This window comes from Chiloscyllium punctatum, chromosome 25 (genome assembly GCF_047496795.1).
Source record: "Chiloscyllium punctatum isolate Juve2018m chromosome 25, sChiPun1.3, whole genome shotgun sequence".
NCBI lineage: Eukaryota > Metazoa > Chordata > Chondrichthyes > Orectolobiformes > Hemiscylliidae > Chiloscyllium > Chiloscyllium punctatum.
Genome location: NC_092763.1, coordinates 28,701,051 through 28,845,229, shown reverse-complemented (window position 1 = coordinate 28,845,229; position 144,179 = coordinate 28,701,051). Strand labels below are relative to the sequence as shown.

General features: G+C 43.0%; 1 protein-coding gene across 3 annotated transcripts; it reads right to left on the bottom strand.

Annotated features, from left to right (window-relative positions):
- Window positions 1-33,224: 33,224 nt before the first annotated feature.
- Window positions 33,225-141,359, bottom strand: LOC140495790 (nitric oxide synthase 1-like). 3 transcript variants are annotated; one of them, XM_072594898.1, is made up of 27 exons: window positions 141,278-141,359; window positions 139,659-139,787; window positions 123,284-123,386; window positions 106,008-106,156; window positions 105,615-105,777; window positions 103,554-103,645; window positions 103,283-103,424; window positions 102,134-102,273; window positions 100,243-100,417; window positions 97,226-97,327; window positions 96,514-96,708; window positions 94,706-94,791; window positions 94,094-94,238; window positions 91,590-91,694; window positions 90,944-91,002; window positions 89,632-89,742; window positions 80,032-80,206; window positions 66,351-66,480; window positions 55,753-55,831; window positions 53,290-53,483; window positions 45,027-45,196; window positions 44,569-44,779; window positions 44,359-44,446; window positions 43,878-43,999; window positions 43,020-43,171; window positions 40,883-41,077; window positions 33,225-37,755 (listed from the first exon to the last, which is right to left on the bottom strand). In XM_072594898.1, the coding sequence occupies exons 2-27, from the start codon at window positions 139,754-139,756 to the stop codon at window positions 37,648-37,650; spliced, it is 3,489 nt and encodes a 1,162-aa protein (XP_072450999.1). In that variant the 5' UTR covers window positions 139,757-139,787; window positions 141,278-141,359; the 3' UTR covers window positions 33,225-37,647. The 3 variants fall into 3 exon arrangements, with proteins under 3 accessions (XP_072450999.1, XP_072450998.1, XP_072451000.1); XM_072594897.1 differs by lacking the exon at window positions 141,278-141,359 and having other exon boundaries at window positions 139,659-139,920; XM_072594899.1 differs by lacking the exon at window positions 141,278-141,359 and having other exon boundaries at window positions 43,020-43,168; window positions 139,659-139,919.
- Window positions 141,360-144,179: the final 2,820 nt, after the last annotated feature.

Here is a 144,179-nt window from a genome sequence, read left to right as displayed (position 1 = left end):
AATGCATTCCCTTCAGACATAGATTCATAGAGAGGCCTACAGCACAAAAAAAGGGCTTCAGTCCATTGGATTTGTGCTGTACAAAAGCAAGCTCTTAATTACTCTAATCACATTTAGTCCATTGCCATGTGTGCCTTTGAAAGAATGCAACAGGAAATGGCACAGCGGGGCAGCACGGTAGCCTAGTGGCTAGTCAGGACCCGGATTCAAATCCATGCTGTGTGGAGTTTGCACATTCTCCCCGTATCTGCGTGGGTTTGCTCCGGGGGCTCTGGTTTCCTCCCACAATCTAAAGATGTGCAGGTTAAAAGTTTGTGAGAAGATTTGTAGCTCGGGTACTCGTTGTTGTGGTTCTGTTCGCCGAGCTGGGAATTTGTGTTGCAGACGTTTCGTCCCCTGTGTAGGTGACATCCTCAGTGCTTGGGAGCCTCCTGTGAAGCACTTCTGTGTTGTTTCTTCCGGCATTGATAGTGGTTTGTCTCTGCTGCTTCCGGTTGTCAGTTCCAACTGTCTGCTGCAGTGGCTGGTATATTGGGTCCAAGTCGATGTGCTTATTGATTGAATCAGTGGATGACTGCCATGCCTCTAGGAATTCCCTGGCTGTTCTCTGTTTGGCTTGTCCTATAATAGTAGTGTTGTCCCAGTCGAACTCATGTTCTTGTCATCTGAGTGTGTGGCTACTAAGGATAGCTGGTCGTGTCGTTTCGTGGCTAGTTGGTGTTCATTAGTGGATCATTAGCTGTCTTCTGGTTTGTCCTATGTAGTGTTTTGTGCAGTCCTTGCATGGGATTTTGTACACTACATTGGTTTTGCTCATGCTGGGTATCGAGTCCTTCGTCCTGGTGAGTTGTTGTCTGAGAGTGGCTGTTGGTTTGTGTGCTGTTATAAGTCCTAGTGGTCGCAGTAGTCTGGCTGTCAGTTCAGAAATGTTTTTGATGTATGGTAGTGTGGCTAGTCCTTTGGATTGTGGAATGTCATCATTCCGTTGTCTTTCCCTTAGGCATCTGTTGATGAAATTGCGGGGGTATCCGTTTTTGGCGAATACCTTGTATAGGTGTTCCTCTTCCTCTTTTTGCAGTTCTTGTGTGCTGCAGTGTGTTGTGGCCCTTTTGAACAGTGTCTTGACGCAACTTCTTTTGTGTGTGTTGGGGTGGTTGCTTTCGTTGTTTAGGACTTGGTCTGTGTGTGTGGCTTTCCTGTATACCTTTATGGTGAATTCTCCGTTCTGTGTTCTCTGTACCATCACGTCTAGGAATGGGAGTTGGTTGTCCTTTTCTTACTCTCTAGTGAATCAGATTCCTGTGAGTGTGGCGTTGATGATCCGGTGTGTGTTCTCTATTTCTGTGTTTTTAATGATTACAAAGGTGTCATCCACATATCTGACGCAGAGTTGGGGTTGAATTTGTGGTAAGACTGTTTGTTCTAATCTTTGCATTACCACTTCTGCTATGGGTGAGATGGGTGAGCCCATGGGTGTGCCGTTGATTTGTTCATATATTTGGTTGTTGAATGTGAAGTGTGTTGTGAGGCACAGGTCCAGTAGTTTGACTGTGCAGTCTCTGTTGATAAGTTCCCAGTCTTGTTGTCTGTTCTGTATGTCCAGCAGGTTGGCTATTGTTTCTCTGGCTAGGGTTTTGTCGATAGAGGTAAACAGTGCCGTTACATTGAATGAGACCATGGTTTCTTCCTTGTCTATGTGTATATTTCTGATGATGTCCAAGAATTCCTCTGTTGACTGTATAGAATGTCTGGATCCGCTGATCAGGTATTTCAGTTTCTGCTATAGTTCTTTAGCCAGTTTGTGTGATGGTGTCCCTGGTAGTGATACTATGGGTCTGAGTGGGATGTCTGGTTTGTGCACTTTAGGTAGTCCATAGAATCTGGGGGTGGTGTTGCTTTCAGGTTTCATTCTCTGTAGGTCAAACCTGGTTATCTGTCCATTTTTTTGTAGGTTCCTCAGTGTGTTGTTTATCTTATTGGTGAGCTGTGGAGTGGGGTCAAACTCCCTCTTTTGGTAGGTGTGGTATCTGCAAGTAGTTGTTGCACTTTGTCCAGGATGACCATCATTCTGCCTTTGTCTGCTTGTAGTATGATTATGTTCATTTTGTTTCTTAGTGATTTTGGTGCTTCCCTCTCCTTGGTGTTGAGGTTATGTGTTTGTCTTTTCCTTGTTATCAGAGGTACAATACTTTGTCTCACTGTTTGTTGTGTCTCTTCTGTCAGTCCATTGTTCCTGAGTGTGCATTCTAGTGCTGCTAGGAAGTCTGCTGTCTTGGTGTCCCTGTGGTTGTAGTTGAGTCCCTTGGCCAGTATTGTCCTTTCCGTGTCTGTGAGCTGTCTGTGGGAGAGGTTTCTAATCCAGGTGTGTGTTGTGGTATCCTCTCTGTTGTGTGTTAGTTTGGCCATTTTTTCTTTTAGTGCCATTTTTTTGCGGTGTGTGGTCCTGTTCTGTCCTATGGTCCGGATCCATTCCTGATTGGTGGTTTTTGAAATTATCAATTTTTGGCGCGCAATTTCTTGTCTATAATTGTGAAGTCTGTTGTGAGCGTCTGTAATCATTACCTGAATCATCCTAAATCCGTTCTGTCTGGCTGTGTCCCTGGCTTGTGGGTTGTTGATTGGTGGTCTGTATCTGACACATGGTGGAAAATCCCATGCAAGGACTGCACAAAACAATACATAGGACAAACCAGAAGACAGCTAATGATCCGTATCCATGAACACCAACTAGCCATGAAACAACACGACCAGCTATCCTTAGTATGCCACACACTTAGATGACAAGCAACATGAGTTTGACTGGGACAACACGACTATTATAGGACAAGCCAAACAGAGAACAGCCAGGGAATTCCTAGAGACATGGCATTCATCCACAGATTCAATCGATAAGCACATCAACCTGGACCCAATATACCGGCCACTGCAGCGGACAGCTGGAACTGACAACCGGAAGCGGCAGAGACAAATCACTATAAATGCCAGAGGAAACATCACAGAAGCGCTTCACAGGAGGCTCCCGAGCACTGAGGATGTCACCTAGACAGGGGATGAAACGTCTGCAACACAAATTCCCAGCTCGGTGAACAGAACCACAACAATGTGCAGGTTAGGTGAATTGGCCATGCTAGATTGCCTATAGTATCCAGGGATGTGTAGGTTAGGTGCGTTAGTCTGGGGTAAATGTAGAGTATTGGGTTTGGTGGGATAATCTTTGGAGGGTCAGTGTGGCCTTGTTGGGCTGAAGGGCTTGTTTCCACACTGTAGGAGTTCTATTCCAATGAAATATCCATGGCTAACAAGCTAAAACAAAGATGCTATTAGATCCAAATCTAGAGTTGCAAGGCTAGGAGCAGTTTAGAATTCATCAAAGGAGGACCAAGCCCAAGGTAGCTCAATGGTTAACCCTGCTGCTTCACAGCACCAGGGACCTGGGTTTGATTCCAGCCTCAGGTGACTGCCTGTGTGGAGTTTGCATGTTCTCCCTGTGTCTGCATGGGTTTCCTTTGGGTGCTCTGGTTTCCTCCCACAGTTCAAAGATGTGCAGGTTAGGTGGATTAGCCATGGTGTAAAAACCCCATGTGGAGGTACGGGTATAGGAGTGGGTCTTGGTGGGATGCTCTTCAGAGGGGTGGTGCCAATGGGCTGAATACTTCTACTTGCATTTTTTAGGATTCTATGGAGACACTGATTAAGCGAGGAAAAATAGAGTATGAGAATAAACTTACAAGTAGCATAGAAGTGGCAGCTGAGGGTTTCTATAAATAACGAACAGAAATAACTAATCTCGAATGGGACAATTGATAATGGAGAACAAGGAAATGGCTGAGCAACTAAGCAACAAATTTTGTGCTGTCTGCAGAATAACTTCCCAGAAGTGTGCAGAAAGCAAGCCTATTTGGGCAGGAAACTTTTATGCAAAATCAGTAAAAAAATAATCAACTGGAGAAATTAAAACAGAAAGAACTGCTGAACAGTAAATCGGAAACAACAACAGGAATAGCTCAGCAGGTCTGGCAGCATCTGTGAAGAGAAATCAGAGTTAATAATTCAGGTTGAATTCTGAGGAAGGGTCACCGGACCCAAGATGTTAACTCTGATTTCTCTTCACAGATGCTGCCAGAGCAATTTCTGTTTTTGCTGGAGAAACAAATCAGGCTAAAAGTTGATAAATCCCCAGGACTTGATAATCGTCATCCTAGAGTAAGAAAGGACCTGAACATGAAGATAGTAGGTGTGTTGGTTGTCACCTTCCAAAATTCTATACATTCTGGAACTCTCAGAAGTTTTTTGGTGACTGTAACCCCACAATTTAAACAAGGAGGGAAGGGTTAATCAGGAACTAGAGACCAGTTAACTTAGTATCAGCAGCAGGGAAATCACTGAAGTCTTATAAAAAGATGTGATAACAGAATACTCAGTCAATACCAATGGGATTATAAAGTCAGCATGCATTCTTGAAATGGAAACCATTTTTGACAAAGTTATCTGAGTTTTGAGGAATAGATGTGGGAGAACAATGGATGTGGTATATTAGGATTTTCAAAGAACATTTGATTGGGTCCCACATAAGAGGTTATCAAGGCTGATAGGATTGAGAATTGGCTTGCATACAGAAAACAGAGACTGGGAAAACTGTGTCATTTTTAGAGTGGAAGATAGTGACAAGTGCTTGCATTAGTGCTTGGCCCTTGCTATTCACAACATCTATCAATAATGTATTCTAGAGTGGCATAGTGTCTCAGTGGTTCGCACTGCTGCCTCACAGCACCTCCAGCCTCGGGTGACTGCCTGTGTGGAGTTTGCACATTCTCCCAGTGTCTGGGTGAGTTTGCTCCGGTTTCCTCCCACCGTCCAAAATGTGCAGGTCAGGTGAATTGGCCATGCTAAATTGCCCATAGTGTTAGGTGCATTAGTCAGAGGGAAATGGGTCTGGGTGGGTTACTCTTCTGAGGGTCGGTGTGGACTTGTTGGGCCAAAGGGCCTGTTTCCACACTGTAGGGAATTTAGTCTAATCTAACTTGGATGGGAAAAACAAATGTAATACATCCAACATTATTGGGACATGCTGTCAGTTTAAAAAGGTTATTTTGTCATTGGTTTTTTTAAGAGCGGCTGGTGATGGAAAATGGCTTTAGTAAATAATTTACTGAATCTTTAGGATTTTGTTTAAAAGTTATAACAATGGAAGGAGAGTGGCCAACTCTCACAGAGCAGGCTTTCTAGATTTTTTTTTAGTTGTTGCAATCAGAAGCTGTTTGGGTTCCCAGAATACCTGGAGCTTCAGCGAATGATTTTTAACTGCTACTTTCTCTGAAATCTCCCTTGATGTTGCTTCCTCCTGAACTGAATAACTACAAGTACAAATCTCTGTCTGAATTTACCTTTTTGCTAAGGGGTATATTTTGGAACAATTAATTCGTATGAGGTACTGTATCTATTATTCAGTTAAGTTTTCCAAAAATTAGGTTATTCATAATTCCTCTTTGTTTTGTTTGTATTTTAACTATAGTGTTTAAATAATTTATGTTCTGCTTAACATCTGGAATGTGCACCCTTACATTGCTCTATAAAATAACAAAATGTTAGGCTACCTTCTTAAAATATTGGAAGGGTCTGGTCTGGTCCATAACATCATTCATGACATAAAACTAAGCAGGAACAAGAATGGTGAGGAGGATGTAAAGAAATTCCAGAGTAATTTAGATAAATTAAGGGACTGGGAAAATACAGACTGATAAAACATGGATATGTGGAGTTATCCACTTTGGTAGGAAAAAGTGAATGGCAGAATATTATTTAAAGAGTGATGGACTAGCAAGTTTTGAGAAGATTTGTAGCTCAGGTTGAGGTTCTGGATGTAGGTTAGCTCGCTGAGCTGGAAGCCAGGAACCCCCCCCCCTCAGACCCGTAGTCTTGCTACCTGGAACACCAACTTACAGATTGACCAAAGAGCCACACCAAAGACTAAAACACTGAGTAGAAGACTCATGCCACTCCATCCACTCTGCCCAAGAATTCCTGAAGACCAAAGACACTAAGATAGAAAAGGATAAAATAATGGTCTCCTTTGATGTAACAGCCCTGTTTACATCAATCAACATTAACCTGGCCAAGGAAATGCTGACTACACTATTAGAAGACCCAAAGACACATACACCAAACACCACTAACTTCATCAACAAGGACAGTATCATCAAACTAGTGGACCTATGCTTTACCTTCAACAACAAAATCTACAGACAAACCAACAGAACACCATGGGATCTCCGATATCAGGGTTCTTAGCAGAGGCAGTAATGCAGAGGTTCAAACAAACAGCTCTGCCAACCATCCAACCCAAACTTTGGGTCCACTACATGGATGACACCTTTGTCATCACTAAACGAAACAAATTAGAGGGAAACTTCAAGATGACCAATAATACCCTTTCTGGCATAAACTTCACTAAAGAGGAGAAAACAACAACAAACTGCTATTCCTCGATGTCACAGTAGAGCAAACAACCAATGGGGAACTTCAAACCAGTGTCTACAGAAAAACAACACATACAGACCAAATATTGAACTACAGAAGCAATCATCCCAACACTCACAAATGAAGCTGCATCAGAACATTATTCCAATGAGCCAACACACACTACAGCACAGAGGAACTATGCAGAGCAAAAGAAAATCACCTATACTGTGTATTCAAAAAGAATGGGTACCCAATTAACACAGTCTGCAGATTTCTCAGAAACAAATCCAAACAAGCAGACAAAACAGATCCAGAAACCTTAGCCACTCTCCCCTACATCAAAGACATCTTGAAAATGACTGCCAGACTACTCAGACTCCTTGGCATCATTGCACCACAAACCCAGCAACACACTAAAACAGCAGTTAATGTACTTGAAAGGCCCTATACAGACAACAAGCAAAACTAATGTCATTTACAAAATACTGTGCAAGGACTGTAACAAACACTACATTGGACAAACAGGCAGAAAACTAGCCACCAGAATACATGAACATCAACTAGCCACAAAACGACATGACCTTCTCTCACTTACATACGGAGGAGGAAGGACACCACTTCAACTGGGACAATGCATCCATCCTAGGGCAAGCCAAACAGAGACACATGTAAGAATTCCTAGAACCATGGCATTCCAACAGGAACTCTATCAACAAACCCGTCAAGTTAGACCCCCATCTACCATTCCCTGAGAAAAAGAACAATAAATGACATCATCACCGGAAATGATGTCACCACAAGCCCAAACATAAATAGAAAGCAGGAATTATCAACAGTGGTTTGCCTGGAGGCCCAGTGAGGATGTTACCTAATAGGATGACGAAATGTGAGGAAATGAAGCTTCCAGCTCAGTGAGCAAACCTACATCCAGTGTTAATGTATAAAGGGAGCTGGGTGTCCTTGAATACCGGTCACTGAAAGCAAACACACTGCTGCAGCAGGCAGTTAGGAAGGTAAACGGTAGTTTGGCCTTCATTACCAAAGGTTTTGAGGACAGGAGCAGGGAGATCTCATTGCAGCTGTATAGGGCATTGGTGAATCTACACAAGAAGAATTCGTAACAACTTGGTTTCCTTTCCTAAGAAAAGATATATTTGCTTTCATAGGGACTGTGGTGAAGATATACCAGATTGATTTCTTGGATGGCAGGTTAGACATACAAAGAAATAACGGATTGAATGGGCACATACTGATTGGAGTTCAGAAGAATGAGAAGGTATCTGGTTAAGATGTACAAAACTGGAAAGATGATACTTAGGAATGCCTTTGCGCCCAGTCAGGAGAGGATGAGAGGGGAGGCTTATGGCTTCAGAATATGCAAGAGCCACATCAGACTGAGATGAAAGAACTGCCTTCACTCAATGATGCTGAATGTCTGGATTCTCAACCACAGAAGCTTGTGGAGGCCAAATCACTAAATATATATAATAAAGGAGTAGATTGAATTCCAGAAGGCAATGGTGTCAAGAACTATGGAGAGAGATTATGACTAAGTCATTGAGATAAAGGACCAGACGTAATCAGATTGAATGGGCTCAATGGGCTGAATAGCCTACTCCTGTTCCTGTTTCTTTTCTTTATATAGATATTTTTATTCAAAATTTGACATATTTTTACAAATTTAGAAATAAAAAACCCAAGTATAAATATTGATATACAATTAAATCTTAAATAAATAATAAGCAAAATTTATCAAACAGAAATAAAAGATACCAAGAGAAAAAAAACAAAACTCAACTAACTATGTTGCTATGGAAAAGCACTACAACATTCATTGACAAGCAGAACTCGAGCTCATTTCATGCTGGTTCATTTCAGAGCCAGTCATGCTGGTGTTTTGTCCTGAGTTCCAAGCTTGTTCAATCACATCAAGCAAATACTGCTTGTGGCTTGTTCTAACCCTCACTCTATCAACTGTACTGCGCTGTATTTTTCTATGTTCTATGTTGTATGAACTGATGTGTTAATGCTCATAGGCTTCTTTGAAGCCTCTCATAGCTTTCACTGGTATAATGTCAGTGATCCTCCCAGTTTTTCAGCTTCCTCGGGATTTCTTCTAAGTCTTGATCGCAACACTTATCTGCCTATCAATTCAAAAAACTTCTCCTGAGTTCTGGCAGACAGAACTGCTCCTGACCCCCCTGCACAGAATTTGTATGGTTCGTCTGCATTCCCCAGAGCACAGCTACCTGCAGCTCCAGTTGTAGTTATCAACAGACAATTGTTGACGAAGTATAAGAGAGTGTTCTCATACAGTGATAGAGATTTGTGCCAAGCACTAGGAATAATTTCAGATCCTTTAGTAGTGAGCAGATGGTGGGAGATGTCACTCTGAACAAGGTGGCTAATTTTAAATAAGTCCTTTTAATTACTTGCCTGAGGAAATTAAAGGAAATTGCTAAGTAATAGATTCACTTTACAAACTGTGGGTGTAACATAAACATATATGGGAAAATCAATCGGCCTGAAAAACACTCCAATGTATCAATTGTTTGATCGACTATTTGATCTATATTTGTATCCTCCATGTAGCCCCAAGAACGGTTGCAGCATGAAACACTTTCAAACAAATGCATTTATAACAATCATGATTAGTGTCCAAGGGCTCTTCCAAAATTCAGTCTGAGCTGCACATTGGTCCCATGACTAATAGCACCCTCTCCTGTCAAAATTAATGTAAAGCAGTGGGTCAATCCATCACTTTCATTTTAAGAAGTCTGCACACTCCAAGAACAATTAAGTATACCAGCTAAAAGTATCATCAGACAAGTCAGTTTGTATAGGATCCCAGTAAGGACAGAGAGCAATAAATCAAAGGTACTCTAACTTGACCGCCTGTGGAAAACAATTTGTGAAAAATGCAATGAAAGAGATTTTGACATTCATGAAAGGATGATTTGCTGACTGAAAAGCAGGAGAAATACTCAGCGTGATGTCTTGTCCACAACCAGATCCAATACGGGATTTCACTGAAGGAATGTGGACCCCACAAATGGTCGGAGATGGAGTTCCAATGTGATTGTGATTGGAGAGCAGTCACTTCTACTGTTTTAAATGGGGGCCTTTCATTGAAACCGGGTAGAAGTTGAAGGTTAACTCCTGATCATGACACATTCTGAAGGTCCTGTTGTGTGGAGACCTCAACTCTTTTGTCAAATATCCCAACTGGTCCCAAGTATGTTTCCACCCTAGATTTTTCTAATGAATCTTGAGTATTATTGTTAGAAAAGAGAATCTGTATAAATTTGTTTTCACATTTGATGATCACTTGTATTGTTTGTCACAATGATTCTATAATTCCACTCCAATATTCCCCAAACAAATACCAGTTCCACTTGGAGAGACTTTGTTTACCTAAGCGTATTTTGCAATAGGTTGATGTCATTCTCTTGACACTGAAACTTTACCTGAACACTTATTGGTATTGTATGAATTATTTTCCCAAGTCAAGCAGGTGTGTAGGTTGACCTATAAAAAGCTCAGTTGTACTAAAAACAGGTAAACTACCTTGGGTTGCCAATGCATTAAAAGGAACAAGTCCAGATTCTGAAAGTATCTCACAGTCCCTCGAGTGAATACTGCAGCAAAGTATTCATTAACAACTTCCCGTACCTCCTCCGACTCCAGTCACAAGTTCCCTCCACTATCCCTGATCAGTCTTACCCTTACTCTGGCCATCCTCTTATTCCTCACATAAGTGTAGAATACCTTAGGGTTTTCCTTAACCCTACCCACTACAGTATTTTCATGCCCCCTTCTACTTCTTCTAAGTCCATCCTTCAGTTCCTTCCTGGCTACATTGGAATGCTCTAAAGCTCGATCTAATCCTTGCCTCCTCAACCTTCAGTAAGCTTCCTTCTTATTCTTGACTAGAAGTTCCACATCTCTGGTCATCCAACCTTCCTTCACCCTACCATCCCTTCATTGCCTCAGGGGACAAACCTATCCAGCACTATCAGCAGGTGCTCCCGAAACAACCTCCAGATTTCTGTTGTGCATTTCCTCGAGAACATTTGATTCCAATTTAGGCACCTTGGTCCCTTCCTAATAGCATTGCAATTCCCCATCCCCCAATTAAATACTTTCCCATACTGTCTGCTCCTATCCCGCTCCATGATGATTGTAAAGGTCAGGGAGTTGTGACAATCACCGAAGTGCTGTCCCACGAGGAGATCTGACAGTTGACTTGGTTTGAACAAAGAACAAAGAACAAAAAAACTTTACAGTCCAGGAACAGGCCTTGTGAACCTCCAAGCCTGTGCTGATCCAAATCCACTGTCTAAACCTATCGCCCAACTCCTAAGCGTCTATATTCCTCTGCTCTGCACCTACTCCTGTATCTGTCCAGATCCAACTTAAAGGAATCTACTGTGCCTGCCTCTACTACCTCTGTTGGCAATGCTTTCCAGGCACTTACCACCCTCTGTGTAAAGTATTTGCCACATGTATCCCCTTTAAACTTTTCATCTCTCACCTTGAAAGCATGACCTCTTGTTATTGAATCCTTCACCCTGGGAAAAAGCTTCCCCTGTCCATACCATTCATGATTTTGTAGACCTCAATCAGGTGCCCCCTCAATCTCCTTTTTTCTAATGAAACAATCCTAACCTACTCAACCTCTCTTCATAGCTAGCACCTTCCATACCAGGCAACATCCTCGTAGATCTTCTCTGCACCCTCTCCAAAGTGTCCACATCCTTTTGGTAATGTGGCGCCCAGAACTGTACACAGTATTCTAAATGTGGCCGAACTAATGTCTTGTATAATTTTAACATGATACCCCGTCCAATGAAGGCAAGCGTACCATATGCCTTCTTGACCACTCTATCAACCTGTGCTACAACCTCCAGGGTACAATGGGCCTGAAACCCCCCCCATATCCTTTAGTGGACAACCCTTTCTCTAGTTACCCTCTTGCTTCTTTTATTCATATATAAGGCCTTGGGATTCTCTTTAATTCTGCTCAATAAAGTTATTTCATGATCCCTTAAGCCTGCTTGATTCCTCATTTAAGATTAGTCCTACTCTCCTGATATTCCTCCAAGGCCTATTCTGTTCTTAGCTGCCAGGATCTTATGTACGCTTCCCTTTTCCTCTTGGCTAGTTGCACAATTTCTTCTGTCATCCATGGCTCACGAATTTTGCCTTTCTTATCTCTTGTTTTCAAAGGGACATGCCTATCCTGCACTATCTTCAAACTACCTTTGAAAGCCTCCCACATATCAAATGTGGATTTCTCTTCAAATAGCTGCTCACAATCCACATTTCCCAGCTCTTGCAGAATTGTGATGTAATTGGCCTTGGCCCTGTTTAGTACTGTTCCCTTAGGACCACTCATCTTTGTACATAAGTATTTTAAAACTTACAGAATTGTGGTCATTGTTCCCAAAGAAATTCCCCGCTGCAACTTCTACCACCTGGCCTGGCTCATTCCCCAACACCAGGTCCAATATGGCTCCCAAAAGTTGGACTATTTGCATACTGCTCTAGAAAACTTTCCTGGATGCTCCTTACAAATTCTGGCCCATTCAGACCTCTGACACGAAGTGTATTCGAGTCAGTGTTGAGAAAGTTAAAATCTCCCATCACCACCTCCCTGTTGCCTCTACAATTTTCCATAATCTCTGTTCCTATTTGTTCTTCTATCTCACGCCCCAGCAATGTAACTGCACCCTTATTTCTACCCATAATACCTCACTGTTCAAGCACCCCCCCACCTCATAGTGCCCTCCTTTAGCACAGACATGATATCATCCCTGACCAGCAATGCAACTCCTTCCTCACTTTTACTTCCCTCCCTTTCCTGTCTGAAGTATCTATACCCTGGAACATTTAGTTGCCAATTACGTCCTTCCTTCAACCAAGTCTCTGTGATTGCAATAAGGTCATACTCCTAGGCACCAATCCAAACCCTAAGTTCATCTGCCTTTTCCACTAAATTCCTTACATTAAAGTATATGCACTTCAGACCACTAGTTCATTTGTGTTCATTTGCTCTCTGCCTACTCTTCCCCTTGGTAATGCTAACTTCATGATCTTTACAGTCTCTAGTTTCCACCTCACTGTCTACTAGTCTTCTCTTCAGGTTCCCAGCCCCCTGCCGCATTAGGTTAGACCATCCCCATCAGTAGTAACAAAAACTTCTCCAAGGACATTAGTTCCAGTCTGGTTCGGGTGGAGACCATCCAATTTGTAATAATCTCATCTTCTCCAGAGCCAGTCCCAATGTCCCACAAATCTGAACCTCTCCCTCCTACACCATCTCTCAAGCCACATGTTCATCCTGCCTATTTTTTCATTTCTACCCTGGCTAGCATGTGGCACTGGTAGCAATCCTGAGATCACTACCTTTGAGATCCTCCTCTTTAACTTCTCTCTAGCTCTGAATTCTGCTTTCAGGACCCCATCTCGTTTTTTACTTATATCATTGGCGCGTATATGCACCACAACAACTGGCTATTCGCCCTTCCCCTTTCAGAATGCTCTGCAGCTGATTAATGACATCCCTGACCCGAGCACCTGGGAGGCAACATACCATCTTGTTTTCGGCCACAGAACCACCTATCTACTCCCCTTACAATAGAATCTCTGTTGACTATGGTCCTACGAGTCTTTTTCCAGCCATTCTGAACAGCAGAGCCCACCACCGTGCCATGATCCTGGCAACTGCTGCCGCCCCCTGGTGTGCCATCTCCCCCAACAGTATCCAAAACGATATACCTGTTTTGAAGAGAGGTGACTGCAGGGGACATTTGTTGCCAAGTGCCAAATCCAATATGGCCTCTCTTCTAGTCGGCCTATCTGCATATTGTGTCAGGAATCCTTCCAGGACACACCTGACAAAATCAGGTATTGAAGTGGTAAAACCACTTCAAAAACTTTAAAAGTCCAAGGAGGAATAAAGAAATTACTATCAATTGTGCATGTAATTCTGAACAATTTAGATACCACATAATCTGCATTTGAGTATTGTTCACTGGCCACATTTTGGGCAGTGTATAATTTATGCACACTCCAGATTTTCAATGTCTCATTTTATATTCACTACAAACACCACTGAACTTTGTTACTAAAGATGAAAAATAATTTGTTTCATCACAGAATCACAGGGCCTCTCAGTGATAAGCAACATGGTTTTGTGCAGGGAAGATTGTGCCTCACCAACTTAATGGAGTTCTTTGAGGAAGTGACCAAGTTGATAGATGAAGGAAGGGCTGTTAATGTCATATACAGGGACTTTAGTAAGATGTTTGATAAGGTTCCCCATGGTAGACTAATGGAGAAAGTGAAGTCACATGGTGTGCAGGGTGTTCAAGCTAGATGGATAAAGAACTGGTTGAGCAGCAGGAGACAAAGTAGTAGTAGTTGAAGGGAGTTCCTCAAAATGGAGAAAGGTGACCAGTGGTGTTCCACAAGGATCACTGGTGGATCCACTGTTGTTTGTAATATATAAAAATGATCTGGAAGAGGGCACTGTTGGCATGATCAGCAAGTTTGTAGATAACACGAAGATTGGTGGAGTAGCAGAAAGCATAGGAGACAGTCAAATAATATAGGAGAATATAGATAGACTGGAGAGTTGGGCGGAGAAACAGCAGACGGATTTTAATCCAAGCAAATGTGAGGTGATGCATTTTGGGAAGTATAATTCTAGAGCAAATTAAACAGTAAACAGAAGAGCCTTGGGAAAAGTTGATGAGCAGAGAGATCAGGGAGTTTAGGCCCATTGTACACTGAAGGTGGCTGCACAGGTGGATAGAGTGGTCAAGAAGGCAAATAGTATGCTTGCCTTCATTGAAAGGGGTATTGAGTATAAGAGCTGGCAGGTTCTGTTAAAATTGTACAAGACATTGGTTCAGCCACATTTAGAATACTGTGTACAATTCTGGCCGCCACATTACCGAAAGGATGTGGATGCTTTGGAGAGGGTGCAGAGAAGGTTTATGAGGATGTTGCCTGATATGGAAGATGCTAGCTATGAAGAGAGGTTGAGTAGGTTAAGTTTGTTTTCATTAGAAAAAAAGAGATTGAGAGGGCACCTGATTGAGGTCTACAAAATCATGAAGGCTATGGACAGGGAGATCAAGATAAGCTTTTTCCCAGGGTGAAGGATTCAATAATGAGAGACCATGCTTTCAAAGTGAGAGGTGAAAAGTTTAAAGGGAATACACACAGCAAGTATTTTACACAGAGGATGGTAGGTGCCTGGAATGCATTGCCAACAAAGGTAGTAGAGGCAGGCACAGTAGATTCATTTAAGGTGCATCTGGACAGATGCAGGAGTAGGTGGGGAGCAGAGGGATTCAGATGCTTAGGAATTGGGTGACTGGTTTAGACAATGGATTTGGATTGTCTCAGGCTTGGAGGGCCGAAGGGCCTGTTCCTGGGCTGTAAATTTACTTTGTTCTTTGTTCTAATGGATTAAGTTGTCACTGGAGTTATTTTGCAACAATGTTTGCATTACAACAAGATGTTCAGCCTTACTGACTCATTTATCTCAGAACCCTGATAAGTTTTTCTTAATTCACAGAACAAACAACTTGGAACAGCACAACACAGGAACAGACCCTTCAGTCCACGATGTTGTGCTGAGCATGATGCCTAATTAAACCAGTCCCTTCTGCCTGTTTGTGTCCATGTCTCTCTATGCTTTGCATACTCATCTACTGATTTAAAAGTCCCTGAAATGTCCATATTTTATCTGCCTCCACCACCACCCAGACAACTACTACTGTGTAAAAAAACTGGCCCCTCAATCTCCTTTGAACTTTGCCACCTCACCTTAAATGCATGCTCTCTTGTATTAGACATTTCAACTCTGAGAAAAAGATTCTGTCAACCCTAACTATACATCTCAATTTTATAGGCTTCTATCATGTCTTCCCTCAGCCTCTGTTGCTCCAGAGAAAACAATCCTAGTTTTTCTAGCCTCTCCTTGTAGTTCATACCCTCTAATCCAAACAGCATCCTGGTAAACCTCTTCTGCGTCCTCTCCAATGCCTCACATCCTTCCTGTAATGCAGAGACCAGAATTGAATGTAATGCTCTTAGGTTTGGCCCAAGTAAAGTCTTATGACGCCACAACATAACATCCTGACTCTCAAACTGAAAATGGCCTGACCACTCAGATGCGATTATATTATAGGCTACCCCCCAATGGCCACTGAGACATCGAGGAACGAATATGTAGGCAGATTATGGACAGATGCAATAAAAATAGAATTGTCATAGTGGGTGACTTTAACTTACCCAATATTGGCTTGAACTCCTTTAGAGCAATTGGGTTAAATGGGGCGGAATTTGTTAAGTGCATCCAAGAGAGTTTCTGGAAACAGTCTGTGGATAGTTCAACTAAAGGAGGGTCCATACTGGACCTTGTGTTGGCTCATGAGCCCAGCCAGATAACTGACCTTTCAGTGAGAGAGCATTTTAAAAAGAGTAATCTCAATTCCTTAAATTTTAAGATAGCTATGAACAAGGGCCTTGTGGGAAGGTACTAAATTGGGGATGCCAAATTATATCAACAGTAGGCAGGAGTTAGGGAATGTTAATTGGGAGGAGCTGTTATTGGGCAATCCCACATTTGACTTATTGGAACTGTTTTAAAGACCTGCTGGGGAGAGTTCAGGACCAGCATGTTCCAGTAAGGAGGTCGGATAAGGTTGGCAAGATATGGGATCCTTGGATAATGAGGGAGGTTGTGAGTTTACTCAGAAAGAGAAAAGAAGCGTATGTAAGGTTTAGGAAGCTAAAATCGGACCCATGAGGAATACAAGGAAGGCAGTACTCCAGGACAGAGTTAGGAGAGTAAGAAGTGGCCATGAAACAACCTTGAAAGCAGTTTTAAAGAGAATCACAAGGCATTCTATACATATATTAAAAACTCGGATAACTTGGAAGAAGGTAGGACCAGAGCTTAAAAATGTGTTGCTGAAAAAGCGCAGCAGGTCAGGCAGCATCAAAGGAACAGGAGAATCGACGTTTCGGGCATAAGGCCTTCTTCAGTTCAAAAAGAGAAATAAGGATAATTCAGGAAACTGTAGACCAGTATTTTCACATAGATGGTTAGGACATTATTGGAGAGAATTCTTAGGGATACGATTTATGCATATTTGGAAAAGCTAGTCCTGAATAGGGACAGTCAGCATGGTTTTGTGCAGGGCAGGTAATATCTTATGAACTTGATTCAATTTTTAAGGAGGTGCCAAAGGTGATTGCTGTGGGGAGAGCAGTGGTAGTTGTTTACATGGATTTTAGTAAGGCTTTCGATGAGATTCCTCATGGTAGACTCATCCAGAAGATTAAGATGCAAGGGATCCACAGTTACTTGGGCATGTAGATTCAAAATTGCTTGCCCACAGAAGACAGAGGGTAGTAGTGGGAGGATGATTTTCAAGCTGGAGGTCCTTGATTAATGGTGTTCTGCAGGGATCTGTACTGGGCCTTGTATTATTTGTGATATGTATAAATGACTTAGATGAAAATGTGGATGGGTGACTTAGCAAGTTTACAGATGATATAAATATTGGAAAGTCAATGTTTCGGGCCAAATGCTCAATTAGATTAGATTCCCTACAGTGCGGAAACAGGCCCTTCAGCCCAACAAGTCCACACCGACGCTCTGAAGAGTAACCCACCTAGACCCATTCCCCTACTAATGCACCTATCACTATGGGCAATTTAGCATGGCCAATTCACCTGACCTGCACATCTTTGGACTGTGGGAGGAAACCAGAGCACCCGGAGGAAACCCATGCAGAAAATGTGCAAACTCCACGCAGACAGTTACCCGAAGCTGTAATCGAACCTGGGTCCCGAGCACTGCGAGGCAGCAGTGCTAACTACTGAGCCACCATGCCGCCCCACGGTTATAGATAGTGTAGAAGATTGTCAAAGGATACAGCAGGATATAGACTAGCTGCAAATATGGGTGGAGAAATGGCAGATGGAGTTTAATTTGTGGGGTACTGTATTTTGGGAGATCAAATGCTAAGGAGAAGTATACCGTTAATGGCAGGACTCTGATCAGCATTGATGGACAGAGGGACGTTGGCAGTCAAGTCTATAGTTCCTTGAAAGTCACCACGCAAGTGGATATGGTGATAAAGGAGGCATATGACATGCTTGTTTTTATTGGTCATGGAATTGATATAAGTGTCAGGATGTCATGTTGCATGTTCATAAGGCTTTAATTAGGCCACACTCGGAGTATTGCATTTAATTCTGATCACCACATTACAGAAAGGATGTGAAGGCTTCAGAGAGAGTGCAGAGCTGCCAGGATTAGAGGATATGAGCTATAAGGAGAAAAACTCAAATAGTTTTCTCTCAAGTGGTGGAGGCTGAGGGCAAACTTAATAGAGGTCTGTAAAAATATGAAATGTATTATTGATGGTCAGAATTATTTTCCCAGAGTTGGAAAGTTCAAAGAAAATGTGAAGGGCAAGTTTTTTTTTTACACAGAGTGATAGGAGTCTGCAATGCACAGCCAGGAGTGATGGTGGAGGTGGATATGATAAGGGCATTTAAGGGACTTTTAGATAAGCACATGAACATGCAAGGAATGAAGGGATATGGACCAGGGCAGACAGAAGGGATTAGTTTAATCTGGTGTCATGTTCAGCACAACATCATGGACTGAAGGGCCCATTTCTGTACAGTACAGGTCTATGTTCTTTGTTCTATGTTGTAAAGTGCTGGAGAAACTCATCAGTTCTGGTAGCGACTGTGGAAAGAGAAACAGAGTTAACATTTCAAGTAACACTTCTTCAGTCTTTTTGATGTAATGATCCCTGTCCCCCAACTGTTAGACCACTTTCACCACATGACCTCCCTCATTCCCAAGAACCAGATCTGAAAATGCCTCCTTTCTCATTGACTAGGTATAGAAAATACAACCAAATGCAATCCAGGTGACCCCAGTTGCCCCTTACAATAGCACTAATCCAGTCTACATTGCAATGCAATGCTCTCCTTGCTCAATATTACTACCCCTCTTTCTTTCCTTGTTTTTCAATCTTTCCTGAAAACCTTATATCCAGGAATATTTAACACTCAGTCCTTCCTTGAGACAGGTAACTTTACCTGCATCTTCCACTTCCTCTGGCAGTTCATTCCACATACAGATCATCACAGCAGCAGTTGTTTGTGCATAAGACGCAAATAAGAATATTTCACACTACATTCAAGAGAGATTCACTAATTAAATGTTTTAATCAGTCTGTTACAATATTAATAGCAGGTTTTAGTTAATATCCTTCAAATAATCATAGATATACATTCTGTGGTAGTTATAGTTTCACCTATATACAAAAAAAACTGAAAGCATTGGGAGAAATATTCAAATAAAATTGAGAATAAACTGATCTCAGACTGTAAAAGCTGCCTCATATGATTCTAGGGGGAAATGAATCAAACAACTGCTGCTGCATATTCTAGCTCAGTTCTGTTACCTTGTGTCTACAGACCTACTATTGTTCTTCTTGTGAAGACTACTTTAATCAAATATTTTCCCAAGCTCTCTAACTATTATCAGCCATGTTCTGCTGCGTTAGCCATGGTCAGTCGTCAGCCATTTTTTGCTGCTCAATCATGGTCAGCCGAACAATATGACATCCACAGGTATTTTACTACCTCTGTCACCTCATCAAATAACTGAAAGGTACAGAAACTAGCTGACATTGGAATGTGGATTGTAAAACACCCAATGATAAAGATAGGTAAATATGATAAGAAAGAAACTGCTCACAACTTGTTAGCTAAAGAATCTAACATTAGGTGGAACCACATATCTTTGTTGGAACTGATATTATAACAGTTTGTAAAATTCAATATTCTTTTGCATTTCCTGTAATGAGATTAATGAGGAATTTAAAAAGTCTTTAACTGATTGGCAAATATCCAATTAATTGGCAGTTTAACATGGTGCATCGAGCAAATACATGGGAAGGAATGTATTTGAATACCGTGTCCATTGTGAAAAGACCCAATAAGGGAGATAAGAGAATCTGGGAAACATCACGAGATCATGAAATACCAGGGGGTTGACCACAAACCTGTGCATCATTTGGTTAGCTTAATTGGGAATGTGTTTTTTTGTGTGCTTTTCTTTGTTTGGTGAAGACCACTTTGGAATTTGAGAGAGTTTCATCTGACTGGTGTAATTTGAACATCTTCTTAATGCTGGAAGTGAACTCCTGTGTGCTGAGTGAATCATTTGGTCATTCCACCCCAAACATTTGGGGCAGCAAGCAGGGTACAGGAAGCAGGACCATTGATGAATGAGGAGTCGAGTTACCTGAATAAATTGTAGTCATTATGATCTGCTTGTTTGGCTTGCTCAGAGATCTTGGCAACTGCCCCCTTCCCCAAACCTAAATTGGGTTGACTCAGTCTCAAAGATTGGGGAGACCAGGATAGTAAGTGATGTAGCTTGTGAACTGTCACAATAACCTGGAGTAGCAGCGGCTCAAGCCCTCCAGGGCAGTCTGTAGGTGGGGACCTCTGGATTAATTGTCACAATAAGAACTTGGGTGAAAAAGTCTGACCGGAACAAGATTAATCAAAGGGTGATTAACCTGATGTTGTTGTATTTTGGCACTGGCATACAGTTACTATCCAGAGTTCTGGCTGGCAAATGACCTCTGGTATGGGCTGAGTAACTGACGAGCACCATGATCTCTGGTTTGACTACTCATATGTTAAGAAAAACTGAAGACTGTAGATGCTGAACAGTCAGAGTGGAAAAGTGTGGTGCTGGAAAAAAAGCACAGCAGGTCAGGCGGCATCTGAGGAGCAGGGAAATTGACGTTTCAAGCATAAGCCCTTCATCAGGAATGTGGAATGGGAAGTGGGATGAGAGATAAATAGATGAGTTTTCAAGAAGGTAATCTAATGTGCGTAGGTGCAGTGATTCGCCTGGTGATGTGTGTGTGTGATGGTTTGGTTTAGCACAACAGGCAAGGATCAGACCATGGGGTATAGTGTTTAGTGTGCTTTTTTTTTGAGTTGTGAATCCTGGAATCTTGCCCACTTGCTGCCCTGCTAACCCTGTAGTAATGACCATGACAGCAGAGAAAGAATTAGACTGGAGCCTGAGGGATCTCTCACCCAATATTTGACAGAGAGAAGTAAGAAGTTAATTGATCTAATGATGGAAGGAAATTGGAATCCCGCAGACATGCAAAGAAAGTAGTGGGATAAAGAAAATAAAAGTATGGAAGAGAAGGCCTTAATATTAGCTCTCCAAACTCACATCAAATGCAAGTGAAATTCTTTGGGCAGCAGGCATTTGTCACAGCTGAGATTTATGGAAGTAAACTCCTTGTAAATGGCTGTTAGTTTTGGAATGTGAAGCTGAAGTCTATTGACAAGTCTTAGAGAGGGATTGAGAGAGAGAGAGAGAAGAGAGAGACCAGCTTTTCTTTTTAACCAAGGTAAAAACTCTTTCCTATCAGGATGCAAATGTGAGTGACTGTAGACCCTCAGCTAAGTGTTCACCCTTAGAGGTCTGGCTTGGATGCATCTTCTTTTATTGGTTGTTAAGTGTTGTATTGTATAATTTCTGTATTTTGTTTCTTAGGTCTTGGGATTTGGGAACACTTTAAGTTTAGTTTGTACTTTGGGAATGTATGGTGACTTGAAAATGTGCTGCATGGAACATGCAGGGTTAATGCAATGTCCTTTTAAGGAACACTTTGTGACTGTAAAGTGTTACGAAGTCAAAAGCATGCATATTTACTTTAAAATAGAAAGTGGTATTCTGAATTTTAAAGTAAAGTTAAAGCGCAGACCCAGCTGCCTGAATGAGACTTTTCTAAAATACATACAGAGAGCAACATGGTGGAGAAGCCAAAGGAAAACAATGGAACTGAGGAGTTAAAAGTTGCAGTCAGTCTGACGGATTGAAGTGTGTTTATTTTAATGCAAGAAGTGTCAGGAATAAGGTTGATAAACGTGGAGTATAGATCAGTATTGGAACTATGATGCTGTGGCCATTGCAGAGACTTGGATATCACAGGGGCAGGAATGGTTGTTGGATGTTCCAGGGTTTAGATGTTTCAAAAGGAATAGAGAAGGAGGTAAAAGAAGTGGGGGAGTGACTTTGCTAATCAGGATTAGTCTAACAGCTGCAGAAAGGGAAGTCATTGAGGTTGGTTTGTCTATAGAGTCAGTATGAGAGAAAGGCAGAAACAGAAAAGGAGCAGTCACTTTATTGGGAGCTTTCTATGGACCACCCCCAGTAGCAACAAAGGAGGAGCAGATTGGGAGGCAGATTTTAAAAAGATTCAGAGGTAACAGGGTTGTTGTCATGGGTGCCTTCAACTTCTCTAATATTGATTGGAACCTCCTTACTGTAGTAGGTTGTATGGAGTAGACTTTGTCAGGTGTGTCCAGGAAGGATTCCTGACTGAACATGTAGATAGGATGACTAGAGGGGAATCCATATTGGATTTGGTGCTTGGCAACGAACCAGGTCAAGTGTCAGATCTCTCAGTGGGTGGGCATTTAGGTGATAGTGATCAACAACTCCCTAACCTTTACTATAATCATGTACAGGGATAAGAACAGACTGTATGCGAAAGTATTTAATTGGTGGAGAGGGAATTACAATGCAACTAGACAGGAACTGTGGAGCATAAGTTGGGATCAGATATTCTCAGAGAAATGCACAACAGAAATGCGGAGGTTGTTTAGGGAGCACTTGCTGCAAGTGCTAGATAGGGTTGTCCCATCTAGGAAGGAATGAAAGGGCGAAGGAACCTTGGATGACATGAGATGTGGAATATCTAGTCAAGAAGAAGAAGGAAGCTTACTTAAGGTTGAGGAAGCAAGGATCAGACTGGGGTCTAGAGGGTTACAAGGTAACCAGGAAGGAACTGGAGTCAGGAAAGGTCCCGGATGATTGGAAGATGGCTGTAGTAACCCCCTTGTTCAAGAAAGGATCAAGGCAAAAGATGGAAAATTATAGGCCAATCAGCTTAACCTCGGTTGTTGGTAAAATTCTAGAATCCATCATTAAGGATGAGGTTTCTAAATTCTTGGAAGAGCAGAGTCTGATTAGAACAAGTCAACATGGATTTAGTAAAGGGAGGTCATGCCTGACAAACCTGTTGGAATTTTTTGAAGAGGTAACAAGTAGGTTAGACCAGGGAAACCCAGTGGATGTGGTCTATCTAGACTTTCAAAAGGCCTTTGATAAGGTGCCACACGGGAGGCTGCTGAGCAAGGTGAGGGCCCATGGTGTTCGAGGTGAGCTGCTGGGATGGATTGAGGATTGGCTGTCTAACAGAAGGCAGAGAGTTGGGATAAAAGGTTCTTTTTCAGAATGGCAGCCGGTGACGAGCGGTGTCCCGCAGGGTTCGGTGCTGGGGCCACAGCTGTTCGCATTATATATTAATGATTTGGATGAGGGAACCGGGGGCATTCTAGCGAAGTTTGCCGATGATACGAAGTTAGGTGGACAGGCAGGTAGTACTGAGGAAGTGGGGAGGCTACAGAAGGATCTAGACAGGTTGGGAGAGTGGTCCAGGAAATGGCTGATGGAATTTAACGTGAGCAAGTGCGAGGTCTTGCACTTTGGCAAAAAGAATAAAAGCATGGACTACTTTCTAAATGGTGAGAAAATTAATAAAGCCAAAGCACAAAGGGATCTGGGAGTGCTCGTCGAGGATTCTCTAAAGGTAAACATGCAGGTTGAGTCTGTGATTAAGAAAGCGAATGCAATGTTGTCTCTTATCTCAAGAGGGTTGGAATATAAAAGCAGAGATGTACGACTAAGACTTTATAAAGCTCTGGTGAGGCCCCATTTGGAGTACTGTGTCCAGTTTTGGTCCCCACACCTCAGGAAGGACATACTGGCACTGGAACGTGTCCAGCGGAGATTCACACGGATGATCCCTGGAATGACAGGTCTAGCATATGAGGAATGGCTGAGGATACTGGGATTGTATTCGTTGGAGTTTAGAAGATTAAGGGGAGATCTAATAGAGACGTACAAAATAATACATGGCTTGGAAAAGATGGATGCTAGGAAATTGTTTCTGTTAGGCGAGGAGACTAGGACCCGTGGACACAGCCTTAGAATTAGAGGGGGTCATTTCAGAACAGAAATGTGGAGACATTTCTTCAGCCAGAGAGTGGTGGGCCTGTGGAATTCATTGCCATGGAGTGCAGTGGAAGCCGGGACGCTAAATGTCTTCAAGGCCGAGATTGATAGGTTCTTGTTGTCTAGAGGAATTAAGGGCTACGGGGAGAATGCTGGTAAGTGGAGCTGAAATGCGCATCAGCCATGATTGAATGGCGGAGTGGACTCGATGGGCTGAATGGCCTTACTTCCACTCCTATGTCTTATGGTCTTATGGTGTTAACTGAAGATTGGACTTAGAAGAGCTAGAAGGGGACATGGAAAACCTTTAGCAGATAGGATTAAGGAAAACAGCAAGGTGTTCTACATTTCGGTTATGAGCAAGAGGATGGCCAGAGTGAGGGTAGGGCCAATCAGAGATAGTGGACAGAAGTTGTGCCCAGAGTCAGAGGAGGTAAGGAGGTTCTTAATGAATACTTTGTTTCAATATTCACTCATGAGAGGGACTTTGTCGTTTGTGAGGACAGCATGAAACAGGCTGATACGCTTAAATAGTTTGATGTTTAGAAGGTGGATGTGCTGGAAATTTTGAAAAACTAGAGGATTGGTAGGTCCCCTGGGCCAGACAGGATATACCTGAGGTTACTACAGGAAGTAAGGAAAGAGATTGCTGCACCTTTGGCGATGCTCTTTGCATTCTCACTGTCCACTGGAGTAGTACCAGATGATTGGAGGGTGGAAAATGTGATTCCCTTGTTCAAGAAAGGGAATGGGGATAACTCTGGGAATTACAGACCAGCCAGTCTTATGTTAGTGGTGGGCAAAGTATTGGAGAGGATTCTGAGAGACAGGATTTATGATTATTTGAAAAAGCGTAGCTTGATTCAAGATAGTCAGCATGGCTTTGTGAGGGGCATGTCAAGCCTCAAAAGCCTCACAGAATTCTTTGAGAATGTGACAAACATGTTGATTATGGTAGAGCAGTGGATGTGGTGTCCATGGATTTTAGCAAGGCATTTGATATGGTAGGCTCATTCAGGAATTAAAGAGGCATGTGAAATAGGGATATTTGGCTGTCTGGACACAGAATTGACTGGCCCATAGAAAACAGAGGATGGTAGTAGATGGAAGGTGTTCAGCCTGGAGCTCGGTGACCAGTGGTGTTCAACAGGGATCTGTTCTGGGACCTCTGCTTTTTGTGATTTTTATAAATGACTTTGATGAGGAATAGAAGTGTGGATTAGTAAGTTTGCCGATGACACAAAGGTTGGTGGAGTTGTTGACAGTGTGGAGGGCTGTGTAGGTTGCAGTGGGGTATTGACAGGATGCAGAGCTGGGCAGATGAGTGGCAGATGGAGTTCAAACTGGAAAAGTGTGAAGTGATTTATTTTGGAAGGTTGAATTCGAATGCAGATTACAGGGCTAAAAGCAGGATTCTTGGCAGTGTGGAGGAACTGTTGCTTCCTGTAGTAATCTTGGGTATATTCTATCTGCCCAGGAGACTTACCAATCCCCATGTTTTACAAAATTTCCAGCACATCCTCCTTCTAAATATCAAACTGTTTGAGCATATCAGCCTGTTTCACGCTGTGTTCACAAATGACAAGGTCCCTCTCACGAGTGAATACTGAAACAAAGTATTCATTAAGAACCCCCTTTACAACCTCTGACTCCAGGCACAATTCTACACACATATATCCCTCAAAGTTGCCATCCAGGTTGATAGGGTTGTCAGGAAGGTGTATGGTGTTTTGGCTTTCATTATTAGGAGGATTGAGCCGTGAGGTTACATTGCTGCTGTGTAAAGCCCTGGTTCACCCACACTTGGATTATTATGTTCAGTTCTGGTCACCTCATTATAGAAAGGATGTGGAAGCTTTAGAGAGGGAACAGAGGAAATTTACCAGGATGCTGCCTGGATTAGAGGACATGTCTTGTCAAGAAAAGTGGATGGAGCTAACGCTTTTCTCATTGGAGCGATAGAGGTGTACAAGATGATGACAGGCATAAATCAAGTGCATAGCCAGAGACTTTTCTTTTTCTTTATTCATTTATGGGATGATGGCATCACAGGCTGGGCCAACATTAATTGCCCAACCCTACATGCCCAGAGTGTGGTTAAGAGTCAACCACATTGCTGTGGGTCTGGAATCACATGTAGGCCAGAACAGGTAAAGATGATATTAGTGAACTAGATGGGCTTTTCCCAACAATTGACAATGCATTCATGGTCATCATTAAACTCTTAATTCCAACTTTTGTTGAATTCAAATTCCACCATTGGCCATGGCAAGATTATGAACCCAGGGCCCCAGAACATGACCTGGGTCTCTGGATTAATAGTCCAGTGATAATGCCACTAAGCCATCGTCTCCCCCTTCCCAGGATGGAAATGGCTATCATGAGGGGGCACAATTGTAAGGTGATTGGGGGAAGGTTTTGGGGAGATGTCAGAGGTAGGTTCTTTACACAGAGAGTGGTGGGTGCGTGGAATGCATTGGCCAGCAAGTGGTAATGGAGTCAGGTACATCAGGAAAATGTAAGTGGCTTTTGGATAGGCACATGGATGATATTAAAGTGTAGAATATGTAGGTTAGTTTGATCTTAGAGTTGGATAAAAGGTTGACACAGCATCGAGGGCAAAGGAGGTTTTGCTGTGCTATGTTGTTCTGTGTTCTGTATTCAATGTTTCATGTTCTGTGTTCTAATGGAGACAGAGAACTGGAGAAACAGGTTGCTGCCCCAAAGTGTGAAGAAAGAGTTCCAGATAGTGTGGATTTTGAAATACCTCAAAATACGTTAAATAATGAGGAAGTCCTTGAGGAAGGGGTTAGGACAGCAAGCTATCTGTCTCAGGAGTAAAGAACCGAGTTGAAAAGGTTATTGCTACAGTAGGAAGACATATGATGAGGAGGACTAATATTATTGTGCATGAGGTGGAAGTAGGGAATGCTGTTCTGATAAAACAATATCCCTAAAGACTTAATCCCTTCAAAGCCACACAGGTCTAGAAGGAAGTGGATGTGATGCTCAACAAAGACATAATCAAACTGAGTCAGAGGGAGTGGAGTTTGCCAGTCATGTTAGTTCCCAAACCTGACAGGATTCAACAGTTTTGTGTGGACTATCGGACTCAACGCTGTAAATACGGGTAGCACAGTGGCTCAGTGGTTAGCACTGCTACCTCACAGTGCCAGGGACCTGTGTTCGATTCCCACCTTGGGTGACTGTCTACGAGGAGTTTGCACTTTCTCCCTGTGTCTGTGTGGGTTTCCCCCCACAATCCGAAGACGTGCAGATCAAGTGAATAGGTCATATTAAATTGCCCATAGTTTTAGGTGCATTAGTCAGGGGTAAATATCAGGTAGGGGAATGGGTCTGGCTGGGCTACTCTTCAGAAGGTCAATGTGGACTTGTTGGGTCAAAAGTCTTGATTCCATACTGTAGCGAATCTAAGCGAACTCCTATTCAATACCAAGGTTTGAGGACTTATTGAGAAAGTTGAACAAGTCATTTCCATCACGCAGTTGGACTTATTGCATGAGTGCTTGAGAGGAGAAAGCAGAAGACAACAGCTTTGCTTCACTTGGAGGTCGCCACTGATGATGTTACTTAGCTAGGTAATGAAACATCTGGATATCAAACCTACAGCTCAGCGAGCAAACCTACACCCTCAACCTCAATCTGAGCTACAAATCTTCACAAACCTTGCAAAAACCTACGGGTGCAATATGCTACAACTTGCCCGAAGATGGGAAAGGAATGCCATCCAAGAGAGTTCCACCTGCGAACAACTGTACTTCCTGCATGAATGTTTGAGAATAGAAAGCAGGAGGCAACAGCTTCGCTTCACTTGGAGGTCGCCACTGATGATGTTACCTAGCCAGATCGCGAAACGTCTGGACATCAAACCTACAGTTCAGCGAGCAAACCTACACCCTAAACCTCAACCTGAGCTAAAAACCTTCACAAACCTTGCAAAAATTGGACTTACTGCATTACTATCAGCAGGTACCCTTATCAGAGAAAGTGAAAGAGGTTTCTGCGTTTGTAACCCCAAATGGACTATATCAATTCAAAGTGATGCCCTTTGGAATGAAGAATGTACCAACTGCATTCCAAAGACTCATAAACAGATTTGTGACCAGATTAACAAATTGTGCAGTTTATTTGGATAATGTAGTGTTCTTTAGCGAGTCATAGGAAGATCACATGGTACAGTTGGCTAAGCTCTTTGAACAATTGCAGAAGGAAAACTGGTAATATACTTAAAGAAAACTGAATTTGCAGTTCAGGTGATGTTCTTGGAGCATAACATCGTACATGGAAGAATGGACCCAAGGAACGTGAAGATAAACACCTTCAAGGAATTTCCTTGACCATCCTTGAAGAAAAGGGTACTTTGATTTTTGGAACTATTCTGAATCTTCCGGAAGTTTGTTCCAAACTTCAACAGCATGGTGGCATCGCTAACAAATCTTTTAGAAAAGAACACAAAATTTTGGTGGACAGAACAATGAAAGGGTCCATTTGAGAATTTAAAAGCATATCAACCACCACACTAGTTTTATCTACACCGATTTTTTTTTTGAAACCCTTCAAAGTTGCAATTGAGGTGAGCAATGAGCTGCATTGATGCAGGGAGATGATGATGGAATTGAATGGCCAATTGGCTACTTATTGAAAAAGCTCAATATCCATCAGAGAAAATACTCTACTATCGAAAAAGAGTAATTTACTTTGTTCGTCGCGTAAACATTAACATGTTGTAAGGCCAGTATCAATGTGGAGAAAGTGAGGACTGCAGATGCTGGAGATCAGAGCTGAAAATGTGTTGCTGGAAAAGCGCAGCAGGTCAGGCAGCATCCAAGGAGCAGGAGAATCGACATTTCAGGCATAAGCCCTTCTTCAGGAATCATTGATGCTGCCTGACCTGCTGCGCTTTTCTAGCAACACATTTTTCAGCAATGAACAATGTGTCAGAGACAGTTGTGTACACAGACCACAATCCTTTTACATTTTTGGAGAGATTTAAAGACAAAACTATGACACTATTTCATTGGAGTCTTATGTAACAGGGTTTTAATTTAGAAAATGTATGTGTTGCTAGTCGTAAGAATGTGATAGCAGATGCGTTATCGCAAATTTAAAAGAAACAAATGTAGGTAAGATTGGACCATATCGATTTCAATGTTATACATGTGTGCAGAATTAATATAAAAGGTATTACTTAGATTAATAACATACATATTTCATAGTAATGCCATTAACAATTTTTAGAAATGAAGCCATCTTTTCACTATGATGGTTCATTTTTTTTAGGTGTTACAAAGTCAAAAGTACATATGTTCACTTTAAAATAGAAAATGTTTCCTGAACGTTGAAGTAAACTTAAAGTGCAGGCTCAGCTGCCAAAAAGGAAAGTCTGGGAGATGAGCTGTTCCAAATTAGATATATGGAGCAAATGGCTGTTAAATGGATACTTGAGTTTTGGTTGTTGTTTTGACAACAAGTCGAATTTAACCAATCAGTTTAAATTATGCCCAGAATACTAAAACCCAATCAAGTTTGAATTTATTGTTTTGACACCCAGAAACCAATCAAAGTCTATGAATTTAATATATCATGGGGGTATAAAATGTGGGTAATTGGAAAATTGGTCAGAGAGCAACTGCAATTGATCAGCCAAACAATTCCTGTGCAGCCAGAGAGCTAACTGCCCATCTAACATCTTACTGTCAAAAAAATTAGAACTTACTCTCGATAAAAGGTGCCTTTTCATGTAAAACATTTTTTTAGATTAGATTAGATTCCCTACAGTGCGGAAACAGGCCCTTCGGCCCAACAAGTCGTAACCCAGCCAGACTCATTTCCCTCTGACTAATGCATCTAACACTATGGGCAATTTAGCATGACCTGCACATCTTTTGGACTGTGGGAGGAAGCCGGAGCACCTGGAGGAAACCCACGCAGACATGGAAGAATGTGAAAACTCCATACAGACATGCTTGCAGTTAAAAAAGAAAGAAGATAACCCAGGGAGATAAATAGCCAAAAGATTAAAGACAGTGGAGAAGACAGAGACTGTATAGTTTTGAGATTAAGTTTATGTAATGCTTTATAAGCATGCTATTGGAACAGCATAACTTTTATAGCGTTGGCGTCAGATTGTAAGTAGTTAAGAAAAGGGGGGAATGGATTTATTAATATTTGTTGTTTAGTGTTCACTATTAGAGTTAAGAAAATAAATTGTTATTTTTCTTTAAATATAGGAAGTTAGCAGTTCTCTGTTACTTATTTTTAAGAAATTATGAGACGAGGCGAGCTTTTTTTCTGGGTGTTTGGTTTAATTAACTGAGAGGTTCAACCTCCATGTTGTACAAAAAGGAAAAATCATCATGAAATTTTGATTTAAAAATTCATTCATAAAACTTGGTAAAAAGTTACCTCTTAGAATTGGCTACAGTTAATTAAAACTAATTGAAGAAGGAAAAATAAAGCTAACAGATATAACTTATTTGCTCTTTCCACAACCATTTGTGTTTGGATTGAAGAAAGAGGCCTGGGTAAATTTTAATTTTAAGAACTTTCTAAACTTGATAATTTAAACATAATTTCACTTTTTGGCCAGCGTGAACTTCCAAATACCTTTTTAATACGTGTGTGAATTTTTAATTCCAGATGACAAGATTTGCTCATCATAAGACAAAGTGGAACTTTACAAATTCTCTTTTATAAAATTGTTCAATACCAGTTTTCTCAGGTTTTAGAGCATTTCATCAGGTAATTTTATTAAAGAAGCCATGTTGACTATCCCTGATCAGTCCTTGCCTTTCCAAATCCGTGTAAATCCTGTCCCTCAGGATTCCCTCCAACAACTTGCCCACCACCGATGTCAGGCTCACTGGTCTATCATTCCCTGGCTTGTCCTTACCACCCTTCTTAAACAGTGGCACCACATTAGCCAACCTCCAGTCTTCCAGCACCTCACCTGTGACCATCGATGATACAAATATCTCAGCAAGAGGCCCAGCAATCACTTCTCTAGCTTCCCACAGAGTTCTAGGGTACAAAGAGGTAGGCTTTTCCTTAAATAATTATAACACATTTATTTCTGTACAGAAGGATGAGAGGCTGTTTACCCAGGGTTTTTCACCCTTCCCATTTAAACCAGCAGTAAACCACTACTAATAAACACATTTTACTTGAAGTGGAATGCATGGATTCTGTTTTGTTTTTCAGAGAATTGAAAATACTGAAAGCTTTCACCAATGCCTGTGAACTTCTGAACCCATCTGCAGACTTTCACCCTCGCAACACAATGATGGATGAGGCATCCTCAACCCATCAAGCCATTCGTTAACAATGCATCTTAGCATTAGAGAGCTGTTATGAAAATATTAAATGTATTGAGTATCCGAAATTTTAAAGCCATTAAACCTGGTTACACTGAAGCATATCGTGATGAAATAATATATTAAGACCCACATGGCCTGTCATTTAAAGAGAATAGTTATCTGAAAATTTAAAATGATTCCAGAAAATAACCACAGTCTCAGTGATTCCAATCCATTAAAAAATTGTTAGTGACTGGGAGGGAGTAAACGGAATGTTGAATTTGGATAAATTTATATAGAGATATACCAAATATTGAGAATGAGTTATCAAATGACTTTTGAAAAAAAAGGTCATCGTAAAGAAAGAATGGACAAAATATGTTTTTTTCCCTGACTCAAGAAGGATGACTTCTGTTTTAAGATATATAAGAATATATTCAATGCACTACAAATATCTCTAGAGCTCCAGAATTAGATATGATGGCAATAGTTAAATTACAAAGGTGGATGAGACAAAGTAATTAAGGATGGAGACTGGTGGCAGAAGACAAAAAAAAATTAGAATAACGAATTGAAATAGCATTTGAGGTTAAAATGCATTTTAGTCAAAAAGATGTTTAAATTAGAGCATGAAATTGATAGCTTTCCCTTGGTGATGTTTGTGACCTTATTCTCCCTTTAAAGAGGACTGAACTTGATAATCGAGCCAGTACCTGAGGTATCAGGACCATATGTGGAGAGATAAATAAAATATCATAGATCTTTTGATAAGGTCATCTGGAGTCAAAAATGCCTCGTTCTTGTGACATGTTCTTAGCATACTGATGTAAGTGTGCAAAAGTGATTGTTACCTCAGTGATAACAAAGGATGGGTCAAACTTCACCATGAAAGAAACCAAATATTCATGGAGAGAATATAGACCTTGGAGTGTCAGTGTCAATTACAAATTGAGACCAACCACTCACAAAATATGAAATTTGGATTCAAGGAATAGGTGGCAAGAAAACAGAAGCATATAAAAGTCAGATTCAACTATTAGAGACAGATGGAATTATGATTCCAACACATTTTTGGGTATGTAAAAATGGTATTGGGAATAGATGTGTTCATTGAATAGATGTGTTCATTGAATAGAAAGATTAATAGACTCTAAAGGGAAGTGAATAATATGGACAACTAATGGGCAAAAGCAAAACTTAGGAAGCAATCATAGTCTAGTTAGGAATATTGCAGTGATAGGGAAAATTACCAACTATGAATGGCTAATTTCAGTCAATTTGTTCCACAAACAGAAAGATGTGAACTAAGGATAAACAGGATTGCAGGTTGATAGATACTAAACTCATCCATGTAGCGGGTCCATGTCACATACCACACAATAGTATCCCATCAAACCTGAAGCTGCAAAGGTAGTTTAGAAATCAAAGCAGTGCTTGTGCTTCATGTGGTCTCAAGCACCACTGTACCCACCACTAATTTACTGAGCTGGCCAGTTAAGAACTGAAAATGTGTTGCTGGAAAAGCGCAGCAGGTCAGGCAGCATCCAAGGAGCAGGAGAATCGACATTTCGGGCATGATTCCTTCTTCAGGAAGCCCTTCTTCGGGCTCATGTCCGAAACGTTGATTCTCCTGCTCCTTGGATGCTGCCTGACCTGCTGCGCTTTTCCAGCAACACATTTTCAGCTCTGATCTCCAGCATCTGCAGTCCTCACTTTCTCCTGGCCAGTTAAGAAGTCAGATGGATCATCGCGGTTGGCAATTAATTATACTAAATTATACAAAGTAATCCCAAAGAAATATGGGACAATAAACTGACAGCAGAGTTCAGTTTAAGAAACTTTTGTTGGCAGACCTTACTGACAGGGGGGATTATTAGGGCTGCCCATGTTGAGCAGCACAAAATGGCCAAGGGCTGCTCACAGATAATATAGAACATAGCTGATAGTAGTTAGAGACCTTGGGAAAATATTTGGTAAGTGTAGTCTTCACAAGAAGAACATTAGTAGGTCTGTGGACCAAACGTAACATCCAAAGATATGCAGCTCAGGTGAATTGGCTATGCTAAATTTCTCATAATGCTAGGTGTATTAGTCAGGCATAAATGTAGGGTAGGGGAATGAGTCTGAGCGGGCTACTCTTTGGAGGGTCGATATGGACTTGTTGGGCCGAAGGGCCTGTTTCCATACTGTAGGAAATCTAGCGTAATCTACTCTAAACAGAGACAGAATATGCAGCTGCAGTTGTTTGTGCGTAAGAATTGATAAGAAAATTTCACACTGCATTTAATTAGTGAATCACTCTTGAAGCATTTAATCAACCTGTTACAATATTAATAGTAGATTTTAGTTAATATCCTTCAAATAATCATAGATATAGATTCTGAAACTATTATAGGTTCACCAATACACAAAGAAAAAAATCACTAAAAGCATTAGGGAAAAAAAGGTTCAAATAAAATTATGAAAGCAAACCATTGTCAGACAATAAAAGCAGCCCCAATATCATTACAGACAGAAATAGATCAAAGGTACAGAAACTAGCTGAGACTGGAACATGGGTGAGTGAGCACATTATAAGACTCCAAGAAAAAAGTTAGGTTGTGAGTAGTTTCTTTCTTACTGTATTTCCTAGTCACCCCTATTAGCCAAAGATTTTTAAACTTAAGTATAACCACACAACACTGTTGGAACTGACAAAACAATTAGTAAAAATCAACCGTCTCATTACAGGAAATGCAATAGAATATTGAGGAATTTAAAAGGTCTTAACGTGATAGGCAAGTATCCAATTAATTGACAGTTAACACAATGCAGCTGGTAAATGCTTGGGAAGAAATGTACTTGAATACAGTGTCCATTGTGAAAAGCCCAACAAAGGAGATAAGAGAGTCAGGGAAACATCATGAGATCAATGAGGATTGGGGGTGACCACAAACCTGTGCATCTCTAGTCGTGCAGTCATATGATTAGCTTAATTGAAATTGTGCTTAATTAATTAACAATATGATTGGTTTGTAAATGTCAAAGGAGTGGGATGAAACAGATTAGTAGGAAATCTAATCTAAATCTAAATTTGTCTAAATGTATAAAGATGTATGTTTCTCTCGTCTTGGTGAAGATCTCTCTGGATTTTCAGAGGGTTTCTTCCCACTGGTGTAATTTCAATAAACTCTGATGCTGGAATTGAATTCCTGGGTGTCAGAGTGAATTCTTTAGTTCATTTCACCCCAACAATGTGTTTGAACTTTCAGAAAGCATTTGATACAGTGCCCACATGGTAGGTTGGTGAGCAAATTAGAAATGTTTTGGACTGATGATACCTTCACAGCATGGATTAAAAGTTGGCTAAAGGATAGGAAACAGAGGATAGTTATAGATGGACATTTTTCAGATTGTAGAGGAATTGGAAGTGATGTTCCACAGGGATTGATGTTGGGACCCTTGCTCTAAATTTGCAGATGCAAAGCAAGGGAGAATATTGGATTGAGGGTGATGCTGAGTGACTTCAGAAGGACTTTCACAATTTGGCCAAATGAGCAGATACCTGGCATTCAAATTTCAATGCACAAAAATGTGAGGTAATACGTCTTGGTAGAAGAAACACAGAGAGACAATGTGGCTCAATGCTATAACGTAAAGGTAAAAACAATGACTGCAGATGCTGAAAACCAAATACTGGATTAGTGGTGCTGGAAGAGCAAGCAGTTCAGGTTGGATGCAGTCAATGCTATAACATTGAGAGAGTTCAGCAGGACCTCGGTGTTCACAAACATGATTCTTTGAAGGTGACCAGGCTAGTTAGAATGGATATTTATAAATAGAGGCATAGAGTAGAAAAGCAAGGGAGTGATGCTATACCTCTACAAATTATTGGTCAGACCACATTTGGAGCATTGTGTTCTGTTCTGGGTACCTTATCTCAGAAGGATGCGAAAGCCCTGGAAGAGTTCAAAGGAGATTTAATGAAATGATACCAAGAAGGATTTTTGATACAAGACATGATTAGAGAAATTGGGTTTATTTTACTTGGAATAAAGATTAAGAGGTTTCATTAGTGAGTTGTTCAAAATTATGAACAATTTGACAGAAGCAAAAAGATACTTAGTTTTCACTAAGTGGTTTGTCGGCAACCAAGTGGGCCACAATTACAATGTCATCAGCAAGATAAGGGGCAGTACGGTGGCTCAATGGTTAGTACTATTGCCTCACAGAACCAGGGTCCCAGGTTCGATTCCAGCCTTGGGCGACAGTCTATGTGGAGTTTGCACATTCTCCCCGTGTCTGCGTGGGTTTCCTCTGGGTGCTCTGGTTTCCTCCCACAATCAAAAGATGAGCAGGTCAGGTGAATGGGCCAATTTAACATGGCCAATAGTGTTAGGTGCATTAGTCAGTGGGAAATGGGTCTAGGTGGGTTACTCTTTGGAGGGTCAGTGTGGACTGGTTGGGCCAAAGGGCCTGTTTCCACACTATAGGGAATTTAATCATTAGTAGTTTCTCCACATCTCAATCTAGTATTCTCAGAAAATTGTTAGGATTTGGAATGCACTTCCTGGGAAAGTGGTGGAGGTGAATTCCACAGGAGATTTCAAGAGATATGATATATATTTGTAAATGTTGAGTTTAGATGGCTACAGAGATAGGCTGAAGAAAAGAACTGGCTGTATAGCTCTTTTGGAAGCTGAGAGAGACATGCTGGATCAAATGGCTTCCTTCTGTACTGTAAAATTCTATGATTTTATAAGTCTACATGAGTTGTTTGCTCTCATCAGTTGTGGCATAGATTATATGAGCAGGAGGGTCATGTTGGAGCTGTACAGAACTTTGAATTGGCCACATCTAGAGTACTGTGTACAGTCCTCTTCACTGTAGGATGGACATGATTGCATTGTAGGGGATGCAAAGGAGATTCATCAGGGTGTTGCCTGGGATGAAGCATTTCAGCTTTGAAGAGAAGCTGCATAAGCTTAGAGCAGAGAAAGCTGAGAGGGAACCTGAAAGAGGCATAAAGGACTGAGGGTAAATAGAAAGCAGCTGTTCTCATTGGTTGAAAGGTCAATACCAGGGGACGTAATGCTGTCCACACTCAGTCCTACACCAGCACCGGTACATTATGATTGAGGAGGTGATGTTTCATATTCAGATTCCAGGCATTACAATAAGGACAAAATATCATCAGAATGGACAATGATAGAGGTAAAAATGAGTTGGCAGGAAGATCAGGAAATGCTGGTAATGCTCAGAGTAGATCACATTGCATTTCCTGAAGGAATAGACAATAGGGTTGGAGATAGTGGAACGGCTTGTGTCGATATAGGGGAGATGCCAGAGAATTAGAGAGAGGCAAGGACAGTGTGAGTTGCTACACAATGAACTGTTTTGAGATTTGAGGTGCGTAAGGTTTTAGATATAATGCTCAGGGATAAAAGCACAGGCACTTGAGTGGTTTGAGTTAATTGTTTAATTAAGGAGAGGCAGCATGGACCTGTCAAAAGCTCATCATGGTTAACTAATTGAGTTGAATTTTTTAATGAGGTCCCAGGGGAGGTTGATGAAGGGAATATGGTGGATGCTGTCTGAGTCCATTTTCAAAAGTAATTGATGTAGAATTGCTTAAACAGCCAGTTAAGAACATTAATCCAAATTGACACACGTCTATTCAATTGGCATTAAAGACAAGCTGAAGGACAGAAAACTGAATTGTGGTGAGAGGCTGTTTCTCCCACGGGGCGGGGGGAGGCAGTCTGGTTTCCCAGATATTGGTTATTTCTTCCATAGACATAAATAGTCTGGATCTGGGGATATAAAGTAAGATCTCAAAACTTGCCAGTGATCTCAAGCTTCATTAATAAGAGATACTGACACAAAAGCAGGGAAGGGATACTGAACATTTCAGAGATTTAGGCCAACATGGTGGCTTAGCACTGAGCACCACTGTTTCACAGCTGCTGGGACCTGGGTCCAATTCCAACCTGGGATGACAGCCTGTGTGGAGTTTGCACATTATCCCCATGTGTGCAAAGGTTTCCACTGATGTTCCGGGTTCCTGCCGCAGTCCAAAGATGTGCAGGTTAGGTAAATTGGACATGCTAAATTGCCCATAGTGTTCAGGAATGTGTAGGATAGGTGGATTAGCCATGGGGAATGCAGGGTTATAGGCATAGGATTTGTGAGGGATGTTCTTCGGAGAGTTGGTGTGGATTTTTAGGGATGACTAGCCTGTTTCCAGACTGTAGGAATTCTATGATCAGGTTCAGCCACAACTTGAATGTTGGGTCCAGTTTTGGTCTTGACACTTTAGGAAGGATGTGACATTGAGAGGGTGCAGAGGAGATGTCCCAGATTGTTCCCAGGATGAAGGATTTTAGTGACCAGGCTTGTTTGGAAAAGCTGGGGTTGTTTTTTGTGGAATGAAGGGGAGATTTGATTGAGATAGAAAAGCTCAGGACAGGGAAAAGCTGCTTGCATTAGCTCTTGGTATAAGAAATAGGCTTTTAATATAAACGATAGAAGGTGGGCAGGAGGCAGCAGAGAGTGGGGAGAGGTTGAGAGGAAGAGTTGCCCATCAAAACTGCACTGATGCACAATTTATGACATCACACATTCTTTGTATTACAGTCAGGAACTAACATTCCTCATGTACAACAAACATTAAGCAGGCCAGCTATACATTCTGCAGATTTATTCCCATTCGTCAGAACCAAGCATTCACTTTGTTCCCTGCCAATAATTCAAAGATGTTGATCGGATTTTTGTAGCGACCTCTCGGGTTCTCAGTGTTAGACCAAATATATCCTCGTGGTAACGATTCTCATCCTAGAGGAAGAAACAAAGCAGCAGATCAGGACCACATTGTGTGGGGAGAGTGACAGAAAGAAGAATACAAATCAAACATTCTTTGAACAAGTAGCAGAAAGAACAAGCTGCAGTGTGAAACAGGAAGCATATAGACCACACAATAAATTCAGCAGATCTTTCAAAACTTTAAGATCACTGTCCCACAGCCATATGAATGCTCTCCCCTTTCACTGTCTCTACTCAACCATTTAACCCTGTTCACACCCCCATGGAAACTCTCCCTTATCACTGACAATACCCACTCATTTAATGCCCTTGCCCAGCCCCGCTCCAGATCTGTGTACATTCTCCCCTGTCACTGACTCCATCACCCATTGCCTCTTGAGAAAAAGATCAATTTAAATACAGATGGATCACAAAACAAAATTCAGTAATGTAATGGAATATTTCTCACTCTCTGGCGAAGGAGAACAAGGACTTGACTGACTGTTGTCTCTGCTTCTTCTCACAGAGAATATGAATCAGCCTCTGGGTAAACTGCAGTTAATTGTTATTCAAAATACATCGTCCTGCAAAGCCGAAGTGAGTACTCTTTCTATGCAATCATGAGAGCAGACCTTATTTGAACCATTCTCAGGGACAAATAAGTTTCGTATCAAAATGCAAGCATTAATCCCCAGTCAGAACAAATTTGATTGAAAGATACGCAGGCAAATTTCAGAGAAGTGTAAATATAATTAGGCATTAGTAGTAGTAGATTTCAGCTTCACAATTACTAACTGTACAGAAAAGTTGTGAAAGGCTTTGAAGGGGTGGAATTCTTACAATGTGTCCAGGAGAGCTTTTTAAGCCAGCACATAAAACGTTAAAAAGGAGAAAAACTGATAACAACTTTTACGGAACAAAACTGGGGAAGTGGTAGATGTGTGGGAGCATTTCAGCGATAGTGATGATTGTTACAACATGGGGTAAACCCTTCTGCAAATTTAAATCAGACACACAGAAAAGCTCACCTCAACTCAATCTGTAAAAGTATGAGTGACAAAGAGTTTCCAAATTCCACTATTTAAAGAAAAAATTAAACAACTTTTCAGGGCAGCATAGTGTCTCAGTGGTTAGCACTGCTGCCTCACAGCACCAGGGACCCAGGTTTGATTCCAGCCTCAGGTGACTGTCTGTGGAGTTTGCACATTCTCCCCATGTCTGTGTGGGTTTTCTCTGGGTACTCTGGTGTCTTCCCACAATCTAAAAATGTGCAGGCCAGGTTAAATGACTATGCTGAATTGCCCATAGAGAGTTAGATGTAATTGTCAGAGGTAAGTACAGGTTGGGGAAAGGGTCTGGGTGAGTTACTCTTTTGAGGGTTGGTGTGTATTTGTTAGGCCAAAGAGCTTGTTTCCATACTGTAGGGAATCTAATCTTTAACTCCAAGTAGAAAAAAAATTAAACAACTACACTGTAAACTTCCTTTGCCTGATCAATTTATCTAACTCCCACTCTACAATATATTGATCCAAAAAAACCCCAATTAAGTTTTACAAAAAATTCAAATTTCAAAACCAGCCAGCTGTCACTTTTCGCTTGGTATCTTCCTCTGTATTTTCCAGGGTCTTTTCTTCAGTCTTCTGCTTCATAGATTTCATATGAAAAGGTACCTTTCAAAGAGCAATTCTGCAAGCACAGTCCATTGGTGCTCCTTGCAGCTCCAGCTAACTGTTCAAAAAGCCCATTTTTAAACCCCAAAACATTGGATCATCTCATTAGTTGATGGCATCAAAACAGAAACATTCAAATTCGATTGGATTTTGGGATATAATTTAAACTGATTGGCTGAATTCGAATTTGTTGTGTAACATAGTAATGCAGCTCCAGCTATTTGTTTCACAAGCAAATGTTACATTTGTAAAACTTTCAGCACACTCTGTTCCCTTCTAGGTCTATGTCAGTTTCCACTCTCTCTTAAAGGTACAGTTCACACCAACAACTGCATAAAACTGTAGTTCAATAAGATATAAAGTAGTCATGGAAAAAGGACAAGGATGAACCACAAGTAAAGATTTTAAAATCAGGCTGATTTTAGCATTAGCAATCAGGACATAGTCAAAATAGTCTGGGAGCAGCTAATTGTGGGAAATTCTCTGTCACATGAGCCATTCAAAAGAGTAGTAAGTGAGACAGCAGGACCATCATGGTCCTGTAAAGATAGAGGGTTGAACCAACCAATCCTGAGAACCCTGGATGCCAATGGATGCACATGATTGGATAAGTAAAAAAGTGAAAGTATATGTAGATGGCAAACGCTCAAAAGAGCAGAGGCCTTCAGGTGTATAGGGTAGTATTTAAGAAAGTAATCAGGAGAGTGAAGACAGGACATGAAAAATCACTGTTAGGTAAACTAATGGGAAAACTAAAGGGGGCGGCACGGTGGCCCAGTGGTTAGCACTGCTGTCTCACAGTGCCAGAGACCCGGGTTCAGTTCCTGTCTCAGGCAACTGTTTGCACATTCTCCCCGTGTCTGCGTGGGTTTCCTCTGGGTGCTCTGGTTTCCTCCCACAGTCCAAAGATGTGCAGGTTAGGTGAATTGGCCATGCTAAATTACCTGTAGTGTTAGGTGAAGGGGCCAATGTTGGGGAATGGGTCTGGGTGGGTTGCTCTTCAGAGGGTCAGTGTGGACTTGTTGGGCCGAAGGGCCTGTTTCCACACTGTAAGTAATCTAATTTTCAAATCTGGGGCAAAAGAATAACGAGGGAAAGAATGGGGCCCATTCAGAATCTAGGCATCAAACTGTGAATTTTGAAGTCATAAGTAAGGTTTTAAAAGTCTATATTCACTACTGAGTAGTTAGAAAAGGGTTTAATATTGGATAAGTCCCCAGGGTTAAATGAGATGTATCCCAGGCTTTTGGGGGTTGCAGGGACAGATATCACAGGGACTTGACATTAACTTTCAATCCTCTCTGGACACAGGAGAGGTGCCCAAAGGGCTGGAGGACCGTTAATGTGCTACCATTAATCAAGAAGAGTGGCATTAACTCAAAGGATCAAATTTGATTGTGATTCACACTCAAGTCCAAGCCCAAGATTGCTTCTCGTCATTGTCTGGAGTATCCTAACATTGACTCGTAGTCATTGTAAAGCTCTCTCACCTTCAGCTTTGTAAGACAGCTTGCTGCATCATTCAGACTCATCATCCCCACTGTTGCTATTATTTCTTGGACAGTTTTTGAAACATCTTGAGCCATTGTAACATCACCACAAACATACAGGTGTCCCTTCGAAGAGCTCAAAATTTGGAAGAGCTCATTGGACAGCTGATTTCGAATGATATCCTGTACATATTCCTAGAGGATGACAAATCAATAAGATATCATAAAACTATCTAAAAGCAGGACAAATCAAAAATCAGAAATTCAATAGGATAGTTTGGACATCAAGGAAAAACTCAAAGGACATCAAACGGCATCAACACATTCACATTCTCCCAACACATACACTACTCTCCCCACACACTACACCCTCTCTGTACATAAACACCTTCCCCCAATATGTACACCCTCCACAGCCACGTACACTGTGATAATGCTGCTCCTTTAACAAGGTACTTTGTTTTTTTCTCAGAGGGTTCGTAACCACAGACTCCGGGAGGTCTAGGTCTGAAGGGTTTTAGAGCCAATTTGATTATAGGTAACAGATGAAAAAGGCTTGCAAGTTAATAACAAAACACTTTACAATGAAGATGGTGTGACCAGTTCTCCCAGCTCTGTTTTTCTCTCATTTGGTTTGATTTTAGCATTTTGGCTGTTCACTGAAAGCAGTCAGCCAGTTTTGAAGCTGCTCTGCCAGGAAACAGCTACATGGAAGAAGATGTTCCATGCTAAATCTCTCTGCCATCTCTCTCTCTCTCATAAGACCCTGTGTTTGATTTTCCCTTTTCTCTTTGTTCTGCTGGGGCCTGTCATTCCTTTACCCTTTCTCCACTTTTAATCATAATTCAAACAGTTTCATTTTTTTTACCCTTACCTTGTCTTGTATTTTGTCTCTAATTCAAGCTGCTTCATTTTCAATTGAACCTTGGCCATCTCTAATGATTCTGATGGCATTATTTCCTAACAGAAGGAGGCAGCTCCAACTCCACATTGTCTGCTAATTCCAGCAGCATTGCCTTAACTGCCTTTTGCAAAACCCACACAGTCACTTCTTCCATCCACAGAAAGTTCTTGAAAAAGCCAATGCTATCCCAAGCATTGTTTAAATCAATCTTAAAACAAAACTTAAAACAAAAGACGCTAACACCTACCACTCGCAACAACCCTAGGGTCGAGTCCAACAACCCTAATCCCAATTTGGAACTATCGAACAAATCCGCAAGGAGTCCCTAATCTGTTCTGGACCAGGCCAGACCCCTTCAAAACATTTCAAGAAAGTAACTTTGCCATTTGTTTTAAGCAGGCATATAGTGGATAATCCAGGAGTGATGCAGCCAGCACAACCACTTAGTTGTCTGCCTCTTTATCACATTCTTGCTATCATACTGTCTCTCTATCACAGGCACTCTCTCTTGCTCGCTCTCACTCTATCGTAGTCACATATCCTCCAGTCAGCCACTTTCTCTCTCCATCACAGACACTCTTTCTACTATGCTCTCTCTATCACACTCTATCACAGAGACACTCTCTATCAGACACATTTCCTCTCTATCATAGACAAACTCTCTCTGTTACAGACTCAGTCTCTACCTCAGACACTCTCTATCACAAACATGCTATCACAGCCACTTCCCTACCATCCAGTATTTTTCTCTCTCTATCACAGATTCTCTCTATGACACTCTGGCACACTCTCTTTATCACGGACACAGTCTCACTCTACCACAGACAAACTCTATCGCAGGTGCACTCTCTCTCTCAGCGACATACACTCTCTATCCACTCTCTGTAATAGACACACTATTTCTCACTACATACTTTCTCTAACACAGACACAGTCTCTCTATTACAGACACTCTTTTTCTCCACCATACTCTCTCAAAGAGTCACATGCACTCTCTCCATCAGCCAGTTATCTTCTATCCAATCACTTTCTATCACAAATTCTCTATCACATTCTCTCTATCAGACAGACTTTCCCTCTATCACAGCCACTCTCTCTTTATCACAGACTGTCTCTCGATCGCAGACAAAATCTCTCTCTCACAGACTTTCTATTAGTAGACACACAATCTCTAATTTCAGAGTCTCTCCATGTTTTGTAGAGCACTGCCTCTCGATCTTGCTCTTCATTCACCTTTTTCCTGTCTGGATCCCGTGAATATGCAGTATAAATTTCTTTGAAAACTCCTTTGTTCTTCGCCTCCATCATTTCCTCTTTATAAAGATGATCCATTTGCGAGTAACGACACCCAAAGATGAGGCTCATCTCACATTGTTTCAAACCTGCTTCAGAGAGAGGATAGGTCAGAGTAACAGTGAGAGACGGCTGACATGGGGCATGTCAGACACAGTGTGTTAGAGTATCAGAGAGAAGGAAAGAATGTGGAGGAATTTGGGAGGGAGAGAAGAGAGAAAGGAAGAATGTGTGGGAGCAAGAGAAAAAGAGGTTATGGAAAGTACTTGATAGGTATGTACCTGTCAGGCAGGGAGGAAGTGGTTGAGCAAGGGAACTGTGGTTTCCTAAAGAGAAAGAAGGAGACTTGTGTATAGGTGAGACGTGAAGGCTCAGTTAGGGTACTTGAGAGTTAAAAGTTAACCAGGAAAGACCTAACGAGAGAGCTAAGAAGAGCAAGGAGAGGACATGAGAAGTCGTTGGAAGATAGGATCAAGGTAAACCCTAAAGCTTTTTATAGATGTGTCAGGAATAAAAAAATTACTCGAGTAAGATTAGGGCCAGTCAAGGACAGTACCAGGAAGTTGTGCATGGAGTCCGAAGAGATAGGAGAGGTTTCACAGGTCAGGCTGAAGGGTAATGTTGTGTGTGCATGCGTGTGTGTCTGTGTCTGTGTGTGTAAGTGAGGAGAAAATGAAGGAATGTTCAGAGATTGAAGGATAGTCGAGGGGTAGGCTGACAAGGAGGGGAATGAGGGTGAGAAAGGGAGTCTGACAGAATCAAGACTTGAAATAGAATGTTGAGACCAGCAGCACCAACCTTGGTTTTCAATCTCATACAATCTCTGTTGCCAGAAGCTTCTGTAAGGGGCAATTCCAGTGCCAGGGCCAACAAGCAAACATGGGGTAGAGGGATCAGATGGGAGGTGGAACAGTGGAGCCCTGGAAACAAGATAAAGCTCAGTGTAACTGGAGCTGCTCCCAGTGACTGCTGTGACATTCTCTCCCTCTCTGAATTGTAGGTTAGGGTTTGTGGAACACAATCTTAGTAATCTCACCCCGCCCTGACAGGTAAACTAGGCATACACTGATTATTTCAAGAAATGTGACAGAATTACTCTGTTCCGACTGCAAAGATTCAGAGATGACAGTTACCTTTGCTCCCCGTCTCCCACTCAATGAAAACTGGACAGTGCACTGACTGCTGCTTATTATCATATCCCCTCCAGGTTTCAGTGTCTGGGCAGAGAGACGGACAGAAGGATTCACTGCAAAGAATCTCACGTTGTTCAAACCCCTACCTTCTGATGAAACAGGGAACACTGTCACCAATTTCGATGCAATTTAACCATGAGGAACACACCCCATGTCGCTCTGGACCTTGGTCATCTGAAAAAGTTCCAACAAAGTACAAATAAATACATGGGGAGCTGTAAACCGGAAAGAGTTAGTCTGTGATTCCCCCCTGTCCCAGGGAGTGTAGTTGGTTAAGGTCAATAAAGATTCCGTACTTTTAATGTGATACTTGACGACGGCGACAGTGAGATGGATTTGGGATGGATGGGTATCCGGTGATGAGCTGATGGAGTAATACCGTGGTTGCAGCAATGGGAGCTGGGTTAAAAGCAGAGATGCAGGAGCTCGGACAGAGGGGAACTCATCGAGGACATCAGCAACCGTTGGAACATTCTCCCATTTCCACTCTTCATATTTACGTGTCCCCTGGAACAGAAACAGATTAAAGACAGGCAGGAAGGAGTCTACCATAAAGTAACCAATTAATGTAATCCATCCCAACAAGGAGTAACCCCCCTCTCCTCACTAACTCCTCTGGACTGAGAGTAACTTCTCACTCACTCCCTTCTGAAAGAGAGTGTCCCCTGCCCTCAATTTCTACCGCCTCCGAGCGACCCCTCACTCACTTCCTCCTGACTGCAAGTGGCCCCTTCACACTCCCGTGCCTTTTTACCTGACCCAAATCTTCGAGCTGCTCCTTCTCTCTTGGATCTGTTGCGAGTTGTGCGAGGTACTGTAACAGTTCAGGACTGGCTGGGCTTGTGATGTCCAGGAAGTATGTGAGAGCCTGGGCTACTGTGCAGTTTGGGAGACGCATATCTGACACCCATTTACGTTGGACTCCTGCATACAAACAGAAGCTCTTTACTATACAGCACTGTGTGATGTGAATAGACCAACAACAACAAACTGCTGTTATGTTGCGACATTTACACAATGGGCCAACCCAAAGTACTTCACTGAAGCTGAGAAACAATACCTGACAGAATCACAGATTTTTTCCATTGCAGGTGCCTGCACCGAGTCTCTGAGCTTGTTAACTTTGTGTCAACCTGCAACATTTTCCTCATAATCCCACATGTTGTTTCAATTTAAATAACCATTCAACAGCTTCTGAATGCCTCAGTTGGACCTGACTCCCAGGCACTGTGTTCCAGATCCCAACTATCTGCTGTGTGAAAAAGGCTTACCATCCTGGCATTTGCTTTTTTTAAAATATAAAACAGTTTATATCTGTGCTGTGGTTCGCAAGTTGTTTAAAAGTGGAAACTGTTTCGCCCCTTTTATATAATCCAGCCATTGCATGAGTTTGAGCGTTTTGATCAGATATCCTCTCAGCTTTCTCCTTCCCAAGAAAAACAATCCCAGCAGCTCCAATCCCCACATTCTCCCTGTGTCTGCGTGGGTTTCCTTCGGGTGCTCTGGTTTCCTCCCGCAATCCAAAGGTGTGCAGGTCAGGGTGAATTGCCCATAGTGTTAGGTGCATTAGGTAGGGGAATGGGTCTGGGTGGGTTACTCTTCAGAGTGTGGACTTGTTAGGGCAAAGGGCCTGTTGCCATACTGTAGGGAATCTAATCTAAGGAATCTAATCTAAGAACTGACTGTCTCATTCCTGGAACCATTCTCTTCTGCAGCCTCTCCAATGCATTCACATCTTTCTATCATGTAATGCCCACAGCCATACACAAAACTTCAGCTGAGGATGATTTCCTATATAAATTCAGCATATCCTCACTGGTACTTTATGCTTCCGTTGACAATGCCTAGAATGCTTTTTTCATATGCTTTATTGAAAGCCCTTTCTACCTTTCCTGCCACATTTAGTGAGTTATGTACATAAAAACCCAGGCATCTTTGCTCCTTAAACACCATAAAACAGTATCCTTTAATTTATACTATCTTCCCACATTCTTTATACCAAAGTGACCTTACACACCACTGCATTGAACTTCCCAATCCAGTGTGGTCATGTAGCCAATAAAAGAAATGGCTACAAGACTGAGCTCCAATCAAGCGGCACAGTGGCACAGTGGTTAGCACTGCTGCCTCACAGCGCCAGAGACCTGGGTTCGATTCCCACCTCAGGCGACTGCCTGTGTGGAGTTTGCACGTTCTCCCCGTGTCTGCGTGGGTTTCCTCCGGGTGCTCTGGTTTACTCCCACAATCCAAAGATGTGCAGGCCAGGTGAATTGGCCATGCTAAATTGCCCGTAGTGTTAGGTAAGGGGTATGGGTGGGTTATGCGTCGGTGTGGACCTGTTGGGCAGAAGGGCCTGTTTCCACACTGTAATCTAATCAAGCATGCTGGGAACTTTGTTTAAGCTAGTTCTGACCTAGGTTAAAACCGCAGCTAGGAATGTTGTGACCTGCCCTAACAGGTTTGTCCTGCAGTTTCCTATGTTGACCAAACACGTGAGGTGTCATGCTGGTCTGCTAGACATATTGGCACAATTATTACCTTATATGGAACATGGTATGTGACTGTTTAAACTTGGGAGTTGTTTGCCAGTAAACTCCATTGGCTGGGATCAAACATTGTGATCAGGTTTGGTCAATTCATTAGCTGAGTACCAGAGAATTTCTGGAATGTATGCACACTTTGGGATATAAGTTATCAGCACAAAGGATATTGAAGGAGCCAGATCTCAAGTAACACCAAATCAGTGATCAACTAACCAGAGCTATGATCTCTGCTAGTGCCCATAGCCCAAATCAGGGGTCTACAATACAGTCAGGATGACTGTGAAGATGGTAGAGGAAGGACTGCTGATTGACCAGACATTCCTGAAGGTATTTGAGGAGAAAGGATGTGAAGGTCTCCTCTTTGTCCTGTCTGAAGCACTATTGTTCATTCTCCCTGCACTGAGAAACTGGGTTGTCAGAATCCATATGTACAACTCACATATCCTGCCAGCAGATGTCCTAACCTTCCTAGAAAGGTATATACAGCTTGAAGGAGGCAGCACCAACGCAGTGGGACTCTTCAGAATCTGGGCAAGTGGCAGATCACAGTGATCCAGAAGCTGAATGCCAGTGGGATCATCCTCAACCCGGCCCCCATCTTTGTGATTGGAGGGAGCTGAGGCTACCTGACATATGTGGGACAGCCGTGAATTTGCAGGAGGTCAGGACACTTGGCAACAGGTTGCAAAGTGACTCCCTGCAAGAATTGCAAACAAGAGAGGCACCTGACTAAGGACTGCAGGGAAAGCAAGATCTTCAACCTCTGTGAGGAAGCAGTCCACCTATAAAAGACCTGTCCAAGACTGGGGAGGACATGGACACATGCGCTCAGATGGCCGGCTATGGCAATGTGAGCCATGAATCCTTAAAGGACAGTAATGTGTCACCCTCCTGCAAAAAACAGAAAAAAGAGGGCATCCAGAAGGAGGGACAGGGTGGAGGAGATGATGAAAAGATAGCCAGCATGGAGGTACAGCAACCAACTCGACCTCCACCTTAACAGGTGGAGTCAATGGAGGAGGAAGAGATGAAGGAGACAAGTAAGTGGGTACTGGTGAGAACCAGAACAGGAAAACACATTGGGCCCCACAGGCCAACACCAACATGGATAAAGGCATGATGGACACACCAGCTGCTCTGACAAAGATGATGCACGGAAGGAAGGCCACCAACAAAAAAAAAGTAAAAAATCACACAACACCAGGTTATAGTCCAACGGGTTTATTTGGAGACACTAGCTTTTGAAGCACTGCTTCTTCATCAGGTGGTTGTGAAGCAGGACCATAAGACACAGAATTTATAGGAAAAGGTTACAGTGTCATGCAGGTGAAATGATAAACCTAGATTAAGTCTTTCATCTTTTCGAATGGGTTTGCTTTTTTCGGTTCTTTAATATTTAAATCCCAGAACTTCTTTTAAATCACAGTCTCAAAACAACTTTAGGTAAATCCATGTAGTATTCTATACATCCCACTTTAGAAACAGAACAAGTCTGACTCAAGATTGGGACAGAGACAGACTTTAATCTCACACCTTTAATGCATTGTCTGAGCTGAGATGTCACCTTGTATTAGAAAACCTGAAGTTATCCTGGGAATGTGACTTAAAAGAAGTCTGGGATTTACATATTTAAAAATTGAAATGAGCAAACCCATACTAAAAGATGAAAGACTTAATCTAGGTTTATCATTTCAGCTGCATGACACTAATCTTTTGCTATAAATTCTGTGTCTTATGGCCCTGCTGCACAACCCCCTGATAAAGAAGCAGCGCTCTGAAAGCTAGTGTTTCCAAATAAACCTGTTGGAGTATAACCTGATGTTGTGTGATTTTTGACTTTGTCCACCCCAGTCCAACACCAGCTCCTCCAAATCATGTCAACAAAATTAAAACAGGCAACAAGGGAGAGGAGCACCCCTCCAACCCAGAAGCACTGGACATTGCGAGGGACCCAGTGAAACACAACCTCCAGCCATCGAGAACCAAGGAATACCCAGCACGTCACAGTTCCAGGCAACTGGGTACAGCAACATTCTGAATAAGGAGCGGAGTACAATAGCCCCTCTGCTGGGCTCTGAACTGAACCTTCCTGAATTCATTCTTGTCCCAGTGACACCGGACTGAGACAATGCTCCCAGGGAAGAAAAGACTGGCTACCTTAGTGCTGAGAATGTCCAACAATTTGCCTACACTGTGACGATGCAGGGTCTCACCTAGTGACAACATCATGGGTGAACAGACATTAAGTCCACAGGTAATTCTATATCAAACCTCAAAATGGGTTTTAAAATTGCCAATATTAGCATTACATCTGCCATGTGATCATAGAATCCTAACAGCATGGAAACAGGCCCTTCGGCCCAACAAGTCCACACTGACCTTCTGAAGAGTCACCCACCAAGACCCATTCCCCTATTACTCTACATTCACCGCTAATTAATGCAACAAATCTACATATTTCTGAACGCTTTGGGTAATTTAGCATGGCCAATTCACCTAACGTGCACATCTTTGGACAGTGGGAGGAAACCCACGCAGACATAGGGAGAATGTGCAAACTCCACACAGACAGTTGCCAGAGGCTGGAATCAAATCCGGGTCCCTGGCATAGTGAGGCAGCAGTGCTAACAACTGAGCCACCATGCCGCCCTTGGAAAGGAAGTGGATACTGGTGAGAAACAACCAGAACAGATAAACACATTGGGCCGAAACACATTGCCCGAAACATCGATTCTCCTGCTCCTTGGATGCTGCCTGACCTGCTGCACTTTTCCAGCAACACATTTTTCAGCTCTCATCTCCAGCATCTGCAGTCCTCACTTTCTCCACATTGGGCCTCACAGGCCACTGACATAGAAAGAGGCATGATAGACACACCATCAGCTCTGACAATGAAGACATGTTGGCTTACTTGGCTAATATCGATGTCGACCTCTTCTTTCTGCAGAGTATTGCACCAGCACAGCTGCAGGAAATGGTCATGCCCATGACCCCACAGACCTTCTACTTGGTCGGAGTGAAACAATTGCTGTTCCTCCGACCTGAGTACTTTCCTGTGGGAAGGCAGCTTCACTATCTATAAGGTTGAGGAGGTGGAGGGCGAGCGACTCATTGGAGCAGATGTTATGTACAGAAATGCTCCCCTGAGACTAATTAACATGTATGCCCCGGGGGTAAAGAGTGAGCAGCTGGCCATCCTGCAGCTGCTCCCACAGCCACTGGTAATGTCCGGGCAAGTCATTTCTGCTGGAGACTTCAACTGCATAGTAGATGTGGATGTGGATGGATGATCCACAGGAGCTGACACCACATCGAGACTCCTGATGGAAACAGCTAAAGTCAACAATCTGCATGAAGCCCAAAGATAGGGTAGCCTTCCAATTGTTCCTGTCAATCACAGAGGTCTTAGACAACAGGATGCAGGAGAGGCTGAACTAGCTGTTAACTTTGGATGAGCTGACCAATGCCCTCAAGTCCTTTACAAAAGAAAAAAAAACTCACGGAAGTGATGGCTTACCGACTGAGTTCTATTCAGTCAGGACCTACTGGGGTGAAAGATGCTCCTTGGTCTGCCAGAAACTTGTTGGCCTTCCAGAGTAAAGAGTCGATCTTGAAGGAGTGTTCCAGGCTGGTACATTCCAAGGTCCAGGACTACGTGCTGAGGGGTGCACTAAAGCTTGGGGCAGCTGCGACCAAGGCACAGAGGAGAAAGGCCACTGTCTAAGTTTTTTTTTGCCCTTACGTGGGAGTCTGTTCAGTTATTGACCCTCCCTTTGCCTCAGATATATGCAAATAATCTTGTACAAAAAATAAATAGTTTTGGTTTGTTTGCTGGATAGAGTCAAACTCCAGTGTTTGTTTGTTTGTTTCTTCACATGTTTCTGTGCAGAATTGAACTGCTTTAGTGATGGGTGTGACACTGGCAAAGCACAGCTGGTCAGGCAGAATCTGAGGAGCAGGAGAGTCGACGTTTCAGGCATAAGCCCTTCATCAGGAATGTCGGGTTTATGCCCGAAATGTTGATCCTTCTGCCCCTCGGATCTGCCTGACAGGCTGTGCTTTTCCAGCACCACACTTATGGACTCTGAGCTCCGGCACCTGCAGTCCTCGCTTTAGTGACTATGCATGTATATACATATATTTTTATGAATAAAGTATATTTTCAAAATTAAAAAGTGTGCCCAGAAGTTATCTTCAGAGAGACAAAGAGCCACGAGACAAACATAGAAGCCTAGAAAATAGGTGCAGGAGTAGGCCATGTGGCCCTTCAAGCCTGCACCACCATTCAATATGATGATGGCTGATCATGCATTTTCACCAGTTATCCTATTCCCACTTTCTATCCCTTTAGCCCAAAGGGCCTCAGCCAGCTCCCTGTTGAATACATCCAGCAAACTAGTCATGCCACCTTTCTGTGGTAGGGAATTCCATAGGTTCATAACTGAGTGAAGAAATTCTTCCTCATTTCAAGAAGGCTAGCCCCTTGTTTTTAGATTTGATCCTAGTTCTGGACTTGCCCAATATTGGAAACATTCTTCCTGCATCTAGCCTGTCCAGTCCTATCAGGATTTTATGTTTCTATGAGATCATCCCTCATTCTTCTAACTTCTATTGAGTACAAGCCTAGTCGGTCCAATCTTTCTTAATATGTCAGTCCTGCCATCCCAGGAACAAGTCTGGTGAACCTTCACTGGATTCCCTCAATAGCATGAATGTCCTTCCTCAGACTACAAGACCAAACTCAAGGTGTGGCCTCAACAAGGTCCTATATAACTGCAGCAAGACATTCTTACCTCTGTACTTAAATGGTCTTGCTATGAAGGCCAGTATTCCATTAGATTTCCTCACTGCCTGCTGTACCTGCATGCCAATTTTCAACAACTGCTTCACTCTATACCTCTTTTCATAACCTGCTACCATTCAAATAAACATCTGCCTTCCTATTTTTGCCACCAAAGTGGATAACCTCACATTTATCCACATTACATTGCATTTGCAAGTATTCGCCCACTCAACCAATCTGTCCAAGTCACCCTGCAGCCTCATAGCTCAAATAAGTTCAAATAAGGGAAAGTGAAGTTTAACTCACTTCATTTAAGTTGAAGGTAAGATGTAGATTAGATTACTTACAGTGTGGAACCAGGCCCTTCAGCCCAAGTCACACCGCCAAAGCGCAACCCACCCAGACCCATTCTCCTATATTTACCCCTTCACCTAACACTACGGGCAATTTAGCATGGCCAATTCACTTAACCTGCATATTTTTGGATTGTGGGAGGAAACCCACGCAGACACGGGGAGAATGTGTAAACTCCACACAGAGAGTCGCCTGAGGCGGGAATTGAACCCAGGTCTCCAGCACTGTGGGACAGCAGTGCTAACCATTGTCGCACCGTGCCACCCACATGTATGAAGTAAGAACTAAATGTTGCAATGAATTATGCTTTATATTGAGAATTGGTTCTTAAATAGTTAAATTAAAAAAAATTGTTAAAGTCTGAGTCAACTCCCTATATAAAATTTTGTCGGCACAAGAGAAAGATACTCAAAAGCTTTGAGTACTCCTTCTGGGCAACACAATTCACTCCACCAATGTGTCTAAGTTGTTTTGAAGGTCTGCACACACCCCTTCAGTTTACAGCTCTTCCAGGTTTTTCATTAACACCAACTTTAATATTGCCCCCTGCACAGTATGATATAGGTCATTTATACCTATCACAAGTCACACAAAATATTTAAACTGACTGTGATTAGATTGTCCAAAGAGATTTTGTTTTAAACATGATCTTAAGAGGCAGTGAGGGACATGGAGAGATTTTCAGAGTGAGTTACAGAACTTAGTCATTGGGCCAGTCCCTAAGTGTTGAGTAATTAAACCGGGAATGTTCAACAACCAGAACGAGAAAGACACCAAACTCCTGAAGGTGTGTGGGGCTGCAGAAGATCTTTGGTGATAGTGAGGGGTGAGACCATTCAGGGAGTTGAAAACAAAGTTGTGAATTTTGAACCCAAGGTGAGCTCAGTAAGGAACCCGTGTAAGAGCTGGGCAGAGAGGGAACAGGAGTCAGCATGAACTTTGGATGACCTCATGCTTATGGAAGGGACCAATCATGAGTGCACTGGGATATTTGAGTATTGAGGTAATGAAGGCTGAGATAGGGGTTTCAACAGCAGGAGCAAAGGCAGGAGTGGTAACAGGTAATTTGTTTTCTTTTACTGGAGATGGGTATCACTGTTTGGTCCAGCAAGTATTGTCCAGTCCTCAATGCTCCTTGAGAAGGTGATGCTGAGCTACCTTCTAGATTTGTTGCAGCCTTCGGGGTGTAGGCACACTCAGTACTGTTAGAGAGATGATCTGGCAATACTGAAGAAACATGTGACAATAATACTCAATCTAAACTTATTATTCCAGTCAGGATGGTTTGTGGCCCGAAAGGGAATACGCAACTGACACCAAGGTGTCTGTCCTCTCACCATTTTCTGTTCGTGTCTCAAGTAATCTCTCAACACTGATGGTGTCATTAAGCGCTGGCAATTCAACCAGACGAGCCATCACTCTCTGCACCAGCTCCTCCTGATTGGCTGGGTGAATACCCACATGATCGCCAGGAATGTACTTCAGCTTGTCTGAGTCCCCAGTATGAAGACAAACCAAGATGGTCGATCGGCTGTTGGGAAAATGCACACATTTCAAAACAATAAGGTGCATACAGAACTAAAGTATCTGACAGTACAGAAGGAGGCCATTTGACCAATTATGCACATGCTAGCTCTTTGAAAGAACTTCAGGTTCAGATGTCCCTCAGTCTGACTTCAAGGAAAATAGGATTCCCATTCAGTCATCATTGAGATGTCTGACCTGGGCACTTTATTAATCGAGAGATTATCACAGACATTTAGGAAGGCACTGATTAAAGACACACACATACCAACAGAAGGACTATATTGAGAAAAAAAGTCAGAGGGATATTAAGCCATGAACAGACACTATAAAGGTAGGCAGATTATCTGAATGGTGGCAGTTCAGGAAAAGGTGAAGTACAACAAAACCTGGGTGTCATGGTGGAACAGTCACTGAAAGTTGACATGGAGGTACAGTTGGCAGTGAAGAAAGCTAATAGCATGCTCGCCTTCATAAGGAGGCCTTTGAGTATAAGAGTAAGGATGTCTTGCTGTAGTTATAAAGGGTCTTGGTGAGGCCACACCTTGAGCATTATGAGCTTTGGTCTCCTGGTCTGAAGAAGGAGATTCGTGCTATTGAGGGAGTCCAGTGAATGTTCACAAGACTTGTTCCTGGGGTGGTAGCACTGACAAATGATGAAAGATTGGATTGACTGGGCTTGTACTTGCTTGAATTTAGAAGAACGAGGGGTAATCTCACAAAATTCTGATGGAAGTGGACAGGCTAAATGCAGAAAGAATGTTTCTGATGTTGGGGAAGTCCAGACCTAGGTTTCACAGTCTAAGAATAAGGAGTAAGCCATTCAGGACTGAGATAAGGGTGAATTTCTTAGCCAGAGTTGTGGACCTGTGGAATTCTCTACCACAGAAAGTTGTTGGGGCCAGTTCATTTGATATATTCAAGACAGAGTTGGATATGGCCCTTACAGCTAAAGGGATCAAAGAGTATGGACAAAAAGCGAGAATGAAATACTGAAGTTGCATGATTGATCATGATTGTATTGACTAGTGGTGCAGAAGTAAAGAACCAATTGACCAACTCCTGCATCTTCATCTTTTCTTAAGGACAGGGACACAGATAGGGGAAGTGGTGCACTGTTACAGTCAGCAATAAAAGCATGTTGCCCTCCCAGAGTGGCAATACTGCTGGTGTATTGCACTGTCAGAGGGTCAGGACTGAGGGAGTGCTGCATTGTCAGAGGGTCAGTAATGAGGGTGTGACACACTATAGGAGGGTCAATACTGAGAAACTGCCAAGTCAAATCAATGGGATGGTATTTGAGAAGAATAAGCAGAAAGGAACTTGAAATGGCCATGTCTCCACCGTAGACTTTTATTGGAGAATGAGTAATTAGTGTCGAGTTGGCGGTGGACTGGATGACAAGGGCTGCTCTTGTCTTTAAAAGGAAGAAGCCAATGAGTGGACTGGTGGCAGTTTGTAGGATTGTGGAGGATTTGCATTGTGTCAACATCTAGAGATTGTGTCTATTTCCAAATGAACATCTCACTTAGGAGCCCATTTAGCCCCTCGAGCCTATTCCACTATTCACTATGATCATGGCTGGTCTGATTATCAGTTCAAATCTACACTCTCACTTTTCACCCCAATAGCTTTTTGCCCCTTGCTTAACAAGAATCAGTCTGCCTCTGCCTTCAAATACTCTCCAAAAAGCCCCCTCAGGAATTCAGGTGAAACCCCTTCCCCAGAGTGTTGACGAGAAGATGGTTCTCACTCCCACAATTAAAGTGGAAGCTGAAAAACCACAAGACAGACAGGAACATGAGGCTGTGTGGAAAGATAGGAGGAACTCAAATGGAAGATTAACAGCAACACGTGCAGAGTCACATTGAATCAACTGCCACCAGTCCACTCATTGGCTTCACCCTTTTAAAGAAAAGAGCAGCCCTTGTCATCCAGTCCACCTCCAACTTAACCCGAACCACCCTCAACTAAGGGGTGTCCCAGACTTGCCTCCCCAATCTCACTGGACAGCTACATGATTCTAAGTAATTCCAGGTCCCATCCCTTGAACAGTCTTCTTCCTTTTGAACAGGCCCTTGCTGTCCATGGTGTGTCCTTATAATTTTGCTGCTGCTCCATTTTGCTTGAGTACAGTTGCACACATAGCAGCCAAATATCAGGACAATGATCCCTAAAATTCCCAGAAGGTTTGACATCTCTGATATCAAGTCTGATATCACTGCTTCTTAAATTGCTCGCTACAGATATGAAAAATGTTCAAAGACATCACTCACCCGGAGCCCTTGTGCTGCAGATTCTGTCTGGACAAAACTCGAGCCTGAACAACTTTCCGCTTGTGCAAGTGAGACAGAGCTGTTCAAAACCAAAAACACAGAAACATCAGCGGATTCTACAGAACACAGTGAGTGAGAAGCATTTCAGGCAGTGAGACCAAGATGAGGAGAGAAAAACAGAACCAGTTCTGAGAGCGAGCAAGAAAAAGAAACAAACAGGTCTGAGATACTGAGAGAGAGAGAGACAGAGATAGAGAGAAAAGAGAGAGACCAAGAGGGAAAATAAAATGGACAATGCCAAAGAGAGATAAACAGAAAGAGAGTGAGTGAATAAAAGGAGAGTCAGAGAGAATAACAAAAGAGAGATAGAGACTGACAGAGGAAAAGTGAGAGACAGAAAAAGGAACAGAGAGGGAGGGAGAGAGAGAACAAAACAAACACAGACACAGGAGAGAAATGCAGACAGACAAAGAGACACACAGAGACACCTTAAGTCCTGTTACATACGTTATGTTATGAAATTCAAACTTTGAAAATTATAGGATATTTGGAAGGACAGCAAGTTATGAAAAGTTGGAAGGGTGACTGTTTGTTAATAATGACGTTAGTACAACAGAGAAGCTACAGAAACCATGATGTGGAAATGGTTTGGGTAGAGATGAGAAATGTAAAGTTAAAAAAAATCATTTGAGGAAGTGGTGTACAGGTTCCCCTATTACAACAAATGGCAAGGTGCAGCATAAAGAAAGAAATACTGGGAGTTGTCAGAAGAACATTATGATAATCTTGGGATATGTCAAAAGTCAAATGTGTGAAGGTAGCCTTGAGTAGGAGTTCTTGGAATATTTACAGGACAGTTTCTATGAAGAACATGTTCTCGAACTGACCAGAGAGCAGACCATATTGGACCTAGCGTTGTGCAATGAGATAAGATTAATTTATGATCTCATAACGAAGGTCACCTTAGGTAGTAGTGACCATAATATAATTGAATTTTACATTCAGTTTGAGGGAAAGAGGAATGTTCTGAGACTAATTTGTTTCCATTTAAATAAAGGCAATTATAAAGACAGAAAAGCAGACCTGGCTAAAACTAACTGGCAATTTACATTAAGGCATGTGTTGCTCTATAAGACCATAAGACCATAAGACATAGGAGTGGAAGTAAGGCCATTCGGCCCATCGAGTCCACTCCGCCATTCAATCATGGCTGATGCGCATTTCAGCTCCACTTGCCAGCGTTCTCCCCGTAGCCCTTAATTCCTCTAGACAACAAGAACCTATCAGTCTCGGCCTTGAAGACATTTAGCGTCCCGGCTTCCACTGCACTCCGTGGCAATGAATTCCACAGGCCCACCACTCTCTGGCTGAAGAAATGTCTCCGCATTTCCGTTCTGAAATGACCCCCTCTAATTCTAAGGCTGTGTCCACGGGTCCTAGTCTCCTCGCCTAACAGAAACAATTTTCTAGCATCCACCTTTTCAAAGCCATGTATTATTTTGTACGTCTCTATTAGATCTCCCCTTAATCTTCTAAACTCCAACGAATACAATCCCAGTATCCTCAGCCGTTCTAGAGGGAGAGTGGCAGATATTTAAGGGGATACTTCAGAATACACAAAATAGATACATTCCAAAGAGTAAGTACAACTCAATAGAACATCCCAACTCCTAGGTCTGATCAATGAAGGCAAAGGTACAAAATTCCTTCTTAACCACCTTGTCTATGTTGATACAAATTTACAAGAATTATGTACCTGAATCCCTAGGTCACTCTGCTCTACGACACTATCCAAGGCCCTACTTTTACTTGTAAACGTCCTGCCCTTGTTTGTTTTACAAAAACACAATATCTCACACTTATCCAAATTAAAGCCCATCTTCAGCCCATTGACCCAATTGATCAAAATCTCTTTATCATCTTATATAATGTTAAAGAAAATATTAAACCTAAATTTAAAAAAACACATAATTGCACAAAGACAAGTGGCTGGTCAAAACATTGGACAGAATATAATAACAGCAAAGATTGAATTAAAAATTAATAAAGATGGAAATGTTAGAAGTATGAGAGAAAGCTAGCCAGAAATATAAAAACAGCTATTAACAGACAAAATAGCTTTACAGAGACCAGGATCCATTCACCAAGTCACACTTTATTTGCACATGGAGAGTCCATGACATTGATCCAGCTTCCTCAGAGCCAAGTGTCAAAACAAACAGAACCTTTGACTCTCCTGTTTATATCTGTGATCAAGGACCCTTCACTGAACCAGAATAACAGCCCCAATCAGGGTACACATATTCAATGAGGTCCATCTCCAATTCGTTACAGTCATGACAAGAGAATCTCTAGATATTTAAGAAAAAGAGTTAAAAAGTGAACCTTATCCAGTTAGACTGGACAATAATGGAAAATAAAGAAATGGCAGATAAACTGAACAGATATTTTGCATCAGTCTTCACTATAGAGGGTACATGTCACATCGTAGATGTAGTGATAAAGTAAATACATATCACCAATGCTTAATAAAAGTGTTAAAGAAAAAGTAATTAGACCTAGATGTGAAAGTTAATTAGCTTCAGGAAATACCATTATGTGACCTGAACAAAGTAAGACCATTGGACCATAAGTAATAGGAGTGGAAATAAGGCCATTCAGCTCATCGAATCCACTCCGCCATTTAATCATGACTGATGGGCATTTCAACACCATTTACCCGCACTCTCCCCATATCCCTTAATTCCTTGCGAGATTAAGAATTTATCAATCTCTGCCTTGTAGACATTTAATGTCCCGGCCTCCACTGTGCTCCATGGCAGTGAATTCCACAGGCTCACCACTCTCTGACTGAAGAAATGTCTCATTTCTGTTCTAATTTGACCCCTCTTATTCTAAGGCTGAGTCCACGGGTCCTAGTCTCCCTGCCTAACGGAAACAATTTCCCTTTCTAAGCCATGTATTATCTTGTAAGTTTCTATTAGATCTCCCCTCAACTTTCTAAACTCTAATGAATACAATCTCAGGATCCTCAGTCATTCATCGTTCCAGGGATCATCCATGTGAATCTCCGCTGGACGCGCTCCAGTGCCAGTAGGTCCTTCCTGACGTGTTGGGCCCAAAACTGGACACTGTATTCTAAATGGGGCCTAACTAGAACTTTATTAAGTCTCAGTAGCATATCGCTGCTTTTATATTTCAACCCTCTTGAGATAAATGCAACATTACATTTGCTTTCTTAACCACAGCTTCAACCTGCAAGTTAACCTTTCGAGAATCCTGTACTAGCAGTCCCAGTTCGCTTTGTACTTTGGCTTTATGAATTTTCTCACCGTTTATAAAATAGTCCATGTCTGTGTTCTTTTCTCCAAAGTGCAAGACCTCGCATTTGCCCACATTGAATTTCATCCGCCATTTAAATAGATTGCTTACAGCCCATTAATCACAAAGTACAAAGAGTAGGAAATATTGTATTTAACCTTACACCTTATAGCTAACTTCTTAACAAGATTTAATATTACAAATCTTAAAGCAGCTCATTAAAACTAACTGTCTTTTGTATTTTTGCACACATAATTAGAACAGTGGGAAATACAAGGGGAATAACTGAATTGGATAAAGACAGCACTTGAGATACAATAAATAATAGAATTTAAGCTTGCTCTACAGATAAAGCCAGCCTGACAGGCCTGAAGAAATATAGCAATTAACTTTGGCATCCGAATGAACAGGATGCATAGAAGGATCCCAAGGATCATGCTTGTTCAACACCATGAGATCATGAGAATTTACGACCGGACATAGAAATGCCCATCATTAATTAGGGTTTTACTGGGTTGGACATATGGATTAGGAGGGAGGGGTTGTAACCACATTGCATGTGATAATTACAGAAATGTATAGAAATACTGCTTTTTTACTGTACAAGTTAGAGGGTGTCCTTGATTTATTTTCTGATCTGAGCCAAAGCTTAAGCGAATAACTGAGTTTGTATGTTGAAGCCAGATTCAGGGATGATCCTTTGGTACTCCCCCTGCGTTAATGGGTTTCTGCATGAATAAACTTCCACCTGCCTGAGTTTTGCCTGCCTCCTGAGTTTTCATACCCTGTCAGGGGAAAACGCTGCTACAGGGCAAAAGAGAAATGAGGGAGAAAATATTCTTTCAGGAATCGCTAGAGTTGGGGAAGGTATCAGGACTGGAATATCACTAAATTGACACCCCTGTATAAAAATGGAATAAGGCAAAAGATGGATAATTCCAGGCCGGTTAGCCTGGAATTGTGGGTAAGATTTTTGAGTCTATTGTTAAGGATGAGATTTCTGAATACTTGGAATATTATGGTAAAATAGGGCAAAGTCAGCATGGTTTCATCAAGGGGAGGTCACACCTAATAAATCTGCTAGAATTCTTTGAGGAAATAATGAGCAGGTTAGACCAAGAGCCAATGAATGTTATCAAACTGAACTTCAAGAAGGCCTTTGACAATGTGCCGCACAGGAGGCTGCTGAGCAAGATAAGGGCCCGTGGTGTTAGAGGCAATGTGCTAGCATGGAATGGCAGAAAGCAGAGAGTGGGAAAAAAGGATATTTCTAAGGATGGCAGCGGGTGGCAAGTGATTTTCTGCAAGGCTCATTGCTGGGACCACAACTTTTCGCGTTATACATTAATGATCTAGATGAAGGAACTGAGGGCATTCTGGGTAAGTTTGCAGACAAGACAAAGGTAAGTAGAGGGACAGGTAGCATTGAGGAGGTGAGGAGAAATCATAGAATCCCTAGAGTGTGAAAACAGGCCATTTGGCCCAACAAATTCACACTGACCCTCCAAAGAGCAATGTACCCAGACCCATTCCCCTACACTATTACTCTATACTTACCCTGACTAATGCATCTGACCTCGAGATTGTGATGCTGGAAACGCATAGCAGGTCAGGCAGCACCCGAAGAGCTGGAGAATTGGGCATAAGTCCTTCATCAGGAATGAAGTTTGTGGGCCGGGGTGGGGCTGGGGGAACGGTAGCTGGGAATGTCACAGGTAGATGAAGGTGGGGGGAGAAAGGTGATTGGTCAGAGAGGAGGGTGGAAAGGATAGGTAGGAAGAAAGATGGACAGGTCAAGAGGGCAATGCCAAGTTGGAGGCTTGAGAGAATTCAGAGCGCATTCAGAGGAGATTCACTAGGATGATCCCAGAAATGAAAAGTTTAACATATGAGGAACATTTGAGGACTCCATGTTTAAAGCCAATGGAGTTTAGAAGGATATGGAAAAGATCTAATTGAAACTTATCGAATACATTAATGGCCTGGACAGAGTGGATGTTGGGAAGATGTTTCCATTGATAGGAGAGACTCAGACCTGAGGGCACAGAGAACTGAGAAAAGGAGAAACTTCTACAGCCAGAGCGTGGTGAATCTATGGAATTCACTGCCACAGAAGGCTGTGGAAGCCAGGTCATTAGGAATATTTAAGATAGGTTTTTGATTGTCAAGAGATCAAAGGTTACCAGGAGAATGGGGTTGAGAAACCTATCAGCCGTGATTGAATAGCGGAGCAGACTCAATGGGCTGATTGGCCTAATTTGTGGTCCTGTGTCTCATGGTCTTAAAATAGGACCCCATAAAGATTAACAAGACCGTCTACATGTGGAACCACAGGAGGTGGGTGAGATACTAAACAAATATTGCCCATTAGTATTTACTGTGGAGGACATGGAAACAGGAGAATTGGGGAAATAAATGGTGATGTCTTGGAAAGAGTCCATGTTACAGAAGAGGAGGTGCTAGACGACTTAAAATACATAAAGGACCTGATCAGGTATCCCTGGGAATCCAGGGAAGAGATTGCCGGGCCACTTGCTGAGAGACTGTATCCCCGACAACCAAGAGTGAGGTGCTGGAAGACTGGAAGTTGGCTATTGCTGTGCAATTATTTAAGAAATGCTGTAAGGAAAAGCCATTAAACCATATAATGGCAAACTGATGTCAGTGGTGGGTAACTTGTTGAAGGGGATTCTGAGAAACAGGATTTACATGTTTTTGGTAAAGCAAGTACTAGGAGTATATTATAGGTCCCCAAAAAATCAGTGGGAAATAGACAAGCAAATGTGAAGACACAGAGGTGTATAAGAGTAATAATTGGGTAGTTGTAGTAGGGGATTTCAATTTTCCCAACATAAATTGGGATAGTCTAGAAAGGCCAGATTTCTTGAAACGTATCCAGGGGATTTTTATTTGGATCAAAGAGTTGGCGCATTGCTGGGTCTGGTTCTGGGGAAAAGATGCTGGATAAGTAGTCAAAGTGGCAGCGGGGGAATATGTAGGTGATAATGACCACAACACAGTACGGTTCAAATTTCTTGTGGACAAGGAAAAAGATGGCCTGCAAAATGTAGCTTTAGAGTGGAGGAAGGTATATTTTATTCAAATAAAGCAGGATCTGGCCTCGGTAGACTGGGAACAGCTCCTTGTGCGTAAGTCCACAGCAGAGCAATGGGGTAGCATTCAAAATGGAGCTGGGAAGGGTCCAGGTCCAACATATGGGAAAGGTAGGAGCAATTAGTTGAAAGAACCTGAGATGTCCAGCACAATTCAGGACTGGATGAAGAAGAGGAGAAAGGCTTTTAGCAAATCCAAAGACAACAATTCAGCTACGACCTTGAGGAATGCAGGAAGTGAATATAGAACATAGAATGTTACAGCACACTCCTCAGTGTTTCACCGACCTGTGAAATTAATCTGATGCCGATCTAATCTACACTGTTCCAGCATTATCCATATGTATGTCCAATGCCCATTTAAATGCCCTTAAAGTCGGCAAATCTCCTACTGTTGCAGGCAGGCCATTCCAAACTCCTACTACTCTGAGTAAAGAAATCACCCCTCATATCTGTCCTAAATCTATCACCACTTAATTTAAAGCGAGGTCCCCTCATGTTAGCTTTCACCATCCAAAGAAAAAGGCTCTCACTATCCACCCTATCTAACCCTCTGATTATTTTATACATCTCGATTAAGTCACCTCTCAATCTTCTTCTCTCTAACAAAAACAGCCTCAGTTCCCTCAGCCTTTCCTCATAAGACCTTCCTTCCATACCAGGAAACATCTTGGTAAATCTCCTCTGAACCCTTTCCAAAGCTTCCACATCCTTCCTGTAATGCGGTGAGCAGAACTGTACACAATACTCCAGATGCGGCCTTGTAGAGTTGAAGCATGACATTGTGGCACTGAAACTCAATCCCCCTACCAATAAACACCAAAATGCCATATGCCTTTTTAACAACTGTATCAACTTGGGTGATAAATTTCAGGGATTTCTATACCTGGACACCAAGGTCTCTCTGTTCACCTACACTGCCAAGAATTTTACCATTAGCCCAGTACTCTACGTTCCTATTACTTCTTCTGAAGGGAACTACCTCACTTCTCAGCCCAGATCGGCATTTTATCTATGTCCCTCTGCAACCCCCAACATTCTTTGACACAATCCACAATTCCTGATGAAGGGCTTTTGCCCAAAACGCTGATTTTCCTGCTCCTCGATGCTGCTGACCTGCTGTGCTTTTCCAGCACCACTCTAACCTTGACACTATCTACAACTCTGCCTACCTTAGTATCATCTGCAAGCTTACTAACTCATCCTTCTACGCCCACCTCCACATCATTTATAAAAATGACAAACAGCAGTGGCACCAAAACAGATCCTTGCAGCACACCACTAGTAACTGAGCTCCAGGATGAACACTTCCCATCCCCACCACACTCTGTCTTCTTTCAGTTAGCCAATTTCTGATCCAAACCACTAAATCACCTTCAATCCCAAAACTCCGTATTTTGTGCAATACCCTACTGTGGGGAACCTTATCAAATTCCTTTACTGAAGTCCAGATGCACCACATCAACTGCATCCACCTGTTTTGTCACCTTCTCGAGGAACCTTTCACAAAACCTTGTTGACTATCCCTAATCAAATTATTCCTTTCTGGATGATTATAAATCTCATCTCTTCTTACCTTTTCCAACACTTTACCCAGAACCAAAATAAGGCTCACTTGTCTATAATTACCAGGGTTGCCCCGACTCCCCTCCTTAAACAAGGGAACAACAGTTGCTATCCTCCAGTCTTTTGACTCTATGTCATCATTGTCAACAGGAATAAAGATAAAAGGTCCTCCTTGGCTTCCCAGAGAATCCGAGGATAAATCCCATCTGGCCCTGGGGTCTTATCTATTTTCAGATCTTCCAAAATTGCTAAAACCTCCTCTTTGTCAACTGCAATCTCATCTCATCTAGTAGCTTGATCTAAGTATTCCCGCTAACATTCCCTTTTCCTAATGTGAATACTGACGTTAAGTATTCATTAAGTGCTTCCCTTATGTCCTCAGATTCCACGCACTACTTCCCACAAAGGTCATTGATTGGCCCTAATCTCACTCTCATCATTCTTTTACTCCTGAAATACCTGTAGAAGGTCTTAGGGTTTTCCTTGATCCTATCCACCAACAATTTCTCATGCCCCTCTTGACTCTTCTTAACCCTCTCTTTACATCTTTTCTGGCTAATTTATAACTCTCAGGCCCCCAACTGAGCCTTCACGCCTCATCCTCACAGAAGTCTTCTTCTTTCTCTTGACAAGAGCTTCAATTTCTTTAGTAAACTATGGTTCCCTCTTTCAAGAACTACCTCCTTGCCTGATAGGTACATCAAGAATCTGCAGTAGCTGTTCCTTGAATAAGCTCCACATTTCAAGTGTGTCCATCCTCTGAAGTTTCCTATCCCATCCTCTGCATCCTAAATCTTGCCTAATCACATCATAATTGCCTTTCCCCCAGTTACACCTGTTTCCCTGCAGTACATACCTTTCCCCCAGTTATACCTCTTTCCCTGCCCATTGCTATTGTAAGCATAACCGAATTATGGTCACTATCACCAAAGTGCTCACCTACCAACAAATCTAACACCTGGCCAGGTTCATTCCCCTGTACCAAATCCAATATGGCATCTCTACATACTGTGGTCTGTCTACATACTGTGTCAGAAAACCCTCCTGCACACATTGAACAAAAACTGACCCATCTCAACCGCTTGAACTATGGCATTCCCAGTCAATATTGGGGAAGTTAAAGTCTCCCATAACAACTACCCTGTCACTCTCGCTCCTATTGAGATTCATCTTTGCTATCCTTTCCCCTACGTCCCTGGAACAATTCGGAGGCCTATAGAAAACTCCCAACAGGGTGATCTCTTCTTTCCTGTTTCTAATCTCAGCCTGAACTATCTCAGTGGATGAGTCGTCACATATTATCTCAGCTGTTGTAATAAAACCCTTAATTAACAATGCCACCCCCACCCCTTTACCATCTTCTCTGTTCTTACTGAAATATCTAAATCCCAGAATCTGCAATAACCATTCCTGTCCCTCCTCTAGACATGCCTCTAATGCAAGAAGGAATTTAAGAAAGCAATTTGAAGAAAACCTTCCAAACCCACGACCACTTCCATCTCGAAGGACAAAGGCAACAGATATATGAGAATACCACCACTGCCAAGTTCCCCTCCAAGCCATTCAGCATCCAGACTTGGAAATATATCACCGTTTCTTCACTGTCACTCAGTCAAAATCCTAGAATTCACTCCTTAAAGGCATTGTGGGTCAACCCACAGCAAATGAACTGCAGCAGTTCAAGAAGAAATGTCACCACCACCTTCTCACATGAATGGGTAACAAATACTGGCCAGCCAGCAATGTCCACATCCCACAAAATGAATAATTAAGAAAAAATGGGCATGAGAAAGGACCTGCAAACAGGATTAGGGAAAATTTCAAGATATTTTATAAAAACATTTCAGGGAAAAGGTTAACCAGGGAAAGAGTAGGGACCAAGGGGTCCAAGCTGTGTGTGAGGTTGCAGGACATTGGAAGAGTATTAAATAAATACTTCTCTTACATCTTTATTCTGGAAATGGGGAACATAGATACAGAATTTGGGAACAGGGATTGTGAGGGACATGCACAGTTTGACATAGGAAATGGAGAAATATAGGAAATGGAGAAATAGTGGAGGCTCTGTCGGACTTAAAAATGGACAAATTCCCAGGCCCAGATGAAAATACAGCTTAGGCTGCAGTGCAAGGTGACTCAGAAAATTGAGGAACACTGATACAAATTTTAAATTCCTCTCTGTTCACAGGGGAGCTGTCAGAGGACTGAAGGATGACTACTGTGGTTCCACTTTTCAAGAAGGGTGGTAGAAAAGAACCAGGAATTTACAGACGACTGAATCTCATGTCAATATAAGGAAATTATTGGAGAAAATTCTGTAGGACAGAATTAACATCCATTTGGATAGGTTCAGATTAATTAGGAATAGTCAGCATGGCTTTGTCAGGCCTAACTGTTGAAGGAGCAGCGCCCTGAAAGCTAGTGCTTCCAAATAAACCTGTTGAACTATAACCCGATGTTGTATGATTTTTAACTGTGCACTTGATGCTGGAATACACAGTCCCCTGTTAGACACACAGCCAGCGCTGGGTTTTGTATATATCATACTTGGACACTCACAGTGACAGTCAGTTCTCCATTTTCAGCTCACAGTTTTACCTGGTTCCAGCTCTAACATCTCAGCCACGACGGACAGTCTATAATTGTTTGGTTTCCAGGTGGAGTCATTGTGGAAATCATCATCATCATTGCCAGTTTCATCATCAATACAGAAAACCTCACAAGCAGCCTGTGAAAATAGCAACACAATGTGAGGAACATGTGGTGAGAGTTAAATCATGAAACTGATTTAAACCAGTGAGCAATAGGAGATTAACTGGTGAAAAGAAGAGAGGTAGAAACAGCAAGATAGGTTGAGAGATAGCGAGAGAGTGGAAGAAGACATTGAGATATAAAAACTGGGACACAGTGAGTAATTGAAAGTGAGAGATAGAGACTCTTGGAAACAGTATGGGAGAGAGAATGGGAGACAGAGAAGTGGAGAAAATGGGAGACAATGGGTTAGAGACACTGGTACAGGATGATAGAGACACAGAGGGATATTGAAAAAGGGGAGAGATATGGAAAAACAAGAAGATAGAGAGACTGAGAGACAGAGGGATAGGTAGACTGGGAGATAGGGAGATATAGAAACAAGAACAGAAATTGCTGGGAAAACTCAGCAGGTCTGGCAAGATCCATGGAGAGAAATCAGAGTTAACATTTCAGATCCAGTGACCCTTCTTCAGTACTGATATAGAAACTGGGAGATAGAGAGATAGAGACTGTGAGACTGGTGGCACAGGGAACACTAAAATAGGCAGCCATGGAGCGTGAGGAAGATTATCAGAAATGGCAGCAAGACCTTGATCAGCTGGGGTAGTGAGGCAAGAAATGGCAAATGGAGTTGAATATAGGTATGGTCTTGCATTTTGGGAAGTCAAATCAAGGTAAAAGTTTCATGGTTAGGCGTAGGGCCTTAAGGACTGTAGTGGAACAGAGGGACCTTGGAGTTCAGGTGCACAGTTCCCTGAAAATGAAGTGACAAGTAGACAGGGCAGGGAAGAAGGCTTTTGGCACATTGGCCTTTATCAGTTAGGGCATTGAGTATAGACGTTGGGAAATTATGTTGCAGTTGTACAGGACGTTGGTGAGGCTGCACGTGGAGTATTGTGTTCAGTTTTGGTCTCCTTGCTATAGAAAGGATGCTATTAAACTGGAAAAGTGCAGAAGAAATCTACAAGAATGTTGCCAGGGCTCAAGGGTCTAAGTTATAGGGAGAGGTTGGACAAGCCATGACTTCTTTCTGTGGACCATAGGAAACTGACCGGGGGTCTTATTGAAGTACATAAGATCTTGAGAGGCATAGGTAGGGTGAATGCACACAGTCTTTTTTCCAGGGTTGGGGAATTGAAGACTAGTGTGCATCAGGGAAAGATTAAAAGAGAACCCAATGGGCAACTTTTTTTACACAGAAGGTGGCACGCATATGGAATGAGCTGTTCGTGGAAGAGGTTGAGGCAGGTACATTAAAAATATTTAAAAGGCATTTGTACAAGTACATGGATAGGAAAGGATTAAAGAATATGGGTCAAGTGCAGGGAAATGGGATTAGCGTGGATGAACAATTTGGTTGACATGGACCAGTTTGGACCAAAGGGACAATAAGACACAATGACTCTGTAATGAGGTGTAACTAGAGACAAAGGTGAAGAGGCAACAAACATGGAAACTTTGAGGAAGACCAATGTTCTTGAAGAAATTGTATTTATTCGGCATCTTACTGTGAGTAGGAGGGAGGCAAGGATCAGCTGAATTTCAATGTTTCAAAGAAATTTGAAGATTGCTAGAATTAGGCTTCCGTGATTGAAGATGAGAGGCAAAAACTGTGCAGAGAGAAGGAACAAGGCAGAAACTAAGGTGGAGAGAGAGACAGAGAGAGAGAGAGAAACTGAAAACTAAGGTCTTAAACAAAGTGCTCATGAGGTAATTGATGCACTGGATTTGATTTTGTTTTTCCAAAACTACCTAGTGTTGGGTATGGTCCCATTAGATTGGAAAATAACAAAAGTAAATCCTTTAATCAAAAAAGGAGGGAGATGGAAAGGAACAAACCAGTTAACTGGAGTATGTGACATGATAATGTTAGAAGTTATTATTAACAAAGTTATAACAGGGTTCAAAGCAGTTAGGCACAGCCAATATATTTTGTGAAATTATCATGGTGAATTACATTCTTTGAGAATAAAGGGGAACTAGTGGATGTCCTGTAAATAGATTTTCAGAAGGCATTTGTTAAGACACTACACGAAAGCTAAGTGCTGAAAAAGATTCATTGTATAGATAATATGCTGAAAAGAAGATTGGCTGGCTAACAGGAAGAAGAGTGTAGATATAAATGAGTCTTCTTTCAGGTTAGCAAAGATGTATGAGTGGTAGTCCACGTGGGATTAGTGCTGAGCTCTCTCATAGTTATAATATATATAAATAACTTGGAAGAAGGGGTTCCACTGGAGATTAGAAGAATAAGAGGTGACTTGATTCAAACAGAGTAGATGTGGAGAAGATAGTCCTCTAATGGAACAATCCAGAACTCGGGTTCACTGTTTAAAAATGGGACACCACTTAAAATAGGAATAAGGTGAACTTTGTTCTCTCAAAGTAATACATGTTCAGAATGGTCTAACTAAAAAATAAGTGGAAAAATCATTTTTGATTTGATTTTTGATAATCACTCCTTAATACTGGAGTGAGTAGTTTCTTGGTCAGTAGTGGAGTGAAAGGTTATCAGGGATAGGTGGCAATGCGATTTTGCAGTTAAAGTCAGAGCAGCCAAGATCTCATTGATTGGCACAGGAAACTGAAGGGGCTGAGTGGCCTGCTCCTTGTTGAAATGCTTGCATTTTTGACTGAAGTTGTGATTGCTAAGTTTGTTGATGACACGAAGCTAGGAGAATAAGTTGTGAAGACAGCACAATCTTATCACCCTAATATGGCCTGAAAGAACGCCTGAGATCTCAAGGACTGGAGGAAGATTGGATGGATGTATTAGTTAAATGTTGATTGGGAAAGAATTGGTTGTGCAAATATGAGGACTTTAATAATTGGGTTGGGGAACTTTGTGGAGTGTAGCTAATCAAAATAAAACTCATAATAAAAGCGTTGACTTGGACTCTGTTTAAATACAGTTACTTTTCAGAGTACAGATAGTTCTGGAATAATGCACGTTTCAGCAGTACAATTTGGATACAATGTCACTGAAGAATTAGGGCACTGTATTTTGGAGAATACATTCCTCTGTTGGCAATAGCGCATTTCCAGCAGGGATCAGTTCCCACGCTTCATTCTGCACACTTAAAGAGAGCAGCTTTCTATCATTTTTTAAATGTGCCAAGTTAAATTTACTTTTGTTCCTAAATATGATTTCAACCTTCATTCAGGCTGTACTATACTTTGCATTAGATGTTTGGGTGACTTTTGGGTGATTTTGAGTGATATGTTTTGCGAGTCGGCCCAACTTTTCCCATAGGTCCAATTATTCCTATTAAGTGATTTTCTATTAAACAAAGTTTCATTAGAATGCAACTATGGCCTTTTAGAAGAAATCCTGTATAACTTTGGTAAATTAGGATGATTGAATCTAAATATGAAGATTCAGGGTGTGTCTATCCACTCCTGTTTCCTGAAACTGAGCCTCATGACTCGGGGAAGAATGTGGACTGTGTTACTTCTTCACCAAAGAGGTAGCAAGATGTGGCCTTACCACTGTCATAAACATAGGAGACAGAATAAGAAGCAAAGTGTTTTTTTGAATTCAAGCTTGCTTCAGGTTTGAACTGATTGTTAAATTCCATGGATTAAATTTGTCAAAAAGGTGTTTTATAGAACACTTAAGACATGGTCAAATTTTGGCAAGAAACACTGAAGATAGTAACACAATGGAATTCAATAGTCTACAATGCTGCAGAAATTTCATCTAGAAATCTAGAATTCTGCACTGGTTTATAATTTAATGAACTGTACCACAGTATCAAGTATGGCCAGACCTTTAGCTTTGATGGGAGTTAGATTTATAGATACACATACACTGTTAAAACAAATATTGGGAGCACAAAAAAAGTTCCTAGGAAGCAGTCCATTCCAAAGGCACACAGGAGCAAGTGTCAATATGACAGCAAATGGAGGATGCAATATTGTTGGAGAGTTGACTAGATACAGGTCTCAGGTGGCAATACCAAAGAACTGAAACTAATAGAAATAGGGACAGAAATGTTATTTATAATTTTGAGAATCAAAGAGAATTTGGGATTTATAATAAGAAAATGAACCCCACACCTCAGTCGTGGCCAATTGATGTTTCAGGTTTCATTCAAAGTACCATTAACCATGAACTGTCTCAAACAATATTACAAAGTGATTGAAACTAAATATGAAACAAACATTCAGAGGCAGAAAAATGGTCAAAACAGATTAAGGAGAGGGCAATGTATTGGTCACAAGAACTTTCAGCTCATTACTGTACAATTTTAAAAAAACTCTATCACCAGCATATTCATTAATGTGGATGTACGTCCACAGGGTATGGAATAGACTTTCCAAAATATTGCTGAATCTCAAGAATAAGGATTGGGACAAAGTTAGGCATTTAAGAGTTTCACCACCTTCAGATTTAGGATAATTTCACCACTAAATAAATTTTAGAAGTGTCACTGACATCAGAGAAAAGAAAATCAGAGATGAAGAAACAATTGTAATAAAATTGCATTGTATTGTGCCCATCCATACTCAAAACAGTTTAAAAAATTAGTAAGGCATACAGAATAAATGACAATGAGTGTGATATATCAAAAGACACTGTCACAATCTATTGTACATCTGTCCTTAGCAAGAGGTCTCAACATATATATATTTAAAGGTATGGAATATAGAAGACAAATACCTTCATTTTAAATTTTGTAGATGTGATAACATCATTCTATCTGCCAACAATAAAATGTAGTTAAGGTAAGAGAAAAATTGTGAAGAAGGTCACAGAAAAGGACCAGGTTTGGACAACTGCAGGGGACATGGTATCACAATGGTGAGCACTGCTCACAGCGCCAGAGACTGAGGTTTGATTCCAGCCTTGGGTGACTGTGTAGAGTTTGTACTGTGTAGTCGCATGGGTTTCCATTAGGTGTTCTGATCTCTTCCTACAGTTCCAAAATGTGCAGGTTATGTAGATTGGTCATGCTAAATTATCCATAGTGTCTCAGGATATGCAGGCTAGGTTGATTAGCTATGGTAATTTGTGGGGTTACGGAATTAGGATGGGGGCTGAGTCTGCATGGGAAGCTCTTCAGAAGGTTGTTGTAGACTTGATGAGCTGAATGGCCTCTGCACTGTAGGGATTCCATGAACTGAAAGCATTATGTAGGAGCTGTTGTACACCAAGTTAATCAACATTGAACATTATCTGCAGCAAGTATTTACAGCTTGAGCAGCTTTGGATCTGACTTGAGGGGATTTGAAATATGGTCCCTGATAAAGGACAGCAAGGTGTGACTGAAGGTGAAACAGGTATGGTTACACAAGGGCAATTCTCAAGAAGCCTTTGTCCTTGCAATTTTTACATACTGTACAGATGAGAATGGAGACCGAAGGGACAAGAAACAAACTGACCATGACATTTTGGCAGAAGGACCCATTCAGAAGGAGGGAGGAAATAAGAATTTAGGTATAATTTAAGGGCAAGATACTGTACTCTGCAGCCACAAGTCCTGAAGGCTATGTTCTAGATTAGAGTGGTGCTGGAAAAAATAATATTAATGGGACTGGAAAGGAAGTTCTGCTGAAAGATTTTGAAGAGTTGGGAGCTAAATTGAAAAGAAGAATCTCCAAGGTAATAACCTACAAGCTGAGCTACAGGCAAACTGGAATCAGTAAATAAGGTCAAGGAGTTAAGTGTGTGACTTAAAGATTGGTGTGGGAGGAATGGCCATTGATGCCATCCTGGAGTATTTGGAGATGCCGGTGTTAGACTGGGGTGTACAAAGTTAAAAATCACACAACACCAGGTTATTGTCCAACAGGTTTAATTGGCAGCACTAGCTTTCTGAGCACTGCTCCTTCATCAGCGCACCAAAAGCTAGTGCTTCCAATTAAACCTGTTGGATCATAACCTGGTGTTGTGTGATTTTTAATGCTGGAGTATAGATAGCTGATCTCGTTGGATTGGCTTCACTTGAACTGCACTGGGACCAGTATCCTAGTGAACTGAATAACTAGGGCTGTACAGATGACTTTGAATTAATGGTGCTGGGTGGGATTGAATATGCACATAATAATTATGAAGACAGCAACAGAAAGCCCTTGTAACAATGGGGCATGTGAAATGAACCACACAGTCCATAAAACTGTGAGAACAACCAAACTGTCAATTATCATTTATGTTGGTGTTTGGGCTGTAGATGTTAAGAATTCATTGCTGATGGTTAGAGGATATAGTCCATATCAGTTAGTTTTTGGTAGGAATCTAAATGTTCCATCAGTAAGAAGTGATCAGCCTCTAATTTGGAAAGGGGTTGCAACTAGTTTTGCTTTGTTGAAACATTTGAAGACACAGCATACGGATAGGAAAATAAATCATGAAAGCCAAAGTCTCAGAAAGAATTTGTTGAGTCTTTAAATATAAGGTAAGGCTATGTGGATACCAGTTTTAATCTGGCAAATATTGTTTAGTGTAAGACATAGGCCTTAGAGAATAGAGAGACCTGGAGCTATTGGCAAAAATCAAACAATAATAATTTTACGTCATGGGAAGCAGACTGTTTTCAGATTTAGATTCTGAAGGAGTTTTACAAAATAATAGAGAAGCTAGGTATGTCTCATAAGCAAATGTTGCACAGCTAGAAAGATCAAACTACCACAATTGATAGTTTATCTAGTAATGGACAGATTAATTCTGATGCTCAATATGAGTCCATTGATTCCAAAGGACAACTAGTAAAAGGAGGCATCAAAGTCAAATATTTATGAGAAAGGAGCTGGTCAATGGAGAGGTGCAACTTTTATAAGTGGAGCTGAGAAGGCCGCTAGTAAACATAAAACCTGAATTAATGTGCATGATGACGGGCAGGAGATTAGGCCCATTGATTGCAAACATGAACTACTGAGGTGGAAGGGAGGAAAATGTAGTATAAGCCCAAATAATGAAGATTAAATCATAGATCATTGGAAAGAATCCTATTAATAAGCGAGGGAGGTCAAACAAAAGCAGTACAGAAAAAGAAGGCCAGATAGAGAATGGAATTTAACAAGGGCAAAAAAAAAGCACAAACCAGAAGCTGAAGGGATGGGGAAGCTTTAGTAGCCATAAACAAACTAGATGACAACTTAATAAAAATACTAAATAACAAGAACTACAAAGCTGGAGAGAATGTGGAAAATGCACAAGTGATAACCAGCTCTATCACATAGGTGGATGTGCATGAAAGCTTTTATCTCATCAGGTTCTTTTGAAAACCTCAAATGGACATTCCTTCACCACACTCGCAGATAGTTTATTCCAGACCTGAAACACTTGCTTTGTGTTTCTCCTTGTCCCTCCATTTATTCTTTCCGAAATTCCCTTACATCTGTGCCCTCAGGTTCTTGAACCTTCCGCTAATGGGAACAGGTTATCTCTATCTACTCCGTCCAGACCCCGCATGATTTTCAATATCTTGGTCAAATCTGTCTCAACCTTTGCTTCTCCACTGAAAACAGTCCCAGCTTTTTTTTAGTCAATCGACATAACAGAAGTTCTTCATAAGGGAATGGTTTTCATGAATCTTTTTCGCACCCTCTCTGAAGCCTTTGTGTCCTTCTGTGGTATTGTGGGGAACATTTAGCATTGCATGATGGGAAAAAAATTGGCCAACTCTTGAGTTATAAAGGACTATGGCAAAAGGTTAGAGACAGTAAACATAACACAGGCTGGAAGCATACAAAATCTCTAGTCTCCTTTTATATTTCGAACTGCAGATTTTAGCCTAAACAAAATATCCAGACACAGAAACAAAGTTAGATTGATGCTTTGGAAAACCAATAAGGAAACGTTCAGTGTTATGGATCACAAACATTCCAAGATAATCTGTCACTTCTCAGCATATTTTAAAGTAGTTAAATGTTATCCTTTCCTTTGTAAAGCGTGAAAAATCATGCCTCTCTTCTCATATTTTTAGCCAAATCACTGCATGTTGTGTTTCTTTTTAATAAAGGCTGAATATTTTTCAGTTCAGTTCAGTTCTGAACCTTTGTCTAATGTGTTCATTTAGCTGTCACAGAGATGTGCTAATTAAAATCCGATTTAACACTTCCCTAAGTTCAAATCCCAAAATAGGCCGCAATTCTCCAGTTGTTACTGAACAAGTCTTTTTTTAACAGCAGCTTCAGCACGATTTTGTTGCATTTGTACTGTCCCTCACCATGGGAGACAGGAAGCAAGACACTTTTGGAATACTGCATTCAATTCTGGTCACTGTGCAATAGGAAAGATGTTGTAAAACTTAAAAGGATGCAGTAAAGATTTACCAGGATGTTGCTGGAGTTGGAGGGAGAGTTTGAACAGGCTTGAGCTATTTTCCCTGAGTCGTCATTTGCCTAGACCTGTGTTTTTGTTTTTGCTGCTGCTTTCCTATTAATTACTTATCTGTGCTACTTAACTCTGTGATCTGCCTGTATTCCTCGCAAGACAAAGCTTTTCACTGTGCCTTGGTACACGTGATAGTCAATTCAATTCAATGCAGTTCACAGGCTGAGGGGCGACCTTATAGAGACTTATAAAACCATGATGAGCATCGTTAGGGTGACTGGCCAAGGTCTTTTTCCCAGGGTAAGGGAGTCCAAAACTAAAGGGCATAGGTTTACAATGAGAGGGGAAAGATTCTAAGGGTACCTCAGGGGTAACATTTTCACACAGAATTGCTACATAGATGGCATGAGCTGCTGGTGGAAGGGATGGAGGCTGAACCAAAGAACTAGGAGCAGGAATAGGCCATCTGGGCCCTTCTAGCCTGCTCCGCCATTCAATAAAATCATAGCTGATCTTAATGTCGACTCTGCTCTACTTACCTGCCCTCTCTCCATAACCCTTAATTCCTTTACTGTTCAAAACATTATCCAGCTTAGCTTTAAAAACATTTACTGAGGAAGCCTCAACCATTTCATTGGGCAGGGAATTCCACAGATTCACAACCCTCTGGGTGAAAAAGTTCCTTCTAATTCAGTCCAAAATCTGGTCCCCCCAATTTTGAGGCTATGCCCTCTTATCCTAGTTTGACCCGCTGGTGCAAATATCTTCTCTAATTCTTTCTTTTGCTCCCTATCTATTCTCTTCATCATTTTACATGTTTCTTTAAGATCCCCACCCCCCACTCCCAATCTTCTAAATTACAATGAATATAATCCTCATAACCAACCCCCTCAACTTGGGAATCAAACTAGTCAACCTCCTCTGCACCCCTCTTAATGCAAGTACAACCTTTCCCAAGTAAGAAGACCAAAACTGCAAGCAGGACCCTATAAAGCTGTAACACAACCTCTCTGCTTTTAAACTCAATCCTTTTAGTAATGAAGAACAAAATTCTATTTGCCTTCTTAATTATCTCTTACACTTGCAGGGCCAACCTTTTGTGAATCATGCACAAGGACACTCCCAGATCCCTCTGCGTAGTAGCATGCTGCAATTTCTTACTATTCAAGTAGTAATCCTTTTTACTGTTATTCCTACCAAAATGGATGACTTCACATTTATTAACATTGTACTCCATCTGTCAGACCCTTGTACACTCACTCAAACTATGTCCTTTTACAAAGTTTTACTGCCCTCTGTACACTTTTGGTATAAAAGGTACAATTTCAACATTTAAAAGGCATCTGGACGGGCACATGAATAGGACCATAATTATTCACAATTTGGAGCTGGAGACCATGTATAGTGTGTCAAGGTTTGCAGATGACACTAAGTTGAGTGGTAGAGCAAAGTGTACAGAGGTCTATAAAACTTTGTAGCCTCCTGGCAAACTCACTATTTGGTCCTGATGTAGCAAATATCATTGACAATTTTAGGTTCATGACAGTGGATGGTCCAAACCCTAGAATTAAACATTGAGCCTCAGAATTTTCATCACAGAAACAGACCCTTTGGTCCATGCTGAACAGATATCCTAAATTAATCTAATCCCATTTGCGAGCATTTAGCCTGTATCCCTCTAAACGTTTCCTATTCATGTACCCGTTCAGAAGCCTTTTAAATATTGGTGTTGGGCAGATTATGGAAAATTGTTGGTGCAACAAGGTGGTGGTGATGGGAGGTTTAGAGTTTACCAACAGTGACTGGGATTCACTTAGAGGTTTACATGGAGCAAAATTTGTACTGAGCATTCAGGAGAGTTTTATAGAGCAGTATGTAAATAATCCAACTCGGCAAGGGGCCATACTGGACCTGGTGTTGGGGAATGAGCCCAGCCAGGTGGTTGAAGTTTCAGTAGGGGATTACTTTGGAAATAGCGATCACAATTTTGTAAGTTTTAGAATACTCATGAGCAAAGATGAGACTAGTCCTAAAGGAAGAGTGCTAAATTGGTGAAAGGCCAACTATAGCAAAATTCGGCAGGAGCTGGGGAATGTAGATTGGGAGCAGCTGTTTGAGGGATAGAAATGGCAAGATAAGGGAATCATAGATGACATGTGAAATTGTGAGACTAGCTAAAAGGAAAAAGGAAGCATACATAAGGAAAACAGACAAAGCTTTGAAAGAATATCAGGAAAGTAGAACCAATCTGAAAAGGAGAATTAAAAGGATGGAAAGGGGCCATAAATTTTTTTTTAGCAAACAGGGTTAAGGAAAATCCCAAAGCCTTTTATTTGTATATAAGGAGCAAGAGGGCAATGAGAGAAAGGGTTGACCCACTCAAGGTCAAAGACAGAAAGTCATATGTGGAGTCAGAGAAAATGGGTGAGATTCTTAATGAATACTTTGCATCAGCATTCACTGAGGAGAGGGACATGACAGATTAGTGATAGATGTTTGGTTACTCTCGGTCAAGTTGGCATAAGGGGAGAAGGTGGGTATTCTAAAAGACATTAAGGTGGATAAGTCCCTCGTCCTGTTAGGATCTATTCCAGGTTACTGAGGGAAACGAGAGAGATATTTTTGCAACATCTTTGAACACAGGTGAGGTTCCCAGAGGAATTGCTAATGTTGTCCCTTGTTTAAGAAGGATAGCAAGGACAATTCAAGTAATTATAGACTGGTGAGCCTAATGTCAATGGTACAGAAGTTGCTGGAGAAGATACTGAGGGATAGGATCTATTCCCATTTGGAAGGAAATAGGCCTACCAGCGATAAGCAACATGGTTTTGAGCAGGGAAGGTCATGTCTTACAAACTTAATAGAATTCTTTGAGGAAGTGACAAATTTGATTGGTGAGGGAAGGGCTGAAGATGGCATGTACATGGACTTCAGTAGGCATTTGATAAGGTTCTCCATGATAGACTGATGGTGAAAGTGAAGTTGCATGGGGTCCAGGGTGTACTTGCTAGATGGATAGAGAACTGGCTGAGCAACATGAGACAGGGAGTAGTAGTGGAAGGGAGTTTCTCAAAATGGAGAACTGTGACCAGTGGTGTTCCACAGGGATCCGTGCTGGGACTACTGTTGCTTGTGATATACATAAATGATCTGAAGGAAGGTGTAGGTGGTCTGATTAGCAAGTTAGCAGATGACACTAAGATTGGTGGAGTATCAGATAGCGAAGGACACTGTCAGAGAATGCAGCAGAATATAGATATATCGGAAAGTTGGGTGGAGAAATGGCAGATGGAGTTCAATCCAGGCAAATGTGAGGTGATGTAATTTGGAAGATCCAATTCAAGAATGAACTATGTCATAAATGGAAAAGCCCTGGGGAAAATTGATGTACAGAGAGATCTGGGTGTTCAGGTCCATTGTCCCCTGAAGATGGCAACGCAAGTCAATAGAGTGGTCAAGAAAGCATACAGCATGCTTTCCTTCATCTGACAGGGTATTGAGTACAAGAGTTGGCAGGTCATATTACAGCTGTATCGGACGTGGTTTGGCCACATTGAAATACTACATAATGTTCAGGTCGCCACATTACCAGAAGAATGTTGATGCTTTGGAGACTGTACAAAGGAGGTTCACCAGATGTTGCCTTGTATGGAGGGCACTAGCTATGAAGAGAGGTTGAGTAGATTAGGATTATTTTCATTAGAAATATGGAGGTTGAGGGGGGACTTGATTGAGGTCTACAAAATCATGAAAGGTATAAACAGGGTGGATAGCAAGAAGCTTTTTCCCCAGAGTGGGGGACTCAATTACTAGAAGTCATGAGTTCAAGATGAGAGGGGAAAGGTTTAAGGGAGATATGCATGGAAAGGTCTTTTTGTAGGGGGTGGTGGATGCCTGGAACATGTTGCCAGCGGAGGTGGTAGAGGCGGGCATAATAGACAGATACATGAATAGGCAGGAAGCAGAGGGATACAGATTGTTAGAAAATAGCAACATGTTTAGACAGAGGATCTAGTTTTGTGTAGGCTTGGTGGGCCGAAGGGCCTGTTCCTGTTATTTGTTCTTTGTTCTAATCAATCTCATCTTCTAGGATCTTCCCTTCTGGTAGACTTGTCAATGAGATTCAACCTCCCCACAACTCCCCACCCTGATCCTAATCCCATCAAATTGCTGATCATCAATTTCTGTTTGTGACCCCTGTATTAACATTTTTTTATTCATTTGAGGGATGTGGGCATTACTGACTAGGCAGCATTTATTGCCCATCCCTAGTTGCCCTTGAGAGGGTGGTGGTGAGCTGCCTTTTGAACTGCTGCAGTCCATCTGTTGTGGGTTGGCCCACAATGTTGTTTGGAAGATAATTCTAGGATTTTGTACGAGCAACAGTGAAGATTGGTGATAACTTTCCAAGTCAGGATGGTCATGGTGCTCCCACGTATCTGCTGCCCCTCTAGATGGAAATGGTCATGGGTTCGCAAGGTGTTATCTGAGGATCTTTCATGCATTTGGTGAAGTAGAAACTGCTGTTACTGAATGTTAATGGTGGAGTGAGCAGATACTTGTGGATATGGCGCCAATCAAGCAGGCTGCTTTGTCCTGGATGATGTCAAGCTTCTTGAGTGTTGTTGAAGCTGTGCTCATCCAGGCAACTGGAGAATACCCTATCACATTACTGACTTGTGCTTTGTAGATAATGGACAAGCTTTGGGGAATTAGGTGATGCGTTTCTTACAGCCATATTCCAAGACTCTAACCTGCTCTTGTATTTATCTAGGGAATCCAATTGAGTTTCTGGTCAATGGTAACTCTAAGGATGTGGATAATCCCAAGGATAAGTACATACAATAAACAGCTGTCTCCCTTTAGGTGTCGACCCTCTCTCCTTTAGACATATCTTTATCACCTCCCTCCTTGCAAACAAACTGTCCACCTTTTCATTCTGACAACCACTGACCCATTTCCAAACACTCTGTCCTCTCCAATACATGTGAAGACATGGTAATTGTCCAAATACCTTCCCACTTTTCCAAGAATTCCGTGTTAGTTCTTCCCCAGACCATTCTGACAATGGTGGGAAGTTGTTTCCCCTCTCCATGGCACTTGCCAGTCTGCTACATTTCAGCCAATGGATAGTGAAATATCAGGGAACCATGTTTCAAGACAGGTAGAAAAGAAATGTGACCAACAGACAGGATGGATTGCCTGAGGAATGGGAATGAGAGAGGTTGTCAGTTCATTGCAAAAAACCTTAAAAGCATTCTTGGACCAGAGCCGGAATAGATCGTCCTGTCCACACAGCTCATCTCCTTCCGCCATGGTCAAGATTCTTTGGGCTCCCAGCTCCTCCAGTTTGGTGTCGATGGCACGGGCAAAAGCACAGAAATGTGGGTACACTCGTGAACCCAGGCCAAAAACTGCAAACCTACAGGAATAAAACAAATCAGATTGTAACTCTCTGTCTTGGCAGTCGCTGTATCTGCAGCTTATGGATTGAGAGAGAAGGGAGCAAGGGGAGAGGAGAGGGGTTGAAGGAATAAGAAAGCAAAAGGGAGGAGAGGATGAGGGAGCAGGAGAAGATGAGGGAGAAGGGGAGGATCAATCTCAGAGCTTTGTAACCCTCGGGTTAAAACACCAGCAGTCATGTCTCTCTGATGAGAGAGCAGCAGTGGGGATTGCAAAATATTCAGCACCATTTGTGACTTCTCAGATACTGGTGCAGTCTATAACCAAAATTAGCAGATCTGGTCAACATTCTCCAGGGCAACAAGGGATGGGTGATAATTGTTAACTTAGCAAAAATGCGCACACTCCACGAATGAATAAAATAAACTTCCAGGCTTGCTTGATAAATGGCAAGTAATATAAAGTCATGCTGGCCATTCCTTTACTGTAGCTGAGTCAAAATCATGGAACCCCCTGTCCAGTATTGTGGTGGATGTTCCTATACCACTGCAGCAATTCAAAAAGACAGCTCACCACATCTCTTTTAATGGCAACCAGGCAATAAATGCTCACCTGGTCAGTGATAGACATGCCCCATAAATAAATATGTTTTTTAAAAATCATACAAAGATGAATGAATTGAGAGCAGAAATAGAAATCAATGGTTTTAATAGGATATCCTTTACAGAATCATGGCTGCAATGTAACTGTGATGATGCTGTTACATTACAAAGGTTATTTTGTCCTTGGGTTTTTTGAAGAGAAGTTGTAAAGGCAGAGGTGTTGAAGAATCTAGTTTAACCATGGTTAGTTGTTCTTCCAGTTTAGGTTTTTTCTAGTTTGTTTTTGGCTGTACCAGTCACAAGATGTGAGAGTCCAGGAGAGTTGCAAGTTTCAGTGAAAAATTTCTCTGACTTTCTCTGAAATCTCCCTCTGGATGTTGTTCCCTCCTGCCTATAAGCATTTGTGTTTGAATTTATTTTTTTTGCCAAGGGGTGTGTTTATGGGACGTTACTGTATTCGAACAGTTAATTAGTACTACGTACTGTATCAGGTCAGTTAAGTTTTTAATAGTTAAGTTATTCCAAATTTCACTTTCTTTTGTTCATGTTTTAACGGTTTTCTTTAAATGAATTGTGTTTTGCTTCAAGATCAGTGGTTTGGCCAGTTGTATCACACCTGTAACACCCACTTCACATCTGCCTATAAAATAAGGAAAAGTTAGGGTCTAGGCTGCCTGCTCAGAACATTTTGAGGGGATCTGGCCTGGTTCATAACAGTAACCAAGGTTGGACATGAGATAGTCATGGAGGTAGAGTAGCTCTGCTAATAAAGGATGAGATCAGCACAGTGCTGAGAAATCATCTTTGTTCAGAAGTCAAGATGTAGAATCAGTTTTGTGGAGATCAGGCATAGCAATGAAAGCAGTGACTGATTGGGAGTACTGTGTAGGTCTCCTCACAGCGTGACAGAACATAATTTTAAAAATTACAGAAAAAAAACCAAGAAAATTACAGCACAGGAACAGCCAGCCAAGGCTGGGCCAATCCAAATCCTCTAGTTAAACCTGTTGCTTATTTTCTAAGGGTCTGTATCCCTTTGCTCCCTGCCCATTCATGTATCTGTCCAGATACATCTTAAATGACGCTATCGTGCCCACCTCTACCATCTCCGCTGACAACGCATTCCAGGCATGCACCACCGTTTGCATAAAGAATTTTCCATGCGCATCTTCCCAAAACTTTTCCCCTCTCACTTTGAACTCATGACCCCGAGGAGTTGAGTCCCCCACTCTGCGAAAAAGCTTCTTGCTATCCACCCTGTCTATACCTCTCATAATTTTGTAGATCACAATCAGGTACCCCCTCAACCTCTGTCTTTCTAATGAAAATAATCCAAATCTACTCAAACTGTCTTCATAGCTAGCAACCGCCATACCAGGAAACATCCTGGTGAACCCTCTCCAAAACATCAACATTCTTTTGGTAATGTGGCAAACAGAATTGTACAATGTATAACAAATGTGGTCTAACAAACTGTAACACGACCTGTCAACTCTTGAACTCAATACGCCTTCTGATGAAGGAAAGCTTGCCGTATGCCTTTTTGACCACTCTATTGACTTGTTTTGCCACCTTCAGGGGACAATGGACCTGAACACCCAGATCTCTCTGTACATCAATTTTCCCCAGTACTTTTCCATTTACCGCAGAGTTTGCTCTTGCATTGGATCTTTCACAATGTGTCACCTCACATTTGCCAAGATTGAACTCCATCTGCCATTTCTACACCCAACTCCCCAATCTATCTATATTCTGCTATATTCTCTGACAGTCCCTTCACTATCTACTACTTCACCAATCTTAGTGTCATCTGCTAACTTGCTAATCAGACCATCTATACCTTCCTCCAAATCATTTATGTATATCACAAACAACATTAGTCCTAGCATGGACCCCTGTGGAACGGCAGCGATCACAGGTCTCCATTTTGAGAAACTCCTTTCCACAACAAATCTCTGTCTCCTGTTGCCCAGCTGGTTCTTTATCCATCTAGTTAGTACATCCTGAACCCAAGCAACCACCACCTTACCATGGGGGACCTTAACAAATGCCTTACTGAAATTCATGTATGTGACATCTACAGCCCTTCCCTCATCAATCAACTTTGTCACTTCCTCAAAGAATTCTATTAAGTTGATAAGACATGACCTTCCCTGTGCAAAACCATGATGCCTATCACTGTAAGCCCATTTTCTTCCAAATGGGAACAGATCCTATCCCTCAGTATCTTCTCCAGCAGCTTCCCTACCACTGACATCAGGCTTACCGGTCTATAATTACCTGGATTATTCCTGCTACCCGTCTTAAGCAAAGGGACCACATTAGCAATTCTCCAATGCTCCAGGACTTCACCCATGTTCAACGATGCTGTACAGATATCTGTTAAGGCCCCAGCTATTTCCTCTCTCACTTCCCTCAGTATTCTAGGATAGATCCCATCCAGACCTGGGGACTTGTCTATCTTAATTCTTGTTCGAAAACCCAACCCTCCTTATGCTGACTTGACCTAGAGTAATCAAACATCTATCCCTATAGGCATTTGGAATAAAGAAAAAAATGCAAAATAATGTGTGATTTTAATCTTCATATAGATTTGACAAACCAAACTGGCAGTGTAGCCTGCAGGAAAAGCTGATGGAGTATTTTGGGGAAAATGTATTAGAATAGTATATTCTGGAAGCAATCAGAGAACAGGCTATTTCAACCTCGTTATGTGTAGGAACACATGATTAAGTAATGATCTCATATTAAAGGATCCTCAAGACAAGAGTGATTATAACGTGAAAGAGTTCAGTGTGAGAATGAGAAACATGAGCCTGAAATGATTGTCTTAAATTTAAGACAAAGGGTATGAAGAAATGATTGGGTGAAGGCGAAAGGGAAAAAATAGGTTATAAAGTTAAGATAATAGAGAAGCACTGACACATTTATAAGGATAGAGATAAATTTAACGATGAGGAATGTTATGAAACTGAAGGCGTGTACGATACCTTTAAGAGACAGTGCACTGAAAGCTTACAAGCACCTGTCATATGACTAACTAGCAGTCTCAGAGTATACTGGAAAATTGAAAATATCTAACATTTGGTTGTGAATAGATATCTGAGTAGGTTGCTGTTTTGACAACTATTTGAATTTAACCAATCAGCCTAAATTATGCCTCAGGATACTAAAACCCAATCAAGTTTGAATTGGTTGTTCTGCCAACCTCGAAAGAATGAGATGACCCGATGTTTGCTGTATAAAAAAGGCAGGTATTTTGAAAGTCAGACAGAGTAACTGATATTGAGAGGGGCGGAGAGAGAGAGAGAGGGACAGACAGACTGACAGACAGGGAGAGAAAGAGAGAGACAGAGAGAGATACTAAGATTAAGACACTGTCTCTCAAAGGTACCTTTTCGTATGAAGCATCATCACAGTAAAAAGAAAGAAGATGACCCAGGGAGATTTTCAGCTGAAGGAAGAAAGACACAGATGATGACAACAGCCGCAGTATGGTTTTGAAATTGATTTGATGTACTTTTAATAAGTGTTCTAATGGAACAGTACATTGTTATAGAATTGGAGGCAGGTAATAAGCATTTAAGAGAAAGAGGGTTTAGAGTTGTGAATAGTTGTTGTTTAATATTCACATTTAGAGGTAAAGAATAAATTGATATTATTTTCTTTAAATAGTGGAATCTGGGAGTTCTCTGTCACTCATACTTTAACAGATTACGAGGTGAGGTGAGCTTTTCTGGGGAGGAGAAAGTGAGGACTGCAGATGCTGGAGATCAGGATTGACAATGTGGTGCTGTAAAAGCACAGCAGGTCAGTCAGCATCTGAGGAGCAGGAGAATCGACATTTTGGGCAAAATAATGTTGACTTTCCTTCTGCTCGGCTGCTGCCTGACCTACTTAAAATTGAAAGTCCCTAATGGTCTTATGGTTCATTATTGGATCTTAAAGAAATTGGTTTCAGTGATAGTGTCTTCATTGGCTGGAATCTTTCCAAATTCATTACATTCTGGAAAGAGCTCAATGGCTTGTAAAACTAGAAATACAACATCTCTATTCAAGGAGGGAGACAAAAATCAGCAACCTATCAGTCAGTTACCTTAAGATCTATCATAGGGAAGATACTAGCATTCATTATTAAGGCACTTAGAAAATAATAATGCAATTGGACAGAGTCAATGTGGTTCTATGAAAAGGAATTCAACTTTGATCAGTTTAATGGCATAAGAGATGGGACAAGAAATAGTCAAGCTTGGATTTCGTGGGTGTAATGGTTATCAAAAAGAGGTGTGAACATGCAAGCTTACGGGCATTTGAGATAAGAGCTGAAAAATGTGTTGCTGGAAAAGCATAGCAGGTCAGGCAGCATCCAAGGAGCAGGAGAATCGACGTTTCGGGCATGAGCCCTTCTTCAGGAATGAGGAAGTTGTGCCAAACAGGCTAAGATAAAAGGTAGGGAGGAGGGTCTTGGGGGAGGGGCATTGGGAATGCGATAGGTGGAAAGAGGTTAAGGTGAGGGTGATAGGCCGGAGAAGGGGTGGGGGCGGAGAGGTCGGGAAGAAGATTGCAGGTCAAGAAGGCGGTGCTGAGTCCGAGGGTTGGGACTGAGATAAGGTGGAGGAGGGGAAATGAGGAAGCTGGAGAAATCTGCATTCATCCCTTGTGGTTGGAGGGTTCCTAAGCGGAAGATGAGGCGCTCTTCCTTCAGGCGTCGTGTTGCCATGGTCTGGTGATGGCAGAGTGGGAGGGGGAGTTAAAGTGTTCAGCCATGGGTCGGTTGGGTTGGTTGGTGCGGGTGTCCCAGAGGTGTTCTCTGAAACGTTCCACAAGTAGGCGGCCTGTCTCCCCAATGTATAGGAGGCCACATCGGGTGCAGCGGATGCAGTAAATGATATGTGTGGAGGTGCAGGTGAATTTGTGACGGATATGGAGGCCTTAGAGGGAAGTAAGGGGAGGTGCGGGTGCAAGTTTTGCATTTCTTGCGGTTGCAGGAGAAGGTGCCGGGAGTGGAGGCTGGGTTAGTGGAGGGTGTGGACCTGATGAGGGAGTCACGGAGGGAGTCTTTTCAGAACGCTGATAGGGGAGGGGAGGGAAATATATCCTTGGTGGTGGGGTCTGTTTGGAGGTGACGGAAATGACGAAGAATGATACGATGTATCCGGAGGTTGATGGGGTGGTAGGTGAGGACCAGTAGGGTTCTGTCCTGGTGGCGATTGGAGGGGCGGGGTTCAAGGGCGGAGGAGCGGGAAGTGGAGGAGATGCGGTGGAGAGCATCGTCAACCACGTCTGAGGGGAAATTGCGGTCTCTAAAGAAGGAGGCCATCTGGGTTGTTCGGTATTGGATTGGTCCTCCTGGGAGCAGATACAGCGGAGGTGAAGAAATTGGGAATATAGGATGGTGTTTTTACAGGGGGCAGGGTGGGAGGAGGTTAGTCTAGGTAGCTGTGGGTGTCGGTCGATTTATAGTAAATGTCCGTGGTGAGTCGGTTGCCCGAGATAGAAATGGAGAGGTCTAGGAAGGGGAGGGAGGAGTCTGAGATGGTCCAGGTAAATTTGAGGTCAGGGTGTAAGGTGTTAGTAAAGTGGATGAACTGTTCAACCTCCTCGTGGGAGCACAAGGCAGCGCTGATACAGTCATTGGTGTAGCGGAGGAAAAGGTGGGGGGTGGTGCCAGTGTAGCTGCGGAAGATGGACTGTTCCACATATCCGACGAAGAGGCAGGCATAGCTGGGGCCCATGCGGGTGCCCATGGCTACTCCTTTGGTTTGGAGGAAGTGGGAGGATTGGAAAGAGAAGTTGTTCAGAGTGGGGACCAGTACAGTCAGTCAAAGGAGAGTGTCAGTGGAAGGGTACTGTTTGGGTCTGAGGGAAAGGAAGAAGTGGAGGGCTTTGAGGCCTTCGTGATGGGGGATGGAGTTGTATAGGGACTGGATGTCCATGGTGAAGATACGGCGTTGGGGGCCGGGGAAGCGAAAATCATGGAGCAGGTGGAGGATGTGTGTGGTGTCCCGAACATAGGTGGGGAGTTCTTGGACTGAGGGGGACAGGACTGTGTCGAGGTATACCGAGATGAGTTCGGTGGGGCAGGAGCAGGCTGAGACAATGGGTCGGCCGGGGCAGTAAGGTTTGTGGACTTTGGGCAGAAGGTAGAAACGGGCGTTACGGGGTTGTGGGCCTATGAGGTTGGAGGCGGTGGATGGGAGATCCCCCGAGGTGATGAGGTTATGGATGGTCTGGGAGATGATAGTTTGGTGATGGGAAGTGGGGTCATGGTCAGGGGGCAGTAGGAGGAGGTGTCTGCGAGCTGGCGTTTAGCCTCAGCGGTGTAAAGGTCGGTGCACCAAACTACTACCACGCCTCGAAGCCTCATTTGAGATAAAAGCATGAGTTTGTTTGTTGATACTTCATTTGGTGCCTTGCCTATTCTGCTATACTAAAATCATGACTGAGTATTGGGTGTCCACTCCTTGTGCTTTGTAAGTTAACAACAATGCTTGGCCACATGTCCTGTATCTAACAATCCTGGAATCTTATATGAGCTCAAGATGGGATGTCCACTGGATTTGGTGGGTGGCACGGTGGCACAGTGGTTAGCATTGCTGCCTCACAGCACCAGAGACCCGGGTTCAATTCCCGCCTCAGGCGACTGACTGTGTGGAGTTTGCACATTCTCCCCGTGTCTATGTGGGTTTCCACTGAGTGCTCTGGTTTCTTCCCACAGTCCAAAGATGTGCAGGTTAGGTGAATTGGCCATGTTAAATTGTCCGTAGTGTTAGGTAAGGGGTAAATGTAGGGGTATAGGTGGTTTGCGCTTCGGTGGGTCGGTGTGGACTTGTTGAGTCAAAGGGCCTGTTTCCACACTGTAAAGTAATCTAATCTAATCTAATGTAATCTAATCTAATTTAACAGGACGTCCGGCCTCTGAGGCTACTGGGCAATCAAAGGATCACTGATCATTTGTTCAGTCGGTTCCTCTGGGAGCTGTGGCCATTCCTGGATTTGCAAGCACAAAACCATGTAAATTCATCATAAACCCTAACCTCACTCAAACCGACATCTTTTCTACCCAAATGCCAAAACCAGCCCTGTACCACCAAATAACTATTCCAACTTTTCTCTACACAAATCCTCTGCCTCCTCATTCACCTCAATCTACACCCCCACTCAATTCCCCAAACCAAACCAAACCAAATTACTCACATATCCTAAACCCAACTAAAATCCCCACTGTCCTCAACCAAACTCATCTCTATCTTCCCCTCTTCTCCAGAGTCATGCTGAGATATTCCCACCTCCTGGACAAGTGTCTATTGGCTCAGTTTCCCTTGGAGTTTAAAGGTCATGGGTTCGATTGGTGATGTAGACACAAGTTAAAATCTTACTCAAATTATAAGGGGCATAGATAGGGTAAACAGGAAAAAACTTTTACCCCCAATGGAGGGAGCAATGACAAGGGGGCATGGATTTAAGCTAAGATGCAAAAGGTCCATGGAAATGTAAGGAAAAATCTTTTCTCTCAGAAGTAGTGGGAATCTGGAGCTCTGCTGTAAAGGTAGGAGAGTCAGAAATCCTCATAGCTTAACAAGTATATAGATGTGCAATTGTGATGACAAGGCTATAGGCCAATTGCTGAAAAATAGGATTAGACTAGTTAGCTGTTTTTGACTGGCAGGGCCTTTGTCTGTGTTCTGTGACTCAATGCTACAATGTCAGAGAAGTTTGTGCTCTCCAAACACTGATATCTGATGGGATATCTGGTTAGGCGGTCTCTATCTTTGTTGGTTATTGGAAGAACAGGAAATTCTCTTTGAGTGGTTCTCTAATCCAACGTTACAATCATATTCAAATATTCAAAAAAGAATGCATTTACTGTACATAATCCGGCTTCAATCCTGCTAACTGAACATGTGCCCTTCAAATTTAATTAGGAACCTCTGGAAAATGCAATGTATCCCCAGCAGCTAAAATAATTTGGGTTATTTCTCTGTGTGTCTTAGATTCCTTTTGTGTGACTGTCAGCTACACAATTTCATGAAGAAAGACATTCCCTCATGCTTTGAGGAAGACTAAATGTCTCAAAGTGACTTACAGCCAATTTGGGACATTTTCAGGTGTAGTCACTACTGTATTTATAGAATCCCAAGAGTGTGGAAACAGGCCATTCGGCCCAACACACCAATAGCATCCCACCCAGACCCATCTCTCTGCATTTCCTATGGCTAACCCTTCTAGCCTGCACATTCCTGAACACTGTGGGCAATTTAGCATGGCCAATCCACCCAACCTGCACATCTTTGGACTGTGGGAGGAAACTGGAGCACCAAATGGAAACCCACACAAACATGGGGAGAGTGTGCAAACTCCACACAGGCAGGGTAGAATCAAACCTGGATCCCTGGCACTGTGAGGCAGCAGTGCTAACCACTGGGCAACTGTGCCATCGTGTGATGTAGGAAACCTGGCAATCATTATGCACACAGCAACCTCTCACGAATAGCAATGAGATAATGATCTATTTCTTGGGATATCGATGGAGAAATGAACACTGACCTGGAAATGGGGTGGTCAGTGGTGACTATCACCCCTCTGATCTTTGAAAAGATAGGCCTGGCTGTTTTTACAACAATCCAAGAAGGCAGACTGGGCCTATGTTTACATCTTACCCAAGAGATGGCACCTCCAACACTGCAGTGCGCTCTCAACACTTCACTGGGGCATCAGCCTCAATGTATGTCTTTGAGCCTCGTAGTTGGACTTGAACTGATAACCTTGTGACTTTGAGATGAGTTACAACAGGCTAAGCCACAGCTAACATTACATCAGATAGGATTTATAATCTCCTTACCGTACACTGGCTAATGGTCCTGTGCTCTCCAAACTGTTGTCTTCAGTAACTGCCCCAATGTATGCTTCAAAATCATCTTCAGATAAACTGTTAAACCGAGCTTTGTAACTCCTGAAAGAGAAAAAATAAATACTCAAAAGCATTACACAGCAAATATGACACACATTTAGATACAGACACACATACAGACACACTTCATCTCTCTCTCTCATACACACTCTACACACCTCCCACACGCATACTCTCCACCTCTGTCTCTCAGATACATTCTCTATCTCTCTCAGACAAACACATTTTCAAACATACAAACAGAAGTGCAGACATACAATTTCTTTATTACAGAAAATTCCTATCCTTTCTTTCAAACCCATCCTAGTTTTGCTCTGCCACATTTTGTAATTTTATGTCATCACTGATACTATACTACATGGAGGCTCCCATTGCCCTGGTCTCTGGATAATATCTGATTTTAATGTTCCACCTTTGGCACCTGTGTTTTCAACCACCTGGGACCGAGCTGCAGAATTTCCTCTCAGATGCACATTCCCTCATGGAGACACTGTTTCACCCTTATCAGTTTGCTGCAATTCAAACAGCTCATGCTGCTCCTGTTAACAGCTGCCTCAGAAAAAATAAGGAGAAGCAAGGACTTAGAACACATTCCCAATATCATAAAGTAAGAGGTTTCCTAGTGTCTGAGAGAGAGGGGGTTTCCCAATGTCTGAGAATAACAGCGTTCCCTGTATTGGGAGAGAGGGAGTTCCCAGTGTCCGGGATTTCCAGTGAAGATTTTTCAGTATTTAGAAGTGTAGGGGGTTCCCACGAAGGGCCCAGAATCCAGAACATTCTGGGAAAGCTTTACCTTTTAAACGTAATGTTAGGGAGAGGTCCTTCATGCGCGAGAGCAGGGAATCCTGTTGAGTCTGAAGGACAACTGAACATGTCAGTGCAGATTCCCATTTGGTCAGGAAATGAAATCTCAGGATCTTCGGTGCAGAATTAGTCTCCCAGCCTCTGGGCCATAAGGTCCAGGTTCAGGTCCTACCTGCCCTGGAGTGGTGAAGCATGTGAATTAAAACTAACTCGGAAGATGCATGGACCATGTAGTTGGACATAAACCACAGACGATCTCTACACTGGAGCAGGTGGGATGTAGAAAGGCCCTTATCCTATCTCTCAGTCTCAGCTGGATAGCACTGCTTGGGAGGCCAGTCTGTTGACATTTGATGTTCCTGTGATCCAATGTTGTGTGTATTCTGGAACAGTGCAGTCAGATCATCAGCACAGCTCCATGTGAAATCCAGTTACTCACCTTGCCTGCTCCAAACTGGAATTTGGATTTGCCATCTCCATTAAATGGTCAGCAAAATGCTGCAAATGTGAGAGGACAGTTAGTGCACAGACAGACAGGGGAGAAGCATTAGAAATATTGCCTGACATCTGTCCCACATCAGTTCCAGCAGGTGACTGCTCCATGCCCAGATTATCAAGTTAAACTGTCCCATGATGTGCTCGATCCTGGACCATCAGTGACACTGTCCCAGTGCATGCTCCATGTTGAACTATCAGTGACACTGTCCCAGTGCGTGGTTGATCCTGGACTATTACTGACGGTTAATTCTGGAATATAACTAATACTGTACAAGTGTGTGTTTAATCCTGGACTATTACTGACACTGTCTCAGTGTGTGCTTGATCCCAGACTATCACTGACATTGTCCAGTGTGTACTTCATGTTGGACCATCATTAACACTATCCTAGTATGTCTTCCATGTTGGATTGTCAATGGCACTGTTCCAGTGTATGTTCCATGTTGGACTATCAGTGATTTGTCCCTGTGAGTGCTCCATTCCAGACTATCAGTAACACAGTTCCAGTGTGTGCTCAATCTGGATTATCAGAGACTGTGTCCAACTGTGAATGACAGTGTGCCAGCAGTGACTGATGGGAATTGTACCTGGCCATTCTCAGGCGGGTCTCCATTTCCAAAAGTGCTGGTAACAGTGAGAACTAAGGTTTCGTGTTGAAGATTAATGATGTCATACTCGTCCATACACATAACCTGCCAGAGAAGACATGAAATGGAGAGAGAGAGTAGAGTGAGAGGGAGATTAATCAAGAGAGACAGAGAGAGAGCTACTGATGGAGATGGTGGTATGCAATTACACCCCTCCATGTGTTGTTTACACAACCATCCCTTTGTCAGCCAGCGCTTCGTCCTTTCATTCAATCTTCAATCCCTTTATTCCAGAACTGTGCCCATCCATCTGTAAATCTCTTAATTTTAACCTCTTCCATTCTAGCTCTCCATTCCTCCCTCCTTATTCTTCTTATCAACATTAATCCCTTCTTTGTTTGATCCCACGACCATCTACTTCTAGCTTTCTGTCTTTCCATTCAATCTATTGCTTGTTGTTTCATCTGTACATTCAGCCCTCACTCTGCTTATTTATCCATATTCTTTCTGTTCCTGAATATTTCCACCATCTCCATTTCTTCATCCTTCTTTCTAGAATTTAATCCCTCCATTCAAGAACATTAAAATTTGGAGTGGAACCATTTGGCCCTTCAAAACTATTCTACCACTCACCAAGTATGCTCAAAATTACACTTGCAAGGCATGTCCTGATACTCCTCGATTCCCATCCCTAAAAAGAACCTTTTTACCCCCACCTTAAAAATATTTACTGACTCCCACCTTTTGAGTTAAAATTCCACAGTTGCACAATATTTTGAGAGAAAAAGTTCTCAACTCTGCTGAAAGGGTGACCCTTAATTTTGAGGAGTGAGTCAGAATTAAGAGGCACTATTAAAAATTAAGTATTGTGGATATCTCTACACAAAATGAAGTCCAGCAGTTCAAGACAAGGCTGATCACCAATAACTTCCAGGGCAGTTAAGGATGAGCGATAAATCTTGACCGAGCCAGTGAAGTCCACAGGCTTTGAATGAATAAAAACAGACATTTCAATCTCCATCTTCTTAAGATCAATTAGGATTTGGTAAATTTCAATCAAAATATCCATCATTCTTCCCATACCAGTGGAAACAAGCCCGATTTGTCCAATCTCTTCCTTTGATAATTGAGAAATTTACAGATGGACTCATTCCAGGCATCAATCTGGTAAACCTCCCCTGAGCCATCTACCTTGTTCTTTAAGTAAGAAGTTCAAAACTACAGTAGTCTCACGAAAGCTCTGTAAAACTGAGGCACAATATCCTCAGTTTCCCCTTGAATGAAGGGTAGCATCCCACTGGCCCACCTCATCATTTGCTACACCTGTACATTATCTTTTTCGAGCTATGCACTGGAACACCTAGACCCTCTACATCCAAGAACTATGCAATCAATCTCCAACTAAGTAATATTGTACTTTCTTAAAACTTCCTGCACAAGCGAACACTTTCACTTTTTCCCATATTATAATCCATCTTCCAGTTTTTACCCACTGTCTTAACCCATCCATTTCCATATGCAACTTCCCCAGTTACCTTAAACTTAACTTCCAACCTTTCTTTGGGTTATCTGACAATTTAGCCACCACGCTTTCATTCCCTTCATATCGGCCAATGATTGTAAAAGGTTGAGGCCCAGTATAGATCCTACCAATTCACTCATGTTATCCGCCAGCCAGGCAATTTTCTGCCTATGTTAATCTGTTGCACCTACACCATGAGCTCCTACTTTGTGCCGTAATCTTTCCTGTTGAACCTTGTCCAATGTTTTCTGGAAATCCATGTATCACGCATTAGCGGGCTGTCCTTTACCTACAGCACACGTTACTCTTTCAACAAACTCCAATACATTGGTGAAAGAAGTTGCCTTTCACATGACGCTGTTGACTCTTCTCAATTACATTGGGTTTTTTTAAATGTAGAACAGTACATTTCTTAATGATAGATTGCAATAGCTTCCACATCAAAGATGTCAAGTTAACTCACCCATAGTTTCTTGTTTTCTGACTCACCCTCTTGGTAAGAGGGCTGTTTGCTATTTATTCACTAACAAGTGTACCGTTCTACATTTAGAAAAACCCAATGTAATTGAGAAGAGTCAACAGAATTATGTGAAAGGCAACCTCTTTCACCAAAGTATTGGAGCTTGTTGAAAGAGTAACATGTGCTGTAGGTAAAGGACAGCACACTAATGCATGGATTTCCAGAAGGTTCAACAGAAAAGATTATTGTGCAAAGTAGGAGCTCGTTGTGAAGGTGTAACAGATTAACATGGGCAGAAAATTGCCTGGTTGGCAGATAATGTATGCGTGAATTGGCATTTATCTGATTGGGAGGATCTGTACTGAGGCCTCAACCTTTTACAATCAATGGCCTAGATGAGGGGAATGAAAGCGTGGTGGCTATGTACTCAATGTATGCAATGAACACTTATGGTAATCTTCATTAAGATAACTGATGTCAATAAAACCTTAGACCCCTGTGTAATTAATCATAGACACTCACCTTTGGGTCAAAGGCCTTCTTAAAGATTTCACACAACTTCCTGGCAAAAGTCTCTGATTTGCCGGTTTCTGTGGCATAGAGAATTGTCACTTTTATCCGTTTGGCCATGACTCGGGACATCAACTTGGTGGAAAATGTCACCGCCCTGTCAGACAGCATAAGGAGAGTGCTAATCACAACAACCCACCAGAGAGCATCCTTCAAAATCATACCCCCATTCCCCCACCCCCACCCCACATGCGGCACACACCATCCAGTAATAAATGTTTGATGTAGGTCCTTGCATTCATGATGTGACTGAGCTTGGATTTTATCTACTGGTCAAACTAGAAGAGGTATTGAGTAAACAATCTGATGTTTAATGCATTACAGCAACTATATACTTCCTGAATCTGAGATGTACATTGCTACAGAGACTGTTCAGAGCAGGCTAGCCCCAGAAATCCTACAAGCTCTTTCTTTATCCTGACAAAGTCCTTGTTACATTATTACAGTGGGTGCTGGTTACTGCATTTGATCGTTAATCCTTTCCACCTCTTTATTTCATTTCAGACTCATATATACAGCAGCCACATCCCTCTGGCAAGCCTCACTGTTACCCTTGCATCTTACGTTGCAAGTTCCTTGAATCCAATTGGGCGTTTTTTCGAAAGGAACCCATCACTTTCTTTCCATACATGGGTTTTCCAGGGATCTACCTGCAAGATTAAAAATAAATGTCAGCTTTGTTTTCTTTTCCCACAAGGAGAATTTTTACAATTACTGGAAAATGATATTTGACGTTGCCAGGGCAATTATCATTGATGATACCTGTGACAGTGCCAGGCTGAGTGCCAATAGCCAATGAGGGTGCATGAGGAAAGACACAGTAAAGGACTGGGCCAGTGTTGGGGCAGGTCCTCAGATCAGGGTCCCTGTGGATTCATTGCTGAGGCCAGTATAGGTAGCACGGCTAATGCCAAAGTCAGTGCTGTTGTGGGTGCCAAATCCAGAACTAAATTCTGCACATTATGACCAACCAGTGCTGTGGCCTGTGCCCCCCAACCCTCAGCCTGGGCCCCCTGATTCTCAATTGATACCCTAAACCTTGACTTGTGTTCCCTGTTCCTTGATACATTCCATGTAATCCTTGATTCCTGCCTCTGGACCCTTGATATGTGGCCCCTTACTCACAATATGTGTCCTTTGACCCTAGTACCATTTACACACTCCACCATTCCAATACTCAGCCAGACACTTGATCTTTGCTCCCTGACCCTTGTATGTTCCCTGACCTTTGATTTGTTGTCCTGAACCTCAATATGTGCCCACTGACCCTCAAACAATGAACTCTGACTCTACATTTGTCATACCTGGTCTGAGCTTCAACACTTAACACCTAACCCTCATTCCAACTCGTCAGTAAGCCCACAAGAATTGTGATCCTTGACCCTTAATCTGTGACTCTTGAGTCTCATATCTGGAACTCACTCTCGATCTGTGACTGCAGACCTTTGAGGCCATGCATCAAGGGTTGAGTTTATATAACAATCTTTTGATCTTTGCCACCTACCCAATTTCCAACCTATGATCCCAATCTGCCTCATATGGGCACCCTGACCCTCAACTCCATTAATTAATGCATAGGACAGGTGCTTTCCAAACAGGTTATTCCAGAGACCAAATCTCGTCTGAAGGTCTTCCTGAGAGTGTTCTGGGGAAGTTCTAGGTCATTTGAAGGTAGCACCAAAATTCCCAATTTTTCAAGATTTATTACTCAAATGTTTTTGACAAACCATCAATCAATCATGGCTCACTATGAATCCCTTTCTATTTAACTATATATTCTTTTGGAGGGGAAGAGGGAGAGGGATTCCAAGTTAGTTGCAAAGTGTTACAGAATTCCTTAACAATGAGTATGGGTGATTTTGGGGAAGACGCAATACGCTTTCCGAATGGATGTTGAGGAGATGGGAAAAGGTGAATCTGTGGATTTGGGGAAGAAGGGAGAGGGTTCAGTAAGTATGATGGGACAATGTGGGTCAAGTGGGACATATGATGGGGAGTGTAGGATATGGGGTGAAGGAAGGGCAGACATGTACAATGATGGCATACAATCCACAAAGGTGGACATTGGAAATCTGGAAGTGGGCAGAGGTTGGCTAAACTGGACTGAGGAATGTAAACAAGAGCATAAGTAAATAGAATTGGGGCCATGAGGAAGCTAAAGATTTGATCAGAACATTTGCAGATGGCAAGAGAGTTGGAAACGTGAGGAGGATATGAGGATTGGGATCTGGGATATGATGAGTGAATGGGGCTGGAGGGGGTGATGGGGATGAAGATGGGTAATTAAGTTTGAAAGGTAGCTGGAAGGGTGACTTGGAGGAGTTGGGTATAGAGAGAAAGGTGAGAAGTGAAACAGTGTCAGCAGACATTACCTGATAGTGGAATGCTGGAGAAAGATTGTAATTGAGGAATTCCTGGTGAAAGGCTGGAGTTAGACTTCCAGATATCGGAGGAACAATCCAAACCCAGTCTGTTGGGCAGCCACCACGAAGCCGATGTTCATTCTCCAGATGCTTCATAAAGGACTCAGTGATGGTATGATGATCGACTATTGTCACTTTCATTAGCTGCAAACACAACAGACTCCGATGGGAGGTAGCAAGCTGAGGCCTAAATGTTAAACCCCCTCTTAGGAGCCATTGCCCACTGGCAATAGGCACAGTGCATTGACCATTTAGCCAACACAGACCTGGACCACCCAGAGTTATAGTGCTGGTGAATGGGAGGGCAAGGGACACCACACAAGAAGTGAGTAAATGTGAAAAGGGACTCTAGGACAGTGGGGGAGTCACTGGAGGCAGTTGCAAACAGGACACCAGAGGTGGGGGAGGGTGCAGGAGGCTACTCTGCTGAAATCCTTTTCTGTAGTCTGACATTTCCTGACTCCCATCCTGTCTCCATGATGAATGTTGTCTCGTTACAACAGGGCCTCTGAGCAGTGAAAGATCAGTGGCTGATCCACTGACCCACCTTGATTAGAATAAAGAAGACATCAGGTCCTCTACTGCCCCTGGTAGGCAAGGGCAAGGGTGGAACAGGGTATGGTTGGAAGTCACTCTTGTCGCCACCTATTCCTGTCTCTACCTGAAAACTATGGAGAACAGCAACAGTCAGCTCCACAGCAGCTTTGTCCTTCCACAAGGATGTGATCTTCGATCTCTCCAATCCCATCCTCTCGGCAACTTCCTGGAAAAAGAGATATATGCGACAGATCAAGAAAAGATGGGATTGAACAAAAGACATCCTCGCTTCCATCCTCTCTACATTGTGAGGTCCAGTAAAGACTGTTGCTGTTCTTTCCCATCATTACATCATCTCCCTCTGTAATGGAGACCCCAATTTTTTAGTCTGTGGAATTCAGGTTATCATTCTACCATGAGGTACCCTTTGAAGCTACCGTAGGATCTTATATGTGTCAATAATGTTGTTTCTCATTCTTCTAGACTCCAATGTGTACAAGCCCAACATATTCAACCTTTCCTTGTAAGATAACCTCATCATCCCAGAAATCAGCCTCATAAACCATTTCAGACCTGCCTCCAATCTAAGCATGTCCCTTCGTAAGCAAATAGATCGAATCTATGCACAGCATTCCAGATATAGTCGCATCACACCCTGCGCAGTTATAACAGGACATCTGTACTTTTATACCCCAAGCCTCTTGCAATAAAGGTCAACATTTTATTTGTGGAAGGGACAGGGAAAGACAATGGAATCTGAATACTGCATTTGAAAGAGTGACTAAGGGAGGTACCATGCTTCAATCATTGAACGAGCAGTACACATTGAGGAAGTGATTAGTTAATCCTATGACATTCTTGAGCTTCATTCATAGAGATTCTTGATACAAAAGCAGGGAAATTATTCTGAACCATTACAAAGATTTGCTTCAGTCACATCTCGAGCATTGTGTTCAGTTTTGATCCCAACATTTTAAAAAAGATGAGGGGGACTTTGACAGGGGGCAGAGGAGATTTACCAGGGAAGAGGGATTTTAAAGACAAGACTCGTTGGAGAAGCTGGTATTGTTCTCTGTGGAGCGAAGAAGATTGAGGGCAGATTTGATTGAGGTGGATAAGATAAAGACAAGTTTGCAGATGACAGACAAGGAAAGATTGTTTCTGTTGTCTGATTGTACAATGATGACGGGCATTAATTAAATAAATATCAATCGCAGAACAGGAGCAGCAGCACCCAGTTTGTCTTCCAAACTGGTTAAGAACATAGAACATTGATCTGTGCAGCACAGGAACGGGCCCTTCAGCCCATGATGCTGTGCCAAACATGGCACCAAATCCCTTTTACCTGTCCTTGGTCTATATACCTCCATGCCGTGCATATTCATGTGCTTATCCAAAAATCCCTTAAATACCCCTATCATATCTGCCTCCACCACCATCCCCAACAACATATTCCGTACTCCTACCACTCTCTGTATAAAATACTTGGACCTCACATCTCCTTTGAACTTTTCTCAACTGCACGCTCCCTAGTATAAGACATTTCAACTCTGGGAAAAAAGAATTTTACCGTCAACCTTATCTATGCATCTCATAGTTTTAAAAACTTCAATCAAGTCTCCCTTCAGCCCCCTCCACCACAGAGAAAACAATCTTGAGTTTTTCTAGCATCTCCATACATCTTCTGCCCTGAAATCTATGCAGCATCCTGATAAACCTCTTCTGCACCCTTTCCAAAGCCTTCACATCCTTCCTGTAATGTAGCGACCAGAATTAAACACAATACTCTAAGTGTGGCCTAACCTAAGTCTTACACTGAATAAGGTATTATAAGTGTAGGCTACTTTTCCCTTCCTTAGAACAGCCACTTCCAGGTGGGGACTGGTTCTCTGTGTCAAATGAAGTAATTTTTTAAATCAACTTTTTCAGCCACTTTCCCACGGCCGTGACTCAGACAAAAGCTCACCACAACAATGCCACAAGAGCGTAAACTTGTTTGGATGACTATGCCCTAACCTTAGACTGATTCACATTTTATTCACAACCAGAGCATGCACATAAATATATGATTTACTAGTTTAGCACAGGGGTGATCAATTTAAGTCACTGAGCAAGGAGACTTATTTTAGACAAATATCTGGAATCTGCTGCCTTTGAGGAACTGGAGACAGTGATTCTAAAAGGTAACTGTATAGATAGTTGAAAAACTCACTGAGGCTGTCGACAACAGCAAGGGGGTGAGACTGACTGGATCACTCCAGGCGGAGACAGTGTGACCTCGTTCTGTGCCACAATTGACACCTTTGATTGGATGTACAAGGACACCCATATCCCTCTGTCCTGGAGGATTTTAAACTCTCTCACCCTTTCAATCCCAATCTGTTTTCCTTTTTTCCTGCCAAACTTACATCCTGACATTTTTCTACATTGTACCCCAGCCTCCAAAGCCATTAGCCACATACCTTTGCAGAGTTTATTTCAGCAGCAGGTTTATCGCCAATAAATTCACTGTCATCACCAGTGCTTTCATATTGTGTTTGTTTGGGTGACAACAGATTTCGCATGTGTTCAGTTGCAGTGTGAGAGTGAGACGACCACAGAACGGTGCACTTTTCTCAGTCACTTGTATCACTGTGCAAGCAAACAGCCAAATTCATTCACTCCAAACATGATTTAGGGAGCAGTGGTGTTGCCCTTGTATAGGACAAATTTTCACAGTGAGTAGTTAGGATGTGGAACGTACTCGCTCGAAATGTGATGGAAGCAAGTTCAATTGAGGCCCATATGAGGGCATTTTTTTGGATGATAATAGTGTGTTTGGATATGGGGAAAAGGCAGGAGGTAGGCCCCGGATAATAGAGCTAGTCATTGCTTGAGGGACTGAATGGCCTCCTTCTGTACCTTACTAATTCTTTGATTGCATGTTCCAATGAGTATGTGATTGGGCAATGGGTGATTGGGCAATGGGGGATTGGGAAAGTAGGTGATCAGATGGATGATAGTTTTTAATTCTCACAAACTTAAAGTTTTCTACTGGCTATGAAGTACTTTATCTAAATCTTGGGCTGAAATGATAGTTGAGCTTAGAAGATTATAATGCCTGACCTCTGCCTCCCTGATACAGAAAGGTAGAACCTTTACCTGGAGTAGATTGTATCGTGTTGAATCACAGTAATTCCTCACGCCAATCTCACTGCCTGTGTACCAACCATTGAAGGGTGCAGCTGGGAACTCCAGGCCTCCAATCTCAAGCAGCATGTTAGCAACAGCCGGGAGAGCGTACCATTTCAGATTTAGCTCCGAAAGCCATTCAAAACTGCAGGCAGGAGAGAGAAAGCTAAGTATTGAATCAACAGCCAACAGAACCCAAATACAATTACTCTGGACATATTTGAAACCTGAGTGTATCAGACTTACAGATCAATCAGACTAACGTGAAGTTCACCAAGATTATGCCGGACCTATTCCTAACTGAGGTTTGTACAGGCATAGCTGCCAAGTGTAAAATGCATGTGTATTTACCTGTACATCATTCAGGCATCACGTTCACCTCCACTGGGTTTCAGATCTGAGTTACATCTGAGTTACAACTCAGATCGTGTCTACTGCAGGTCTCATAGCCACCCTTGGTTTAAAGTTCAATGCCAGTGTTAGGCTGAGGACTCCATCAGCTTTCAAGTCTGAAACAGATCTTCATTCAGCCCCAGACAACATAGCATTGTTCATATCAATGTAACCACCAGCTCTGGGGTTACTCAGGCCCATCTAGGCCTCACTTAGAGTCATAGAGTCATAGAGATGTACAGCATGGAAACAGACCCTTCGGTCCAACTTGTCCATGCCGACATGATATCCTAACCTAATCTAGCCCCATTTGCCAGCACTTAGTCCATATCCCTCTAAACCCTTTATATTCATATACCCATCCAGATGCATTTTAAATGCCGCAAATGTACAAGCTTTACTCTGGCAGCTGATTCCACATATGCACCACCCTCTCACCCTAAACCTATGCCCTCTGGGTCTGGACTCCCCCACCTGCTTCACAATTTTATAAACCTCGATAAAGTCACCCTTCAGCCTCTGACGCTCCAGGGAAAGCAGCCACAGCGTATTCAGCCTCTCCCTCCAGCCCTGGCAACATCCTTGTAAATCTTTTCTAAACCCTTTCAGTTTCACAACATCCTTCCTTTAGGAGGGAGACCAGAATTGCATGCAATATTCCAACAGTGGCCTAACTAATGTCCTGTACAGATGCAACCTGACCTCCCAACTCCTGTACTCAATGCTTGGGCCAATAAAGGAAAGCCTTCTTCACTATCCTATCTACCTGTGCCTCCACTTTCAAGGAGCTATGAACCTGCACTCCAAGGTGTCTTTGCTCAGCACTACTAGCTAGGACCTTACCATTAAGTGTTATAAGTTTTGCTAAGATTTGCTTTCCCAAAATGCAGCATCTCGCATTTATCTAAATTAAACTCCATCTGCCAGTCCTCAGCTCATTGGCCCATCTGATCAAGATCCCGTTGTAATCTGAGGTAACCTTCTTCGCTGTCCACTACACCTCCAATTTTGGTGTCAGTGCAAACTTACTAACTATACTTCCAATGTTCACAACCAAATCATTCATATAAATGATGAAAAATAGTGCACCTAGCACCGATCCTTGTGGTACTCCACTGGTCACAGATCTCCAGTCTGGAAAGCAGCCTTCTATCACCACCCTCTGTCTTCTACCTTCGAGCCAGTTCTGTATCCAAGTGGCTAATTCTTCCTGTAGTCCATGAGCTCTAACCTTGCTAACCAGTCTCCCATAGGAAACCTTGTCGAATACCTTACTGAAGTCCAGATGGATCACATTCATGCCCTTCCCTCATCAATCCTCTTACTTACTTCTTCAAAAACCTCAATCAAGTCCCCTGATCCCGATGCTCTGCTCCAAACAGCATTTGGGCAGGTGCTCAGCGATGGCCCTACAGTTAGTCTTTTGAGTGGGCAGAGTAAAGGTAAATGGACTGCAGTCTTAACTTACTGTGGGTGTTGTATGGGAACTTCCAGGATCAGTTCTGGAGGGATTTCGAAGAGCTGAGGAGTTTCACCATTTGCCTGTAAGACTAAGGGCAGCACTGTGAACCGGCTCCTCTTAGGCTTCCAGCCGAGCTGCAGACAAAGCTGGAGATAGAGTGGACAAGACAGCAAAATGAGACAAAGAGCAGAGATAATGACACATGGTCAGAAGAAACAGCAGAGCTGTAGCTGCTTTCTCTTAGAGATCAGCAAACCCCCAAATCTTTCTGACCATCACACCTTAGCCTCAGTTCCCAAGCACTGCTACAACCGCGAGCTCATTTCACCCAATTCCCATTCTGTTCAAACTGTCACAGCCCAGTCATAATTCACAAATGAATCAGTTACAACATTGAAAAGACATTTGGACAGGTAAACTGAGCCAAATGCAGCTCAGTCAAACTAGTTTAGTTTGAGAAACGTGGTCGGCATTGATAGGTTGGAACAAAGGGTCTGTTTTCATGCTGTATGACTCTGTGTACTCATTGGTGCAAAACTTAATCAAAGACAGTTTACATAGTTTTGGTTGAATATAGGTAATGACTCAAAGGTGAATTTAACTCAGGACCAACTGGAGGTGTATTTCCCACTGAACTTTGAACTGCTCTGCAGCAGCGGAAACCAGACCAGGAATGCAGCAGAGAATGATTGGAAAAGCAGTGGCTTCTATGGTCAGAGGAACAGATTGGCATTTGCGTGGCCACTGATATGAATCCAAGATGACAGCCTCCTAGATGTTAGGGTAAAGAGTGTTACTGAATAGCTTCAAAGGGATTTGAGGTCAGGAGGGTGTATCAAAACTTTGTCAAGGGAATTGAACAAACACCCAAACAGACAATATTTTCAAGTTGCAGAATAAAGCTGAGGGGATAAGGCAAGGTGACTTGTTATACACAGCACCAGTACGAAGAAGATGGGTTAAATGGCCTACATTGATGCTGCAACCATTCTGTGACACTATGCCCCAGGTCTACACCCAGCTTCTCAGCAGATGTTCTGGAGTCTGAATTCAAACAGAAAACAAGAAAAGCCCAACATTTTGAATTTGTTGGAAAACGTGTGTTTGATCTTTGTTCGGAGGCACCACAAGAAGTGACATTTTGTACATCAGTACCTCAGTGAACTCAACACTGGCACCATCTCCCATGATTGTACCATCTTCCTGAGTGAACCCTGCATACCGAATGTATTGACTGTTCCATATTCGAAAGTCCCTGTTTCCATCTGAACGCTGAGGGAAGATTGTGATGGCAGATCTACAACAGAGAGTTCAATATAGCAGGTTCAACTAACAGCAATTGGAGAAAAGAGGGTGTTATGTTTTCCACTTGTCTCTGAGAATCTTCATTCTGGCTCTGGATATGAAGTGGAGGAGGTCACATTACCTGATATTTCCCTTATTAGTCGAATATTTGATGTGATTGCAGATGTAGGTGAACATTTCTTCCACTGTATTGCAATCCCGAGCATCAAAAAACTGTCAGCAAAGAATAAAAACTGAAATCAGCATGAAAGTGAACAATAGATCACAATAAGCAGTAGGGGGAGGGGGAATCAGATAGAATGCGAAGGAGACATAGAGAAAGACAGAGAGGCTGAGATAGGCTATAGATCATTGAAAAGAAAAGATGAGTCAGATCTATGCATAGCTCCCTGTATCACAGAGATACAGATATTTTGCAAAGTCATGCCTGACCATGATTGAAGCCCAGGATGGATAATGGAGACTGCCATGCTGGGGTCCCCTGACTGACAGGTGCCCTATGGGCTTCATCAATTCGATTAGATATTCAGACAAGATGCAGGTTGCTTGGTATGAATGCTGCTGCCATGTGATACAAGTGGTAGGTTGACAAAACACAGTGATGTCTAAGTGGTATATGCCCTTGACTGAGTATTGTCATTCAACTGCATTTCCTGACTATGCAAATTGTCACTGCAGGGCAAGGGTTACATGTTGTTGCCAATTTGGTAGGTGAATACCTACTGGGAGCACAATGGATCAGTCCTGGAATGTAGCTTAGTGGACTCTGTGACTGGGTACTTGTCCCTTTGCAGTAACTACATTGTTGGTTGCCAATGAATCCAGTTAGAGAAGTCTCAGTCTATAGGGTACATTGCCAGTGCAATGATGAGATGGTAGCAATGGCACCCAAAATTCAGGGTGCTCATATCCATATTGTAATGACATGTATGGCTTCTGCTTGTGGATAATAATGTGCTGTGCATATTGAACATGGGAGAGATGGTGGATTTTCGGAGCAAACATTAAGATGACTCATCAAGCACTCACTCTGGTTTCTCTGTCAGTTTTTCCTGAAGACAGGTTGGTTCAGTAAGTTTGGTAAAATCATAAGCAGAGTTCATGAGGTGAGTGGGGCCATTAACCCATCTCAGACCTAAATGGCCTACCCCATATCCTTAGACAGTGACCTCTGGTTCTGAACCACTAGCCATCGGAAACATCCTAACTGCATTTACCCTGTCTAATCCTGTTAGATTTTCATAGGTTTCTATGACATCCTTATTCATTCTTCTAAACTCCGGTGAATATAATCCGAGCTGACCCAATCTCTCCTTAGGCGTCAATCCTGCCATCTTATGTCTGGTAAACCTTTGCTGCAGTTGGTCCACAGCCAGAACATCCTTCCTCAGATAAGAAGAGCAAAGCTGTACACAATACTCCAGGTGTGGTCTCTCCAAGCCCTATACAATACAGTAAGACATCCCTGGTACTGCACGCCAAGCCTTCTAATATGAATTTCTTCTTGACTGCCTGATGCCACTACAAACTTACTTTGATAGGCCTCACTGGACTACTCATTCTTACACACATTTCACTGTAGCCCCTCATGTCACTCAGATCCAGATAAGCTGCCACCCCTTGTCTCCACCAACAGATTGCGTGCCATCTGTAAAATGGATGGAGCCAATATAAAATTAACATAAATTCCTTGTATACATCAAAGGAGAAAAATTGTATGATTGAAAGAAAGAGCCGAGGATTGTGACTGATTGAATAGATCTCTCAAAGACCACGGACTTGATGGGCTCAATGCCTTCATTGGTGTGGTTTCATTTTCATTGCAGAATAAACCTGTCCCATTGAGACAAAACCAATTGCGACAGAGCATGGCCAACAGTGAGACAGTCAGGGAGAGTGTGGAGGCAGAGAGAGAGTGAGAGAATGGCAGTGTCTGAAAGAGGCAAATATGATCAGAGAAGGAAAAGAGAAAACGAAAGAGTGACAGTTGGAAATCGAAGAGAATCCAGGATTGAAAGCAAAATGAAGAAAGAGAGAAAGACAAAGGTAAGTATCATTGAGAGAAAAAGAAACAAGTTACACAAAAAAATGATACAGCGAGATAAAGACAGTGTAAGAGAAAGGGAAAGAGACAGAGGCTGGGGGAGAGGGAGTGGCTGGTGTGTGGTCTCTGCACTCTCACCTGTAAGCGACTCCATTGTATTCGGCCCACACACCGCGCTGCATTCCTCCAGGCCAGCTTTGCCCCGAAGATCAGCTCATTCGGGGTGAGTTGATAAGTACCGGTCATGTCTATCTCCCTCTGTAGCTCCATTAAGCGTTGACTGTGTGCTGGCGTTCCTGCTCTGTGACAGAGAATGGCAGAGCCCAGTTCAGTTTTTGAACATTGAGCAGAGAGCTGAAATATCTCCTACACACTCTCCTCAGTCAAAATACCCTTCAATCTCACCCACTTTCTGCCTGAGTATAGCCAACCCCCACTCAAGCACAAAACTGTCTCTGCTGAGACCCATCTTCACCCGACCCTCCCTCTGAGCTCGGGCTCTGACGCACACTCCACTATTATTTGATGTACCTTTTCATGGTTGTGTAGTACTGTTCGAGGAAATGTGTCGCTCGGTGCAGCAGTTGTTCCTTGGACTGGGTTGGAGCTTCAGGCTTGTGCACAAGCTCTTTGGGGAACATGACAGAGCCCAGGCACCGTGTCTCTGAACATGGAGTTGGCTGGAGGAAAGCAGACAACAATAAATGGTCACAAGCCAAACACACTCACCATTAACACTCTACCTGACTGAGAGAACTTGGAAGTTAGAGCATCCTCAGGGTGAGGAAAGGATGGACAGACAATTGGCATAGAGGTTCTTGTTGAAAAGTGCAGCTGACAAGAGGTTTGGTCAGGTGGATAGAAGGGATACTGGGGGGTGAGAGAGGAGTGTCCAGAGGCTGGAGTCTGGCATTATTGTACTGCAAAAGAAAATTTACTGTAGTAAGGAAAATATTAATAGTATTTAAGAAATCTCTTACTATGCCTTCATCTTGCCACAAGGCAGAAAAGAGAGAGCAAGATCGTATGACGTTACATCACTTCTTACAAAGAGGTTTACCGTGACTTCACATATCGAAGTGAGGAATTACTCATTATACTACATCTTGCCTCAACTCCTGTCCCCATTATACTACAAATTCTGCCAAAGCTGATCTGTATGGACTTCAGTAAGGTGTTCAATAACTTCCTTGTGATACACTGGTTAGCAAGGTTAAATCAGATGGAATACAAAGGGAATTAGCCATTTGAATACAGAACTGGCTTAAAGGTAAAGGTGGTGGTGTAGGGTTGCTTTTCAGACTGGAAGCCTGAGGCCAACAGTATGCCATAAGGATCGGTTCTGGGTCCAATGCTTTTCGCCATTGAAATAAATGATTTGAACATGATCATAGGAGGAATGGTTAGGAAGTTTGCAGATGACCCCAAAATTGGAGGCTTGATGGACAGCAAAAAAAGGTTACCTCAAGTGTACATCAGGACCTTGATAAGATGAGCTGAGGAGTGGCAGATGGAGTTTAATTTAGATAACTGTGAGGTGCTGCATTTTGGAAAGGCAAATCAGGGCAGGACTGATACACTTAATGGTAAGGTTCTGAGGACTGTTTCTGAATAAAGATCTTGGAGTGTGAGTTCATAGTTCTTTGAATTTGAATTACCAGGTACACAGGATAGTGAAGAAGGCTTTTGGTAAGTTTACCTTCATGTGTCAGTGCACTGAGTATAGGAGTTGGGAGGTCATGTTGTGGCTGTAGAGGACATGAGTTAGATCATTTTCCTCTGTTATAGGAAAGTTCTTGTAAAGCTTGACAGGGTTCAGAAAAAATTTACAGGGATGTTGCCTTGGTTGGAGGTTTGATCTATAGGGAGAGGCTGAATAGGCTGGGGCTATTTTCCCTGGAGTGTCAGAGGCTAAGGGGTTACCTTATAGAGGTTTATAACATCATAAGGGAAATGGATCGGGTGAATAGCCAAGGTTTTCTTTCCCCAGGGTGGGGCGGACCAGAACTAGACAGCATAGGTTTAAGGTGAGAGGGGAAAGATTCAAAAGGGGCAACGTTTTACATGGAGGGTGGTGCACGTATGGGAAGTGGTGGAAGCTGGTACAATTACAACATTTAAAAAGCATCTGGATGGGTACTTGCATAGGAAGAGTTTAGAGGGTAATAGGCCAAGTGCTGGCAAATGGGACGAGAATAATTTAGGATCTGGTCAGCATGGATGAGTTGGACCAAAGGTTCTGTTTCCATGCTGTACATCTCTATGACTCGATATAAACTACATCAGCTGAACTTTCCTCATCCACACACACATCAAATTTTGAAGATTTAAAATTTGTGTCAGAGCCCCAGCAATTCCCTGCCTCGCCTCATACTGCAGCCTGAGCCAAGGGATTTGCCTGTTTTTAACTCTGACAGATCCTCTAATGCCTCCCCATTCCCTAAGTCAAACTGTGCAAGTTCCTTACAGTCTATGTTCTCTTTTTCCCAGAATGACTACCAAAGCAAAGTATTCATTCAACCCCTTCCAATATCCTGCAGTTGAACAAACAGTTGTCTCCCTGGTCCCTAATAGGCCCTACGTTTTCCCTGGGTTAACCTCTTCTTTTTAATATTTATAAAATAACCTAGGATTCTTTGTCCTTTTTCATGCCCCTTTTTGTTTAATTTTCTAACTGCTTCCTTAAATTCCCTCCTTCACTTTCTGTATTCCTTGAGGGCCACAACTGCATTGTTTCCTTTGGTCTTGTTAAAGGCCCTACTCTTCTGCCATATCCAATCCTGAATTGTCCCAGACATCAAGAGTTCTCTAGACTTATTGCTCCCACATTTCCCTCTTAAGAGTGCATGTTGAACCTGCACTCTCCTCAGCTCGTTTTCAAATGCTTCCCACATGGCTCCGCAGGAGACTTACAATGCAACAGGCTGTTCCCAGTCTACTGAGGGCAGATTCTACCTTATTTTAATAAAATCTGCCTTTACACAATCCAAAGCTGTCTTTGGCAGGCCATCATTTTCCTTCCTGCAAAAATGCTCCCCCACTGCCATGCTGAACACTTGTCCAGTTTCTTTCCCCAGAACCAGATCCAGCATTGTGCCGTTCCTACTTGCACTTCGTACATATTGACACAAAAACTCCCCTGGATACATTGCAAGAAATCTGCTCCTTCTTGACACGATAACTATCCCAATTTATGTTGGGAAAATTGAAATCCCCTTGTATAATTATTACTCTTACACACCGAGAACACAGAATATAGAACTGCAGAGCACAGGAACAGGCCCTTCAGCCCACGATTTTGTGCAAAATGTTGCATCAGAATAAAAGGATTCCGAGAGATTGGATTTATGACTATTTGGAAAACATAGCTTGATTAAAGATAGTCAACATGGCTTTGTGAAGAGGAGGTCATGCCTCACAAGCCTTATTGAGTTCTTTGAGGTTGTGACGAGACAAGTTGACAAGTGGCAGATGATGTTTCTGTGACGGTAACAATATCATACTCCCATGTGTCGATCCACCCTATTACCTATTACACTTCTAGTATTAAAGTGAAGACCTTCCAGCCTCACCGTACTCTCTTGACACACGACATAGATTAGCTCATTCTGACTTCCTTCCTTTGCTGCAGCATGCTGTGTTTCAGCTTGATTAATATTCTATGTCCCTTACTCTTGCCTAGACTAAGTTAAACTCTTCCCAACAGCACTAATAAACCAATTTGTGAGAAACTTAGTCGCAATGTGGTGCAGGTGCAGACCATCCCATTAGTACATGTTCCACCTTGCCCAAAAACACAGTCCCAGTTATCTAGGAATCTAAAACTCTTCCTTTTGCACCAACTCTTGAATACATGGCTTGATCTGTCCTATTTTTCTATTTCTAAACTTGCTAGCATGTGACACCGGGAGTAATCCAGAGATTGTAACCATTGAGGTTCTGCTTTTTAATCTACTGCCTAACTCCCTGAATTCTTGATGTCTTTCTTCACTTTGCCCATATTATTAGAAACAACACAACCTCTAACTCATCACCATTCAGGATGTCCTGCAGCCATTCAGTGGCATCCTGGAGTCACATCTTCGGCTGCAGAAATGCTTGTCTGCTCCCCTGTCTAAAGAATCCCCTATCACTATTGCCCTTCTTTTCTTCTTGCTAGTTATCCTTTAAGACAGCACTCTCTCACTTGAGCACATTATTCAGCAGACTCTGTCAATAACACAAATGTTATAGTTTGAGTATAGCTAAAAATGACACTTTTAGTTAAAGCATTTCATCTTGCACTCAGGGTGAGAACAAAGGACTATACAGCACAAAACAGGCCCTTCCACTGTTACTCTCTGTCTTCTATGACTAAGTCTGTTCTGTATCCATCTTACCAGCTGACCACGGATTTCGTGTGACTTCACCTTTTGTATCAACCTGCAATGAGGGACCTTGTCAAAGGCCTTGCTGAGGTTTATATACTGCCCTGCCCTCATCAGTTATCTTTGTCACTTCCTCAAAAAACTCAATCAACTTTGTGAGACATGACCTTCCCCACACAAAGCAATGCTGCCTAATCTAACAAGTCCATAGTTTTCCAAACGTGTGTAAATCCTAACTCTAAGAATCTTCTCCAATAATTTTCCTATTACAAACATAAGGCTTGCTGGCCTATAAATTTCCGGATTGTCCCTGTTGCCTTTCTTAAATAAAGAAACAACATTCGCTGTTCTCCAGTCCTCTCTGACCTTTATAAAGCAGATATAAAGATTTTGTACAAGGCCCCAGACGCCATCTGCCTCCCTCAGTATTCTGGGATAGATCCCATCAGGTCCTGAGGATTTATTTACCTTAATGTTATTTAAAACACTATACCTCCTTCTCTTATATATTGATGTGCCCAATAATATATTAACATATCTCTCCCAAGACTCACCATCCACCATGTCCAGTCTCCTTCATGAATACCAATGCAAATAATTAATTAACGACCGCATCCACTTCTTCTAGATCCACATATTAAATTCCATCCTTTGTCCTTGAATCGACGTATCCTTTTTTTAACTACCTGCTTGCTCCCTCTTGTATGTGTAAAATGGCTTGGGTTTTCCCACAGTAGACAAACAGGAAGCTGGATGAACACAGCAAGCCAAGCAGCATCAGGAGGTAGGGAAGTCACCGTTTTGGGTATAACCCTTCTTCAGACTTCTGATGTTGCCTGGCTTGTTGTGTTCTTCCTGTTTGTCTACTTTGGATTCCAGCATCTGCACTTTTGTTGTCTCTAATCTGGGATTTTCCATAATCCTATTTACCATAGCCCCTTTAAGATCTTCAAATTCCTTGTTTGATTTCTTTCCTGCTACCTTGTATTTTTTGAGGGCTCTGGTCTGTCTTCAGTTTCTTAAACCTTATGTATGCTTCCTGTTTATTTTTGATTAAGATCTTAATTTCTTTTCATCAAAGTTTCCTGAATCTTGCCATTGTTATCTTCCATTTTCACAGGAACATGCTAAAGAATTGGCCTACAAAAGATTCCTACATGGCAGATGTGAATTTACCCTCATACAGCTACTCCAAATCTATATTTCCCAGTTTCCTTCTCATATTATTGTAACTAGCTATCCGCCAACTTCCACCCGAGGACTACTCTTATCCTTTTCCATAAGTAACTTAAAATTTACAGAATTATATTCACTGTTCCTCCCCCACTGAAATTTTGAGCACATGGCTGGACTCATTCCCCAATTCTAGGTCTAGAATGGCCCCCTCCCTTGTTAGACTACTTGCGTTTTGTTTCAAAAAAAACGTCCTGGACACACCTAACAAATTGTCCCTCATCCAAGGTCTTGCACTAAACAAGACTTAATCAGTGTAGGGACTGACTACACTCTCCAAAGTATAGACCATCACATCAACACTGTTTTTACATTTTCCATAATCTGTCTACATATCTGTTCTCTATCACTTGCCAGTTGTTGGGAGGCTTGCAGTACAATCCTGTCAAAATGATTGTACCCTTCCTGTTCCCGAGCTTATACAGAACTAGACGGCATAGGTTTAGGGTGAGAGGGGAAAGATGTAAAAGAGACCTAAGGGGCAACTTTTTCAGGCAGAGGGTGGTACATGTATGGAGCTGCCAGAGGAATTGGTGGAGGCTGGTACAACTGCAACATTTAAGAGCCATTTGGATGGGTATATGAATAGGAAGGGTTTAGAGGGATATGGGCCGGGTGCTGGCAGGTGGGACTAGGTTGGATTGGGATATCTGGTCGGCATGGACGGGTTGGACCAAAGGGTCTGTTTCTATGCTGTACATCTCTATGACCCTATAAGTAAACAAATAAATATATGAGTTTCACTCTATCCCAGCAAACCAAAATGTGGAGATGCCAGTGTTGGGCAGGGCTGGACAAAGTCAGAAGTCACACAACATCTGGTTATAGTCCATCAGGTTTGTTTACAATCATGAGCTTTCAGAGCATGGCGAACCAAAGGCATATCTTGTCCATACAAGATTATATTTATACATTGAGGCACAACAAGGTCCAATGACTGAACAGACTCAATTTAACTTCAGTAGAAAGACGTCAGACAATGGTCTTTCTGCACTACACCTTAGCTGTAGCTGCCCAAGTTTTAGTACGTCGTTCAGCACATAGTCCTGGACCTTGGAATGTGCCAGTCTACAACACTAGGTTGAGGTCAACTCCTTGGTCTGGAAGATCAGCAGGTTTCAGAGCATCTTTCACCAAGTTGATGATCCTCCAGGTGCAGCTGGTGTTAGTCTCGTAATGCATCCTAGGGAACAGTTTGTATAGCACAGAGCTGCTCGGGACAAACCTCAACAAAAACCATTACACCTTTCTTCAAACTTCCTTTGCAATATATGACAGGCTCAACTCTCCCACAGCTACTTCAAGGGCTGTGTGCAGTGGCACAGACCAAACAGGCTTAAATGAAGGATCTTACAGGTCACCAAATGCTCACCACCAGCCAAACAATGTCTTGGTGCTTTTTAGAAAGTTCTGGTGAAGAGACATTTTGCCAAATGACTTTGACAGTCTGCTCAGGGAACCATGTAGTAAGATCCACCCTCCCCTTTTACTTCAGAGTCTCAAGGACACTACATTCTGACCACTTCCTGATGGACTTGTGATCAAAGGTGTTTTTCTTCCCAAATTTCTCTACAAAGGATGGGTGATATGGAATGGTTCAGCTACTGAGAGCATTCCATTGCAACAAGGCCAGTTCCGTCCTTTCCAACACTGGGAACAGGTAGAACTTCAGTATGTATTGACACTTCATTTTTGTATACTGAGGTCTACCCCCAGATTGATGCAGTCACACACAGGTGGTCAACAAGGTAAGTGCATACTTCACCTTGCCCTCTCCAGATCAAGCATTCTGTGCATTGAGTCCAGTCAACATCCATTTTAGACCTCCAGATAAAATAGAAAATGGCTTGGGTGACTGAAACAACACAGTTTGGGGGATGGGCCAGACCTGCACCACAGAGAGTATGTCACACCCAATGACCAGGGTTTTACCCGCAATGGAGAGGGAGTGGTGCTGTCAAAAGACCAGATTTTGCTTCACTTTAGCAATGTGCTCATCCCAAGGTTTTGCATATCTCTCCGAACCACATTCCCAACAGGTAATCTGTTCTGACAGTGAAGGGGATGAAGGAACGGTCAGTCAGTTCCTAAAGAATATGGTCTCGCTCTTGCCTCAATTTACCTGGCTCCCAAGGGCCAGTTTGAACTGTCCGCATATGGACCGCAGATCTGAGCAGAAAACGGAAACATCATCCACATATAGATGGTAGTTTGACCTGCAGGTCTCCATTGCCTTGAATAGCAACCCCTCTCAGGCCCGCATCTTTCCCGATAGATTCAGCAAAGGGCTCTGTACAACACACAAGGCAGGAGAGAGTGAGCAGCCCTGCCTGACGCCAGATCTGATCAGTAATCTTTCTGATTCCCATCTATTAATTCAGGCTGCACGAATGATGTACAGATTCCCTCACCAAAGACCACTTTGGACAGCTCGTCCCACATGTACATGTGCGATTGCCTGTCAAAGGCCTTCTCCTGGTCCAGGCTGATAAGGCAGGTGCCCACCCCTCTGTGCTGCATGGAGGTGATCATATCTTTGAGGAGTGGAGGCTCTTAGAGCTCATCCTGCCTGGTACAGAATAGATTTGGTTGGGGTGAATAATGGACCCCAGAGCAGACCTGACACTGGAGGTGACCTTAGATTGGATTTTGTAGTCTGCAGTCATCAATGAGATTAGTTACCAGTTTCTAATTTCCTCTCTCTCCCCCTTCCGCTTGAAGATAAGTGTGGTGATACTTTTCCTAATGGATCAGCACAAGGTACCTGAAAGAAGCATACTTTCATACACCTCCAGTAGGTCCTGGACAATCATGATCCACAGAGTCAAATACAACTTGGCTGGTAAGCTGCTCCTTCCAGGAGTTTTATTCTTTTCTAAAGACTCGAAGGCCTTCATCAACCTCATCAGAGGCTGGTCCAGCCTCTCCCAAATGTACGATCTCCAGGAGGGAGGACAGGGATGACTGGGAGGCCGCGCTGTCTGGGGGCTTCATGCCATATAGACTGGCATCAAAGAATTTGCTGATCCTCAGCACTTCAGGCTGAGACAATGTTACTGAGCTATCTTCTTCCTTCAGACTGCTGAGCTCTCCCTGTGCATTTTCTCGAAGATGAAATGTGAGGACGCCTCAATTGGCTCAACGGTTCAGACCCAGCACCAAAAGATTATCTTGGAAGCCTCTGAGGCAAAGAGCGAGGCTTGCTGGCTCTTCACCTCCTGAAAATTCTCTGTGACATTGACCCAATCTCCTGCAGCACGAGTAGGAAAAATGACATGATTTTCTGGCGTTTGGACAATTTTCCCCACCACTTTCTCATCTTCTGAACACTGCTGAAGATAAAGAACCTCTTGATGTTCCCATGATTGCATCTCACGAGTCTGCTGGACACTGAAAGAGGGGATTCACAGTTCTCCAACCAGTATAATCCTTTTTGAGCTCCTGAATGGTTTCTGCAGTGAACAGTTTCACGTTCAGCTTCCACATTCCCTTGTCAAGTTGTCCTGTAGGCGTGAGTCAGCCAACAGGAAGCAGTGGTCAGAGGAGGACACTGGTTTGAATGTGTATTACGTAAACAGGAAACAGACTGGGTACACCCGTCTGGCCCCAGCCAGGTGTATCTATGCTGCGCTAATCTGCAGAGGTGCTGAAGGCAACGTACAGCTTGGCGATTTTAACTGTTTCCATCGGGAATCAAGACATGGTGTCCGGTTCGCTCCAGCCCCTCCAGCTCATCTGTTCTCATTGATGATGCAGTTGAAGTCTCTGGCCAGAATAACCTGCCTGGACGTAGCCAACAGCTCCCCCTGCTGCTGGTTTCATCCAGGCAGGTTATTCTGACTAGAGACTTCAACTGTATCATCAATGTGAATGGATGGTCTGGAGCGTTTTGACAGGAGGGGGAGCTGCTGCAGAAAAACCAGCCACTCACTCCTTGCCAGGGTGTACCCATTAAATAGTCTCAGGGAGCATTTCTGTACGTACTGTCTGATATTGAGAGTGCAGTGCTAGAAAAGCATAGCTGGTCAGGCAGTATCCAAGGAGCAGGAGAATCAATGTTTCAGGCATAGGCCCTTCATCAGCAAGGAGGCTTGTGGGCCAAGGGCTGAGAGATAAATGGGAGGGAGGTGGGGCTGAGGGAAGATAGCTGAGAGTGCAATAAGTAGATGAAGGCAGGGGAGAATATGACGGGTCAGAGAGGGGAGTGGAGCAGATAGATGGGAAAGACACTCAAGAGGGTTGCGCCAAGTTGGAGGCTTGGGATTGAGATAAGATGGGGGGAGGGGAAATGATGAAACCGGTGAAATCCACATTAATCCTGTGTGGTTACAGGGCCCCAAGGAGGAAGATGAGGCATTCTTCCTCCAGGTGTCGGGAGGTTAGGGTTTGGCGATGGAGGAGGTCCAGGATCTGCATGTCCATGGTGGAATGGGAGGGGGAGTTGAAGTGTCCAGCCACAGGGCGGTGGGATTGGTTGGTGAGGGTGTTCCAGAGATGTTCTTTGAAACGATCCGCACATTGGCGTCCTGTCTCCCCGATGTAGAGGAGGCCACATTGTGTGCACGGATACAGTAGATGACATTGGTGGAAGTACAGGTAAATTTCTGTTGGATGTGGAAGGATCCTTTGGGACCTTGGTCGAAGGGAAAGGGGGGAGGTGTGGGCGCACGACATCTGACAGAGAAGTGCAAAACCTTTTTCCCCTTTCTGGCCTGTCCCTCATCTGGTGCACCTTGTTTCAGTTTTCTTGTTAGGGGGTGGCACCTTACTGACCTTGGGACTCCATGGCTTGCATTGCCACTTCTGGTCATCTGGGCTTATATGCCCCTCCCCCTTCTTCGGGAGCCTTGGACCTCTTGCAGTCCTTACTGAGGTTCCCTTCCTGTTTGCAGTTCCTGCAGAGGGTCACTATGCAGTCCACTGCTATATGCCCTGACCTCATGGAGGTTTGGCACACTCTCGGCTGCCCCGTGGATGTCAGGTAGCCTCATCTCCCACCGATCGTGAAGCCTGGCGGGGGCTGACTGGAGGATGTTCCCATTGGCATCCATTTTCAGGGTCACCTTGATCAGCCGCTTGGTGGTTCAGATTCTGAAGGGGTTCACCATGTCTGTGCTTCCTCCTTCTAGTTGGACATAAATTCCTAGGAAGGTCAGGACATCTACTGCTGGGATATGAATTGCAACAAGCCAGCTCCTCTGTGCAGGAAGAATGAGCAATTGGTGCCACAGACAGGATGGAGAGGGGGCCCTCACTTCCTTTCTCCTCAAATACTTTCAGGAGACACTCACATTGCTTCACGTTCATGAAGATCACATGGAAGCAGCTTACACTGGGGAAGTCCTGTCGCCAGAAAATAACTGCCGCTTGGAACCTGCAGCAATCCAGGAGGACTCTCCCTCAGAAAGAAGGTCCAGTCAATCTGCGATCCTTCCTCCATCTTCTTCATAGTCACCCTGTCTGTACTGCGGACCCCCTGGTCTGGAGTGCAGGCACTAACAGAGGCCATGGTCACTGAATTGGTGTTAGGCTAAAGCCAGCATAAAGATATCTGGTACATACAAATGAGCTCAACCAACGATCTTCTAGGTTTGGTTCACAATCCATCGACAAACTCAGGATCTTCCAGTAATAGTGGTTCTCCATCAAGGAGTCTCCCCTGCCAGGTACGTATTGAGAATATCCTGTGCCCACTCAGATACAGCCTTGAGTCTGGCACCAGGGAGGCAACACACTATCCTGGAGTCTCGCCTGTGACCATATACATACCTATCTGTGCCCCTAACTATACATTATTCACAAGAATACCAATTAACAAGGAAAAACTAACCTTTATACCATATGAACCAACTTGATTGGTTGTTAAGTGAGATCTGATTGTTAAAGACATCACCACAGAGAGTGGACTGATAGTTAACAAACTTTCTTGAAATGTAAACCAGGCAGGTTAATTCTGACTGTTTCAGGCATTGTTCTTGAAAATGAGCCAGCAAATGACTGTGTCACTTATTAAAGTCATAGAGATGTACAGCACAGAAACAGACACTTTGATCCAACTCTTCTATGCCCACCAGACATCCTAAATTTAATTGAGTCCCATTTGTCAGCGCTTGGCCCATATCCCTCTAAATCCTTCCTATTCATAAACCCATCCAGATGTCTTTTAAAGTTTGTAATAGTATCAGCCTCCATCACTTCCTTTGGCAGCTTATTCCATACATGCATCACCCATTGTATGAAAAGGTTGCCAATTAGGTCCATTTTAAATCTTTCCATTCTCACCCTAAATCTATGCCCTCTAGTTCTGGACTCCCCAGGGAAAATACCCTGTCTATTTACGCTATCCATGCCCCTCATGATTTTATAAATCTCCCTAAGGTCACCCCTCAGTCTCTGACGCCACAGGGAAAAGATCCTATTCAGCCTCTCCCTATAGCTCAAACCTTTCAGCCCTAACAACATCCTTGTAAACCTTTTCTAAACCCTTTCAAGTTTCACAACATCCTTCCTTCAGGAAGGAGACCAGAATGCACATAATATTCCAAAAGTGGCCTAACCAATGTCCTATACAGCTGCATCATGACCTCCCAACTCCTATACTCAGTGCTCTGACCAATAGTTTTGCATTAAACACCATCATTCCTCAGCACCTGATTGGAAAGCTGAGTCTGCTGTGCCTAAATACCTCCCTGTGTAACTGGATCCTGGACTTCCTGACTGGGGGACCTCAGTTAGTCTGGATTGGGAATAGCATCTCCAACACCATCACAGATGCTGCCTGGGATGGAAAGCCTCAGTTCTGAGGAGAAATTGGATAGGCTGGGTTTCCTTGGAACAGAGGAGGCTGAATGGGGATCTGTTTTCAGCATACAAAATTACATCAGGCATAGACAGATACCTTGGGAGAATCTCTTCCAGGTGTCTCTCAGACCAGAGGGAATAAGTTTAAGGTGAGTAGTAAGTGGTTTACAGGAGATTGAGAAACTTTTTTCACCCCAAGTATGTAGATATATAGAAGGAGGGTGGCAGAGGGAAGTACTCTCACAACACTTAAGAAGCATCTGGATGAGTACGTAAAATGCCAGGGCATAGTAAGCAATGGAACACGTCAATGGGGTTAGTGTAGTTTGGTGTTTGTTAGTGGGCTGAAGGGCCTGTTTCAATGCTGTATGTCTCTATGACTGTTCAGATGAAAGGACAGGTTGCCCAAACCTGACCTACAGAGAGTTGGTCATGGGCACCTCTCTCTAAGAAAATTACCTTTCAATGTCGGGTGACTAGGAGTGGACTCTCTAGTCACTATTGGCTGACCCCGCCTAAGCTTGTGTGTAATTCTCTGTAGTTACAGAGTTAAACAGAGCTGAAAGCAAAGCAGCAGGCAACAAACAAGGATTCCATGGGCTTAATTGCAGGGCGTGGAGGAAAATCAATTGGCATTAAGTTTTTTGATGAAATTTCTGGGTGGCACAGTGGTTAACACTGCTGCATCACAGTGCCAGAGGCCCGGAGTCAATTTCCGCCTCAGGCGGAGTTTGCACATTTGCCTCGTGTCTGCGTGGGTTTCCGCCGGTTTCCTCCCACAGTCCAAAAATTGCAGGTTAGGTGAGTTGGCCATGCTAAATTGCCCGTAGCGTTAGGTGCAGGGGTAAATGTAGGGGAATTGGTCTGGGTGGGTGCGCTTCGCCGGGTCGGTGTGGACTTGTTGGGCCGAAGGGCCTGTTTCCACACTGTAAGTAATCTAAGAATCTAATCTAAGAATATCCTCCCCCCAAAACAATAACCTAATGCTTTTTGGTGATCTAATAACTCATTTTCTTATAATTGCAAATCTGGGCAATTCCCAAATAAGATTTGTCAGAGGCATAGGAGCATTCAACTTCCTGGTTTGAACCACATTTTGCAGCCAGCACAAACAAAGGTTCATCGTCTCAGTGTTAAAACCTGTATGTTACACAAGTCTCAGGAATAACTCCTGTGTAGTTCACGTGTGTCTCAGCTTTAGCTGCTGTCTGGTGCATGCACACGTGTTTCAATGTTAGCTCCTGTACAGCCCACGAGTGTCTCAGTATCAATTCCCATACAGTCCAAAGTTAAAAATCACACAACACCAGGTTATAGTCCAACAGGTTTAATTGGAAGCACACTAGCTTTCGGAGCGACGCTCCTTCATCAGGTGATCAGGTGACAATCAGCTCTGCCTCTTAGCTTCTGCTCTTGTGTGGCTCAAATTATGTTCAGTGAAAGCAACTGTACAGCCCAAGTTTGTGTCTCAATGTTGCCTCCTGCATACTCTGCAAGTGTCTCAGTGTCAGCTCTTATACAGTTAATGTGTGTGCCTCGTTGTCAGTTCTTGGCAGCCTGAAGATATCTTTATCAGTTTTTAAATGCCCATTTGCGTGTCTTGCTCTGAGCTCCTGTGCAGCCTGTGTGTGTCTCAATACCAGTTCCTGTAATCTGATAGTTCAACTGTGCCCCATAAATACAACTCTTGGGTGTGAAACACTGTAAAACTTTGAAACTAATACATGAAACTCTCTTTCACAATACTGGAAATATTCAAAATATTAAGGCAGCTTTCCTGGTTTATATAAAACCTTGTACTTTATGGCATCAATGGTGTATTGTCTCACAGTTCCTGCACATTCATTCTGTGTGACTCAGTTTAACAGAATCACAATATTGTTACAATATGATCATTTGGCCAAACCTGTCTGTTCTGGTCTCTGAATGAGTCACAGAGTCATAGCTAGCTACAGCAAAGAAACAGGCTCTTTGGTCTATTATATCTGTGCCAGTCAAAAACAGCAAACTAGTCTAATTTTATTTTCCAGCATTTGGCCCAGAGTCTGGTATCCCAGATGCAGGAGAGTTGAAGGTTCTGGCATAAGCTCTTCATCAGGAATGTGGTGTGGGGCGGGGGTTGGCGGGAGAGGGTTGGTGGTGGAAGTCAGCTAAGAGATAAATAGGAGGGTGGGGTTAGGGCTGGGGGAAGGTAGCTGAGAAGAAATAGGTGGATACAGGTGGGGGTAATTGTGATAAGTCAGTGGAGAATGTGGAACAGATGGGATGGGGTGGGGGGAGATGAACAGGTAGAGGGGGAGGACGGTGTCAAGTTAGAGAGTTAGGTTTGGGATAAGGTGGGGGAGGGGAGATTCCAAAACTAGTGTGTTCGATGTTGATCCCATGTGGTTAAAGTTCATCCTCTACAGTTACACCAGCACCATCCCCCATCTTTTCTTCTGCAACATTGATGACTGTATCGGCACCACCTTGTGCTCCCATGAGAATGTTGAATAGTTCATCAACTTCACCAACACCTTCCACCCTGACCTTAAGTTCACCTGGGCCATCTCGGACACCTCCATCCCCTTCCTGGACCTCTCCATTAGATTAGATTAGATTAGATTCCCTAAAGTATGGAAACAGGCCATTTGGCCCAACAAGTTCACACCGACTTTGCAACGAGTAACTCACCCAGACCCATTTCCCCTACGCTATATTTACCTCTGACTCATGTCCATCCCCCGTGACCAACTCATCATGGACATCTATTTCAAACCCACTGACTCCCACAGCTACCTGGACTAGAGTTCCTCCTACTCCCACCACCCCCTCCCCCAATGCCTTTGAAAATGTGATCTCTTGCTCCCAATTCCTCTGTCACTGCTGTATCTACTTCCAGGAGGAACAACTCCACTCCAGGACATTCCACGTGCCCTCCTATTTAAAGAAACACAAATTCCCCCACCACGTGATCAACAATGCCCTCCAACCCATCTCCTTCACTTCCTGTACTTCCACCCTTGAACCCCACCCATCCAACTACAACAAGGATAGAATGCCCCAGTCCTTACCTTCTACCCACCTAATCTCTGGATACAACACATTATCCTCCGCCATTTCAGCCACCTACAATCAGATCCCACCAGAGATATATTTCCCTCCCCACCCTGATCTGTACTTCACAGAGACCATTCCCTCCGCAACTCCCTCGTTAGGTCCATGTCGCACCAAACCACCTTCCGTTGCCACCACAAAAGGTGTAAAACCTGTGCCCACCTTCCCCCTCACCTCCATCCAAGACCCCAAAGGATCTTTTCATATTTGACAGAGGTTTTCTTGCACATCCACCCATTTCATCTATTGTGTCTGTTACTCTCAATGTGGTCTTCTCTATATCAGGGAGACAGAATGGCAACTTGCAGAGCATTTCAGGGAATAGCTCCGGGACACACACACCTTACAACCCCACCGCCCTGTGGCCGACTACTTCAACTCCCCCTCCAATCCCCCAAGGACATGCAAGTCCTGGGTCTCCTCCACCATCAAATCCATACTACCCAATGATTGAAGGAAGAACACCTCATCTTCCGCCTCAACCACATGGCATCAATGTCAACCTCACTAGTTTCCAAATCTCCCTCCCCACACCACATTGGAGATCAAACCCTCCAACACGGCACCGCTCTCTTGACCTGCCCCACCTGTCAATCTTCCTTCCCACCTATCTGCTCCACCCTTTCCATCGACCTATCACAATCACACCCCACCTGCATCCACCTATTGCCTTTCCAGCTACGTTTGCCCCACCCCCACCTCCACCCTCCTATTTATTTCTCAGCCCCCTTCTGCACTCCTCATGTTCCTGATGAAGGGCTTCTGCCAGAAATATTGACTCTCCTGCTCCTCGGATGCTGTCTGACCTGCTGTGCTTTTCCAGTGCCACACATTTTGACTCTGACCCTCTAGCATCTGCAGTCCTCACTTTCTCCATAGCATTGTATGCCTTACCACAGTCATTGCACATCTAAATCTTTATTAAATTATGAGTACTCCCACCTCTCTCCCACCTTTACAGGCAAACAGTTCCAGATTCCCAACACACTCTGAAAAGGTTTCTCTTCACATCTCATCTAAATCTTTTGCCCCTTAGCTTACCCCATGCCCTATTGTCATTCATCCTTCCTTCAAATTGAGCAAAATTTGAATCCATGCCGACATCATCAATAGAATCCACAACCTTCAAATTCTGAGGAAAGAGTCAAGGCATGACACTGGAGAAGAGGGGAAGATGGAGATTAATTTGGTTGAGCACAGTGGGGATTTTTGGTTGAGTTTAGGATATTTGATTAATTTTGGATTGGGTTTTGTTGGGGAATTGGATAAGGGCAGAGGCACAGAGAAGCGATTTAAGTGGATGAGCAGGCATAGGTTTAGGGTACAGGATTGTGGGTGGGGGAAAGTTGGAATATTTATTGGGTGGTACAGGGCTAGATTGGGCACCTGGGTAGACATGGTGTAGGCTTGATTGGGGTTAGGTTTTGCATGATTTTGGGAAGGTGGTTGGGTGCTTGCAAATCCAGGAATGGCCACAGTTCCCAGAGGAACTGTCTGGACAAATGATCAGTAGTCTTTTGATTGCCCAGTAGCCTCAGAGGCCAGACGTCCTGTTAAATGGTGGTGGACATCCCATCTTGAGCAGGATTGTTACATGCAGGACATATGACCAAGCATTGTTGCTGACTTTCAAAGCACAAGGAACATGACCGGCTGGTCAGCATTTCTTGCCTGCCCCTAGTCGCCCTTTAAAAAGTGGTTGTGAGCTGCCTTCTTGAACTGCTACGGTCCACCTGCTTTAGGTATACCGACCAATTTTTGCATTGTATGTGAACTTGTAGATCTAATTTTATATGGATCCATTGCCTCTTACACTTGCTTTCATTTTCACCCAGAGGGTGGTAGGGCTCTGGAAGTTAATGTTTGAAAGTATGGAAGATGCAGAAGAGGCGTGACTCATCAACGAGGGTCTGGATGTGCAGCTGAGACCTGAAACTTGCTGTCACATGGACCAATATCAGAGCAGTAGGGTGATGCTGGATAGCCTGTTTGTCAGATAACTTAGCCACAATGGGCAGAATTGCCTCTGTTTGTGCAGTGGATTTTCTCTGGCTCAGTGGCTTCTGGAGCTGTTTGTAATGATGAACTGACAAACCCAGGATCCAGAGATCATTCAGGTCATCTATAGATTCCAGTTGATCATCATTTGGAAAATACACTAATTACACTGAGCTCTTTCTTTGATGAGGTATCATAAAACACTGCCTGCCTCACTGACCAATGTTGTTGACCTCTTTTGTCCCTTCACTGGGGCAATACATCACACTGATCCCTTCCCCTTCCCCTGAAACAATACAAACTATATCAAACCTTGTGTGCCTGCTGGTAGAGAGTGTCGTAGAAGATGTTCCCACTCTGCCAATTCTTCAATCGCACGTATTTAGGTTTCTGGAAAATGATCCCATGGGACACACTGTGAGCAAACAGAAAGGGATCAAATCAATAGGAGGCAAAAGCTGCAGCAGCAGAGGATCAAGAAACACATCATTTTACTTTACTCTGCATCGAACCCCATGTTGTACCTGTCCTGGGAGTGTTTGAGGGGACAGTGTTGCTTTTTTTTTGCTGTTCATTTCTCTCTCTCTTTCTCTCTTTAATATCATTGATTTTGCCTTGACCACCTCCCTTCATTCAGTCTGTCACTACATTTGTATATTTGAGTCTCTATTCATTTCCTCACTCTTTGCTTATCTTTCTGTTCATCCAATTCAGTTCCTTTGACTTTGGTATTGTTACTTTGTCTTCTCTCTCCCTCCCTGTTTCACTAATGTCCCCTGCTATTACCCCACACACAATGATGCGTCTAATTGGAGGGCAGTCTGTATCCACTTCCATCAGGCTCAGGAGTGAGGTAACCTCTCACCACTGCAGGACACAGATCCCAACTCCTTGCATGTGGTAATATTTCTGAATTTTACTCCTGAAATTGCCAGCTTGAATTTTTAATTTCTGAGTCCTTAGCCTCACAGGCAGTAAAGGTTTACTCTCTTCCTTCCCTCTGTTTCCCTTCATATTTGTTCAGATCACCAGAGTATGTTCTGAATTAGCTGGACAACAGGCATATTTTGTTTCAGGTCTACGTGTAATTTGACCCATGACAGGAAACCATCATCCCAGTCATTGAAATATTTCAAACAGGAAGTTTGGAGATGGGAAAACTGTTATGCGAGATTAAATTAGCAAAAGCACAGGATATCACAGCATGTGGAGTCTCTCCACAAACTGAAACGATATCACCAGAGTTACTGAGCACAGGAGATAAGCAGGTATGCTTGTCAGAGCAGACTGATGGACAGTGACAAGAGAAAGGCTCAGATTGAACAGGTCTTCCCTGAGGCATTTTTTAAAGAATTTTGCTGTGTGTAGGTTAACTGCAACATTTGAGAGAAAGTGAAGACTGTAGATGCTGGAAAGTCAGAGTTGAAAAGTATCATTATATAATCATACAATCTATACAGAGTGGAAACAGGCCTTTCAGCCACAACAAGTCCACACTGACCTTCCAAAGAGTAACCCACCCAACCCATTTCCCTATATTTACCCCTGACTAATGCACCTAACCCACACATCCCTGAACACTATGGGCAATTTAGCATGGCCAATTCACCTGACCTGCACACCTTTGGTCTGTGGACGGAAACCAGAGCTCCTGGAGGAAACCCACGCAGACACAGGGCGAATGTGCAAACTCCACACAGACAGTCGCCCAAGGCAGGAATCACATCTGGGCCCCTGGCGCTGCGAGATAGCAGTGCTAACCACTGAGCCACCATGCCACCCCTAAGTGTGGTGCTGGAAATTGCCCATCCGAGGAGCTGTCAATGTTTCGGGCCAGGGACTGAGAAATAAATAGGAGGGTGGAGGTGGAAGGAAGGTTGCTGGAGGTAGGTGGGGGTGATTGTGATAGGTCAGTGGCAAAGGTGAATGTGGTAGGTGGGAAGGAAGATGGACATGTGGGGCAGGTCAAAAGGGTGGTGTTGAGTTGGAGAGTTGGATCTGGAATGAGATGAGAGGGAGGGGAGATTTGGAAACTAGCGTATCAGAATACGTACAGTGTGGAAATTGGTAATTTGGCCCAGCAGGTCCTCACTGACTCTCCAAAGAGTAACCCACCCAGACCCATTTCTTTTACCCTATTACTCTATATTTACCCCTGACTAATGCACCTAACCTACACATCCCTGAACACTATGGGCAATTTTGCTTGACCTATTCACCTAACCTGCACATCTTTAGACTGTGGGAGGAAAACAGAACCACCAGAATCTGCACAGTCACCCGAGTCTGGGATTAAACCAGGGTGCTTGGAGCTGTGAGGCAACAGTTGCTAACCACTGAGCCATCGTGCCGCCCTAAGTTGACATTGATACCGTTGGGTTGAAAGGTCACAAGATGAGGCATTCTTACTCCAGCTGTCAGGCGGCTTGGATTTGGCAGTAGAGGATGTCCAGGACTTGCATGTCCTTAGGGGAGTGGGAGGGGGAGTTGAAGTTGTCGGTCATAGGGTGGTGGGGTTGTAGGTTGTGTGTGTGTACCAGAGGTGTTTCCTGAAACATTCCTCAAGTTGGCATTCTGTCTCTCCGCTGTAGAGGAAACCACATTGAGATCAATGGACACCGTGGATGAGGTGGGTGGATGTGCATGATGTGAAAACATCCTTTGGGGCCTTGGACGGAAGTGAGGGGGGAGGTGTGAGTGCAGGTTCTACTCTTCTTGTGGCTGCAAAGAAGGTGCTGGGTGTGGAGGGTGGATTCTTGGGGGGCCTGGATGTAACAAGAGAGTCACAGAGGGAGTGGTCTCTGCTGAATGCAAATTGGGGTGAGGAGAGAAATATGTTTCTGGTGCTGGAGTCTGTTTGTAGGTGGCAGAAATAGTGGTGGATAATGCATGTATCTGGACATTAGTGGGGTAGAAGTTGAGGACCAGGGTGGTTCTTTCCTTGTTGTGGTTGGAGGGGTGGGTTCAAGGGCAGAGGTGTAAGAAGTGGAGGAGTTGCACTGGAGGGCATTGTTGATAACATCCTGGAAATAGGAGGCCATCTGCAATGTCGTGGAGTGGCATTGTTCCTCCTGGGAGCAGATATGGCAGAGACATTGGGAGTAAGGGATTGCATCTTTACAGGAGATGGATGTGAGGAAGTGTAGTCCAGGTAGTTGTGGGAGTCAGTGATTTTGAAATAGAAGTCTGTGTTGAGTCAGTTGCCAGAGATGGAGGCAGAGAGGTCCAGGAAGGGGAGAGAGGTATCCAAGATGGTCCAGGTGAACTTAAGGTTCACTGAGCTATTACCTGTGCCTACTCCTGCCCCACCAAATGTATCTCCTCCTATCTTGACACTGTCCTGTCCCCTTTAGTCCAGGAACTTCCCACATACATTCAGGACCCGACTCACACCCTCCACCTCCTCCATGACTTTTGTTTCTCCGGTCCCCAACATGGATACCCAGTCCCCATACATATCAAACAACCATGGTGAAGCCTCCAAACCCTCTGTTTTTCCGTCTCCCACCAACACAACCAGTACCCCTCCACCGACATACTCTTTCAATTGGCAAATGTAGTCCTCACCCTCAACAATTTCTCCTTTGAATCTTCCAACTTCCTTCAGACCAAAGGGGTAGCTATGGTCATCCTGCATGGGCCCCAGCTATACCTGTCTCTTTGGAGGATATGTGGAACAGTCTATCTTCCGCAGTTACACTGGCAACATCCCCCACCGATTCCTCCATTGCATTCATGCCTGTATTGCTGCCACCTCATGCTCCCACAAGGATGGGGAACAATTCATGAACTTCACTAACACCTTCCACCCTAACCTTAAGCATACCTGGACCATCTCGGACACCTCTCTCCCCTTCCTCGACCTCTCCATTTCCATCTCCAGCAACCGACTCAACACAGACATCTACTTCAAATCTATTGATTCCTACAGTACTTGGACTACCCTTCTCCCCAGTGCCCTTCTGTAAAAAATGTGATCCCTTACTCCCAATTCCTCTGCCTTCACCGTATCTGCTCACAGGAGGAATAATCCCATTCCAGCACATCACAGAGGGCCTTCTATTTCCAGGACCACAATTTTCTCCCTGACGTGATCAACAATGCCCTCCAGCATACCTCCTCCACTTCTTGCGCCTCCATCCTTGAACCTCACCCCTCCAGCTGTAAAAAGGATAAAACCCCACTGGTCCTCACCTTTCCCCCACTAACATCCAGATATAGCACATTATGCTCTGCCATTTTTGCCATCTACAATCAGACCCCAGCACCAGAGATATATTTCCCTCCCCACTCCTATTTGCATTCCACAGAGACCATTCCTTCTGTGACTCCCTGATTAGGTCCACATTTCCCACCAAGCCAGCCTCCACACCTGCCCCCTTCTGTTGTTACCGCCAGAGGTGTAAAACCTATACCCACACCTCTCCCTTCACCTCTGTCAAAGGCCCCAAGGGATCTTTTCACATCGAGCAGAGATTTTCCTGCACATCCACCCACCTCATCTACAGTGTCCGTTTTCTCAATGTGGTCTCCTCTACATCGGGGAGACAGAACGCTAACTCGCAGATCTTTTCAGCAATCTCTCTGGGACACATGCACCCTACAACCCCACCTCCCTGTGGTCGACTACTTCAACTCCCCTCCCACTCCCTCAAGGACTTGCAAGTCCTGGGCCTCCTCCACCGCCAAATCCAAGCCAGCCGACAGCTGGAGGAAGAACACCTCATCTTCTGCCTTGGGACCCTTCAACCACATGGAATCAATGTCAACTTCACTAGTTTCCAAATCTCCCCTCCCCTCACATCACCCCAGATCCAACCCTCAAATTCGGCACCAAAGTCTTGACCTGCCCCACCTGTCCATATTCTTTCCAACCTAACTGCTCCACCCTCCCCACTGACCAATCACAATCACCCCCCACCTGCATCAACCTATTGCCTTCGTAGCTAACGTCCCTCCACCCCTACCCTCCTATTTATTTCTCAGGCCACTTCCACTTCCCCCTGCTCCCCACCCCAGTACCCTCCCCCCCCCACACCTCCCAACATTGTGCATGGGAAATCATGTCTCACAAACTAGATTGAGCTTTTTGATGAAGTAACAAAGATGATTGATGAGGGCAGAGTGGTAGATGTGATCTATACAGACTACAGTAAGGCGTTCGACAAGGTTCCTCATGATTAGCAAGGTTAGGCGTCACAGGGAGAATACAGGGAGAACTAGCCATTTGGAAACAGAATTGGCTCAAAGGTAGAAGACCTTGTGGTGGTGGAGGGTTATTTTTCAGACTGGAGATCTGTGACCAGTGGAGTGCCACTTTTTGTCATTTGCATAAATGATTTGGATGCGAGCATAAGAGGTACAGTTAGTAAGCTTGCAGATGACACCAAAATTGGAGGTGTAGTGGACAGTGAAGAGGGTTACCTCAGATTACAACAGGATCTTGATCAGATGGGCCAATAGCTATGGGCGGCACGGTAACACAGTGGTTAGCACTGCTGCCTCACAGTGCCAAAGACCCGGGTTCAATTCCCGCCTCAGGCGACTGACTGTGTGGAGTTTGCACATTCTCCCCGTGTCTGCGTGGGTTTCCTCCGAGTGCTCCGGTTTCCTCCCACAGTCCAAAGATGTGCAGGGTCAGGTGAACTGGCCATACTAAATTGCCTGTAGTATTAGGTAAGGGGTAAATGTAGGGGTATGGGTGGGTTGCGCTTCAGCAGGTCGGTGTGGACTTGTTGGGCCGAAGGGCCTGTTTCCACACTGTAATGTAATGTAATCTAATCTAAAATCTAATCTAATTGGCAGATGGAGTTTAATCCAGATAATTGCGAGATACTGCACTTTGAGAAAGCAAATCTTAGCAGGATTTATACACTTAATGGTAAGGTCCTAGGGAGTGTTGCTGAACAAAGAGACCTTGGAGTGCAGGTTCAAAGCTCCTTGAAAGTGGAGTCGCAGGTAGATAGGATAGTGAAGAAGGCATTTGGTATGCTTTCCTTTATTGGTCAGAGTATTGAGTACAGGAGTTGGGAGGTTACGTTGTGGCAGTACAGGACATTGGTTAGGCCACTGTTGCAATATTGCATGCAATTCTGGTCTCCTTCCTATCGGAAAGATGTTGTGAAACTTGAATGGGTTCAGGGAGGAGAAAGTGAGGACTGCAGATGCTGGAGATCAGAGCTGAAAAATGTTTTGCTGGAAAAGCGCAGCAGGTCAGGCAGCATTAAAGAAGCAGAATTGACATTTTGGGCATAAGCCCTTCTTCAGGAAAGGGTTCAGAAAAGATTTACAAGGATGTTGCCAGGGTTGGAGGATTTGAGCTGTAGGGAGAGGCTAAACAGGCTGGGGCTGTTTTCCCTGGAGCGTCGGAGGCTGAGGGGTGACCTTATAGAAATTTACAAAATTATATGGGGCATGGATAGGATAAATAGGCAAATTCTTTTCCCTGGTGTCAGGGAGTCCAGAACTAGAGGGCATGGGTTTAGAGTGCGAGGGGAAAGATATAAAAGAGACCTATGGGGCAACTTTCTCAAACAGAGGGTATTGGTACATGTATGGAATGAGCTGCCAAAGGAAGTGGTGGAGGGTGGTACAATTGCAACATTTAAGAGGAAAGAGGATGGGTATATGAATAGGAAGGGTTTGGAGGGATATGGGTCGTGTGCTGGCAGGTGGGGCTAGACTGGGTTGGGATACTGGGATTGTATTCGTTGGAGTTTAGAAGATTAAGGGGAGATCTAATAGAGACGTACAAAATAATACATGGCTTTGAAAAGGTGGATGCTAAAAAATTGTTTCTGTTAGGCGAGGAGACTAGGACCCGTGGACACAGCCTTAGAATTAGAGGGGGTCATTTCAGAACGGAAATGCGGAGACATTTCTTCAGCCAGAGAGTGGTGGGCCTGTGGAATTCATTGCCACGGAGTGCAGTGGAAGCCGGGACGCTAAATGTCTTCAAGGCCGAGATTGATAGGTTCTTGTTGTCTAGAGGAATTAAGGGCTACGGGGAGAATGCTGGCAAGTGGAGCTGAAATGCGCATCAGCCATGATTGAATGGCGGAGTGGACTCGATGGGCCGAATGGCCTTACTTCCACTCCTATGTCTTATGGTCTTATGGTCAGCATGGACAGGTTTGACCGAAGGGTCTATTTCTGTGTTGTACATCTCTATGACTCTATTCCTGATGAAGGGCTTGTGCCTGAAATGTCGACTGTCCTGCTCCTCGCATGCTGCGTGACCTGCTGGCTTTTTCCATTGCTACATGTTTTGCCTCTAACTGTGACAATCCCAAAGGGCACCATCAATACTGGCCCTCTGATTGTGCATCATACTTTCTGAACTGAATCTCTGACAGTGTGGCACTCCACCCATACTGACAGTGCAATACTCCCTCAGTTCTAACCTCTGACAGGTTTGTTTTATTCATTACTGGATGTGGACATCTCTGGCTCAGTCAGCATTTATTGTTCATCTTTAATTGCCCAGAGGGCAAGTCACCCACATTGCTGTGGGTCTGGAGTCTCATAGGTAAGGATGACAGATTTCCTTCCCTAAAGGGCATTAGTAAATCAGGTGGGTTTTTCCAACAGTGGATAATGGTTTCAAAGCCATTGTTAGACCTTTAATTCAAGATTATTTATTGAATTCAAACTCTCCCATCTGCAGTGCGATTTGAATCTGGGTCCCACAACATTAGCTGAGTTCCTGGATTTATTGTCTAGCGATAATACCACTAGGCCACTGCCTCCCTGACTGCAATAATTTCCCATTTCTGTCCCTCTGACAGCATGGTGCTCCATCACAAATAATCTGTAAACAGTGTGGCATTGCCTTGGTACTTGACTCTCCAATAATGCTGTTTGTAATTTTTATTAATGACTTAGAGGAGGGAGTCGAAGGGTGGGTCAGTAAATTTGCAGATGATACAAAGATAGGTGGAGTTGTGGACAGTGAGGAGGGCTGTTGTCGGCTGCAGAGGGACTTAGATATGATGCAGAGCTGGGCTGAGGAGTGGCAGATGGAGTTCAACCCTGCCAAGTGTGAGGTTGTCCATTTTGGAAGAACAAATAAGAATGCGGAATACAGGGTTAATGGTAGGGTTCTTGGTCAGGTGGAGGAACAGAGGGATCTTGGGGTCTATGTACATAGATCTTTGAAGGTTGCCACTCAGGTGGATAGAGTTTGTAAGAAGGCCTATGGAGTATTATCGTTCATTAGCAGAGGGATTGAATTCAAGAGTCGTGAGGTGATGTTGCAGCTGTACAGGACTTTGGTTAGGCCACATTTGGAGTACTGTGTGCAGTTCTGGTCGCCTCACTTTAGGAAAGATGTGGAAGCTTTGGAGAGGGTGCAGAGAAGATTTACCAGGATGTTGCCTGGAATGGAGAGTAGGTCGTACGAGGATAGGTTGAGAGTTCTCGGCCTTTTCTCATTGGAACGGCGAAGGATGAGGGGTGACTTGATAGAGGTTTATAAGATGATCAGAGGAATAGATAGAGTAGACAGTCAGAAACTTTTTCCCCGGGTACAACAGAGTGTTACAAGGGGACATAAATATAAGGTGAAGGGTGGAAGGTATAGGGGAGATGTCAGGGGTGGGTTCTTTACCCAGAGAGTGGTGGGGGCATGGAATGCGCTGCCCGAGGGAGTGGTAGAGTCAGATTCATTGGCGACCTTTAAGTGGCATTTGGATAGGTACATGGATGGGTGCTTAATCTAGGATAGAAGTGCGGCACAACATCGTGGGCCGAAGGGCCTGTTCTGTGCTGTATTGTTCTATGTTCTATGTTCTATGTTCTATAATACAGTTCTTCCTCAGTAGTGACCTCTGACAGTACAATACTCACTCAGTACTAAACTCTAACAGAGCAGCACTCCTTTGGTATTATGCCTTTGGGACAATCTACACTTGAACCATGCTGATGCCATTCTTCCAAATCACATAACTAGGGAAATACAAAGGTTTTTGAACTAAATAGTAGAGACAAGGTATCAAATGTGAAACCATGTGGTACATAAAAGACTGGAAACAAGATAAAAGAGCAATGTATGCAGCAGGGGGATGGGAACCTAAATTGTAGTTCCAGTGTACAGGGAGGTTAAGGGTAGTGAGGTCAGGGATAGGTTTACAAGTTTGCGAGAGGGTACTGGCAATCGGAGGTTGGTTTGAAATGTGTGTACTTCAATGCCAGGAGCATCCGAAATAAGGTGGGCGAACTTGCAGTACGGGTTGGTACCTTCGATTTCAATGTTGTGGCCATTTCAGAGACATGGCTAGAGGAGGGACAGGAATAGTTGTTGCAGATTCCAGGATTTAGATGTTTCAGCAAGAAAAGAGATGATGGTAAATGAGGGGAGGGTGTGGCATTGTTAATCAAGAGTAGTATTACAGCAGCTGAGATAATATGTAATGATTCATCCACTGAGGTAGTTTGGGCTGAGGTTAGAAACAGGAAAGGAGAGGTCACCTTTTTGGGAGTTTTCTATAGGCCCCCGAATTGATCCTGGGATGTAGAGGAAAGGATCACAAAGATGATTCTTGATAGGAGCAAGAGTAACAGGGTAGTTGTTATGGAGAACTTTAACTTCCCCAGCATTGACTGGGAATACTGTCGTTCAAGTAGTTTAGATGGGTCAGTTTTTGTTCAATTTGTGCAGGAAGGCTTTCTAATACAGTATGTAGACAGGCCAACAAGGGGCGATGCCATAGTGAATTTGGTAAAGGGGAATGAACCCAGCCAGGTGTTAGATTTGGAGGTCGGTGAGCACTTTGGCAATAGTGACCATAATTCGGTTATGTTTGCAATAGCAATGAGCAGAGATAGGTGTAACTGGGGAAAAGGCAACTATGATGTGATTAGGCAAGATTTAGGATGCACAGGATGGGGAAGGAAACTGCAGGGAATGGGCACACTTGAAATGTGGAGCTTATTCAAGGAACAGCTACTGTGCGTCCTTGATAACTATGTACCTATCAGACAGGGAGGTAGTTGTTGAAAGAGGGAACCATGGTTTACTAAAGAAATTAAAGCTCATGTCAAGAGAAAGAAGAAGGCTTCTGTGAGGATGAGGTGTGAAGGCTCAGTAAGGGGGCCTGAGAGTTACAAGTTAGCCAGAAAAGATCTAAAGAGAGGGCTAAGAGGAGCCAGAGGGAACATGAGAAATTGTTGGTGGATAGGATCAAGGAAAACCCTAAGACCTAAAATATAGGTATTTCAGGAATAAAAGAATGATGAGAGCGAGATTAGGGCCAATCAAAGACATTCGTGGGAAGTAGTGCGTGGAATCTGAGGACATAAGGGAAGCACTTAATGAATACTTAACGTCAGTATTCCCATTAGAAAAAGGGGAATGTTAGCGAGAATAGTGAGATCAAGCTACTAGATGAGGGAAATGTTCATCCTGAGCTCAGTTACCAGTGGTGTGCTGCAAGGATCTGTTTTGGGGCCATTACTGTTTATCGTTTTTATAAATGATCAGGATGTGGGAGTAGAAGGATGGGTTGGTAAATTTGTGGATGACACTAAGGTAGGCAGAGTTGTGGATAATGCTGAAGGATGTTTTGGGTTACAGAGTGACATAGATAAGATGAAGAGTTGGGCTTAGTTAAATGCAGAAAAGTGTAAGATAATTCACTTCAGAAGAAATAACAGGAATGAAGAGTAGTGGGCTAATGTTAAAATTTTTGGCAGTCTAAATGAACAGAGAGATCTTGATGTCCAGGTGCATAAATCCCTGAAATTTTCCACCCAGGTTGACAGGGTTGTTAGAAGGCATGTGGTGTGTTGGCATTTATTGGTAGGGGAATTGAGTTTCGGAGCCACGAGGTCATGCTTGACCTGTACAAGACTCTGGTACGCCCACACCTGGAGTATTGCGTACAGTCTGGTCACCGCATAATAGGAAGGATGTGGAAGCATTAGGAAGGGTTCACAGATGATTTACTAGGATAGAACAAAGAACAAAGAAAATTTACAGCCCAGGAACAGGCCCTTCGGCCTTCCAAGCCTGAGCCAATCCAAATGTACTGTCTAAACCTGTCAGTCAATTCCTAAGCATCTGTATCCCTCTACTCCCCACCTCCTCATGCATCTGTCCAGACACATCTTAAATGAATCTACAGTGCCTGCCTCTCCCACCTCTGCTGGCAACACGTTCCAAACGCCCACAACCCTCTGTGTGAAGTACTTGCTGCGTATATCCCCCTTAAATTTTCCACCTCTCACTTTGAAAGCATGAATCCATCACCCTGGGAAAAAGCTTGTCTCTATCCACCCTGTCTATACCCTTCATGATTTTGTAAACCGCAATCAGGTCCTCCCTCAATCTCCTTTTTTCTAGTGAAAATAAACCTAACCTACTCAACCTCTCTTCATAGCTAGCACCTTCCATGCCAGGCAACATCCTTGTAAACCTTCTCTGCACCCTCTCCAAAGCATCCACATCCTTTTGGTAATGAGGCACCCAGAACTGTACACAGTATTCTAAATGGGGTCGAACCAATGTCTTGTACAATTTTAACATGACTTGCCAGCTCTTATACTCAATACCCCGTCCAATGAAGGCAAGCATACTATATGCCTTCTTGACCACTCTATCCACCTGTGCAGCAACCTTCAGGGTACAATGGACCTGCACTCCCAGATCTCTCTGCCCATCGACTTCTCCCAAGGCTCTTCCATTCATTGCCTAGTATGGAAGGGAGGTCTTATGAGGAACAGCTGAAGGAACTGAGGCTGTTTTCATTGGAAGAAGGTTGAGAGGTGACTTAATCTAAAAGATGTATAAGAAATTCAGAGAGTTAGTTAGGTGGTCGGTGAGAGACTTTTTCCTTGGATGGTGAAGGCTAACATGACAGGAGATAGCTTTAAATTGAGGGGTGACAGATTTAGGACAGATATCAGGGGTAGTTTGTTCATTCAGAGCATAATAGGGGCATAGAATGGCCTGCCTGCAACAGTAGTAGACTCTTCAATGTTAAGGGCATTTAAATGGTCATTGGATAGGCGTATGGATGAGAATGGAATAGTGTAGGTTAGATGGGCTTTGGATCGTTTTCACAGATCAGCACAACATAGAGGGCCGAAGGGCTTGTACTGCACTGTAATGTTCTGTGTTCTATATTCTATATAAATACTAGATATCAGGGTCAGAGAATGGTAGAAATGAACAGAAAATAATTCTATATGTGATACTCTGACAATTTCGGGTGTTGTAATGATAATAATACCAAAGGTGTGAAAATGCATAGCGCTCATTAAAGAATAAACAAATCAATAATTTACATTGAAGTAAATTAATTGTGATCTAATAGTTATTATAGAGACATAGTTGTACGATGACTCCGATTAATCTGAATATTGAGGGTTTGATGGCATTCAAGAAGACTAGGAAGCATAATAAAGATGGTGGTATGGTTGATGAAAAATGTTAGAGGTGGCATTAGTTCACAGAGATGAGGGAAAAAAGTCACGAGTGAGAGAGGACTGACAGCCCCCTAACAGTCATGACAATTTAAGACAAAGTGTGCAAAAGGAAATGTCAGCTGCTTGTGATAAACGGACAGAAATAATTTTCTGTGTCTTTAATCTCCATAGACACTGGAAAATTTCAGATTGACAGAAATAGCCTGAATGAGAAGTTTATCGAATGCTTTTGAGATAGTTTCTTAGATCGGCATCTTTTGTAATCAATCAGAGGTCAGGTTATATTCGATTTACCATTGTACAATGTGATGGGTTTAAATTAGGTCTGCAAAGTGAAGGTTCCTCTAGCAGCAGCAACCACAACAGGAATTAATTTTACATCCAGTGGGACTTAAACAAGCATTTTAAACCCAAACAAGGACAACCATGAGTGCATAAAGCTGAATTGGCTGAATGAACTCAGATACTAAACTAGGAATAAGATCAGTACAGATACAGTGGCACACCTTTCGGGGACAATTCAGAATAATCAGAATATGTATCGTGTATACTCGAATAATAGTCAATATTTTTGACCACTTTTTAAGGTTAAATTTATACATGCATACTACTTTTGAGGAGCTGAAATTCATGCCTGTCAAGATTCATACCGTGTCATTCGCAAAAGCCCAAGTCATCTCTAAACGAATAAAGAAAGAAAAGGAATTATGGTAATTCTGAAAGCCCGGAGCGGAACATAACAACCAGCGGACTGGAAGGCTGGGAGCAGAGCAGAACAACCGGCAGGCTGGAAAGCTGAAGCATGATGTGACAGCCAGCGCAGTGACTCATAAACGTTGATCTGTTATCTGTGAAGAACTAGGGTAGACCTTTACATGAGAAATTTGGAAAGTTCCAGGTTATTTGGCCAAAAATAGGGGGTCGACTTTTACATGAGGTCATCCATTATTCGAGTATATACATATTGTAGGACAAAAATCTAGTGGGAGGTTGGACCTACTTTCTATGATTAAGAAAAGATGTTGAAGAAAGCATCAAACTTAAGGTATCATCGCATAACTATGCAAAGATGAATGGTAGGTCTGATGATCGGTCAGAATATAAAGGATGGCAGAGAATGTTTAAAAGTCTTTCAGGAGAAGGAAATTACAGCATGAGATGAAGTGAGCTAAAAATGTAAAAATTGATAGCAAAAGTTCCTATAGATATTTAAAAGGAAAGACTAACTTAAGTGAGTGTTGTTCCTCTACAGATTGAGAATGGAGAATCAATGGGTAAGAAGGAACTGGTAGACAATAATGAGTAAATAATTTGTTTCTTTCTTCAATACCGCTGACATAAAACATTGCAGAAATAGTTGTAAATCAGAAAGTAGAAGGGAAAGGGGAACTTAGCAAAATTATAATTAACGGTACTGAGCAAATTACTGGAACTGTAGGGTGACAAGTCTTTGAACTTTAGACCAGATTCTAAAAAGAGGTTGCTAATTGATGTTAATTTTGATGTAGATGCACTGATGTTAAGTTTCAAATTCTCTGGATTGAAGAAAGGTTCCATCGGACCAGAAATATAACCTCTCTATTCAAGGAAGAAGGGAGGCAGTAAACAGGAAACTAAAGGCCCATTACCTTGATGTCTGTTTGGGGGAATTGTCATAATAATCATTAAGGAGGTTACAAATGAGCATTTAGAAAAAAAATCTCAAGGTAATTAGGAAAAGTCTGCATGATTTGTAGGAGGGAAATTACGTATAAACAATCTATTAACGTTTTTATGTGAGTTTATTGTGTAGTAGAAAAAGGGGATCCTTTAAAAGTGCTGTACTTGGATTCCAGAAGTCATTAGATAAGATGACATATTAAAGATTTCTGCAGAAAATAACATCTCTGGGAGTTGGGGTAATATATTAGCATTGATAGATGATTGGTTGGCTGGCAGAAAACAGAGAATATGCAGAAATGGATGTTTGTCCAATTGGCAGGATGTGATATGGAGTCTGGCGGTCATTTCTGCTAGGGCCTCAACTTTTTAAAATTTAAATCAATGATCAAAATGAGGAGAGTGAAGGCCTGGTACCTCAATTAACTGATAGCATCAATTTATGTAGGAAAGCTCATTGTGAAAAGTTTGCAGATCAGTATAGATGGGCTGAAACAGTGGGGGAAAATCAGACAGATGGAGTACACATTGGGAAAATGCAAACTTGTTCTCTCTTTGCTCAAAAGAATGAAGAAGCAGAGTACTCTTTAAATGGAGAATGACGACAGGGTTCCAAAGTGCAAAGGTGTTCTCGTGAATTAATTTAAAAAGTTCATTCTTTTATGTCAGCCAGGTCTCCCTGATTAGACCAAATTAAGATCTTGATCAAGGAACTCATGCTCTACAAGATCCAGTTGGCTGATCTCATTGCAATTCGTGCAATTATCACCTGCAAGTTCCCCTCCAAGCCACCCACCATCCTGACTTGGAAATATATTACCCGGAACTCCCTCCCTATTAGTATTGTTAGTCTCCCCGCTGCGCATCAATTGCAGTAGCTCATGAGGCACTCCAAGTAGGGGAAGCAATCTAGTAAGGGTTAGGAACAGGTTAATCTGTTGGTGACATAGGTTCAAATTCCATCATGACAGATGCCAACATTTGAATTCCATTAACATCTGGAACTAAAACAAAAATGGTCCAATGGTGACCATGTAACCAATGATAGACAAAGAAGGACACCACTTTGACTGGGACAACACACACATCCTAGGTCAGGCGAAACAAAGACATGTACGAGAATTCTTAGAGGCATGGTATTCTAACCAGAACTCCATCAATAAACACATCAACGTAGATTCCATCTACCTTCCTTTGCAAAAAAGAACCAGAAATGACATCACCCACCTTAAGAAACCAAGACCTATAAATAGAGAGTTGGGGCATACCACGGGCACTTCACTGGAGACTCTCACTAATGATGTTACCTAGTCATGGTGATGAAACATCTGAAATCAAACCTTCCAAAATTGCTAATGTTGACTGTTCCAAAAACTCATCTGATTCTCTAGTGTCCTTGAGAAAAGATGTGTGCCATCCGGTCTAGCTGACTTGTGACTCTAAACCCTCAGCAATGTGGTTGATTCTTAACTGCCACAAAGCAATTAAGAATGGAAAATAAATGTGGGCAGTGTCAATAATACCCACATCCCATGAATAAATAAAAATATCTAAGAATGGGCAAGGTATGCTGACAATGCCAACAACACCCAGATCCTATAGATTAATATGTCAAAAAAATGTGTGTTCCTTTAGAAGAAATGTGAGGAGAAACATTTAATCTCAGAGAGTTTCATCACACTCTACCTCAGAAGGAGAAAGGTTTCTATTAGGCAGGGGATTCAAAGGTTATCAGGGAAAATAGATTTAACCGAAATATTGAAGCAGACTCGAAACACTCCCACATTACTGTCCCCGCAGCATTGCAATGCTGACAACTCTGACATTTGACAGTTCCGCTCTCCATCAGTACTAACTCCAACAATGCAGCACTCCTTCAGTACTGACCCTGCCTCCCCAATGCTGAACCTATGACCATGCTTACCCTCCAACAGTACAGTGCTTTCTCAGTATTGGCCCTCTGACAGTTCACTCTGTGACTGTGCAAAGTTTTTCCAGAAATGACCATTCAACTATGCAGCATTCTCTCAGTACTGACTCCTCGACAGTGCAGCACCTCCTTTATATTGACCCTCCAACAGTACAGCACTCCATCAGTACTAGCCCTCTGAAAGTGCAGCATTCTCTCAATTCATTCTGCAATTGTGCAGAGATCCTTCAGAACTGACCATGCAACAGTTCAGTACTCTTTTAATACTAACAGTTTGGCAATGCAGCACTCCCTTAGCACCAATACTCTGACAGTGCTGTGTTGTCTTAGTACTGACCATCTGTCAGTACAGCAGTCCATTAGTATTGACCCTCTGACAGTGCAACACTCCCTCAGTATTAACCCTCAACATTGCAGTGCTCCTTGAACCCTCCAGCAGTCCTAATTTAGTACTGATCAGCCAGAAACTCTCTCAACACCTATCTCCTACAGTACTGCCTGAGAACTGACCCTCTGATAGTACAGCTCTCCCTCAGTACTGACCTTACAACAGTAAGGCTCTGCGTCATTACAAATATTCCATTAGTGTAGTGTTCTCTCAGCACTGCTTTGGAAGTGTTGGCATTGAGAATGCTTCTGGAAACACAGAGAAAGTTGATATAAATTTCTCACCCCTGCTCAGAGCTCTTGCAATTCTGAGGAGCTGTAGTTTCTTTCCCTGACTTCTGATCCGATTCCAAACTTTTTCTCAGGTTCTTGTCTTCCATCATTTTCCAATTCGCTGCTTATCTTTGAGACAATCTAAAGTGGACCACACTGTTATTCAGCTTCCCCAGACTGTCAGCAGTTCCTGTTGAACAGGTTGATTTTGGTCTGCGTGAGGCAGGTTTATCTCACGTCACTAACTGCTGCAATGTGAGAGTTTGAAACTTATTCCAGGAAATGGGCTGATTCCACAATCTATTGCAAATCAATCAATCTCAAAGCTAGGTTAGGACATTTCCTCCTAGTTCTGACAAATCCGGTAACTAGTGGAATAACTCAGGCTGTGAGGTACTCAACAAGGAAATACTTCATTTCTCAATAACGACTTTCTCCTCACTCAGAATTATAAGATTGGCAGGTTAAAGAGAAAGAGGGAGAGAGAGAGAGAGAGATACAGCAGGACAAAGAGAGAAAGAGATAGGTAGCTACACAATGAGATTGAGTCTGTGGTGAGAGAGAGAAATAAAACAGGCTAAAACTAAGCAAAAAAGTCAGAATTGCAGATAGAGCTAGTTAGAGGAGGAAAGTCTAGAGAGGCAGTGATAAGTACTGAAAGAGATACAAAGATAGGGAGGTGCAGGGAGAGAGAGAGAGAGAGACAGAGTGAGAGGTACTGTAAGACTGATACACAGAATGAGGGAGATGTAGATAAAAAAGGAACAGAGTGAAAAAGAGTTATAAGCAGTTAGAGAGAGACAGACAGGCAGAAAAGAGGAAATGATACAAAAAAAGAAAGTTAGTTTCAGAGATACGTGATACAGACTAAAGCAGATTTGAAGTGTAGCAAGAGAGAGAGAAACAAGGTGAGAGATTGCGAAAGTGAATGAGAGCGAGAACAGACAGAGACATTGTACAGAATTTGAGAGGGAGAATCATGGCATAATGCACGTATACACCGTGGAGGAAGTCTGTCAGCAAATGAAAAGCAGGCATTTGCCTTTGTTCAATATTCAGGATTTGGGTATCATCTTTCCTTCAAAAGGAATAGATAATTGTGAAGGTGTATTAGGCAGGTATCTGCATGTAGTAGGTACCTCTCTCAATGAAACATATGGTAAATCTTCATCGAGGGAGATACACACCATGCACAGAGACATGGATAATCCACGCAGAAAGATACACACTGTACACAGGTACACGGTCAATTGTCACAGAGAATTACAAACTGACCACAGAAACAGAATGAAAAAAGTACATAAAGACGTGTATCCCATCACCAGGTCACCCTTTGTTTACTTTTACACAATACACTGGCTGGAACCAGCCAGCTCAGAGTCAGTCCCTGGAACCAAGGAAATTCTTAATCTCCTGTATATTTTTTTTTCTTTGCAGTTGACTCACAGGGACTCAGTCCAAACAACAAAAATTGAAAACACATGCAAAAAAGAAAGTGCAGACGATAAAAACCATAATGCAAGGGCTAAGCCCTGCTACAAAACCAGCATTGACCTTGCTCAAAAACAAAAAGAGTAACACGCAGACTGCAAAAAGCTAGTGAAATAACGAAACAACAGTTCTCTACAGACCCAGCCAGCACAGAAATCAGATCTCCAACAGTAACACACTGGCTGTGACCCAGCCAGCACAGAAACCAGATCTCCAACAGTAACACGCTGGCTGTGACCCAGCCAGCACAGAAATCAGATCTCCAACAGTAACACACTGGCTGTGACCCAGCCAGCACAGAAATCAGATCTCCAACAGTGGCCATGGCCTACCAGCTCGGAACCATTCGCCTAAACTGAAGAAATTCTAGGTCACATGATTATATCATTTTTTTTTCTCAGATGTGGACATTCTGATCTCCTGCTTTTTTTCTTTTTTTGAGAAGATTCTAAATATCCATGTTACATATTTTCTTTTGTTTTCTCTAAGGGGATTCTCAGTCTCCTGGTTATATATTATAGGTATATATTTTTGAGGGGATTCTAAATATCCTGTTTATTTAAATTTTATCATACCCTTTGCTGGCCCTCGGCCCATCCCTACATGCTTTCCAGCTCTGGATCTGCCCTGACACACCTGGCAGATTCTAAATCGCCTGGGGAGATTCAACTCAACTGAGAAAATTCTATTTTTTATTTCTTTTTTGATGGGATTCTAAATAACCTGGGTTTTTTTCCTCAGGAGATTCTAAATATCCTGGTTATATATTATATATTTTTTGAGAGGATTCTAAATATCCTGAGTATTTCTTTTTATTTTATCAAAACTACATAATACAAACAGTCAATAGTGAACAATAAGCAGCAGTTTGCAACAAATTGCAATTTACAGGGGAAAGGGGTGGCAAGGCCAAACCATGAGCCTCACCGTATTACCACTTCATAGGGAAATGCAAATAAACCCCAAATCCCATTTTATCTTACTAAAAAGGAAACAGTAGACACAAGCACATACAAAACAGTGTGATCAACTGAACAATAAAACAGTGCATATAAAACAGACACCCCTGGCAACCCAGCAAACGATCCATCTCCCCACCCCTCGGCCACAAGCTATCCTGCCCCTCTGCCCTTTTCGGCTCTCGGTCTGCCCTGACACACCTTCCGGCCATCTCAAGGACAGCCTGTCCTGTTCATTTCCCTCGACCCCGCTGGGACGTCGGCAATCAGGTCAGCCTACCGACCTTCTGGCTTCCCAGACTGCTGCTTCATGCCTCTGGCCACCTGTAGGACAGCCTGGAACAACAGCACTGAGGACGGCCTACCTGCCTTCCTGTTCTTGATGCGCCCCAATGCACTATCTGACTCATGGACCGCCCTGACGCACCTTTCGACCACCTCTAAGACAGCATGTCCCAATACCTCCCTGGGACAATGGTACTCAGAATAGCCCACAGAGCTTCTGGCCCTCAGCCCACTCCTACGCACCTTCAGGCTCTTGGTCTGCCCTGGCGCACCTTCCAGCCACCTTTAGGACTGCTTGTCCCTCTCCTTCCACGAGATGACAATGCTCAGAACGGCCTACCCACCTTCTGGCTCTTGGAACGGCCTACTCACCTTCCGGTTCATGGGACAGCCTACCCGCCCTCCAGCTCTCGGGGTGACAGCTTTCGGGCTGACCTATGAACCTCTGGCTCACAGTACGGCCTGCCAGACCCAGGGACACACAAGACACCATGCAAGTAATAAAGCTAATCACAAAAAAAAGCCAAGTCCATTACCCGAAACACAGTCCACTCCAGAATGCAGAGTCCATTACCAGAAACAAAGTGCACACCAATAGGCAGAGTCCATACACCCATATGCAGAATCCACAAGCGTTGACAGAGTCCACTCCCAAAGCCAGAATCCACTCCCGAAGGCAGGGTCCACTCCAGTATGCGGTGAATATACACCTCACAATGCACACACAGGTGTTCAATTTCTACAGAAGCCTGGTCCACTCACAAAGGCCCAGATCCACTGACAGAGATAGAGTTCATTTGTCAATGTGCAGTTGACTCACAGAGCTCAGTTCCAACATCAAAAAGTGAAAACGCGTGCAAAAAAGAAAGTGCAGACACTAAAAACCATAGAGCAAGGGCTAAGCCATGCCACAAAATCAGCATGGTCCTTGATCAAAAGAAAACTAAAGAGTAACACGCAAGGCTGCAACCAGCCAGTGAAGCAAAAGTTCCCTGGTGAGAACTAAAATTCAACAGTAACACACTAACTGTGAAGATCAGCCAGCTCAGAAATCAGTTTTCAAAAAGGAATAACATCAACAATCAGGATGTGTAGATCGGCTAGTTCAGGAATCATTCCTCAACTGAGCAGGTTATAATTCTGGGCAGTGGTTAGCACTGCTGCCTCACAGCACCAGGGTCCCAGCCTTGGGTGACTGTGGAGTTTGCACGTTCTCCCCGTGTCTGCGTGGGTTTGCTCCGGTTTCCTCCCACAGTCCAAAGATGTGTAAGTCAGCTGAATTGGCCATGCTATATTGCTCATTGTGCTAAAAGCATGAGTGAGAGGGAAATGGGACTGGGTGGCTTACTCTTTGGAGGGCTTGTTGGGCTAAAGGGCCTGTTTCCACACTGTAGGGACTCTAATCTCCTTATTCTTTTTCTTTTTTGAGGGGGTTGGAAATATCTTGGTCATATTTTTTTCTTTCTAAGGAAATTCTAAAACTCCCAGTTATGTGTTTTTTGATGGGATTCAAAATATCCTAGTTATATATTTTTTAATTTAAAGTTTTACAAATTGACAAACACATAACACACTAACAGTTAACAGTAAACAAAATACAAAGAAACAGGGACCCCAAAACAAATGCTTCAAGAACCCCTACAACCAACAACAGGAAAAGCAATACACAGAACCAATAAAGTAAACCACATTGCAATCCTCCAAATAAAAACACACAGCAAACAGCTGAAAAAGTGCTTAAAAGGAAACCTGCACGGCAGGTCCTCCTCCCTTCGGTAAGGTACACACACTGCACATC

Excerpts from the sequence above, each read along its gene's own strand:
- LOC140495790 (XM_072594898.1), bottom strand. The coding sequence starts at position 139,756 with ATGATGGAAGACAAGAACCTGAGAAAAAGTTTGGAATCGGATCAGAAG. Across the intron at positions 123,387-139,658 it reads TGCAAGAGCTCTGAGCAGGG|TGTGTCCCATGGGATCATTT; the intron begins GTGAGAAATTTA and ends GTTTGCTCACAG. Across the intron at positions 45,197-53,289 it reads TGAGACACGAACAGAAAATG|GAGTCCAACGTAAATGGGTG; the intron begins GTGAGAGGACAG and ends GTTTGTATGCAG.